This window comes from Oenanthe melanoleuca, chromosome 13 (assembly GCF_029582105.1).
Source record: "Oenanthe melanoleuca isolate GR-GAL-2019-014 chromosome 13, OMel1.0, whole genome shotgun sequence".
NCBI classification, from domain to species: Eukaryota; Metazoa; Chordata; class Aves; order Passeriformes; family Muscicapidae; genus Oenanthe; species Oenanthe melanoleuca.
Window position 1 is genome coordinate 18,218,497 of NC_079347.1, and position 142,085 is coordinate 18,360,581.

General features: G+C 45.1%; 4 protein-coding genes and 1 long non-coding RNA gene across 9 annotated transcripts; 3 read left to right on the forward strand and 2 right to left on the reverse strand.

The window, feature by feature from the left end:
* Window positions 1-6,738: 6,738 nt before the first annotated feature.
* On the reverse strand, window positions 6,739-11,854 carry CCNI2 (cyclin I family member 2). The gene is given in 9 exon segments (XM_056502700.1): window positions 6,739-6,756; window positions 6,985-7,079; window positions 7,082-7,106; window positions 7,935-8,165; window positions 9,223-9,363; window positions 10,452-10,526; window positions 11,507-11,559; window positions 11,562-11,628; window positions 11,837-11,854. Coding segments are annotated over 9 exon segments (723 nt in total).
* Window positions 11,855-16,114: 4,260 nt separating this feature from the next.
* Window positions 16,115-38,137, forward strand: KIF3A (kinesin family member 3A). Of its 3 annotated transcripts, XM_056502453.1 has the most exons (19): window positions 16,125-16,208; window positions 17,487-17,769; window positions 19,319-19,463; window positions 19,745-19,829; window positions 20,304-20,409; window positions 21,155-21,294; window positions 21,969-22,166; window positions 22,545-22,719; window positions 23,732-23,821; window positions 25,407-25,478; window positions 27,394-27,402; window positions 28,996-29,152; window positions 29,966-30,146; window positions 30,424-30,534; window positions 31,318-31,443; window positions 32,047-32,100; window positions 32,246-32,314; window positions 32,529-32,653; window positions 33,134-36,215. In XM_056502453.1, exons 1-19 carry the CDS (start codon window positions 16,203-16,205, stop codon window positions 33,180-33,182), a joined length of 2,181 nt encoding a protein of 726 aa, XP_056358428.1. In that variant the 5' UTR covers window positions 16,125-16,202; the 3' UTR covers window positions 33,183-36,215. The 3 variants fall into 3 exon arrangements, with proteins under 3 accessions (XP_056358425.1, XP_056358428.1, XP_056358426.1); XM_056502451.1 differs by lacking the exons at window positions 25,407-25,478; window positions 27,394-27,402 and adding an exon at window positions 37,831-38,137 and having other exon boundaries at window positions 33,134-33,213; XM_056502450.1 differs by lacking the exons at window positions 25,407-25,478; window positions 27,394-27,402 and having other exon boundaries at window positions 16,115-16,208.
* Window positions 38,138-51,945: 13,808 nt separating this feature from the next.
* RAD50 (RAD50 double strand break repair protein) lies at window positions 51,946-71,189 on the reverse strand. 2 transcript variants are annotated; one of them, XM_056502445.1, is made up of 26 exons: window positions 71,082-71,189; window positions 70,041-70,280; window positions 69,566-69,649; window positions 69,130-69,281; window positions 68,166-68,351; window positions 67,816-68,020; window positions 67,286-67,414; window positions 66,902-67,067; window positions 66,049-66,242; window positions 65,310-65,516; window positions 64,291-64,473; window positions 63,886-64,043; window positions 63,077-63,252; window positions 62,740-62,977; window positions 62,061-62,250; window positions 61,105-61,231; window positions 60,712-60,905; window positions 60,322-60,432; window positions 59,685-59,777; window positions 59,483-59,596; window positions 58,579-58,706; window positions 57,569-57,793; window positions 55,018-55,103; window positions 54,469-54,611; window positions 53,020-53,153; window positions 51,946-52,706 (listed from the first exon to the last, which is right to left on the reverse strand). In XM_056502445.1, the coding sequence occupies exons 2-26, from the start codon at window positions 70,167-70,169 to the stop codon at window positions 52,520-52,522; spliced, it is 3,939 nt and encodes a 1,312-aa protein (XP_056358420.1). In that variant the 5' UTR covers window positions 70,170-70,280; window positions 71,082-71,189; the 3' UTR covers window positions 51,946-52,519. The 2 variants fall into 2 exon arrangements, with proteins under 2 accessions (XP_056358420.1, XP_056358421.1); XM_056502446.1 differs by having other exon boundaries at window positions 70,041-70,220; window positions 71,082-71,153.
* A 4,235-nt stretch (window positions 71,190-75,424) lies between these two features.
* LOC130258770 (uncharacterized) lies at window positions 75,425-77,705 on the forward strand. Its single transcript, XR_008841538.1, has 3 exons — window positions 75,425-75,825; window positions 76,772-76,915; window positions 77,512-77,705. It is a non-coding gene; the product is annotated as an uncharacterized LOC130258770 (long non-coding RNA).
* A 21,444-nt stretch (window positions 77,706-99,149) lies between these two features.
* On the forward strand, window positions 99,150-106,152 carry IRF1 (interferon regulatory factor 1). Of its 2 annotated transcripts, none has more exons than XM_056502241.1 (10): window positions 99,150-99,278; window positions 100,614-100,705; window positions 101,668-101,767; window positions 101,967-102,143; window positions 102,466-102,515; window positions 102,642-102,777; window positions 102,942-103,067; window positions 103,624-103,667; window positions 104,511-104,646; window positions 105,089-106,152. In XM_056502241.1, the coding sequence occupies exons 2-10, from the start codon at window positions 100,619-100,621 to the stop codon at window positions 105,187-105,189; spliced, it is 957 nt and encodes a 318-aa protein (XP_056358216.1). In that variant the 5' UTR covers window positions 99,150-99,278; window positions 100,614-100,618; the 3' UTR covers window positions 105,190-106,152. The 2 variants fall into 2 exon arrangements, with proteins under 2 accessions (XP_056358216.1, XP_056358217.1); XM_056502242.1 differs by lacking the exon at window positions 99,150-99,278 and adding an exon at window positions 100,123-100,459.
* Window positions 106,153-142,085: the final 35,933 nt, after the last annotated feature.

Consider the following 142,085-nt stretch of genomic DNA (forward strand, 5'->3'; position numbering starts at 1 on the left):
TGTACTTCCTGTGTAATCTGGGGAGAAACTCTTAGATACTAATCCAAAAGCCATCTTTGTTTGGGCAGAAAGAGCTTTGAGGCTTGTTGGTGCATCTCCTTTGTGAGATCTGCTGACTGAGCAGGGGGATGTACCAGAGGCTTTGCTGATTTTATGGTACCCAGAGAGGTGATTTAAAGGGAGAGGTTTCCTGGTGGTGTTTTCCTTGTCTAGAGGACATTATACACTTAGGTCAGCAGAAGAGCACAGCTTTGTTTGGTGCTCTGCTTTCAGAGAGCTGCTGAAGTTTTACCCAAAGATTTGTTCTCAGTGTCTGTTCTCTGGGCCATTGCTACATACCAATTTATATTCACCCAACTTTGGGTCCTTCTGGGGCTTATTTGGTGTTGGACTGAGATCAGTGCTGCACTTCAGACACTGCCAATGTGGAGTTTGGCTGATGCACAGTGTTTGCTGTACCAGTGCTTCTGGTGGGAGGTTTTTCTGTAGCCCCAGCTTGAAGGACAAAACCAGGCTGGTGATCCTGGCTGCCTCTCAGAGCTTTTTAGGAATATGAAGCTGGAAACCTTTTAGGCAAAAGCTTTAGGGAATTACCAGTTGATACCAAGTGGTTTGTATGAAATGTTTATATCCTTTTCCATCCCAACACATTTTAAAGCCAAATCTCAGAGACCAGAAAGGAGCAGGTGCATTCAGGTACATCAGAATTCAGGAAACCAAAGGTTGTGGAGTAGCTGGTCCTTTTAAAGATGGGCCACCTGGTGGTTCAGGTGATGTGCTTTGGCAAGTGTCTTTCCAGAGGAGCAGTGTTAAGAGCATTCATTAATACTTGTGCAAAGCTCCTAGAGATGCTTTGATGTTCCATCGGTGGTCTTTTCCCATTAAAATTTTAAATCAATCCTCTGATTACCAGTTTCAAACAGGATGTTGGCAGCTTCTCCAAGTTGCAACAGGTTAAACTCAAATGTCTGTACAATAGCTTGGTGCTTTGACCTTTCATGCTGTCTTTACTTAATGTAAATAACTGAAACTTAAACATTGATTCTCTTTTGTTCTTTCTATAGCTTTTTTAGTCTTCCCAGTGCCTACTCCATAACAACAGGAAGATATGTTAATTAGAAGATTTATTAAGGCCAAAACATCTCATGGAGAAGAAATTAATTGGTGCTTACACCTTTAAGCTTGCACTATATTGCACAGAAGAGAATATATAGCAAGGACTAAAATGCACCGTGTCTTTTGGTGGGGAAAAGTTTGCTTAATCAGGTTTCTTGATAAAGTTGAAATCCAAGATACTTGCCAAAAGGTAAACTGCTAATTGAGGCTGCTGCACGGCTGGCACTAAATCCAGAATGCTTCTTTTGGGGCTCTTAGCCCAGGGGATTAACTCTGACTGACTCCAGGGAGGTGAGGGGCACAGCTGGGGCAGTGTGAGGAGCTTTCAGCTTTGCTGCTCAAGCTGCTGCAGCCACAGGGTCCTGCAGGGTCTCTGCTCAGTCTGGGTTTGGAGGGGAACCTGTCCCTAACCTGACACCCCTAGTTTGACATCTAATCTTTCAGCTGGATTCTCACCTTTCATAACAATAACTCTTCTGTGCAGCTTGCTTCTGTGTTCTTACAGATCTTACCACCAAAATGCTCCAACCTTCATTTCTTTGGTTTCCTAAATGCACAGTGTGCCTCACACCATAACCTCTTCCCCAGAGCTCCCTGCCCACCTCCCCTGCTGCTCTGGGGCCAGGTAACCCTGCCTGGCCAGCCCAGGCTCTGCTCGTCCTGCTGGGGTGTGATGGGTCAGAAGAAAACCATCTTAAAGCACTAAGAGTTATTTATTAATGGAGGAGAAATGGTTTAAAGCTGGAGACTCAGTTCTGGTGTAAGTTCTGTGTTTGTAACAGTCTGACTTCCCCTTACACAAACACTTTTTTTAAAAAAAGGAAAGGAGAAAAACAGAGTGTGTTGTCTGTGCCCCAGTAACTTCACACAGGAACAGGGAAGGGAGAGGCCCCCTTATTTTATCTTTGTTTAAAAAGTTTATCTTTGTTTTAAACAACCTTGTAAATGAATCTCAGGAATGACCTGTACCAAAGCTGGGTTTAATAAAAACAAAACTGACTTGTTTAACAAACATCTGTTAAAACCATGGTTTGTACACCAGGTATAACCAGAACAATGTCCTCTCTCCAAATTCACAATGCTCTGTGATCCCAGTTTCCCCTTATTAACCGTGGTGCCCTGTCATTAAAGTGTGATGTCCCCTGTGTCTCCACAGCTGCTGTCCCCAGTTCCCCTCCCTTTCTCCTGACTTTCCCCACTGCCCTGAGGCTGGGAGAGCAGCAGTGGCCAAAAGCCAGCCTTTGGCAGGGGCTGGGAGGAAACCACCCTGTGCCCCTTCCTCATGCTGGGTGGTGTGACCCAGGTGGGAGCAAGGCTGGGAGCAGGGAGTGGGGTGTGTGTGACAGGAGCCCTCCAAGGTTCCCATGAGGACATTGTGTCTCTGTAGTGCCCAGGAGATGGTGAGGTTGGTGTGGAGCTACTGACCTCCCCAGGCACTGAGTGCCTGTCCCTAGGGTATGTCATAAGTCTCTAAGCCCTCTGGATGCCCTTAGCCTAAATTAGAACTGGGAAACAGATTGCAGCTGTAAAAAGTATGTGGCCTGAAAAGGACTAAACTGGAGACATGGAGAAGCTGTGGAGACTTCTGCACTTGCAGGCATTAGGGATGAAACCCCTGACAAAGATGTTCACCCATGTTCTTCATCCCTGCCTGTCCCTGCTGCCACAGTGGGTAGGGACGAGGCTCCTCTTGTGCCAGGGGAAGTGAGAGCAGCTGGGAAGCACCAGGGTGTGACACAGCTGTGTCTGGGGACCATGAATTCAGAGCTGGAACTCTGCTCAGGAGGGCTCTGTGTGTCTTCATGTCTGTGGTGCCCTGCATGGAACGTGGGGAAGCTGAAGCTGTGTGTGACCATCAGGCTGAGCTGTGATACAGCCTTTGCTGCTGCTTTGATGCCTGTTTTAAACTTGTGTTCTCTTTTGAGGCCAGCCACTCTAATTCCTTTGGCAAGGCTTTCATCCAGCTTTTGTCAAGTTAGATTCCCAGCAGGATAGTGAATTTGGACTAGAACCTTCTTGTTCTTTTTCCAAAATGCTCGAAGGATTTGATAAAGTTCTGTTTGTCATGACCATAGTTAGATCACCAGGGGATTCCAGTTGCACATCTTTCTGAGGAGGAATGGGAGGGGGCTCTGAGACCTGCCAGAAGTTAATGCATCTCTCCATCTCAGTGCACTTTTCTGCCTTCTTAAAGAATTGAACTGTAAGTACTGCCCAAATTGAATTTAATACACTAAAGTCAATTAGCAGGAGAAAAAAAAACCCAATAACTGTATAGATGCAACTCCACAAATCAGGTATTACTATTGAATTACTCTTCCCTTTGCAGTTTTCTTGTCTCTTGGTCAATTCTCTGACCACGGGAATTTTCTGTATTTGTTCAACTGTGTAAATCAACTCTTCTCCTAGGTCATCACACACCCTCCACAATTAGTGACACTGAGTCAGATTTGTTGTCAGAGACACCCCAGTGAGTGCTGTCTTGAAATGGGGCAGCTCCCTCCTCACCTGTAATGGTTCCTGGGCACTGCATGAGCTGTGACAGGATTCCTTTAGCTGGGGCTTAGGATTGAGGGACATTGGGGTGGATGGGAGGATGTGAAATGCTTTGCTGTTTATATAGGTGTTTTAAAACAGCCACAGAAAACAGTTCTGTGATTACCACAGGGGATTTCAGGTGTAATTGCAGCTTTGTTTACAAGGTGGTGGTCGCTTCAGGCATATGGAAATTTGGCCTGAGTTGAGGCAACAAGAGGAGTCTGGGTTTGAGAGGTGTACCTCACCTGGGCTGAGATCCCCCAGGGGAAGGGACCTTACCAGGTCAGACCTCTTTGAAAATACTCTGTAAGCATTCTCTGTAGTTTTCCTAGGAGTGAATATTCCCCCAAACAACAATCCTCACAGAGCTAGCCATAACTACATCAGACCTGTGCCATCACTGAATCTGGCACATTTTCACCAGCAAATGGGATCTGCAGTGGTGAGTTGAGCTGAAGTTGGAGTAAACTCATGTTGTACACACAGTCCAGGCAGGCACACAGGTGAGATGTCATCCTCTCTCAAACTCACTGGGCAAATAATTGTTCCTGTCACTGCTGTGGGGGAAGTGTTCATCTTGTCACTCATTACTTGGCAAGCAGGGAGGGGAAAGGTATTAAACCTTCTGACCATGATCTGTGAGGAAAAAAAGGATTGGTGCTATTCTCACTATCCAAAAAGCTCCTTCCTGCACAGTGCTCCTGTGCAAGAGCAGCTCCTTCCTGTACCTGGCAACTCATTCCTTGGGGTAGGAATCTCCATTCTGAGCAATGGCAGGAATACAAAGGTAAGTGATGTTTTTAGCCTGTTGAAGCCAAGACAGAAGTATTTGTTCCTTCATGTTAACTGCAGTGCTGGAGTAGGTGTGTGGGAGGGAGCTGTGCTGCCAGAGAGAAGCAGCAGTGTGTCCTGGCAGTGTGGGCAGCTCCAGGTAAAACTGTTCCCATCCCAGTGTGGCATCTTGCATCGTGACTGGGTGGGAACACAGAGCCCTGAAGGGCCTTCCAGCACTGCCATTATCTGTTGGAATTAACCCCTGTTAATGTCTACTTTTGAATGTTGATGTAGAGATCTGCAGAGGTTTTGAAAAGCACGATTGTTCGTGGGTTTTAACACATCGTCCAGATACAGGCAAGAACTATATATGTGGGCTGAAAGCTGTGAGGGGAAAACATTTAATAATTTACAGGTTACAGTTGCTGTGGTGTAAAGTTACAGCATGTTCTGTAACAGTTCTACTGTCTGTAGAGTTTGCTGCTGGCATTTCCAGGATAAATGGGTAAATGGATCAGCTGGTGACAATGCCTGAGATGAGGAGGGAAGCAGAGCCCATCACACAGTCCAGTTTTCTGCAGGGATCAGTGTGAGCATCCTGGGCTATTCCAGGACCACAGAGAACAGGCAGACCAAGCTTGTTTTATTTAGTGGAAACTATAAAAGACAACTCACCTCCTTCCAAAAGTTAGGCAGTCAACTCACAGCTTGTGAGAGAAAAGGAAGGTGCTGCCCCAGAGGAGGGAAGAGCCCTACCATTAAATGAAAACCTTCCCTGTGATAGCATAAACGCCATGTCCCCAGAATGCTGCTGCCTGACCCCAGAGTATGTGGGGACCTCACAAACCTCGTGGGGGTCTAAACCAGCCCCCTGAATCTGCTCCTGCAGCATCCATAGCCTGAGGTGCTTTGATTTGGCTCAATTTGGGAATTCCCTGGCTCTCACTGCTGGTTTGTGTCCATTCACACAGGTTGTTTGCACTGTCTCCATTACTGGATGTTACTGGAACACTTGGGCACCTCCTTGGTGATTTAAAGAGCAGCATGGCTTTCTCCCTGCACACACAGAGCTCACTCTGGCAAATTTAACCATTGAGAAAGTGTGAACAGCTGTTCAGCACATCTGTCCTGCATGGCTGGTGTTCAGGAATTCCTCTCCTACAAGATAAGACAATGAGGAAGGGGAGAAGGCCAGAAACTTTCGTCTTGCACTGAGAAGCTCTGCTGTTACACAGCATGAGGTGCTTCTCTCCTTGCTCCTGTCTCACCTCTGTATCAAAGTTATTTATCCCATGTCATTACATGAGACACCTGCTCAGTATTTAGCCTGTGCCAGTCCTTGTGAAACACCCTCCTGTTCATAGATGGCAGGTATGGTGCTGTTACCCAAACCATACTGGCCAGATTATACCCTCAAGCTAGGGTAACAATCACCTAAAAATGCCTATTGTTTAAAACAAAACCTCCACTAATTTTAAAAGGATATGTGAAGATGGTTTTTGAAAGTGCAAGAATGGTTTAATCTGACCTTTGTGAAACCACTTTGCTATGAAGATTGGCAATTTGTAAGAAATAGTGTGGTTGTAGTGGTGGAGAGGAATTATTAAAACATTTTTATATTGTCTAGTCTGGTAAGACAGAATAAATTTTAAAAACCCTGACCAGGACATGCTGGTTGGTGAGAGCCCAAGGCAATGGTGATTGTAGATAACAAATGATTTCCCAAATTTCATAGGAGCTGTGATAGAGTCTGTAATAGTTTAACCAGTTAGATCCCAGACCTCTGGATTACAAGGTAAGGCCTTAAGGAAGACTGGAGGTCTGATTCAAGTTTCTCAATGCTAAATCCAAGCTTTGGTTCCACCTGAGAACTCCTGCAGAGACAGCAGTGGGGGCTGCCATTCCTCAACAGCACCCCCTCTTCAGACTCCCATGGGCTGAGCCAGATTAGCTCTGATGAGAGAACAGTGGTATGAGCTGGGTGAGAGACTCAATCTGCCAAACTTCATCATGGCTATTTTAAAAATAAACTGAGGCATTTGGTTCTCCATGAAGTTTGTAGCTGCCTGCCAGCTGGATCCCTGGGTTGAAGAACTGTGACTGAGTCCTCCCCAGCTTTTTGTCTTTACATAATCTTAAAACTGAGGGGTAGCACAAACTGCTTAGGAAGGACATAAGAAATAGACTGATAATACCAATTGTCTTTATTCTCTGAGAAGCACAGTGACACTTTTGCTCTCTTGTTCTGGCCATTCTCTTTGCTGGGACTGCTGGTTCTGCAGGTACTGCATCCAAGGTGACAATTCTCCCCTAGTCCTTCTCAGGTGGCTGTAAGGGAGGACAGGGGCAGCTCAGCTGAGGGCAGGAGGATCCTGAGTTCATCCTACTAGCACTCCCTTCCCCATCCTCACTGTTCAGGTGTCTGAATCCATCACAGCATTCTTCAGTTGATCAGGAATTTGGGCTGGAGTGTGAAAGGTGCTGAAACAGGTGCTGAAACCTCCCTTGATGGAACTCTTCCATTCAGATGAGTGATGTAAGGCAGGGTAGCCTTGCCTTGGGATGGCCCTGCACAGATTGACTGATGGGACAGAAAATATAAACAGTATTGAGGGGCTGCCAGCACAGTAACTCTTGATCCACAAGCTCTTGCAGTGGATGAATTCAGGGCTGTTTACCTGTAAAGAAAGATGCAGATTTATTTTAAGTTCTGGATAAATAACTCTCTTGTCTGGCCACTGCCCCTGGCACTTTGTAATTATGGGAAGGCAGGGACAGGCTGCATGCCTCAGTAGATGCATTGCAGCAATATGCTGTTGATCCTGATGGAAAACACTTATCCAGGTGCTCCTGATATCCTGTAACTACTACTACTCCTTCCACTACACAGAATGTGGACAAGTGCTTCCTCTTTGCAGGAAACAAAGGGCAGCAGGGACAGCAAGAAGCCAGGTTATTTCAGACAAATTCAAGACCTTAAAATGTGTGGGTGGCAAGCAGACAGCCTGGGTCTTTAGCCTTCTAAGTATGCTCTCTTAAGAGGCATGTGTTTTATGAAACTGGGGAAAAGCTTTTAAAAAAAATAAAAAAACAGAGCTTGTCTTGAATCATTAGAAGTCAAACTGATCATATTTTCAGAGCAATGTGACTGCACTTAAAAGTTTTCTCAGTGTTCAGAGGGAGGCTGAGGAAACTGGGCAGATTTCTGGTAGACTCTCCCATCATGAGAGAATCTCTCTTGGCTCAAGATGCAGGGGGCTATCTGTGGCCAAGAATTTGGAACCTGGTCTTCCCTGCCAAAGGGATGTCCCTCTCCCCAGTCCCACCTCTGAACTGCACTTTTGTTCCCTTTTTTAGCACCTTTTTTAGGTCTGCAGAAAGGCAGAACAAGGACACAAGTCTCAGGAGCTGCTGAAGTGCAATATTGGCTGTAAACACACATGGCTTTATTCATTTACCATGTCCTGCCTTCAGGATTTGTGACCAAAGGCCATTTTGCTTCCTACCTGTGCTTCTTTTAGCAGATCAGTAATAACAGGAAACCAACCAGGAGTCTGCCTCTCCAGCTCCAAGGTGATGATCACCAAAGCCAACGTGGAGCCCTTAAACTGCACAAGTTGGTGGCAGGCCATACAGTGCTGCAGCTGCTTGGTCAAGAGTGCAACATGGAGGGAAGGATTCCTCTGAGGCAGTCTGGGTGGGAGATGGGGCCAGCTGGACATCACCATGGCATGGAACTGCAGAGAAGATAAAGTGTACATATATATATATATATACACACATATATATATGAAAAGAAAAGCAGAGGTTAGTGAAGTTTATATGTTTTCATGTCATCACCCAAAAGTACAGATGAATTTCATCTCATATCAGGAAACTTGAAGGCTTCCCTCATCTTTTTTCTATTTTTTTTTTCTTTTTTTTTTTGTGTTTGTGTTTGTACTTGCCAATCATTGAACTGGGTTTTTGAGCTGATAATGAATGTATGAGGTCTGTGTTTCCTAACAATTTCTGAGGTTTCTACATTATCCAGACTGCTGTCCAGGAGATTCAATTCAGGCTAGAAGCTCCAAATCCAGTAAAACTAGTAACACTGCACTCTGAATTCAGCAAGGAAACAATCACCTATGAAAGGCAGTTTTTACAATCAGCAGCCTAAAATGGCTTAATATTTGCACATGACCTTAAAATAGGGATCCAGGATGTTTTCGTATCACATGAATTTTGCCTTACTAGCACATGATTATTTCTTAAAGACAAAGTTTAATTGTTTCTATTAAATGTTTAGTAACTGCAATGGGAACTAAGTGCCAGATCAGGGTAGTCTCATTGCATAAATGAATAATTAGAGAGAGGAAAAGAAAAATAGTTTTTAAAAAAAAAAAAACTGTGTGTGAAATGTAGCAAAACTCTGACAGCTTTCTATGTACAGTATTAATAGACGGGAAATAGTTAGAAATATTTTTGCAGCTTGTATTTAAAAAAAAATAAAGAAGGCATATAGTTGTTATATTATGAGAATCTTTTTAATGTCCATTCAGTTGTCCTTTAAAGATGAGAGTAAATTTTTTTGAGCAAAATAGAAGGTTTTAAATAGTAGAAAATTGTAAAAAAAATTAAAATATAATTCCTGTAATATTCTTTAAAAGGCTTGAAGATAAGTAGGAACAGGTAGTTTGCCAAACATCTTGGGAAGGATGTGTGGGTGTGTGTGTGTGTATCTGTGTTTTTTAGTCTTACTTGATAAGAAGTTGTTTCTTTAAAGAAAAAAACATTGCAAAACATAGTACTTACAATGTTTAAGAAATCCAATGGTGTTGCTGTGTAAAGATCCCACTGAAGCTTATCCAGTATAATTCTTTCCATTCTCAAGATCTCGGCTGGAGAGTGTTTACATCTGCTCTGCACCACTAGCATCTGCACTGATGGTATTACCTGTAAAAAAATTTTTAAAAATTAAAAAAAAAATAAAGAAACCAACATCCTATACAGTGCTGTGTGCGCTTCTCTGTATTGTGAAGGGATCTGACAGGTTTAAACAAGTTTATGTCAAGCAGAATGCTCATCCAGCAGATCTCATTCCTAGGTACCTCCTATCCTAAATGAAGAGTGGTCCCTGCTCACCCCAGGGCAGCTGCTGCAGACCCAGCCCACAGCAAGAACGCTGCCATGAGCCTCCCCAGTGGGGCATCAGTGATGCACCTTCCCTGCTGCCACTGGGCTTGCTCAGAGCAGGCTTCCTCACAGCCTGTTTCACAAGGCCTGCTGTGGTTGTCTTGTTTCTTTTGGTCATTGAAGCAGCTTCTCCTTTGTAGCTGAGAGGAAAAGAACAATAACCTCAGTGTAACACCACCTAAGAAAGGCTGTGGAGAACATTTCACTACCACAGTGGCTGTTTGAAGAGATGTGTGTGTCTGACTCCAGCTCCGGGCTTTCCTCTTATTTTGCAAAGCAGAAGGAAGAAAAGAGGAGGCATGCAATCTGAAATCCTTTTAGCTAATGCTTGTACATGCCTGCAGAACTCTATCACTGCATTTTTGTCATGAGAAATATCCTGTGTAATTTCTCACTGGCTGCTGACTTTACGTTCTCATCTTGAGGTGCAGACCTGAGTCGGTTCCTCACTGGGTTCAGAAACCAGTTTTGGCTCCAAGCAAACTCATCTATTTAGAGCTTCCTCTGAAGAACCTCTGCTCTGTCACACATGCTGTGCCCTCCAGGAGCTACAGCATGGGAATTACAGCTCTGATGTACATCTCGACTGTCCCCTCAGACTAAGCTCTGCTGTGAGCCCTGGATTCTGAAATGAGGAGAGAGGTTTGGGGGCAGGACAGAAACAAAAACAAGTCCTTCATCCCTAAATCCCTAATCCCACAATTCTTCAGAGCAACAATGAAACAGGACTGAAAATGCTATTTTCACCTCTTCAGGACTACTTAGGGTAAACAAAGTAGCACTTTCATTATGTCCAAGTTGTTCAAAGACCTGGAAACATGAACAACTTTTAGTGTGTTTAAACATACAGACCTCATCTTCATTGTTTTTTGCTGAAGGATTAGGCAGGAAATTGTAATGCACTGCAGATATTTTAATTGGGCCTGAAGGGAGAAGAAGAAAACACTGAGTAAAGAAAGTAAGTGTCTTGGGGAAAATAATTGTATCATAATTCTATGATATATACACAAGTCTCAAACTTTTATTTAAGTTACAGATGCTTCTGAATTAGTTTAGTTACAGGAGCTGGAAATAGAACAAGGACATTCAAAGTGACGAAGAATAAATCCTCTTAGAGGTGCAACTTTTATTCATGTCTCTCACAACTTTTAGACTATGCAATGCCACAGTATTTACACTGCAGTGTTGCTCCTCACTTTCAGATATTGGTTCAGGTTGGACTTCAGGAAGAATTTCTTCATGGAAGAGGTTATTAAACACTGGAACAGGGTGCCCAGGAAGGTGGAAGAGTCAACATCCCTGGGGGTGTTCAAGAAATTATTTGATGTGGCACTTAGTACTATGGTTTAGCTGATAGGGTGGTGATCAGTCAAATGTTGGACTCAATGATCTTAGAGGCTTTTTCTAACCTTAATGATTTTGTAATTCTATGTGCCAGAATCAACCTAAGCAGAATTGGGAGCTGCAGGGCTCAGCTCAACTTCTACCTTTACTGTAGCTTCAGTGGCAGAAAAGATTAGCCCTATTATTAGTTTAATAAAAAATACTAGTCTAAAAACCAGACTATTAAAAGTGATAATGTGAAAAATTTCTGTTTAGCAGAGAAAACCAGATGAGTTCTTTGTATTTACCACATCTGTTGGACTAAGTTCACACAAACAATTCTAATGATGTCAGTGGAACCTCATCAAACACTCAAGTTCATGCATGTGTGTGTGTGTGTGTATATATTTATTTGCTTAATGGCATTCCCCAGCAATGACCCTGACTGCTCCCTAAATCTGCTGCCAAATATCATCCCTGCTTTTGTGTATAAACTGATTAAATGCTGATATATATAACTGATGCTCCTTACATTCCCAGTCAGTAATCTAGCCAGGGAAAAGCTGGCAGAGCTCTTTACCTTTACTGATGCCAACAGCCTGTTGAAGATGCTGGTGGCTAAGGCAAACATTTATAAAACTGGAACTGGGAGCTGATTTCTGCAATCTAGAGGACTGCTTTTTTGTAACCTGACAGAGATATCTATGCCCTGAGGGGAAGGAAAAGTTAGAACAAAAACACAGTTATGGCTTTGATGATTTTGTTAACATATCTCCAAAGGAAGACTAAAATCTTTTTAAGTGCTCTCATTAGCATTTCAGATGGCTGGAGGCTTGAAATGAAGGAAGTTGTCGGCTGTGGCCACAGAGGGAGGGCAAGGGCACATTTTGGAGCAGTTTAAAGCACTCACTTGTGTTGCCCAACCCATCTGGCTCTAGCTGTGCTTACACAGGCCTGGTACCCAGTTGTACTGGAGCACTGAGGGGGGCAGCACCCAGGCCTCCCAAACTGAGCTCTTCTGAACCAGGTCCTGGGTGTGCCCATCATTCCCACCCTGGGAAAGCTGAAGCCTCAATGCAGCACATTCCACTCAGCCAGCCTCAACAGAGACACTGGAGTCAGGAGTAGGTTTTGATTTACTCTGCAAGAGTTGTAACAGCCCTTGGATTTGCTGAGTGTTGAGACCAGGGCCAGCTTTGAGACTCCCCAGAGGTACATGGCAAAATGTACTGAGCTTTTTCTTTCTTATATCTCATTCAGGTGAAAGGGAGGACCATGGCTGCCATGAAAATAGCACCCAGGAGCTATGGAATGCACCTGAACATTGTTGTAGGAGAAGTAAAAGGGCCAGGCAGCTACACAGAACAGACAAGACTAAACACCAACTTGTTTAACTTTACTCATCACATTATCTGTTTCACTATTTTGCTTAATTTGGTGGTAAAAATACTTGATAAAAAGTAGCATTTCTAGACTATTACAAAAAAGAGACAAGGCTGTTAAGGCACTTCTGCGCATTCTTCCATGGTTCTGCTGCACTTACAGAAGTAGCCAAGCAAAACTGTTTGCATTGTACACAGAGGCCATGGAGTCTTGTAGCTTCTTCCTAAGGTAGCTTGGAATGGGGCTGGGTTTCTGTTAGGCCTCAGTGAATTCCATCTTTCCCACCTTGGCAGATGGAATTCACAGATAGTGCTGAACACAATATGCCAAATTTATGGTTTTACCATTGAATGACAGCTCTCACTTGCTGTACCACATTATCCCAAGATATTTCACATTTCCCAAAACTACTACTTCTCTGACTGAGCCAGAATAAAATGCAAAGTCCCTGGTTTATACAAGGCATCAATAAAATGTAAAATGGGACAAAACCAGACTCTCCTCTACCTCCATTCCACAGGCCTAGTCCATGAGGGAGGACTTTTGCATTCAAGTGAATCAGATGGCATGACCAGCACAGTATCTTTGCAGGGTCCTTTAGGGAATTCCAAAGAGGACAGGAGAGGATACCTTCACAGTGAGATCCTGGAAAACTGGCACTTTCCAAATCCTGGTCTTTCTGGCTATGGGATTTTCCAGACAAAAAAAAAAAAAAAAAAAAAAAAAAAAAAAAAAAAAAAAAAAAAAAGGCAAATTGGGAGCTCTCCATATGTCCAGGAGACTTCATGGCAGCTGTTTGAGCCGGTTTCCTGATGGGAGCCACTGACAAAAACAAACAAGCAAAATTATAAAACAACATCCCAGCTCCCTGTACTAAGTGTGATTTCCTCTCTTGATGCCTTTCCAGCACTGAGAACTGAGGAGGAGCCACAGGACTTGTTTGTTTGCAGACAGAGCAATCCTGATATGCATTTTCCCTGGAAGTTGCTGATGAAAGAAAACATGTCAGATGGCTGAACAACAGCACAGTCCAGCTTCTTCCCTCCTGGGCTGTGAAATTACTTGAGAAACTTGGAGATTACTCCATTTATCCTGCTTCACACATGTGGCTGTCCATTTGCAGAGCTATTATACTGCAACCTGTTATCACCTGATTTCAAGTTTCTGGCAAATAGAGGCTTATGTTTTCCTTACAAAGGCTCAAAGATGACTGCTCTTTGGAGGTTTATGAATTCCTAATTAAAGGTTTTCCTCAGAGCAGTTTAATCTTTGGAGATAACACTTTGGAAATCCCACTCTCCATATTGAGGGGAGTATTTACAGGAAATAAACATCTCTGATTCGTATCAGTACCAAGTGAATGAGAGCATCCAGCCTGAAACTATTTAAAGGCTTACATTTTGATGTTTCTTTAACAACAGAAAAGAGATGTTACTAGATATAAAATTTCTGTTTCTCTTTCCAAAGAGTGGTTCCTCACCATTTTTCCTGGAAGCTCACATCATTATCGCTGCAGTTCCATTAAAAAAACCAAATGACATCCTCTGGAAACTGCTCTACATTTCTAAAGCTGGAGCTCAGTGAGGTTTCCCTGAAATCAGGAGCCACACGTGACTTTAACTTCGGCTGCCACTGAATGTCAGAGCATCCAAAGCCGGACCGTTCCAGCAGAGGGAGAGCTGGCAATGATTTATCTGATGCACTGAGAAGTTTACTCTTGTGTAGCTGGGGCGGGAGGGGAAATAATAATTAAAATCTCGCCCTCTGGCTAGTTTTGACTGTCCTCGAGAATAAAGGGAGCAGCTCTTGCTGCCAGCTCTCAGGCAGCCCCTCCAGCCCTGCAGAGCGCCCGGGGCCATGGGGACCAGCTCCTCTGCCAGCATCTATGTTCTCGCCCACCTTTTCCACCCAGGATCTCTCCATGACTCAAATCACTCTCAGCTTTCCCCTCAGATCCTGGACCCCTTTGTTTTCCTCCTGCAGCATTTTCTGTGGGAAGCTGGTTCCAATATTTTATGTTAAACCTTTCCTCATTCCTCAGCTTTGCCTGCCTACACATGACTCTGTTCTCTCAGCAGCCCCTTGGGTTATGTATTTTCTGGTGCTAAATTATTAGTCCATGAATCTGTGCGTGCAGCACAGCTCTGAGTAACACTGTGGCAGTGTGTGAAGAGCAAAGAGACTGCTGAATAGCTGCTCTTCAAGCTTCCTGGCTCACCTGATGATGCACACCCGGGGCTGGGTGAATAGCCCTGTCCTGTCATCACCGGTGTGTCCCTGCCCGGTGATACACAGCTGTTTGGTGGGGAAGGTCTGTCCACATTCCTGCTCCTGCTTACATCCCTCGGGCACAAACACAGCACGAGTGAGCCACAGCCCTTGGTTTGTGTCTGTACTGGGTGCTGGGGATCCCAGGCCCCAGTGGTCCACAGGTAATGAGGGAGGAGTGGGACTGGAACAATCCTGCCAACAGGATTTGGGTGTGCAGAAATACCTAGGGGGAAGCGGGACAAGTGTGATTCAGGGCATCAGGTACTGGGCAAACTGTTCATGGACCTCTCCTGTTCAGTAAAACTGCCTTTGACTCTTAAAGACATAGATTATGAAAGGAGGAAGTCAAATTGTTGGAATAATTTAATCTAATTCCTGTAAATAAGTGACACGTGGACCATGTGATGTTGAAATGCTGCCAGTAGGAGAGGAGCAGGTGAGGCTGTGGAGGATCCCAGCAGTACACCGTGAAACTTCACACTGAATGACAAATAACTTGGAAATGTGCCTCATTGGTATGAGAATAACTGATTTATGTGCCACTTGGACTGTATTGCTTGTTTATATTTAAGTTAGTTTGCAGTCCTTCTATTTCATCAGCAATTCAAAACGTTGCAGTCAGGAAAAGAAGGAGATGGATTTTCTTCCTTACGTGGACAACAGGTTGGGGCTTGCAGCCCTGTCCGAGACCCAGAGCCCCCTCAGACCCCTGGAACCTTTCCAGAGCAGTGGAGTCCTGTCAGAGCCTCAGGAGCCCTGTCAGACCCACTGGGGATCCCTCAGAACCCGGTCAGAGCCTCTGGAGCCCTGCCAAACCCGCTGGGGATCCCTCAGAGCCCGGTCAGACCCGCTGGGGATCCCTCAGAGCCCTGTCAGAGCCTCTGGAGATCCCTCAGAGCCCTGTAAAACCCACTGGGGATCCCTCAGAGCCCTGTCAGAGCCTTTGGGGATCCCTCAGAGTCCTGTCAGACCGCATCGAGCCCTGTCAAACCCACTGGAGATCCCTCACAGCCCTATCAGACCGCTTGGAACCCTTTCAGCCCCGCTGGGGATCCCTCAGAGCCCTGTCAGCCCCGCTGGGGGTCCCTCAGAGACCTGTCAGACCGCTCACAGCCCCGCCACCCCTCAGAGCCCTGTCAGACCGCTCGCAGCCCCGCTGGGGATCCCTCAGAGCCCTGTCAGCCCTGCTGGGGGTCCCTCAGAGCCCGTTCAGCCCCGCTGGGGGTCCCTCAGAGACCTGTCAGACGCTTGGAGCCCTGTCAGCCCCGCTGGGGGTCCCTCAGAGCCCTGTCACACCGCCCGCAGCCCCGCCACCCCTCAGAGCCCCGCCGGGCTCGCGGCCGCGCCCCGCGCGCTATGGCCACGCCCCCCGGGCAGTATCCAGGCCGCCCCGCCCACCCCCGCCGTTCCCATGGCGACGGGACGCCCCTCCCGGCCGTGGCTCCGCCGCCGCCATTGGCTGGGCTCCCTCCGGCCCCGCCCTGCCCCGTTCGCCATTGGCTGCGCGGGCACTGCAGCGCGCGGGGCCGCGCGCGGGGCGGGGCGGGCGCAGGCGCGGTGCTGTTATTGTTCCGCGGTGCCGCCGCCTCGCCCGGGCTGTCGCCGCCGCCATCGCTATCGCCATGCCGGTGAGACCCGCGGGGGACGCGCCGTGCGGCCCCAGGGGCCGTCCGCGCACTGTGCCCTCTGCCCGCCGCGCCCGGGGCTCGCAGAGCCCGTGGGCTCCGTTCCCGTGTGCGCGCAGGAGCCGCAGGGCGGGCGGTGCCTGTCAGGCCGGGCGGGGTGGGGGTGATGAGGGACTGCGCGGCCCCGCACAGGCGGCGGCACCTGGGCAGCGGGGGACAGGTCCGGCCGCCCCGGAGGGTCCCGTCCCATATCCCGGGTGGCTCTGGAGACACCCGAATCCTGCTCCTGGTTTTGGCTGCCGCCTCGTGTGCCGTTCCTCCCCGGCTGAGTGGGGCTGAGCCGCTCTCTGCGTCCACCAGGACGGCAAAAGCCGCTGCTGAGGCCTGAGAGGAATCGGGGCAAGTGGCAGCTGGAGGGAGAAGCGCTTGGAAACAGGATGTGTTTGGCTTGACATCCAGTATAGTTGCTGTAGGAGTAGTTAAACGCTGATCTGCAGCACCTCTAGCCCGGGGGAGTGTCTAGATTTATCAGCCGTGCTTCAAGATTTGTTTTGGTAACTACGTGAAAGAAAACAAATGTGAGGTTTTATCATACAACATTCAGGTTTTCTGAAGAATTAAACTTAAGCATACTCACTGAGGGTTGTAGTTAAAATGAATTCCCTTCAGCCAGCACTCTCTGGTATCTGGCTGTGTGCTCTATGGGTTTGACAGTGTGCAGTCAGTGTTACAAAAACGAATGTCATGGCTGCACTGATTTCCAGCAAACTTGTTGCAGATTGCGAAGTGAAATTGTTTATTGAAAAAAATCATAGATGGTGTTGAATGTAAAATGCATAACATTTGCTCATTCAGTTTCCATGTTGGCAAACAGAAGATCCCATTGCCTGAATTAATTGTGTTATTCTCTCCGCTTTAATTATAAACCAGTCCTGGTTTTAAGTCCCCAAGTTCATGATCCTGTGAAGATGTATCTGCCAAAGTTGATTCAACAGTCTTTGTGCTTAAACACACAACAGAGGGAGACAGCAGGGCTAGATTGGATATTAGGAGGAAGTCCTCTGTGGAGGTGAGGCCATGGCATAGGTTGCCCACAGTAGCTGTGGTCTCATCCCTGGAAGTGTTTAAGGCCAGGCTGGAGCAACCTGCTCCTGTGGAAGGTGTTTCTGCCCATGGCAGGGGGTGGAACTGAGCTTCTTGCACCCCAAACCTTTCTGTGATTGTATGTTTACACTGGTGTTACAGCCTGTGTATTTACTTTTTTTTTTTAAATAATTATAGATTAACAAGCCTGAGAAGCTGGACAAGCCAGAAAGCTGTGACAATGTCAAGGTGGTTGTTCGCTGCCGGCCCCTCAATGACCGGGAGAAAGCTACAGGCTACAAAATGGCAGTGAACGTGGATGAGATGAGGGGAACTATAACTGTTCACAAAACAGACTCATCCAATGAGCCTCCGAAGACATTCACATTTGACACAGTGTTTGGACCAGAGAGTAAACAGCTGGATGTCTACAATTTAACAGCAAGACCTATTATAGATTCTGTCCTAGAGGGATACAATGGTAAGTCCCTTGTAAGGGAAGGATCCCATTCTGCCTCCTGTTCCTTGCTTTATTAAAGTTCCTGCTGATCTTGTTTAAGGGAGTGTCACCTTCTGAGGGCTGTAGCCCCAGATAATTTCTGTCGTGGCCTGTAACTTAAAATAGCCTGAAGGTACTTGCTGTTCTGAGTGCTCAGTGGTCATTAACAGTGGGAGCTGGATGATGGAGACTCCACTGAGGTCAGTTAGCTGCATGTTTTTATCCTTTATCTTCTCTTTACAAAATATATGCACTTGTATCATTATCAGAATTCTCAGCAGCTCCTCACTGTACAATTTCAGTACCCAGGAGCTGCCATGCTGGCTTGTCTCTAGGTATGCATACCAGACCTTTGCATAGAGCTGCTGCATTTTTTCCTCTGAACTTTGCTATTTTCAACTGGGGTGACTACTTAAACACATCTGCCCTTCCCCACAGAGAAGTCTGTTGCTTCCTGCAGCTGGGAAGAGCATGGCCATGATTTATGTGTATGTTATGCATGGAAATGTAATGTATAAAGGAAAGCTGATTACTGCTTTCCATAGCAGTATGCCACAAACTGCAACAGTTTACAAAGTTTTCCGAGGTTTGTAAAATGCCTCATAATCTCTTGTGCTAACTGACACTGGTTTCAGCTGATTTAAAATTCATGGTTTGAAAATGAATGATTTAAGGCTGTGCCTGGGAAGGTTTAGACTGAACATGAGGAAGCATTTCTTTACTGAGACACTGGAACAGGCTTTCTAGAGAGGTAACTGATGCCCCAAATTGGAATTTAAGAGGCATTTGGACAGTGCTCTTAACAATATTCTTTAATTTTTGGTCAGCTCTGAATTGCTTGGGCAGTTGGATTAGATGATCATTGTAGGTGCCTTCCAGCTGAAGTATTCTATTTGGTTTTTCCAATCTGTAATGTCAGTGGCTTGAAACAAAAACTTGAGTTTTCAGCAATGCTAGGCTAAACCTAAGAACTGGGATATTTTTGGAGTTCCAGAGTCTGGGATTTAAGTAACATTTCTGGATGCCTTCCTTTGCTGGCTGATTCTTTAGTCCGAATTGTAGTTGTATTTGCAGGTTCAGAGCTGGGATTTTGTGGCTCTGCTGTAGAAGCCTCACACCATTTCTGCTGTGGCTTAATGATTAGGAGTAGTTTGGTTTGCTGTTGGTTTATAATCCTGTGCTGCTAATTGGCCATGCTATTAACTGGGCTTGCCTGTATTGTTTGTATGTGGAACTGAAGTGTACTAGCATTCCATGCTTTAGTCACTCTGCACTTTTAAAACAAGCTGACTTTTTATTAGACATCTTGTAGGCTGGATTAAGCAGCAGATAGGTCCTGTTTCTGTATTTGCCCAGCATTTCTGTTGCTCCAGCCTTGTGTTCCAGTAGCTACTGGAGTGGGTGGAAAATTTTAACTCCATAAAAATAGAGGTGTTTGGTCCTATCAGGCTGAGAAGGGATGAAGTAAAACTTGTTAGAGTTTAGAGAAGACTCAGCTTCTTGTGGTTTGTTCTTTTATCTTATCCTCCAGGTACTATTTTCGCATATGGGCAGACTGGAACAGGCAAAACCTTCACCATGGAAGGGGTCCGAGCAGTTCCTGAGCTCAGAGGCATCATTCCCAATTCCTTTGCCCACATATTTGGTCACATTGCCAAGGCAGAGGGGGATACAAGGTAAATGCTTTCCCTTGGCTGCTTCTGGGGTTTTTTTGTTATTTTTTGTTATTGTTTGTGGTTTGATTTTTTTTAATATGAGTCCACAATGTGTAGCAGGAGCCTGACCTTGACAATGACAACAGAAATGGTATTGTCCCAAGATGAAAGGCTCCCACTTAGGCAGCTCTTGAGGGGCAGGGACTGTGTTGGTATTTCACTGTTCTCTTCACTCTGTGACTGTGCTTGTGGGACTTCAGCAAATGTTTTGCTAAGTGAACTACCCAGCTGTTCATCCGCAGGTTTTTGGTTCGTGTCTCTTACCTGGAAATTTACAATGAGGAAGTGCGGGACCTGCTGGGGAAGGACCAGACACAGAGGTTAGAGGTGCGCTTCCTCTTCTGAACGTGGTCTTTCTTTTGAATCACAGCAATATTCTGTTTTAAAGATCAGAGAAGCACTTGCAGGGAAGTGGGAGGTTGGGCTCCTCAGCAGTCCTCTTTCCTTTGCAGTGCAATAGCTGAATGTCACTGCTGGCTTCTTTGAATCTCTTCCACTTGGTCAGTTGCACAAACTGGGTGTTCCACCTGAGGCAGTTTTTTACCTGCAGTTCAACCCAAAAGCCCCTCAGCAGGCCTGGGAATTGGAGACTGGGATTTAAAATCATGTCTTTCCCCCAGAGGAAAACAATAGCATATTGTCATGCATGAGTCTTTATTCCTTATCTGCTCTGATTCCAAGTGGAGTATTCTATGTGCAAGCCAGAAAATGGAGGAGTAAACCACTATACTGTTACAGTATCACTAGAATTGCTGTCGAGGATCTCCCAGGGATGCTCAGTCTGAACTGTTTCTCTCTTAGGTGAAAGAGAGACCTGATGTGGGAGTTTATATCAAAGACCTTTCAGCTTATGTTGTAAACAATGCAGATGATATGGACAGAATCATGACTCTGGGCCACAAGAACCGTACGTAGCCTTGCTGTGGGCAGGTTTATAGCTCAGACACAGTAAAGATCTGGTTGCCAGACCACAGTAGGAGATCCTAGTCCTGTTGCTGGGAAAAGTGTTTGGCTGAACAGAGCAAAACGGGTATCTCCTTCCAGACCCCTTCTGTGCAGGGGCAAGTAAAGAAGCTGTGCTTCCCACATTGGCCAGTGCTGATCAGCACTGGGAATCAGCAAAGAGAGGATGCAATGAGGGCAGGCAGTGCTGTCAGAACTGCCAGTGTGTCTCTTGGTCCTTTTTCCACTTCAGTTCTGATCAGGATGGACATCAGCCCTGTGCTGCGAGTGGGAGGTAGCTTGTGTTCTGGAAGACTTCTTAGTTAAGCTCAGATTATTTAATGACTTAAAGTTCTAACTCCAGTAGCCCTTGGCATGGATTGCTGTGTTATTTCCCAAAATGCTGCTGTTTTCAGGGATCTGCTGTGAAACCTTAAGCTACTGATCTTTAAACAGATGAGGACAGTTGCTGGTCTTGGGGGTCTGTGGTTGGCTTAGAGCTATAGCAGGCTGCAGTCCAGGCTGGAAGTGTACTGCAACTTCAGTGCCCAAGAATAGACTTTACTGCTGAGTCTGAGCATCCCTCTGCCATCTTCTGGAATACAGGGTTGAGTAAAGAGGTGGGGATGAGTCTCCTCTGAGAGCAGGAAGAGTTAGAGGAAGATGTGATTAATTGTGAAGTCATCACTGCTTTTTTTCTGTATTAAAAGGTTCTGTTGGTGCCACAAACATGAATGAGCACAGCTCTCGCTCGCATGCCATCTTCACTATCACCATAGAGTGCAGTGAGAAGGGGGTGGATGGCAACATGCATGTGCGCATGGGCAAGCTGCACCTCGTTGACCTTGCTGTGAGTACAGCCAGCCAGATCCTTGGCTAGACATTTGGTTTGGGTGGTTGAGGTTTTTCCAGAGGGTTATGACCATGTTGTTCATCACTTGCAGGTTCCTTCCCTCAGTGTCACACTTTGAACCAATGTAATTGTGCTGGTAAAACATGGCTTTAGCCCAAGATTTACACTGAGGTACCTTTCCTTGGGGAGGATGCAGAAAAAGTGAGACTAAAGGCATTCAAGTTATTTAAATGCATTTTAACTTATTTATGTGATGTGTGTATAGGATGCTCTATGAAACTCTTTAAAATAATTGCAGTGTTGCTGTTTGCTCTTGTTCTGCTGATGTGAAGGGCTGTAGACGGTGGTTGGCAGCTCCAGCTGGGCTGCCTTTTAACTGCTGACTGACTTCCCATAACCTTTTTGTTCATGGGGAGGAAAAAAATCTCAATTTTCCCAGCTGCATTGCTTTAAACAATCCAGAATTTGCTGGCACTGAAAGCTTCTATTTAAGACCTGCTTGACTTGTCTCTTTAACATTCAATGTCTGAGATACTTAGCTAGGTTCTCTAATAATGGATTAAGTGGTTAGTGACATGGCTGCTATTAAGGTTTCACACGTAGCTGATTCTGTTTGGAGGGAGATGTATTAGAGTATCTGTTTTAACTTCTGCTTCATTTTCCCTTTGCAGGGTTCTGAAAGACAGACAAAAACTGGAGCCACAGGGCAGAGACTGAAGGAAGCCACTAAGATCAACCTCTCTCTCTCCACACTGGGCAATGTTATCTCTGCACTGGTGGATGGCAAGAGCACCCACGTGCCCTACCGTAACTCCAAACTCACACGGCTGCTGCAGGATTCCCTGGGGGGCAACTCCAAAACCATGATGGTAAGCTAAGAGATGCCCTTGCTAGTGCCAGCTATTGGGCTGCATTTTTGCAGGGATAGCATAGTGACTTGAACAGCCTGGCATTTACCTCACTGATCCTAAGTGTTCACAGCTTAGAGAACCTTCTGTGTGCATCTCTTTCTGTCTTTTCTCTTTGCCTCTGTGTAGATGAGGTTCTAAACACAGCACACACATACATACCTGCATGAGCTCAGAGCCTGTGCTTGGGTAGTCAAAAGTGGCTTCAGTGTAGAAGCAGCAGGAAAGCTTGGGAAAGAGTTGCAGCATGAGACTGTCAGAGCTGGGGCTGGGTTCCTGCAGTGCTGTGTGCTGGGCTCTGACACTGTTCTCCAGTAACTTGGTCTCCACGTGTCGTAGTGTGCAAACATCGGACCAGCAGACTACAACTACGATGAGACCATCAGCACTCTCAGGTATGCAAACAGAGCTAAGAACATAAAGAACAAGGCCAGGATTAATGAGGATCCCAAGGATGCTATGCTCCGCCAGTTCCAAAAAGAAATTGAAGAGCTTAAGAAAAAACTGGAAGAAGGTGAGACTCTCCTTCCCCCTGGTGTTGCTGTCTGCACAATGCTTGTTCTCTTTGAATGGGAGCATTCTTTGCTACTTGAATATGTATCACATGAGGTTGGCTGCTGGTGCAGGTTGGTGTTCTAGTTTTGTTTGCCCTGCTGGATGCCAAGAGAGGTGGCTAAGGCTGCTCATGGGGGCCTGGTTTTCCCACTAGATGGCACTTGGCACCAGGGTGAGTGTGGCCTCCAGGCTGGGACCAGTGTGCCTGGGTTTCCCTGGGTTTCCCTAGCAGGCATGAGGGCTCTGGACACAGCTGACGTGGTATAGGGAATTAAACTGAACTGTAACCACAACTTCTCTCATAGGGGAAGAGGAATGCAGATGCATTTATCAGGAGGAAAATCGAACCAAATTTGTGGAGCTGGAACTGGGTTTCTAAACACTGTAGAGCAACAAGAAGTTTCTTTAAACCAAGTAACTTTGTAGCCTTGTGTCTCTTATTAGTCCATCAACGTGGAGTGACCCTGCTAGAGGGATGCTTGCTGAACAGTGACCAGATGTCACAGCATCTCTCTGGAGATAAAGCACAGAGTAACTGTAGCAATAACTCCAACCTGACTTGCTGTTTGTTGTCTGCCCCATTCAGGAGAAGCAGGAAATGTCAGTAAAGCTTCTTTCTTTTTCTGTCACCTGAAATAGAAGTGTGAGGTGGAAGAGAAGGTGTGGTAGAATGCTGATAGGAAAAGTTTTTAGCTTCAGCTGTGCAAAGATGCTCTATTTTCCATAAAAAGCAGCCTACTGAGCTTTGATACATACACACTGACATCACAGCATTCAGTTGCTTATATTGATTGTTTTTAAGTTTCCTGAGCCACGGTAAGCTGTCTGCTTGCTCAACAGTTAAGGACTTCTGCAAGCACTCATAAGCTAGTGTCAGGCACTGCTGTGTTTGGACAAATGCTGCTGTCAAAGTAACAAGCTGATCTGAGGTGAAGGAAAGCTTTTGTTAAAAGCACACTCTTCTCTTCTAGGGGAAGAGATCTCTGGTTCTGAAACCAGCGATTCTGAAGAGGAGGAGGAAGATGGGGAGATTGGAGAGGAGAAGCGGAAGAAGCGGCGGGGTAAGGCAGTAGAGATTCCTGTCAGTGCCACCAGTCTCCTCTTACCACAGGCTGGTGTGGGAAGTGTAGCCAGAGCCAGGCAGGGCCAAGAGGACTTGTAGAGCTGCCCTATGCCGCTGCAATTATCATGCCTCTCCTACTGAGCCCTTTGGTGCCCTCTGTGCAGATGGACAGCTCCAGAGCCGTGCAGTCGCTGCTTCCACTTGGGTAGCTGTGCTTGTCTGGCATCATCCTTTGTGGTGGCTCCCTGGGTGCCACAGGGTGGCTGTGTATGGCTTGTGGCTGCTGGTGTGGAACTTCCCCTGCTCACAGAGGTGGGAGGGAGAAGACACTAAAGATCATTTGTAAGCAGGTGTGGTTTTTGTAGCCATGGGTATGATTGGAGGGGAATTCTGGCTGTGGTTTAGGCAAAGGATTCATCTGTCTTACAGATCTTCAGTAATTGACTCTTCTGTTATATTTCATATTGATAGAGGGAGAACTTGACCTTTGGGTGTCTTTGTGCTAGCTGAAAAGTTTGATGGGACCTGCACATATTATTTTTTGGGAGCAGTCTGAAAATCCCATGGTGAAATTTCCTTTGTCCCACATCAGTGTTAAACTGCTGTGTATCATCTAAAGTCCAGGGGATGTTGTTGAACCTGGAACTGCAGGTCACTGTGTATCATGGGATGCTGTGGTTTCTTGGAAGCTTGCTGTTCTCCTAGAACCCTGCTGGTAATTCCTCTTGGATAGTAGAGAAATCAAGCCCAGCGTTACATCCCAGCTTCAGCTTCTCTAGTAAACTTACTTAGACATTCAAGCTGCCTTCCTGTCCTGAAGCACCCACATCTGTTGTAAAGAATTCCTGTTAAAGCATTCCTGCTTTAGGTGTACTCTCTTAATTTAGGTGGTTGTCCAAGTAGTCATAAATGACTTTTGCCATTCTTTTGGTGATAGTTGTAACAAGTTCATTTTTCACCTTTTAGTTATTTCTAGAAGTGGAAGGCTTGACCACTGTCTCCAAATGTCCTGTCCAAATCTCCTCCCAAGAGGAGACCACCTTCCAAGTGCTGCTTGAAAGGAGTAGAGGGTGAATAACTGACTTATCAACTCCCAAACAAGCTACTCTAGTTAAGTTGCTGAAGGGAGCTGCTTCACAGGAGTACACACTGACTGTCTCTGTGTAAGCTGGTTCTGCCTTCCAGAGTGAGAAGTGCACATTGCCATGTGTGTAAGACTGGAAAGGATTCATGGTCACTGAATCCTCTGCTATGGCAGATATCCACAGCCTTCTCCACTGTGGTTTGGTGTTCTCTGCTGTTGCTTAAAATGGAAGCTGCCTTGGCATGTTGTTTAAAGCTATAATCTGGTTAAGATGGGTTTTAACTGAAATGTCTTTCTGAGCATGCAGTTTTGTGCTGGGAAATGGTGGCTTTGCAAGCTGAATCTGGGGGGGATCCTAGCAAGTGCTTCCCAATGGGAACTTGTGCTTTTTTGAACTAGGTTGCTGGCTCTTCTGGGTTTCTTGCCTTTAGAACTAACTTCCCATCTGCATGTTTCTTCCTCTCTGGGTTTTTCTGTGGGACGCATTTCTGTTTTCCAGGCAGTAGCAGCAGCAGTAGTTCAGACTCCACATGCTCTGTCATAGAGAAACCTCTGGATAAGTCCTTCACTAGTGAGTGGGAGCTCTTAAGTCCTTTAAGCTTTGGCCTTTCCATAATTTGCACACTCCATTTTGCAATGTTGCACTCTTCCCTGCTTTGTCTGTTGGAAAGATGAACCTCAAGCTGCAACTCTGCTAAAGCATGTTTTTCCTTTGCTGCTTCCTTGCTTGAAATGGTTATTCAATGTGCACATTGTTAGCCAGATGTGTGAGAGAAGAGGAAACAATATAGTAGCCCTTGCACTCAAGGGCTTGCTTGAGCAAGATTTAAAGGTAATTGAGACATAATAGGTTTAAAAAAATCCAGTTTGCACCTTGTGTTAAATGTGCCTTTCAAAATACAGGTGAAAAAACTGAGCTAACTTTTTAATGGGAATTGCTACAATTTGAGTTCATAAAAAGGACAGCTCAGTATGTATTATGCTATATATTATACTATTATATATTATACTATGTGTTATACTATATTATACTGGACTCTGCCCTCTTAAAATTAGTTTTGCAGAACAATCAAACAGCATGAGGCTTACACTAGCAAAGAAAACATGGCAGTATTTGGTCAATTTGCTTTATTTTTGCAGATGCTTTAAAAAATATCCTTGGTGGTTAGGGTTTAAGCGCCACATGGTACTAAGTTTTTGATCTCAGAGGAACAGGGAATCCAGATTTTGATCTAGAAGTGAGGAAAATCTGGGCTGCTCCACATCAGAGAGGTCACTGTGCCTGTAAAAACCATACAGTCAGCGAGGATTGAGGAAACAGATCACATCTTGGGACTTGGCTTGTGGGGACTTCACCTGGTGTTGCTTTTATCCTGGACAGAAGCACTTCACTCTTCTTCCTGTGTGGAGAGACCCTGGAAAGTATTGCTGTATAGTTCACTCACTTTTACACTAGAGGTAGTGGAAAGCCTCAGCTCAGAGAAGGGTGGTAGCAGGGTTAGCAGGAACACAACCCAGGGGAGACCTTTGATGGGTCATATGACTGTAGCCTGGGAATTTGATGACTTTAATCCTGCTCCTTTAAAGCTTGCTTGGAACCTGAGTGTTTTATTTGGATGAGGACAGTTAATAGCAAACTGCTGATTTGTCAGCAGGTGGATGAATCCATCTCCTGCAGATTTGGAGACAGCTCTGCTGGGGAAGTTGTGCTGGGCTTTTGGCAGTTGGGATAAGTGTAAGTGTAGCTTTTTGTGGTTTGGGATATTAACTGTCCTCTAGTATGACCCTTCTGCATGTGGTGTCTTTCATTATCCCTCTCCTGTCCTGCCTTTTTTGTTGCACTTGCTTGAATAACCAAAAGTGGCTCTATATCTCTATGGAAGCACCAGTTACTGCAAATTAACCTACTAATCCCCTGTGTAATTAAATGGAGAAATCTTGTGTTGAGACTCCCTGTGTGCAACTGTCTTGTATCTTGCAAATAATTGGCCTGGAAATCTTGGTTAAAACTTAGAATATGTATTCTGGATGATAATATTTTACAGGTAATATAACAGAATTGGCACTCTTGAGTGTGGGGAGCATTAAGTTTGCTAATTGAAGGAGAAATCCACCCCCTTTAACTGTTTCTTAGGTCATGATCCTTGCAGCTGGCTCCTAATGTTGTGTTTAGATCCAGCATTGCATTGAATGGGCAGAAGAGTGCAAGAGTGAGCTGAAGATTATCCTGGATTTGCAAAACACTCTGAAGAACAGACACATTCTCTGCTGTAGTGTTACATGATGCATTAGTGTTTAATAGAAGGGGTTTTAGTTATGATTATCTCTCATTTTCTGCCCCAGAAACAGGAATATAAAATTTTATGTTTGTTCTGGTGCTGATGATCTTTGTCCAAAATGATCAAAGCAATAACATTTTTTCTCCTCCTCTTTTTATGTGTTTGCTGCCTCTCTGCGATTTGCTTTCTGCTTCCTCCTAATGCAAGATCAAGCAGGTTGGTGTCATTGATTTTCAGCTTCTTACAATTGCAAAGTTTGTGAAAGGTTCTTAAAACTTGCCTCACTTAACCTTTTTCTCCTAAACTGAGAATATACAAGGCTATGTCCTAATTGTAAGAAGACTTTATCTGGCTTATCTCATATGATGAGTTTTGTATAGCACTTCCAGAAAGCTGCTTACTCAGAGACTAATTAGTGAGAGATTTTTGCACCACAAGCACAGAAAGAGGGGTTCATTATCTGATTCTGAAGTTTAGCAGGTGGCAATGAAGGTGGTGTTTGTTGTAGTGGTGAAGTCCTTGCCTTCCAACAAAACTAACTGAAGCTCTTGTGCACATGAAGAAATAGATATGCAGATGTGAAAATATGTGCATGCATGTTTACACATTCAGTACACTTTGCTGGAGTGTATATGTGTATAATGTACATATGATTATAAATAACATATATGTATATAAATGAAGCTGAATATGTTGAAGACTGGAGGAGAAGCCTTTTACTGAACAGCTTCCTTGAGCACATTCTGACTGTGTGCATTATGTCAGGTGGCAGTCAGTGGCTCCTGCTAGTTTCAAGTACAGCTGGATTCTACAGGTTGGGGTTTTTGATGTGTGGGAAAGCAAAACATGAAAATGATGGATTCACTTATGAATAAATGGATATTTAGAACTAGTGGATTTGAGGAAATGTGTTCTCATTCCACATAACCCCCCAGGATCTCTATGTTTGCCTGCCTTGGGCTCTCCTGGGATTGCAGTGAAAGCTGGCTCAAGACTTAGAGTGTCTTTCAAGAGCAGCAGCCTCACACTTTATTTCAAATTTGGGGTGTTTGGTACCAAATCTTGAGGTCAGTAGGTTCACTGAGTTGCTCTGGCCCCTCTCTTTGTAGTCCTCAAAGACATGGACCTGGTGTGTTGCTGTGGTAGTTCTGTTGCATAAAGAAAAGCTGTTAAACACAGCTGATTAAGCCAGAGCCTACCTTGGAACTTTCAAATCTAGGTAGTCACTGTCACATAGACCAAATATCATCAAGAAGTTGCTTTAGTTGCCTGGTTTTCATAGGGCTGTTATGAATGTCTTTATTTTCATAGTAGTGTGTTCTTAAAAACCATCTACGCTCTCACTTTGGAACAGGTAAGCCTGTTGAGGGCAGATCAGGGGAATGGTGGAGATGCTAATCTGTAATTTGTGTATGTAACTCTTGGTTGCTGAGCTCTTGTAGCTGTAGGTGAAGGCAGTCTTGTGTTTTCCTTCCTCTGGCCTGACATGCTTTGTTAGAACATCAGAGTTTCCAGATTGGGCACTCTTCAAGCAGTGTTCCTTCTCCAGGTGTTCTTTGTATGTTTTGCATTTTGGGGACATTAGGTTCCAGTGATAGTTGCACAGCACTGCTGCTCTATAGGAGCTGGTGACAACTGGCCACTATTAAAATGGGATTTGAAGGACTGAGTTTTGCCCATTTTGAAGCTGATACCTAATGAAATTTTTGTTAAATGCAAGTATTGAATCTGAACTTGGAAAACATGCTGTGATAGAGAGGTTGTTTTACTTTTCAGTGAACTAATTTGTTTTCCCCATTTCTTTCAAAGGCAAAAAGAAAGTTTCCCCTGATAAGATGGTAGAGATGCAAGCAAAGATTGAAGAGGAGAGAAAAGCTCTTGAAACTAAGCTTGATATGGAAGAAGAAGAAAGAAATAAAGCCAGAGCTGAACTGGAGAAGAGAGAAAAAGACTTGCTCAAAGCTCAGTGAGTACCATGCTCTGAGCAGTCTGTGTGGTTGTGTGGGTTGTCCTTCCTTAATTATATGAATATCTGGAGATGCATGTTAAGGTGCCTGTCAAACTTTGTAGGAATTGAACATCATCTGTTGTCAAGGTGAAAGAGGAGCTGCTTCTTCTTTAAGAGCTTAGAGTATGTGGGAAAGACAAACTTTTTTCCTTTTGCCACTTCTTTTCTTAACTTCACTTAGTTGTGTGGGATAGAAACATGAATTAATCTCCCAGGACCTGTGAGGAGCAGTAGTGCTGTTCTGTAACAGGCCAGGTTTCCTGCAGCACAATTACAAGCTTGTAATTTTGGGTGTAGGGATGTTCTGTTCTAAAGTCAAAACTACTAAGGTTGCACTACCCTATGCAGATATGCTCCAGCAGCAGCCAGCAGTCCTGGTTTGCACTTCAGCTCTGCCTTGATCTGTTCACTCCCCTCTATTTCAGCAGTTGCCTCTGGGCCTTGCTGTGCTGGCAGGGCCCTTTTGGGCAGCAGGTGCCTTGAGTAGTCTGGGGATCTCACTGGGTGCTTGCAGCCCCTCACAGAGGTGACTTGCAGCAGGAGGCACCTCTCTGCTGACCTGGTTTTGCTTGAGAGAAAGTGTTTGGAGCTGGAGCTTGGGGAACTCACTGCTTTCACTGCACTGCCTCACTTAAACCCCCACTTAAACTCTCAGCAGCAAGACAAGTTTTTCCAGCCCTGTGGGTGCTGTCTGGGCTATAAAACCAAGCTGGACCTGATTCCTGCTGAGCATGGTAGGACAGGAAGTCTCACACCTACCTGTCTGTCTAGGCAAGAGCACCAGTCCCTGTTGGAGAAACTGTCTGCATTAGAGAAAAAGGTGATTGTGGGAGGAGTGGACTTGCTGGCAAAAGCAGAGGAGCAAGAGAAGCTTCTAGAGGAATCAAACATGGAGCTGGAAGAACGAAGGAAGAGAGCAGAGCAGCTTCGGAAGGAGCTGGAGGAGAAGGAGGTGGGTTATCCTGTGTGCCTGTCTGCAGACAGCCATGGCAGGACACACCAGCATGTGTTAGCCAGGTGTGGCTGCTCTGGCAGCACTGCAGAAACCACCCCTCTACAAACAGTCATTGGCTGTGCAGCCCCTGCAGGTCTGAGCCAGCTTGGCTCAGCCAGGGCTCTCTGCTCATGGCAGATGCTTTGTTTGTTCAAGCAATTTTTCCTCTTGTTCAACCTGTTGCAGAGAGTTTCTGTGATTGTTGATGTGTGTCTGTGCTAAATGTTGTCCACAGCAAGAACGCTTGGACATCGAGGAGAAGTACACCAACCTCCAGGAGGAAGCCCAGGGGAAAACCAAAAAACTGAAGAAAGTTTGGACCATGCTTATGGCTGCAAAGTCAGAGGTTAGTATCTGAAGTCCTCAGCCAGTGATCCTGGGAGGCACTAGAGCTGGGAAGGGTAAACCATCAGCTTTGTAATGCTGGAAAATGTGCCATGTGTTTAGAAATGTCTTTCTGTGCTGTCCATTGGGCTCACATAATTCAAAAATACTAACTCTGGAGTTGGAGCTTTAGAACAGCATGTTGTGGGGCTTATCCCCAGGCCAGGCTGAGAAGGGTTATGTGTGAAACCCTAAGATATTGAGAGCTTTAAGGAAAACCACTGGTTATTTCTGAAATAAAATGTAAGTTGCTTACTGGCAGCCCCATGTCCTGCTTTGTGCAGCCCAAAGGCTTCTCTGCTCTGAGCTGCCTGTCCTTTATGACTGATGCCCTTGGTACCTCAGTCACTGGATCAATGTGTCCTTTGGCTGATAGCTGGAGTTCTTGTTTCATAAAAAATGCATTTGGTCTTTGGAATCAGAGATTTTCCTTGAAACCTTGCCAGGGATGCAACTTGTCTCATGCTCTTCATCTAGTCTTAGCTGAAGCATCTTGGACTGGCAGAAGGCCAGTTTTGGGTTTATGAAACTGAGAACTTAATGCTGTTTTTAGCCATCTCTGAGCTAAAATGTTTCAGAGGGTTTATTGTTCAGAGATATTCTGGTACTAATAACCAGAGTTTGCTGTTTATTTTATTTTTTTTTCTTTCCCCCAGAAACCTCATACAGACAAAAGACTGTTCTCTTTATGTTGTTGCCATGTGTTAAGATAAGTCTGCCTCTCAAATGCCTGTTTTGCTTTCAGATGGCAGATCTACAACAAGAGCATCAGAGAGAGATTGAAGGGTTGCTTGAGAACATTCGGCAGCTGAGCAGGGAGCTTCGTCTTCAGATTCTCATCATAGACAATTTCATTCCTCAGGACTACCAGGTGAAGGCAAAGCACCTGAGCTTGGGACAGGGATTATGCTGTGCAGCATATTTTCCTAAAGACTTATAAAAATAAGAAAATTGCATTCACCACATAGTTAACTGGTATATTCACTGTGTGCCCATGCAGTGGGGTCTGTCCAAAACTTTTTTTCCCACTAGCTTGAAGTTGTCCTTGCTAAGATCTGATATTAATACAAAGACTTTATGACTCCAGTATACAGAAAATTCATTATGACCTTTAATATAATGCACACTATTTAATGGGAAAAGTAAGGGAAATTATTTTTACAGTTTTCATTATTTCCATATTACAGTGTTTGCTTACTGCTGACCTGATGGTGTTGGCATAACAGAAGCCCCATGCTTGAGGGGGCTCTCTGGTGCATACAATTTAGGAGTGGTATTTTCCTCTTCTGTAACCTTCAGAGTATAAGTGGGGGCTTCTTTTGCACAGGATGTAGCTGACCTGATAGGAACAACTTGGGAGGGATCAAGACTGTTCTTAAGCAGGTTGTCCAGGCCTTAGTATGTATGTTCTAGAAAGTGCACCTGGAGGGTAGATTGTGCAAGTCTAACACTTGGTGTCCTGACTCCTTTGTAGGAAATGATTGAGAACTACGTTCACTGGAATGAAGACATAGGAGAGTGGCAGCTGGTAAGAATGGCTGCCTGGCTTGTGTTCCAGCTAATGTTAGTGTGAGCTTCTGAGGGGTCTAATTGAGCCCAGGAAGAAACTGGTGAAGCTGTAATTACTGTGCACAGTACTCTTTACTTACAAACCTTTTTTTGTCTACTTACAGAAATGTGTTGCATATACAGGAAACAATATGAGGAAACAGACACCTGTCCTGGATAAAAAAGAAAAAGATGTGAGTGACTATTGAATTAATGTACTCAACTGTACAAGCCCAAGTCCTGCCTGACACTGCCACTCTCTGTTTAGGGCCAAACTGTTCAATTTCAATTTCAATTTTATTTTCTTCTGAGTAAATGAGTCTCTGTAGTGTCATGAAAGTACCATTGATCACTGTATAAAATTATTTTGATTATTTTGTCTTATGAGTTTTTCTGATGTTTTTCTAGCCCTTCGAAGTGGACCTTTCCCATGTTTACTTAGCTTACACTGAAGAAAGCTTGAGGCAATCTCTGATGAAGCTGGAGAGACCAAGAACTTCAAAAGGAAGATCCAGGCCCAAGACTGGTAGAAGGTGAAGAACTCTGGGGTATTCATATGCAATGAGGGATTTACCCAAGGGAAGGCTTTAGTTATGTAAACTTACCACAAGTCTTCAAACATTTGCTTAATGAGAAGGCAAAGGACAAAATTTTTGCATGGTGTATTTCAGTGTTGCTAGGTGTGATAGATCTTGTCCAGAAAGACTTGTCTGGGGATTTGTGATGCATTTTTGCTGCATTCTCCTCTTCCAGCTCCTTGCTTTGTTTTGCTGCATTCTGTGGTCCAGTTTAACACAGTCTGGCACAGTGGCAGTGCAAACACTGGCACTGATGGAGAGGAGAGGCTGTTAGGGGAGATTTCAGCATTTCTTGTGGTTTTTGTTTGGTTGGTTTTGTTTGTGGAGATGTCATGTAGTTTTGACTTGAAATGTGGCTGGTCCCTGTCTTTCCTAGACAGCATAATGATGTGTGTGTGGTGTTGTTTTTCCCTTCCCTTTCTGCTCTCCAAACAGAAAACGTTCGGCCAAGCCAGGAGCTGTCATTGACTCCCTGCTGCAGTAGTGTGACCTGGTCAGAATTCCTGTAAAAATCAGTGAGTGTATAAGGTTTGGCCAGAATATGGAATTCAAGAGATAGCACAGTTTGATGTAGCTATAATTTTTTATTTAAAAAAAAAAAAGTATTTTTCCTTAGTTGCCTGTATATTGTATGTTATATTAACATAATATTAAGCTGGTATATATGATTGATGGTTGTGAAATTCCATGTATTAAATGTGTTGTGCAGGGAAGCTTGTTGGTAATCCTTGTTGAAATGTATAGAAAATAGGGTTCTAGATGTGTTTAAGTGCTAGATGTGTTAGTTCAAAACAGTTAATGAAATCCTGAAATTAAGGCTGGTAAATCTGACTTATGCCCTGCTTTGCACATAACTGGCAGCTTTCACTGTTGTCCTCTGTTGCACTGATCTGTGTTTGAATGTAGTTGCTGCAAACCTTTAAGAGCATCAGATCTTTTTATTTAAAGTTCCTGACTGTGGCTGTTAACCTGATTGTGTTGTGTGTTGAATACACAAGCCTTTTCCCTGTAGCTGGGTAGGAAAAACATGAACCACAAAAGTCTTGAGATTTCTGAAAAGGGACCATGCTCTGTATAAGTGCTGCAGACATCAAGGATGTCTATTAGTTCTTTTATTTTTATCAGTTTGCTTGTGATCTGCTGGCACTGTGGAGGATGAGACCTTGGATATTAAGGGAAAAGAGTTTTTTTCCTTCCTGTAAGGCTGTGTTTCTTTGGCAGCTTTTTATGCTTCAGGGCTAGAATTTTTGTGTGAGTAGTTTTGTAATCTGAACTGGTTTAGCTGAGATGATGTAAGGAGGATCTGTAGCACCAGGATTGGTGTCAGCCATGGGCCTGTGAGCACTATGGCTCTATTTCCTCATCCCTGGCTACAAGGCACTAGGCCACTGCTCTACCCTGAGGGTGAATTTGACTCTCCTTTAGTAGAACAGTATGAATTGCCCAGTTTTCCCAGAACAGTATCCCCTGACATAGCTGGTGCTCTCTGTGTTCCTGTGTATACTGTGTGCATCTCTGGCTAAGCTCTGATGAGAGGAAAAAATTTTTGGTCTCTGATAACAGCCATTTATTTGTGATGGCTGTCTTTTTATTTGATATTTATGCTGCTAATAGACACATATCACTTTAATATGTTGCTTTTGTGTCACAGAGAAAATGCATCTCCTTCAGACTGTGTGTGTTTTATAATTCATCACATCAGCTGTGGGTATCTCAGCAACTCCTGTGCCAGGGTGGAAGGGTGAGCTGTGACCTCACCTTAGTGTTACTGTTACCTGGAGGATTAAAAGCTGTGATTACTGATGGGAGAAATGGAGCCCTTCAGTGTGACAGAAAACAAGACAGCTCCTCAGGTGTCCTGAGTCCTTGCTTGTAGCCACATCTGCTTTTACCAGAATGTTCCTGTGAAATACCTTAAGAGGTTAAATGTTATCTGGAGGTACCTTGGAGTCTGTGACAGGATCTGTGATAGTTAAAACTCATCTTGTAAGGACATATTTTGCTCTGAAGGATATATTCAGTGCTATTCTAAACAAGTTGTAAGCTTTTTCCTGTTTTGTTTTGTTTTTTTTTTTTGTTTTTCTTTCAAGATAATGACCTGGAAGAACATGCTGCCCTCTCTTTTGGGGGGAGTGTCACCTGAATTCATACAACACAGATACAAAAACTGGCATTTGCTTTTTCTAGCCTAGCATTAGAGATAAATGCTCAGAAACTTTTTTGATTGAAGCTGTAGTTGGTTTTGTTTGTGAAGAGCTGACCTTATTTGAAATGTACTTGAATAGAGCTGGATTATCTTTTACTATGTACTTCTCATCAAAAAATACAGGCTGAAAATGGATTAAATGCTGCTTAAGGTCTTCCAGTTCTGAGTCCAGGCAGATAGATGCATAGCTGTGGCCTGTACTAATTATCAGAACCAGGGATAACTTCCATTTCCCTTTTGTGTTATATCTTGTGCTAACATTTATTGAATGATCTGGTTTTATGGGAGTTAAACCTGATCCCTGCTTTCAAAAAGACCATTGAAAATCCTTTTACTTGACAGCTTTCAGTCACTTCAAGATACTGCTGCAAAACATGACACTCCATTTAAGATATTTCAATATTTAAAATATTTAAAACATAAAGGCATATGATTTACAATTAACATAACAGTCCTGCTGCTGCAAACCAGTGTACTCTGCATGTTTAAGTGAGCCTTGGAGCAGGGGAAAAAAATAAGTAATTGCTTATACATCTTTAATTGGCAGAGTGGAGAAACCAGTCATCTACTGTTACAGAGGCTTGGAGGACAAATAATTTGCTCTAAAAGAGGATTTTATTTAAAGTTGAACACTCTTATGGTCATGTGCCATATCAGTTTGGCTCACCTATTAAGTGGTGTCTTTTGTTGAAGTTCTGAGAAGTTTCTTGTAAAACCAGGGAGTTTGGCTTGTAGATTTATCTCCTGGGCCCTCTCTGTAGTCCTGCCCATCTCTGAATGTCTAATGGGCCCATAATATCTTTAATAAAGAAAGGATTGATTTATATGGACTTCTAAGAGCTTAATACAACCTTTGTTGTTGCAGGTCAGTATGTGCTCTATAGTATTTATCAAAACTCATCTAACATAACATACTCTGTGTGCTCATCTGTGCATTTTGCTAACAGAAGATTCTCCTCATTCCAGAACACTGACAATGAGATTTTTGCTTAATGTTGTTTAAATGATTTATTTCATATTTAACTTGCTCCTAATCCTTCAAGAAGAGGGGAAATGGTCCTTAGTGCCTTTCACTGACTACACTGTCTGCACCTGTCCAGCTTTCACCTTTCTCCACAGTTCTGCTTAGCCAGGCCTGTACAGAGGGAAAAACTGCTAGTCTGTATAATTTGTCTTTCTGTTTATTATTTTTTAACTCTGTTTATTTCTGACTATTTCTTGTTTTATTAAAGTTAATTCATTATACTGTATATATCAATATTGTGTCCCTGGAGCATGTTCATACCATGAAATAAAATCCTTGATTCCTAATTCCACCCTCTGTGTATGTTTTCCAAATAACATTATACACAGCAAATTTTTTTTAACTGTTGTGTCAGGAGCTGGGTGAGGAAGGGTGAGAGAGATGCCTCTGTAGCTCTGAGCTGCACAGCACTCTGGAAGTTTGTGCAGGGAGTTTGGGGTGTGTTGGAGCCTTGTTGCCAAGCCCCAGGGCAATATGGAGGAGGTGGACAGGGCAGAATGAGGATTCTTTGCAAGACTATAGAGAAAACCGGTGGGATGAGCCTGCAGATCTAGAGATGTTCCTAAGGAGCTGCTTGAGCCCCTGCTGAAGCCCATCCCCAGCTGAGGTGGCCTGGGCTGAGCCAGGGCACTGCCAGAGCAGTTTCTGGGCCCTACAATGGTCAGTGCTGAGCTCTGCCTCTCCTGATGTGTGCATTGCAGAGGGGCAGCTGATGGGGAGCAGGCTTTGCAGCTCTCCTGGCTTGCTCTCCTGTGTCACACAAGCCAGCTGCACCCTGTGCTGGTGCAGATGGTGTGAATGTGCCTGCAGTAGGTGGAAATGTTCAGCTCTGTTTCCTCTGCTGCATGAGCTGTGCTTGGTTGGCAGTGCCCGTGTGCCCCCAGCCTGCTCAGCCTGTAGGTGCCAGGTTTTCTGTAGCCTCTGCAGCTCCCCAGAGTCCTGTGGCTCAGCTGCTGCATGAACCAAACCCTGCACAGTCCTGGCCTTTGCACTCCTGGGCCACAAAGTGCTGTGCCACATATATAGGTATATTGTAATATTGGCTATGAGTAAAGAGAACTTGCTGAGCTGTACATGCCTGAGCTGGCTTTTCCCTTTGCAGCTCAAGCATGAACTTTTGAGTTCCCAGCTTTCAGCATGTTCCATTTGTGGCCTGGCTTCTCCCCTCTGCCTTCTCTTGGCCTTCTGCTTAGACTTGTGTTCCTCATGTTAGCATGAGCTTTATTCCATAGCAGGACAGATTGTGTGTAAATTCCTAGCCACATGATCCTTGTTCCCATAAACTTGGAACTCTTAACTGTATAACATCCCATACAATGCCAGCACATTTAGTCCAAAAATACATTTATTTAAAGAATTACTATAAATAATGTTTGAAAAATAGTGTGACAGCTTAAACACAAAAGAAGTGTCTTTTTCACATCTGACTCTTAAACTCTTCTTGGAGGACTTGGTGTAATTCCTTGAGGAAATTCTTCAGTGGGATGGTGCTGCCTGATTCTGCAGGACATGGCTTCTGGAATGGGAAAAAGGGGCTGTTAAAAGGCTTGCTGGGGTGGGATTGCATTCTGCAGCTTGGGTTGGGCTGCTAACAGTGGTGGGGAGAGTAAAACAGAAATGGTGACCAAGGCAGAAGCTTGGGTGCCGTGGGCAGTGCAGGGAGAACTGTGCCTCACCTTGTGCTTTGCTCTGCTCCCCCAGACCAGGCTGAGCAAGTTGTAGTAAATGCCCTCGAGGTACCTGTGGCAGCTCTGGCCCTCCTGAGCAACTGTAGCAGCTTTGCATAAGATCTCCATATTGTTACCTCTCTGGGAAAAGATGACTTTTTTAAAAACTCTTGTATAATCATGGCTTTTTAGCAGCAGATTAAAACACTACAAATAACATATTTCTATTCTAAAGGACAGGTGATAATGGTGGTTTGAGGTGCCAAAGCCTCCCTGAAGCTTCCCAGCTCCATCTGTGCACGCCTGGCTCTGCTCCCATCCCTTGCCAGCTGAGGAGGAATCAGCCCCTGGCAGAAGGTGTGGCAGTGTGGCACAGCAGTGAGCACCCCTGGGATGGAGCATCCTTCTCCTGCTGCAGGTGTGGCTGTGGGACCCTGTGAAGCTGCTCCTGCAGGTTCCCTGGGAGTGAAGCTGGTTTGAGCAGGCAGAGGTGCTACAGGAATAACAAAAGCACCTGGCAAGAGTTTGCCTTCTTTAGGGGCAGAGACACCTGGAGGATGAGGAGTTAATAAAGTGCTGGTGGCAATTAAAAAAATGTGACTTTTCTCTGGGGGATGTTCCCAGTGCTGCCTGCTCCATCTCAGCTTTCACAGCAGTATCTTCAAACAAGTGACCAGCCTGTCCCTGTGAGCATGGGCAGCTGTGAGTGAGGGCTGTGCAGCATCTCAGGCATCACCTCTCACCACCAGGGCTGCTCCCTGTGGCAGGAGGGTGTGGGGATCCCCTGAGGGGTGCTGAGCCCCAGCCCCAGGGGAGGCTGCTGTACCCCTCACTGGGTGTGGCACAAGGTGAGGGCATGGGCTTTCTGTGAAAACAGGAACTCAGGGGCAGGGGAGCTGGGCTTAGGCAGCAGTTTTCAGAGCAGAAAGAGGCCTTGTTATCTGCTATTAAATCTTGTGCTAACTGCAGAGCCTTCCCCCAGATAAGGGGCTAGAGAGGGATTCTGTGTCTACCCAGTGCTTTGCAATAGGTGTATGTAGGAGCCTGAGCTGCTGCCAGAACTCCAAGGCAAAGGGAGATGTTCCTCTCTCTGGAAAGCTGAAACCACTGACTGCTGCCCAAGCACTGGTGCCCATCCCTGCCCATCCTCTGGCTTCCCCGTGTCCCCAGGGTGGCCAGAAGCCACCAATGCTGCTTTGGCTGGAGGTGGAGATGGGTGTGGGGAAGTGAGGGCACCTGTGCAGGGCATTGGGAGTGGTGAGGACCAGATGGGCAGCTCAGTGTTTGTGCTGGGGTCACAGTGGGCTCCTTGCTCCTCCACAGCCCCACAGCAGGACAGGCACCATCCCAGGTTCCTCACCTGCCTCCCACTGCCCTGTGCTCTCCTCCAGCCCCCAGCATCCTCCCAGTACCCACCAGGGCTACATGCCTGGGGTTTGTTCTTACCTTATCTGCAAAAATATTTGTCACGTTCATCTTGTTACAGGCAACCTTTACAAAGATAGAAAGGAGAGGAGCAGTCAGGCTCCAGCCAGCACAGATCCATCCTGGCACACACAGACACACAACATCCATCCATGCACCAGGAGCACTGTGAGCCCTGTGCTCACACCTTCCTCTGGCTCAGCATCAGTCCCTCTGAGCCTGGTGGAACAGTCTGTCCCTCCCAGCAGTGGGAAAAGCACCAACCAGCCCTACCTCCATCTGCTGCAGCTGGTCCAGCAGCTGGATGCTCTCCTTCAGCATGTTGGTCCGTAGTGTGTGTGTCCATGAAGTGAGCACATCACCCAGGCAGGCTGACAGCACCAGGAAGGGGAGCAGGACCTGGACCAGGATGCTCATGGCCTGCTTTGGCTGCACTCCTCAGCTCTTAGTCTCTGGGTCGTCCGGTGATCTGTAACCGTGTGTGCTTTTCTGGAGGAAGCACCTCAATTTATTACTGTGAAATTGCTGAACCAGAGGGAAAAACTTATTTTTCCCTTATAGGCACTTTCCAAAGTTGCTCCCAATTAGGAGAGCAACAGGTCTTTTTTTGTGCAAGTCAAAATTTCCTTCTGATCTTGCATGATGAAATTTCCACTGTAAGGTGACAGTGGCAGGAGCCAGATCATACACAGTATATAAACTGGCTGGTTTGAGGATTCTCCATTTCTCCTTATCTCAAGGGTTTCTCTACACCATGAGTTGGAAGTGGTTAAACTGGGTAGCCCACTGCTCTGGCACACTCCAATAGCAACACTTTTTATTTTCCTTTGAGTATCCTGCACGTTCCTCTGCTGTGTTTCATTTGAATATCTCCAGATCAGGTAAAGCGTCCTTCATCTGCACACTGATTTCCGTCCCTGAGTCTCTTAACCTGGGGAGGAACAGGAAGTATGGCAGAGCTGTGTGGGACAGGAGCAGAGCATCAGCCTGGGGGCATTGTGGAGAGCTGGGGACCCTCCTGACCAAACAGGATCCCCAAACCAGCGTGGCATCCTGCAGGGATGTGTGCAGGGAGATGGTGTGGGTGTCCTGCTGTGTCAGTGCTGGGGAACTGGGGGTGTGTGGCCCTATTCCAGTGTTTCAAGGAGCTGGAGCTGCCCTGTCCATCTTGTCCTGCTTGGAGAACAACAGGCTGAGTTTTCAGACAACTGGTGCTGCCACAGGAAATGGCACTGAGAAACGCTGAGCTGGGAGACTTTGGAGTTTTGTAATAACTAATAGGGATTTTTCTAACTCAAACAGCAACTCACCACCAGATAACAACTTGTGAGTGCTTGATGAATCCGGGAGCAGCCAGACTGAGAGTAGTTTTGTTTGTCTGGTTCTGAGATGCCCCAGATGAAGCTAGGTGAAGTCCCTGCTACACAAAGACCTTTGTGAGGGATTTGCCAGTGGAGAGCTGTGCTGTGTCCTACCTCCCTGTTATGGAGAGCAGATAAGGGAGTGTGCTCTGGCTGTGTGACTGCATCCATGGCCCCAGGGATGCTGGGTCCTCACCAGCATGCCCAGAGCTGTCCCACTAGTCTGGGATGAGTGGTGGTGGTAGGATCCCTGCCTAATAGGGATGCTGGAGAAGGTGATGGAGGCAGCAGCCCTGTCCTGCAGGCACCAAGATTTCCCCAGTGACCATGGTGGAAAGCTCTAAAACTGCAATCAGTGAAGAGAAAATGCTTAAATCACAGAAAAAGCTAAACTTTGCTCTACTCAGGCTGAATCATGGTGGAAAACTGCATCACAGTGTGATGAGAAAGTCACCAGTTGTGTTGGGTTTGCATGGCAAGGTTTTGATGGTGAGGAGCTACAAGACTGGGTTCTGTGAGGAGCTGCTGGAAGATTTCCCAATGCCTGATGGAGCCAACTCCAGCTGCTCCAAGAGGGACCTGCTGCTGGCCAAGGACCAGCCCATTGACTCATGCAGCAGAGGAAACAGAGCTGAACATTTCCACCTACTGCAGGCACATTCACACCATCTGCACCAGCACAGGGTGCAGCTGGCTTGTGTGACACAGGAGAGCAAGCCAGGAGAGCTGCAAAGCCTGCTCCCCATCAGCTGCCCCTCTGCAATGCACACATCAGGAGAGGCAGAGCTCAGCACTGACCATTGTAGGGCCCAGAAACTGCTCTGGCAGTGCCCTGGCTCAGCCCAGGCCACCTCAGCTGAGAATGGGCTTCAGCAGGGGCTCAAGCAGCTCCTTAGGAACATCTCTAGATCTGCAGGCTCATCCCACTGGTTTTCTCTATAGTCTTGCAAGGAATCCTCATTCTGCCCTGGGGATAAGCCCTGCACAACTGCAGCTGGAAGAGAAAGGAGAGAAAACCAGGAGAGAAGTTAAGCCTGGGAGGAGGGGATGGCTGGGGTTAGGGTGTTTTAAGATTTAGTTTTTATTTCTGATTTGATTGGCAATAAATTGAATAATTAAATAATTAAACTGATTTTCCCCCTAGTTGAATCTGTTTTGCCTATGACAGTAATTGCTGATTATTTTTCCCTTGTCCTTACTCTGGCTCACGAGCCTTTTGTTATGTTTTCTCCCCACTGCCCAGCTGAGGTAGGACCCTGACATCCATCCAGGGCCAATAATCCAACACAGCAGCAAATGAAGAGACTCCCAAGTCCTTTCCCAAGGGTGGGGTGAGCTGATGGAGTGATGGCCCCATCTCTCCTGAAGGGGCAGCTCCAGGGGTCCCCACTGTTCCTGAAGCCCTGGCTGTACCTTCATCCCAGCCCCACCCAGGGATGAACCTGCCCTGTTTCCCTACCAAAGAAAGGTGCTTGATTCAGAAATGTGTCCTCAGTTTTTCTCCTCTTGGAGCTCCTTGGGCTCTGTGATCTGGAGCATCTCCCATGCCACAAGGATCCTGCCCAGGCTCCCAAGCACCAATATCCCTGTGGCTCTGAGACTGGGCTCTGCCAAAATCACAGCCAGCAGCTCAGCTCTTTGTCCCAAAGCAGAAAGATCCCAGCACAGCCACTGAGATGGGCTTTGAGGGTCTGCCCAGCTGTCCCACCCTGCCTGTGGTGACTGGCAGCTGATGGCAGCAGGGATCATGGAACCACAGAACAGGCTGGAAGGGGCTCATCAATTCCAGCTCCATCCCACAGGTCACACCACGTGCCCAAGGCATTGTTCATGTTCTGTTCTCATGCATTTCTCCTCCTGCCATGCCTGGCACTAGCAGTGCTGGAGTTTACCCAGGGCAAACCCCAAGCTGCTGTCGAGCCCCTGTTTCATGCATTTAGAGCATGTGTGACAATTTCCAGCAGTTATTTTCTGGGTTTATTTCCTACATGTGTGCTGCTGGCACTAAGCAGGTTCTGGTCCATAAGTTGGACCCATCTTTTCCCTCTCCTATCAGACAAGACTTCTGCCTGCAGCTGCACTTTGGCTCCTGCTGGCTCCCCCTCCAGCCTCCACTGCCCCCAGACCACAGCCTGCACCCCAAAATCCCCCTCCTCCATGGCCCCATGCACAAGACCCTCTTCCCAAACATGGGCTGTCATCCTTTCTCCAGCCCTTCCTTTCACCAGTTTCCTAAGCCACAAGCCAGTGGGTTCTTTGCTGCCTTTTCCTTTCTCAAGACCTTGTCCTTGGTGGCAGAGTGGGTACATTTACTGTACTGTACCAAAAACGCCAGAATTCCTGACCAGGGAGGCAGCTGCTCCTTATGACACTCCTCATTAGCTGCTGAAGGTAAATAAATAAACAGCATAAATAGTGACACAAAGAGCTCTTTGCTCAGTTGTTTATTGCTTAAGCCCAGGGACACTTCAATAAAGTCAGTGCATAGTTGATATGAACAAAATAGAAAAATGATGACATTCAAATACATAGTAATTTGAATATATTAACTCTCATAATAAAAATATTTTAAATAGAGAGAAGAACAATAATTTATAAATCAGCACATGCTCATTCATTGTTGTGCAAAGGCAATCAGACAGTAAGAGTTCCCTAAAATGAGGTAGCAGTTTTTTAAATATGATTGTATTCCACAGAACTACCATGTAATTTCAAAATAAACCTTGAATACTGGCTTTTTATTTTGGGTCCCAAGCAAAAAAAAAGCTTTCACCAGCCAGGACTTTTTGGTCTTAAATCTTTAGATTAGACACTATAAAAATAAGTTATTTAAATAACATATAATAATAAATAAACTTCAGAACTATGATGCCAGTGAGCACCCATTAGATTTAAAGTTATCCTACAGACTCTCCTGCCCTCAGCATTAATAACTTAAAAGCCACACACAATAGAAGAGACATTGAAGTTGCAGTAACAGTTCCAGTTTCCCCTCCCAGCTTTAGCTGCACTTCCCCAGCTCTGCTCCCAGAAATCAGCCTCCCCCACATCCGTGAAAAATTCATCATTTCAGCCTAGATTCGATCTCTTAGGAAGAGGAGATGATTGTCAAGAAACCTCCTGTCACTAAGGGGAACAGGAAGCAGATAATCTGGTTTTGATTTTGGTAGGTGCTGCAGGAGCAGATAAATGAGTTAAGAGCTGCTCAGCAGCTGCTCCAGGTGCTCTGCTGCTCCTGGCTGGGAAACCCTCCTGCATCCAGCTGCTGGCACATCCAGCTCCTGGTACATCCCAGCTGCTGGTACATCCCATCTCCTGGTACATCCCAGCTCCTGGTACATCCCAGCTCCTGGTACATCCCATCTCCTGGCACATCCCAGCTCCTGGTACATCCCAGCTCCTGGCACATCCCAGCTGCTGGCACACCCCATCTCCTGGTACATCCCATCTCCTGGCACACCCCATCTCCTGGCACATCCCAGCTGCTGGCACACCCCATCTCCTGGTACATCCCATCTCCTGGCACATCCCAGCTCCTGGCACATCCCAGCTCCTGGCACATCCAGCTGCTGGCACATCCCAGCTCCTGGTACATCCCATCTCCTGGCACACCCCATCTCCTGGCACATCCAGCTGCTGGCACATCCCAGCTGCTGGCACACCCCATCTCCTGGCACATCCAGCTCCTGGTACATCCCATCTCCTGGCACATCCCAGCTCCTGGCACATCCCAGCTGGATGGGTTAAGGGCAGCCTGGTGCCAATGAGACCTCTCCTGCTAAGGCTGAGTAACATCTAACACTTGGACGGAGAATTTGGGAAGTGTCAAGTGCCGTTTCCAGCTCAGGGTGCCCGAGTATCCTGGGACGAATCCTCTGGCTGTGAGGACTGGCTGTGTTTAGGAGGGCTGGAGCAGGGCTGAAGAAGTGCACGAAAAGAAAGTGCAAAGGGAAAAAAAAAAAGAAACAAAACGTAACCAAACCACTCCACAAAAGCTATTTCAGAGGCAGCAGCAGGCAGAGCCCGGGCTGGGGCGGTGCCCGATCACTGTGCGGCTGATGCGCCCTGCAGCCGGTACAGCCCCTGCGTGAAGTTCCCCAGCGCCGGCAAGAAGTGCCGCAGGTAGATCTCATTGTCATCGCTCAGCAAGCAGTCCTGGGGAACGAAAAGTGGGAATGCATTAGAGCTGGCAGCAGGGTTTAGCAGCCGGGACGGTGGGTACCAGGCTCCCAGCCCAGACAGAGGCTTTGCTTGCCTCCGTTGTCTCATAAATAACTCAGCAAATAGCTCAGAGTGGGGAGGAGCCCTGGAGCTCAGGAATTGTCCTTTGCTCAGCCCAGCAGTGAGTTCCATGACCACTGGGGTGGCTGTGGCTGCTGGGAACTGTCATCCCCTTCCCATAGAGGCAGAATAACCTGCAGCACTGGCAGGTTTGCAATGCCCAGCTCTGGCCCCATCCAAGGGAACAAATTCTGATCAGCCCTGGGTTCCCTCAGTGTGGGGCACAGGCACCCCCTCCTACCTTCTTGCTATGCAGGCTCTTCAGGTTGGTGATGAGTGGCTCGTAGATCTTCTTGCACCTGGTGACTTTAGTCAGGGCCATCTCTGCCTGGCACAGCAGCTCCTGCTCTGGCAGCTGGGGAACACGAGGGGAATTGTTAGAACCATGCAGCAGAATTGAGTTGAAGTTGCTTGTTCAGGTGTCTGGGACTGGCAGGAGTTCCACAGTGACTTCCTAACTTGTTCCTTCATGTTACAGCAGTGCCCTGGGCTGTGCCCACGGCTAGGGCTGGGGGCTGGAGGCACAACCAGCATCAGGCTGTACCCTCACCCCAGTGATGGGCACTGAGCAGCCCCTCAGTGACTAATAGAGCTACCTCAGCTGCAAGTGCTGTGCCCCACAGGAGGCCCTGGCTGTGTCTGGGTTTATGATAAATGCATTCTGCATTGGTGTTTACCTGTCGATCCGTGAAGGCAACCTGTGCCACTCGGGTGTCATTGCAGGGGACCTGGAGAGGCAGCACAAGGGAGAGCCATGGTTATGAGACTGTCACTGTGAGACCATCATCATGAGATCATCCCCAAGAAGTCACCTGCTGTGCCCTCTCCCAGGATGGCACCATGTCACCATCCCTCTCCAGTGGCCATGGCATGGATGTACCCTTGGTGGTGCCATTGCTGAGATCCATCTTTCAGCAAATTTTTTCCAAACAGGCTCCAGGACACAGGACCTGAGTTTGCACAGCACTTGTTTGGGAAGGTGCAGGAAAATCCCTGTGTGCTCAGTGAGAGTAGAGCAGGGAACCCATGGCAGCTTACACTGACCAGACTACTACATCCATGTTCCCCAGCTGCCTCTGTCATCCTGACACAGAACATTTTCTTGTTCCTTAGCATTTCTTTTCTGCAAAGTACCTAATGTCAGGTGGAAAACTTCATCTGACCTGACCCCAGGAGCTGCTTGTACCACCAAGTCAAGTGCTGATCACACAAAGTCTAGGCTGAAATGGGCCAGGGTGCCCAAGCAGTAGGTGGGAGGGAGTGGAATGAGCCAGCAGGAAGGGCTCCAGCCACCCAGGTGGGCACCAATTCCTGGTACCTGGCCTTGGACACTGAAGAACATCATCGTCATCATCATCAATATTGAGGTCAGAAAGCAAAGCCAAGCTGAGAGGTGTAGCAGCATTTACCTGCACTCCTGAGTGGAGCTGTTGGATGAGGAGGATGATCTCTTTCAGTATTTGCTGGGGAGGTGGAGTCACAGGTCTGGAAGAGATGAGCTGGAGCAGGGAGAGCAAAGTGAAAGCTGTCTTCAGCGAGGGGAGCATTCTGTCACCGCGGTCTGGGCACGTCCTGTGCTGCCTGGGCTGGGTGGCCAGGGTCTCTCTGCCTCTCTGCTGCAGACAGCACCATTTTTATAGCATGGAGAAGGACCTCTGTCTCCATTGCAGCTGCCAAATATAGGTATCTTCCTGTGATGACACGAGGATGCTGTGGGAGTGAGATGCCCAAACAGGGCATTGCGTAACGGCGGCAAGGGCTCCTCGATACGTTGAATAACGTTATCTATTATTCTAGATACACATGCAGATCTTAATCACCTGATAGATAAGGCGATACTGGGATGGGAAGATGAGAACTTATTTTCAGTGTTCAAGGATCTATTTATGATCAAGCATGTTTGTAACGTGCTGCATGTGGAAAGCCATGGACATAGGCAGAACTGAGCCAAGTGTGTTGCAAGGCTTGAGTAGAGTCAAGTCATGATCTTATATGCAGAGAAATATCCATTGGTGCTTTCCTGGTCTCCACAATGGAAAAGATAAACAGTTATGCAGAAGGATCAGCTCTAGAATGTGCATGGCTGGATGCCTGGCAGGCTCCTCCTTGGGTGTTGGTGTCTCATGGGGGATGACATGGCACCTGCAGGTACCTGGACCTCTCCTCCTGCAAGGCTCCTTTTGGTCCTTGGGCCATGCTGGGACCATGGAGCCCTGTGCTACAGCTCAGCCACCACCAGCAGAAAAGGGGATCATGGGCAGCAGCAGTGCTTCAGGGAAGGGCCTGTCACAGGGATGCTGTTCGTGCCAGAAAATACTAATCTCCTTTGGCCATAACAGCAGTAGCTCCAGCAAGCTCAAGTTGTCACAGATTTGAAGGAAAAGAAAACCTCAAATCTTTTATCAAGATGTTAAATGTACGCAAAAACAAAAAAAAGCGCTCTTGCTTGTAAAGGAAGAAGCAGCTGAGGGTGTTTTCTGGCATGTGGGTATTTGGCTTCAACCAGGACTTAGCACAAATCCCATTGTGGGAGGATGGCTCTTGCAGTGCCCAGCTTGGCATCCCACTCCATGCCCTGCCATGCCATGCCATGCCATGCCATGCCACATTGTCCCTCTCACAGCATCCAAGGGGACACAGAAAACCTACAGTAGTTCAGGGATTCAAACCACCATCTTTTTGAGCAGAACAGACAAAAGACCATAGTTATTTCCCACCATGGCTGGTCTTGTCAGCAGAAATTTTGTGGGGAAAAAAGTTGACTTGACAAAATAGCTCATTTCTTCTCCAAGTTCTTAAATTACTTTTGCTGCTCCCTCCTGCATGCACAGGTGAAGCAGAACCTTGTGTGCTGTGCTGCTGGGGCAAACCCTGCCCAGAGAAGCCAAACTTCAGCTGGTACCTGCTTAGAGGCTTATAAAAAGTGCAAATTGTTAAATGAATTTAGAAAATATAGAAACATTTAGTTTAAACTTTTTTTCTTCTTTTTTTTTTTTTTCCTTTTTTTTTTTTTTTTCTTTCCAATGAAGTTGAGTTGTCACAGGGTCTGAGGGAGCCTGAACTTCATATTTCAAATAAACCCCTTCCCACTTCCCTGCACTCCTTGTCTATAGAATTACCATTGGCTTAAGGTTGCAGTGTCAGGACTGGACATCAGCACTCACCATTTGAGTGACCTTCCTGTATTAGCCTGAAAAAAATTGTTTTCCTGAAAAAAAAAAGCTGGGGAAGTTCCCAGTCATGGACTCTCCTGTGAATTTGAGAGGCTGGGTCAGAGCCAGGCAGGAGCCTGGAGCACTGCCCCCACTGCAGCTGGAGGCTGCACAGTGCAGGGTGTGATGTCCACCTGTCCCAAAGGTGCCCCTGCCTTTCTTGAGCCAAGCTGCTGCAGCAGGATGCACCATGACCCCAGGAAACACTCTGTGGTCCCAGCAGGATCACAGGGCTATAGGGGGCTGTGGAGAGTGTTCCCTTGGTTTTGGATCACCCCACTCTGCAAACCATGCATGGGAGATATGGTTTACCCCCAAAGGCAGGTAAATCATTCTCCAAACTACTGATATAGCAACATCAACTTGCTGAAGGGAAAAGCTGATATGTACCAGTCTGGGTTGTAGGGATGGAAAATGATAGCTGGAAAGTGGAACCCAGTTCTGAGAAACAGCATTGAGGAGGGTCTCATAAGAGGGGATCAGAGTTCCTAGGAGCATGGGACCTGCAGGGAACCAAAGCAGCTCTTTCCAAGAGTCTCAGTCATTCAATCTGTCCTTCCCAAAGGGACTGGTGTGCTGGGACATCACAACCAGGAGCCCAGTGACGCTGATCAGAGTTGACACAGAACCCCAGGTATCTGTAGGAAATGGGGAAATGCCAATCCATAATTTTATCTGGGCTGAATTTGTTCCTCCCCAGTTAAACAGCCAGTAACTTCACCGTGGTGCTGGGCCATCCCAGTGGTAGCTTGCCAGCAGCAGGAGGGGAAATGTTCCCACCCAGCTGCTCTGCCACCCCACAGGATCCTGGCTCAGGATGGGAAGGGGACCCCAGCACAGCTGGCAAGGAAGGCACCCACTTCTCCCAGGTGCCTTTCCTTTCCCCTCAGTCTTCTCATGCTCAGCTCCCTCTCCCTGGCAGATGGAGCAAAGGAAGGAAACTGAGGCACCTTCCCACATTTGCTTCAGCAGCCAGATCCATCCCTGTGGCAGGTGGAGGATTTGTAGAGGGATAGGATGGGATCATGGCATTAAGAAACAATGTCAGAACTCAGGAGGTTCAGGGGATACTTTAATTGAGGGGATTTAAGTAACTTCAGCTTGTACTTGATGGCCTGATTTTGGATGACCCTACTAACCATTTTCTCACTTCCAACACTATCCCAGCATTGTCTTGTATGAAATCCTCATGGAGAACCCATCACACATCTTCCAGGCCATCCTCTCATGTGTGCTCTTCCTTACTTAGCAGAGCAATTAAACACTTTATAAGCTGAAAAAACCCAAATGTGGGTCATGGCATAATGTATAGCATCAGCACATATAGTATCTCTTGAATCAGTGGTTGGGTTGATTTGCTTTACAAACAGTGGAGGGAGTGCTGAAACCTTCCACCTTCCTTCAGCTGCTGCAGCTGGAGGAAAGGGTGCACTGTAGCTCCAGCAATTTACTTTTCCTGCATAGATCAAATCACACAAATAGGATGGAGCCAGATGAAGGAGAATTTGCATTTTGCACAGCATTCCCCAAAGGTGTAATCTTGCAGAGTAAATGCTGGCTCCTGGCTGACTGCCCAGGGGGGCAGCAAACCCCGTCATACTGAAATAGATGAGATGATACTTGGTGACATTTAAATGCAAAGTTGCAGGGAGACTGCAAATGATTAAGCTTTTGAAAGCATCATCTATATTTATTGCTTTGGTTTGTGGTGTTTATTTGTAGATAATCTCATCTGCTTGTGTTTTTTAATGTAATTTCTAGGGCACACAAAAGCTCTTTGCCTAAAATGTGGCATGTAGGAGGGAGCTGCATGAAGTTGCACCTGGGAGTGGCGAGTTAAGTAAGTCAGATTTTACTTCAGGCAGGTCATAAAGCAGATTTTGTTAAAAAAACAATTTAAAAATTCATCTTTTCTGAAGTTTGCAAACCCAAAGTACTTCAGGGCAAGCGTTATGCAGCAGCCTGTAAACAGGCAGCAGAGTTGTACTGCAGAATACTGAAGGAAGCATCAGAAAATCCAAGTATTGCTTTTCTTTCGCTAATGTAAATTCCACTTAGAAACAAAATGTTCAGACAGGAGTGTCCTGGAGACCTCTGGGTTTTCTTCCTAGTGGAAGTAGTTGGCAGCTTGTTGACCAAGTGCAGATGAAGTAAAAACAATCATGGTACTGAAGAAATGGATGCTGTGGCACAGAGGTGGAAGGAAACTCTCACACCTGAGTGGTGCATGCCAAAGACCTCCATCTCCTGATCCCTGGCTTCAAAAGCATTGCCAGGGCTGAGGCTGCAGCCAGACTAAATTTCTTGGAAGGGATTTGCACCCAATCAACCCTTCCAACAGGCACTGTAGGTGTTAGGTACTGACAAGTGGCTTTGCTATTACCATCCCAGGCAACTGCCTGAATCTCAGCTCAATTCCCTACAGGATTCCACTAACTAGATTTTTTTTTTTGTTATTTTTAGCTGTTTTTTTGGCTCTTAACCAGGTGTATCTGTCTGCATGTTCCTCTGAGGTGTGTGCATGGATTGCTGTCTGCAGGTCATTATTTTTTTTATCATTTTTCTTGATTTGAGAGGTTTTTGATATGAGAGGTTGCTTTCTCACTACATTTCCTGTGTTTTCCCTATCTTCTGGAAAAATGTTTAACATCTTCTAATGCAACCTGTGAGGATAAACTTGGGGAAGTCTGATTAGGCAAAAATGTACCCAAACTACATCATAGAGGAACTGTGAGCCATAGCCTTAGCTTTGGAAAAATAGCAGGACAGAATTCATAAAGGCTGGGGAGTCGCTTCTGGTGACAGTGCAGAGCTGAGGTGTACGTGTCATGCTAAACTAAACAGGTCATAGAGGCAAATTTGAAAAGACAAAGCTTGTTTTTTTCTGTTGATTATATCTTTCAGAAAATTTCCCTTCAGGAAGTAGTACTAGAGTCAGTGAAGCTTCTTATTTAAAACTGCAGACATGATGCAGGTTAGTAGCCTTTTCCTGTTCCTACTCTCCCCCACGCCTCCCCAACTGTGTGTTCATTGCTTTTTGGGGAATTGGTAAAAGCGTAATTGCTAGGAAGTATCATTCGTTTTCTTATCTTTGGTTTCCCGATGACTGGGGTCACCCTGACACTGGTAGCTTGCACTTTCAGAAAATTTAGGTGGAAATGACCCTTAGCTGAAGATCTTGGTTCCTGGCATTGCTCTTTAAGGCACCTACTGCCATCCAGCCCAGGCTTTGCCATGGAGAACCAGAGCTGGGAAGTACTGGGCTCTGTCCTTTCCTGTGCAGATATCCAGCCCCTCAGCAGGTGGTGTTAGAAGCTGTGATGTTAATGTGAGGGGCTTAGCTTGCCATCCTCAGGAGCAAAGGCCCTGGGCCATCACGCTCAGCCAGCCCCAAGCCCTGTCTACACAAGCCAGGTCTGCCTGCACCCCTCCCCTACAAATTTCTCCTTATCCCTGCAAAAATAAAGGGATTCCTGCACCCTGGAAGTGAAGGAAGATACCATGCAATGTTCTTAGGCTCATTGAAGCATTTGCCAAAGAGAAATGTCCTGATGTTACAGAAATTAATTTTCTTTCACGTTGGTGTAAAGATTCTTCCTCTGAAATTGTGCTTTGGTCACAAACCATTTTCTGAGGAGGGTCAGCCCATCACTGCTGATTGCAAGGATTTAAAGAATTGCAAGTTCAGCTTCTGCTTGTGGACTCCTACCAAGAACAGAGTTAGCCCCTGACTTGCTCACAAAGAAACAGGGATGCAGAAATTCCTTCCCTCAGGGCCTGCATGGCAGCAAGACATGGTTTGGTGATGATAGGGCCCTTTGCACTTTGCAGCAGGCCAGTCCCACAGCTTTCCACTGTCACTCCCACTGAGAAGCAGGTTCCCTGGGGCTGCCAAGCTGCAGGGCCCCTGGCTGTTGTAACACCAAGGAAAAGAGCTTCAGGAAGAACTCAGAGAAGGGTAGATGAAGTTCAGCATCCACACTAAATCTCTGAGACATTTATGTTCCATTTTCCTATTTGCGTACACTGCCATGAAGAATCAGAACATGACACAACGCAGTGAGCAGAGAATTCACTCATTCATCTGCTTTATTCTGAAGCAAAACTGACTTGGGGAAGATTGCCTTTGAACAGCCAGAGTTAGGTCACCTTGTAAAGAAAGTAGTAAGAGCTCTCTTTAAAGCTTGTCAATTTGGGGTAGATGAGTAGCAATGAATACCCCTTCAACCAAAGCAACACCCATCAGTGCTGACCTTGCCAGAGATGGAGAGCAAGCCATATTCCCCTGGCAGACCTGCAGCTATTCCAGAGAATCTGCAACTGGATCTCACCCACAGCACACGTGCCAAGAACATCACAACTTTATTTTCACTTTCAAAGCATAAAATACATCAAAATTTAACTGTGTGGAGTTCATTTAAATTCTTTCAAATTATGGTGATTTGTAAGCCCAGGCAGAGAAATATATAGAGAGATAAGTTTAAAAGTCTCACAGTTTTAGACTCTGGCTAAATTTGTTACAAATCTTCAACAGAATATGTTATGAAGGAACTACATTTTCAGACAACTACACTGAGCTCTATCAAGTCAGTGTATAGTGTAACCTACAGGTTGGGCAGTCCATAACATGTAATTACCTGGCATTCTAATGAACACAAGAGTTTAGGGAGCTGACACTGCATTTCATGATCTCAGAGCACTGGTCAATGTTCTTCTTTATCCTGTAGAATGTTTCCACATACTCAGAACGGCCCAGAAGTTCAACAAAATCTTCATCGTGAGTAATCACCAGAAGCTGAAAGTTGCGTTGATGTAAGCGGCTCTTTATTATCCTACAAAAAGATATTACTGAGTGTGCATTCACCTAAATCCCATGGCAGCATTAGAGAACTTGCAAACACAGAGCACAAAAATATTTCATTACTGGTAACAAATGACATGAACCATTGAGTAATCTAATACTGATTACCCATTCTTTTTACCCACATAAAAACCCCCCTCAAATTATGTAAGAAATACCTTTATCTTCTCCAGATAGGGAGGGAATCTAAAACTACTCACAACAAAGATGTACCATCTTTAAATATAATTCACTACTGCCAAATGGGTATTGAAAATTAAGCACCACAAGGAGACCTCACTTACTCTACCAGGGCGTGTGCCAGGGACTCGATGTTTTCGCGGTCCAGGTTGGTTGTAGGCTCGTCCAGGGCCAGAATGCCACAGTTGAGACAGAATGTTTCTGCCAGAGCAAGGCGAATGATAAGAGAAGCAAGCACCTGAGGGAAAGGAAAAAACCCAAAAATCTCAAGCTTCAAACTGGTTAAAGAGGATCTACACATAATGACCTGTTTTTAATGCCATTACAAACTGTGACTGAAGTTAACAGAACAATGTGCTGACAGTTCACAAAATGAACATAACTAACTAATTACTGAAAAACTACATTGAAGTTTGAATTCAAAGATTGACTCTACAAAGAAGTACTCAAAATTTGGAAGACACTGTAAGTAGATTCTAATCTGAGGTAAAGACAGTATGACACTGCCATTCACTGCCTACACTCTGCTCAAGCCCACCCCACTGCAGGAGGTGGAAATTTGTCAGCATATTACTAAGTTTGACTCACTGAATTCCCAACTTTTTACTAAAATTGAAGACAATAGGATTTACCACCTTCTATGTTGGTTTTGCATCAACATGCATAATCATATTTATAAGATCTTTTCAACTACTAAAAACTACAGAACACTCAATGGAAACCGCTGCCAAAAATATTTTCCAATTATCATGACTGCTGACATCACATTTCATGATCAAAGAAGAATTCTCAGAATTTCAGCTAAGAAACTAAGTTTCACTCTCATTTACATAGGACTCCAATGCAACATCCTAAACTACTCTAGGAGAGGACACATTTAATAGATCAGACAGGTGGAAACAACCCTCAGTGTGTGGGTGTGGTTAACTGTGATGAACCTTTGATCACAGGTATTGCCACAGCTGGTGTGTCCTCAGGCCTCTTGGCCAGTGTGTTATTGAAGCTGAATGGATAAACCACAAAGCAGTGAGCTGACAGCACAGGAGGAAATGCAATGCCTAGAAGTATGGCTAGCTGTGATATTGGTGACATGAACTGAAAGGTTATAGTCAGCAGCAGGTGAAAGCAGCATAGCTTGGAGGAAGAGAAGTCCTATCAACTTAGAAGTAGATGCAGTTGTAAAAACAAGACCAAGGGCTCAGAAAGAAAAAAAAAAGGTGAAGCAAAACAATAGACCTGAAGCTGAGGTAACCTCAGTGGTAACTAGGAAGAGACAAAATGGGAGGACTTGAACTTGAGGACAGAGGGAAGTCAAACCCTTCACTCCTGCAGGGCATCAGCCCAGTGCCCATCTGAAACAATGGGTTCTGGCAGCCCAAAGCAAGGTTCAGATGTTCAGTCATGTATCGTGTAACACCCAGACAGAGTGATGGGAAGCTGTACACAAATTAGAGTTGGAGCTGCCTGTTCTTTGGTAACTTGACTCCTCTGCATTCAGGTGAGTCAGTTTTCAGAACCCCTGTTACTGTGTACTGAAGATGAAGAGCCATTACCTTTTGCCCAGCACTACATCTTCCTCGCATATCCAGTGCTGTATCTCCCTTCACCATTACTACCCTGTAATTGTAATTTCTTCTTTTGTCAGTGGCAGAGACATTCTCATCTACATCAGAGCGAATTTCTATATATTCAATATCTGAAAATGGGAAGGAGACAGTTCACACATTATCAAAAATCTTGAAAAATATAGGATTAATGGGAGATGAGAGGTATAATATGTAGTAACAACAAAAATTCCATCCAGAACTCTGGCTGACAGATCCATCTTGGAAATCAACTTTTCCAAAATGGAAGGAATGAACTCATGCACTGTCCTGTGTCAAAGAAACCTAACCTTTGGAAGACACAGAAAAGTGAAAGTTAACTCTATTTATCCTGCAAGTTACTATATAATGTGCAATAAAAAGATTACAGAGGTGAAGAACAGATACAGTCTTTAGAATGGAACCAGCTATTCCCATCTTGAGAACACTCTTCTATATGCAGTGCTCAATATCAAATGAATACATGTGGGTTAAACTTTAAAAAAATTACTACATAACCTTGTCCTCTGTAAATGCTTCGCCACAGGTCCCGAATTATTTTGTTAATTTCTTCCATTTTTATGCTATGAAATGTCATTATTGCTCTGAAAAACAACAGCAAAAAAAAGTAAATTGTTAGAGATGCAACCATGGACTGCTACGGACTTCTAGAGGCTTTAAGGCAGGTGGCAGCTCCCTTTCCTTTCCCTTAATACTTTAACTAAAAATACAGAAAATACTAGTTTATTTTGGACAGAGACATACCTAAGGAGTTACAACATGTCATTGTGTAAATAATTCTATGCTCACAAACAGCTCAGTTTTAGGAAGCAGGAAAGTAATGACAACTAATATATTTGCAGTCACTCAATGGAGAATGGAGAATGACTTTTTAAGAGATTATGATTTATATGTGAGGCTTATTTTCAGCCTGACACCAAGAAGATGAATCTGATGTTAAGCTTTCCAGAACAGCAGTGTTACTCTTTGGCACAGTCCGCCAACACTGCAAACAGCAGGAAAAGAGAACCTGAAGTCTCCTCAGAGCAGAGAATTCCTATTGAAAATATAATTTGTAATTACCTAAACAGACATCATGACAAGAACTACCTTTCAGCAGCAAGAGTAACACAGGGCATCATTAATAATTTTTAATTTAATTTCTCTGGTTAACATAGCAGCATGACTTTAGTTTATTAACAGATGAAATCTTACAAAACACTCAGAAAAGGACAGGACACTGCATTTCTAACTTGGCTTTTTACAGAGAAGCTACTCTGTAATGAAAAAAAATGCTCACTCACTTTATGGCAATGTCTTTTTTCAAAAAATATGGCAGAAATAAAATATCCTTCTGAACCAGACTTTTACATATGCTTTTTCTACCTTTGCTCTTCCACCTGTTCTGGGGAATACTGAGGTATCAACTTGAAGTAAAAATGAAGTGTTTTCAACTATTTACTTAACCCCAAGAATGCAATCCTCATCAATATTTATCATAAACCTCTAAATAGAGCCAATAAAGCTGATCTGATAGCATGGAATACCCAAAATGTTGGTTTTCCCAGCCACAGATGCAGCTCTGGCCATCAGAGTTAGCATTTTGTCTTGCTGATTATTCAGACGATTACCGCTAAGTGATGCTTATCTATTTTTCTTGAAATTACAAGACTGTTTTCCTGTTTAGCCTTAAATAGAAACAATAGATTATATGATACCATACCAAAAAATTCTGAAAAGGAAATTCCTGGAGTGCATTTCCATTACAACTGAAAGGGAAGACACACACGCTCTGAACAATTTAGATCTCCATACAATAAATTCTGGATTAGATTACATTCTAATATTATGTTTACTTTATTTAATGTTATTATCAGACCAGCTTAGAACAGGGTTTCTCTAAAATGTCCTTTCAACGTGGAAAGTTCTCATTTATTTTGTTGCTCTTCTTCACCATTATGCTGTATTGTCAACCACATAATTACTCTTCCATGCTCCTTTTTCTAGCACTAGTAAAACTTTTCAAATAGAAGGCCAAAATTCCACACTTTATTCAAGACTACAGTGGTCAAAATGTTTCTCTTTCTCTCTCTTTTAGAATTCCTAATACTCATCTTCTTGCCACAGAGCACCAATTCTCTATTTCCTGAAATGTACCCACTGATTCCAAAATCCTCTCCCATTGTCCATCAAGTTGCTCACTGCTATTCCATCATTATCACCAAGCAAACAGGGTTTTTAGGAAGCCACATTTTATTTTGTACATGGTTACCAAGTTTCAGATGCTGTTTTTGCCCAGTCAGTCCAAGACAGCAAACAAGCTTCCAGAGGAAACAGAAACAAGAACAAATTTGCTACACTTTCCATCAAATGCCACACATGTTTCTTATGATCTTACTTTCTTTAATATAAGCACAAAAACACCCACACTGGAAAAGGACAAAAAACCCCTCTGCACTGTAATATTCTTTAAAACATATTTACCTGAGAAAATGCCATGGGAAACAAATCTACCTGGCATATCTTATGCATGTTAAGATATGACCAGAATATGCTAAAATATATTGCTATAGAAATGGAAGTAGAAGGGTTCAGGTTAAAAATGAAGGATTTAAACATCGATTTCACCTTTCCTTATCTCTCTCCTATTGCTGTACTGCAAATATAAGTCCTACATATGTACAACCAAAATTCCAAATAAGTCCTTCAGAGAATTGGGAATTCAAATATCAGACTTGTCTATGACTGTATTACATTCCAATCATTACCATCAACGCATTTAATATGTGTACATTGTAGATATTAATTTACAAACTTTCTTACATCATACCAGTCCTGTGCAGTTTCCAGTACAGTTTCATTAATTTACTTAGGAAGGCTTACCTTTTTATGTTTTCTTAATATTTAAATGCCAGAATGTATGAAGAGAAATTATATATCCCAAGGAATCATATCAATTTACTCTAAGTCAACATGGAAGCCTGAAATTTAAAGCTGCTTTTGCATCAAGGTTATCAGTATTGATAAAGATGAAAACATGTAAGAATCACCCTCGTTTGGCAATACTTACTTATCAAGAGCCTTGTAATAAAGGTCCAGATCTTTGTTCACCAGCTCTATTGTTCTCATGACAATCATCATGTCCCTGTATTTTTCCTCTGCATCTTTGAACTGTGGCTCTCTGAGCTCCTTCCTAAAGCGAACAATCTCCTCTTCAAACCCACGCTGGCGGCCAAGTGCAATGTGATGGCTCCTTTTCAGAGATTCTATTTTCTCCTCCAATTTTTTTTGTTCACTGTGAAACCATAATTGATACTTGATAATTGAAATTATTTCGTATCTAGGGTTTCAATTATTTTAATCAGAGTTCTAATGTTGAGTTTGTTACCCAACAGTTCATTGTATCATATCTATAAAGTTGTACCAGTTAAAATCACAGTAGTAATGCCACTGAAATTAAGACAGTACTGAAAGAAAAATAGTTTTATATTTTTTAAGAACATATTCTAATCACTATTCTGAGTGGAGAAGCAAGTTGTCAAGTTGAAATGCCAAAGTGCTCTATATAGAAAAAAAAAAATATTATAGATGGACACTTAGCAAAATAAGATTAATTACTGGGTAAGCTCTAGAATGTTAAATATTTCACATGCAAGAACCAGAAAAGGGGTAATTACTTTTCAAAAGTGTTTATTATCTAGGCAATTAGTACTAAACTACTGAAGTAAATATAAAATTTGCTGCTAGGCGCTAAGCGAGCAGACTGAAAATAAAAACTAAATACTCTCATCCAGAAGCATGAATTATTTAAGTGTGTATTTCTCAGTAAAGATCATGAAAAGGATTGGAACAGGTATGAGCAGGTATCTCTATTTTTAGCCAGAAGCACTGTATCATTTCACTGAGTCATTTCCATGGTCGTCATAGGGATATGAAATGAACACAGGTGTGAAGGAGGAAGTGCTCTGCATGAATGGGGCAAACAGAGGATCAGCACACACTAAAACACAGTGACTACAACATTCAGATGTTCAATGAATTCTTGGGCAAAGCACACTATTCTGTTTTGAAAGTGCTTACTTTCTCATCTGGGGGACTTTCATCTCTCCCATCTCCTTCATAAGTTGTTTTATATTGTCTTCAACTTCTTTCAGCTCCTCATTCCGCTTCCTCAAAGTGAGATTATCCTCCAGCCACCTTTCCTGTATCTAGTACCAGAGAAAGCAAGAAACTGTATAACATTTCACTATGTTGGTCATCAATCACAATGTATCAGGTCTACACAACTATGATACACACTGCAACCATAAAATAATTGACAACAATAAAAATTATCACAGTGAGAACTTACCTTGTCCTAGAAATAGAGTATAATGGAAATCAGCACTATTATTCCATCTTTCAGACTGGAAATAACATTTAGCAGTGCTTACTATCACAAGTGAACACAAGAGTGATTCCTTTTGAGAATATTAATCCATGTTTCAACCAGGACAAGTAGTTTTAACCAAGGATGAGATTTAACCAAGCCCCTATCCCAGTTCTACAACAGTAGAGAGTGACTGAAGGGGTAGAATGGGGAAAGATATTTCCTATAAGGAATGTAAACAGTATTTGAAACATATACACAAGAATTTAAAGTACATGGTAAGTCTAGAGCAGCAAGCAAATTTTGGTATCTGCAGTTTGTACTTTACTTAAAAATGCAGGTATCCTCCACATAAAGATACTCCTGAGAATGCTGACTATTACCCACTAGGCTTAACTCTTAGAAATAACACAAGATGATAGCTAGAGATAAGTGGTTTTTAAATTTGCACATACAAATCTCAAGACTATTTTCAGCCTAATACATATACAGCAGCTATCCTGACTAACAACTGATCAAATAAACCAAGAGGAAGCTAATTTCACACCACTGCAGACAAACCAAAACTAAGAATTAGTTCAACTGTGCCAAGTATACTTTAAACAATATATCCACCTTTTGAGTGTCAATATCTTGTCGGGTCATTTCCATCTCTTTACTTATCTTTTCCTTCTGTTTCTCACAGGCAGCCAAATGAGAATTTACTTCCTCAAGTTCAGACTCCTTTTGCTAAAAAAATATTAAGAAAATGGTATATGATTTAAAAACAGAAATACTTTTGATGCTAACTTTTTATTGATTTGTTTTTTTAGATTACCTTTTTATAGTCTTCTTTTCCTTGTTGAATATAGTTTTCAATTTCTTTCATGTACTTGTTTATATCTTTAACTTTCTCATTAATGCCATTCATCTGCAGAGAAAAGATTGCAAATGAAATATGGTTTTATGTCCAAAAACAGATATGCTCTGTATCAAAGATACTGGATAATACTACCACCACAGTACAATTCCTTACTGTAACTCCCTTTAGTTTCCTAATAGTCTTCAGCTTCTAAAATCCTAGGACTTCTTGTAAGCATGAAAATATTTCCCAAAATGAATGAGGGCCACTTAACCCGGGAAGGACTAGGCACTTGTCTCTTGGCAAGGACAGGTGATGATCATCCTTGCTGTTCCTCTTGGGTCTATCAGGAAGGGCTTTTGAATGCCATCAGCCATTAAATATTTCCAAATATCCCAAGAAGTCTTCTTCCCAAGACTGCCGAACTTTAATTACAATTGAGTTTTATGTCCTGACTGACATGTTCCTTTCCTTTCCTAAAAGCTCTATCAATCTAAAGCATCTCCTGGAGTTATTAATGTTTCCTAAAAGCAAACTCAATATCCCAGCTTCCATCCATGACTGAAAAACAACATCTAATCCTATGTCACAGCAATGATGAGAGCAAACAAACCTTCTCTTGTGTTTCTTTATTACTTGCAGTCCTTTTATTCACTAGTTCCTCTTTCTCTTGCTGCAATTCATCTAACTTTGCATCCAAAGGAAGTACCTGTTCTTTGGCTTCCTGAAACACAGTTGGAGAAATCAGTTTTTATTTTCAAATTCTGATAAAGATCAGTAATTTTTCAAGCAATAAAAAAAGTAATGTGTGCATTAAAACAAGAAAACATGAAAATGTGTATTCTAAAAGTTCGGGAAATTCCCAAAGATACACAACAGCAACACATTTAAAAATCCATCCCATTGTCTAGGACTAGAGAAAATATTAAGTATGACCAGATTGTTATCTTTTATTTCAAGGCCAGCAAAGCTAAGGGTTAAGACAATTAAGAGTATTTCTCACCTTGATCTCTCTGCATAAGGACTGAACTTCAGTGGTTAACTCCACAGTCTGCTCTTCCAGCTGCTGCCGCCGCTGCATGCTGCTGACAATCTGCAGCCTCTCTGCTTTGAGTTCATTAACTGCACTCTTCAGCTGCTGAATCTGGCTCTGCTGGTCCTGCTTGAGTTTTTGCTTTAACTCAATTTTACCAGTAACTGCAGATGAAAACAAACAGTCAATATGTTATTAAAACCATTATTGTAATCCTTATGAAAATTCATCTCTAAAAACCAGTAACAACCAACCAGGAGAATACAGCTATTTGAGAACATAAATAAACTAAAATTTTAATGTCAAGAATTTTGGAACATTACTTTTAGTATAAGAATGAAATAACAGGTTTGAAAGACCTACCTGTATCCCACAAGTGTTTTTTCTCTTGTTTTTCTTGGCTTACTTGAAACACACTTCTAGTTAAATCAACACCTAGCAGCTTAGCCTCCTGCTGAGCAATTTTTCGTTCAAGATCCCTAATATCAGTCTGAAAGTATAAGGAAAAGTACCATTACTTCTGTATTCATGCTTAACAATGTATTTTTTCACCCCTGGAGCATAAGAATAATCTCAGGGCTTGAGGCACTCAAGAGCTTCAAATCTAGCTTCTCTTGTAGAGCAGTATCACATAATTAGCAGTAGGGTTATGTCAGCTGCTAGGAACTGAATTCCTAACTGTGGATGGAATCAGTCAATAAGGATGCACAAGCCTTTAACATCCCCAGCCCATGCCAGGACAGTTCCATGTGCAATCTGGCCCTGCAACACTGGAGTTGGAGCCTCAGGAGCTGCTGACATCTCCACCTTGTGAAATGCTCTCAGTCTCAGCCTGGCCCCAGCTTCCCTCACTGCTCCTCTGAAGGTGTTCAGCAAGCAAAGATTTTGTGTTGGCAATAAAGACATGAAGACTGCTCAAAACTGTCTCCCATGCCAGAATAATAAAAAGTGTAGGATTTCTCTTTACCATACATTCAGATGGCACAGAACCAGGAAACACATGTGAGATTCTGAGAATACAGTGCCCTATAATGACTATTAGGACTGAAAACATTTTGGTGTACTTGTGGCTGTGCTCAGTTCTGGATTACACCTCTTTTTTCAGTTCATATAGCACAGAATTGAATCACAACTCAAGGGACTCTGCAGTGCTCAAAAAAAAAGCTTTCATAAGTTGAAGTTTTGTTAGTATAAGTTCACCTATGTTATAATGCCTTTGGAAGTACTGTAAAATAAGGATCTCACAGTTCTGTCATATTACTGAATAACTACATATTTAAATGCAAGTGAATATCTAAAAAAAAGTTACCAAAGCATACCTGATATCTTTCCATCAGAGTTATATCCTGTAAATGTGCTTTGGCACCTTCTTCCTCAGACAAAGCTGTCTGGAGGAGTGATTTCTGTTCTTCTATCTCACCCTTCAGGCCTGTTAAATCTCTGTTTGCATTCTGGATCTTGTTCCTCAGGTCTGGAATCTCCTTATCTTGGAGTTCAACTACAGTTTGCCTTAAATAAAAAATAAATCTCTAAAATTTCCTTGGTCAGAAACAGCAGCATAAACTGAAGACACTCAAGATGACAAAATTCGTGATATGATTTAGTAACGGAGGACTAAATTTAACTAAAATAATATCTCCTTAACCATGCCCACATTCAACTAAGCTTATGTTACATACCCAGATAAGATCATACATCCCTCATTTTAGGTGAGATTATACAAACAAACAAAATCTCTTTTGGTTTTTAACTTCATTAAGGCATTTGCTCAGAAGGTACAAAGCACTAAACAAGAGTGCCCTCTTGTGAACAAAAGCTCTACCCTCATATATATATATATTCTCAAATTCTCTCAAAATACTGATCCCAACAATGACATTTTGAAATTAATTAACCAGCCCTAGAATAAAGTCTCCTTGATTTCTGCATTGCTTTTTATAATCAAAACCCAAGCATCTGAAAGAATAAGCCTGTAGTATGGTTTCCTTAGTACTTTACCTCAGTGGTTTAAGACTCATCATTTCATCACGTTTTTTCTCTTTTCTTTTAAGCTCAGACTCTGTTGACTTCAGTTTGTCTGGGGCAAGGCGCAGTTTAGACTGCAGATCACTAATGACATCTTGCAGTTCAGCCTCTGTCCCAAAACTTCTTTGGCAAACTGGACAACAAGACTGGCTCTCCTCTGTCAGCTGTGTAATGAACTGTGAATAAACTGCAGTGGCTCCAGCAAGCACAGCTGGGTGAAAAACAAACAGAAGACTTATGGTGAATAAAGACTGCAAAATCAGCTAAACTAGTATTTCAGGGAAAAAGGTAAAGCTATACATTAATTTACCTCGCTGTTTGGAACTTTTTTCAATTTCGTCCTGAAGTTTGCTCAGGTCACTGTCAAAATCTTGACTTCCACAAACATCAAAAAGTTTTGCTTCATGATCAGACAACTGGGCTTCTTTTTTTTTTAGCTCATTACTGGCATGAGTTCTATTATATTCTACTGATGCCAGTTGCTTGCTGAAATATTAATACAGAAACTCTTTTATTACTCAATCACGAAGATTTAAACTGTTTAAGCAAAACCAAAAACCATGGAAAAGTAATCTGAAATTGGAATTACAGAACTATTCACAGTTCTTCTTCATTGATTTTTCAGGTAATCTATAGCATGAACTTTTGATTCACCCAAGTAACAGCGTGTTTCATTTTAAATCCCTTTTGTTTTCTAGATGATTACTGATGAGAAACTTCCTACTCAGGAACAGGTAATCACACGTGAATTTGTGATACAGCCACCAGCTACTCTGTGACATATAAGAAAATGAGATGACCAGCAATTTCCAGCCTCAGGTACATTCATTCAACTAGAATTAGTACAAACAACTAAGGACGTTCCACATCACTGTCCTGCTATCTGCTTTTAGTGTGCCTTCACACACTACAAATGTTGTGATTTTATTAACTAGCACAAAGTGTATCAACTCTACATCACAGGAACTCTGTGGGATGTTTTCTCTGATTTTGCAGATACCTAAATAAACACTAATGAATTAAAATAAAAAGTATTTTGAATATATTAAGCTTTCCAACACTTAAATTCATAATTACATAAAAACTTGTGGAGAAATAATCAATTAAATTAATACCTACTTAAGATTAGCAAGAGTATCCCTTGTCTGATTAATCTTCTTATTTTTCCCATGAAGCCAGTCTTCAAGCTGTTTTTTATTGGGAAAGTATCCCAGCAGTGATATCAGCTCCTCAGAATGTCTTGACTTTACTTTTCTAATCTGATCTTCTTTCTCTGCCTGGGGAAATGAAGCATTTTAAATTAAATCTTCCTATCTTCAGGTTTATAACTGTCAATGCATTTCTTAATAGCTAATAGCTATTTATTAATTGCATTTATTAATAACTAATTTAGTAATAGCTTCTATGAAGTCAGACAGAACCTCTACATCTGATTGTTGATAAACACTTGAGAAATACGCAAATGTTGGAGGGACCATATCAATTTCATATCCCTCTCTTATGAGACATTGATAAAAAAATTACTTTGTCTTTTTTCAGCATCTCCATTTGGGTAATTGTTGCAGTGTGCAGATTCAACTGCTCCATCTCTTGATCCAACCTCCTAAGAGCTTTGTCCAGGTTTATTTTCTCATTCTGCAGAGTCTGTACTTCCAGTTCCAGTGTTTCTACATTGCTGCTCCTCTCAGCCTTCTCCAGCTCATGTTCCTATACACAAATTAAAAGCCCAGAAGACACAAATAATTACAAAAATCAAGAAAGTTCTAGCTAAAGGACACAGAAGAAACCTCTTCAGCTGCCTGGCAGTTGCATCAGTAGCTGTTACAGGAATGACACAAGATTTGTAAATAATACATTGAAAAGGACAAAGGTTGTGACATTGGTGTGGGGCAAGGAAAGCCCCATGCAGACACTGGATGCAGTCCTGGAATGTAGTACTGCCCCAGCTTGCTCATGCTTTTACCAGAAGCTCACTCATACTTAGTTGGATTTTCTGCATATTAGTATCTACTGTATATTAAATCTGGAATTACCCTAGTGAGGAGGTTAGAATTCACACTCTCCTAACAAACATAAAATATTTGGCTACGAAGGCATAACCAGCTGTTCAGCTGGAACACAAAACGCTTGTAACTTTACTTCATCAGACAAAACACTTATAACCAACTAGTTCATCTCACAGGAAAGTTATCTCCAAAAATGTAGGTAGTATGGAACTTTCAATACAAAGTTTCTGGCAATAATTTGAGAGTAACCAATCCCCTAATTGCCAGCTGTGCTATTACCCTGTTTACAACTCACCAAGCAGAAATAGCACATCCTATGCATGGACAGCACAAAAACAAGGTAGTGGACAGACCCTGCCCCAAAGGGTGCACTAATCTGAACAGACAAAGCATACAGGGTATTAAAAGGGCAGAAACACATCTGAAAGAGTAAACATCAAGTGGGGGGGTTATGGGTTTTGGTATATTTTTTTAATGATAAAGCCATAAGTTTTTTCTTCAAGCTTCTATAATTTCTTCAATTGCACACTATCTTACCGTCTTGCCAATCTCCTCATCCAACTCACTAATCCTGTCTGAAAACCCCTCCAACTGCTGCAATTCACATTTCACATTCTTCAGCTCTGCTTGCTTCTTTTTCTGAATGTCTGATTTCAGGTCAATGGTACTTTCTAATCCAGTTTTCTTGTCTCTTATTTCATCTATCTGTTTTTGTTTCATTGCTTCTTTCTGTGCAAATTCTCTCTGAAAGAAGATCAGAAATAATATATACATTATTTTCTCATGGAAAAATATTTTAAAATACTTTTTCACACTAGTGTGCCAATATTCACCACAGTAAAACATTGAAATACTGAGAAAACAACTTGTCCAAAATTATCTGCTGAGATGTTTTTAAGAGGAAATGCAGATGCATCATACAAGCAGTGTTCTGTGACAGCAACTCTATTTTGAATATGACTTCAACAAAAAGTTGCTTATTTTTAAACTAGCTGCCCCCTCTAACTCTTCCTCAGGTTTTTGAGCTCATCAGTGATCCACCTGCATGAGGACTGTCAGAAGAACCTCTCTGATGAACTGCCTGTTCAATAACCCTGATGACCACTAATTCCAATACTGATTTCCATGGAAAAATGAAGATGACACATAAGCAATAATCCTAGAAAAGCCAGCTTCAGTTCCCCCCCACCAATACTTTCTCCCAGCACCATTAAGACCCACATGGACCAATAAAACATCAATACAAATTACACTACTTAAACAACAGAATTCTTACCATCATACGGTTTGCTGCTTCTGTATCTCTCTCCTGTCTGTCCTTCACCAGCCTGCGAAAATTGGCAACGTGCCTTTCAGTTAAAGGTGCTCTCTCAAACCCATCCAGCTCCAGCTGAGCTGCCAGAGACTGGATTAAGGAATCCCTGGTCACAATGTGCTCCTGGTGACGATCTGCCTGCAGTTGAAGACGACCTCCACAAAAACAAAAAGTGACATAAATGTTCAAAAACTGAGGCAGAAGACACACTTAAGATTCAAAGACAGCTGAAAGCCTTTTAAACCTACAGGTATTAAAACAAGAATTAAAACAAGCTGTAGGCAGAGATTGCTATTTCAGGTAACAAAATTTTTATTAATTAAATAGATAAGTAATTCAAAAGCAAGCCCCTAAAATAACTAAAAATAATATTCTCATAAAAAACAAAGCCTAAACATATTTGATGTAAGCATATATTCTGACTCAACTACTACAGCTTTGCTGACATCCCCATAATCCATCAAAGAAAGGATACAAAATTGAAAGAACATTATCTTAAAGCCCTCCAACTTGTCCCCAGCCCCCATGTGACACATGGAGAATGCTGGGCATTCAGCTTTCATGCTTTTTCTCTGTTATATGACAAAATGCACTGCATGTTATTATTATAGCTCAGAAAACATGAACATTAGAAACTCCTGGAGAAAAAACACCAAAACTTGTCCACCAGCAAAATTCTCACACCCCACTGTGCAGCTTAACCTGAGCTAATACACATTTTTAGGAGTTTTGTCCAGTTCAATTATAAATAGCTCCATTTCAGACCTGGATTACATTAGAAAACATGCAAGACTATAAGTGAAGTCTAAAATACCTCGTTCAATAAGCAGCTCTGATTTCTCACTGTTAAATCTCTGGCACTCTTTAGTGGCTCTGTCTAAATCACGCTTATAGTCCAACAATCTCTTCTCCTTCTCCTTCACTATTCTCTGGTGGTTCTGGTATCTATCCCTTAGTTGCTCATCTGTTCCTTGAAAAACCTGTACACCACATACAAATTTATAAATCAATTACTGATGTTTTAAAAATGTACAGTTTTTACCACAACAGAATTAAAGGAATAAGAGTTTAACACCTAACATGCAGAATTTCTATAATAAGAAATACAGGGAAAAAATCTGCAACAAGCAAAACTGGAAAACTGTTTTTATTAGACTGATAAAGTAAAATAATCTAAATTTTTTGTCATAAAGGCAACCTTTTCCATTTTCTGTTGCAAATCTTGATTATCTTTTTCCATCTGTCGCTTCCTGCTCTCAAGGGCCTTCACATCATTGTCCAATCTCACTACTTTTGTGAGATTCTGTTCAACTACTGCCAGAGAGTTCTGCAAAAGAATAAGTAAAATATCTCATCAGTTCATGAACCCCATAATCACTTAATTTAAGTGCAAAACATCCAGTTTTATTAAATATGTTTTAAAAATAGGGAACATTAAGTTTTTGTTTGGTTTTAGTTATAGCTTAAAATGGTTCTAGATACCAGCCAAATTTGAGAGATTTTAAATTGACAAAAACCCAGTGCTGCTATAAGAATTCTGTTCTTAACCCTTCAATGGCTGTTTACAGATTAGAGCAGCATCTGCCAGGAGAGTTGAGGCTTGATTCTGATGCATACATACATAAGGATTACACACAAAAGTGCAAGATTTTAACCAAGGCATTCATCCAGCTTTCACTTCTTTTATTGCTTTGTATTAAAGGATAACATAATCCTCATGGAAATTACCTTTAGAGGCTCAAGCTGGTTCTCAATTGATGTTACATTCTCTTTAGAAGCAGTCAGTTGAGCTTCTCTGTTGATTAGATGATCCTGGATTTCCTGTGCTTTCTCTTTATTCTGTTTCAGATATTTCAGTTCTGTCTGACACTCTTTTACTTTCAAACCTTGTTTCAGTCGTACCTGACGCAGAGCTTCAAGTGCTTTGATATACCTTTAAAAAAACCAAAATTTCAGCTGCTTTGGCAATACAGCAACACTGATGTATGAAACAGTGTCTTAGACATTTGCATTAATATTTATATTATGAGAAGACATGTTTTACTTAGTTTTTGTTTAATTACAGTAAAGGGAATAACCTTGTTGCTGAAAAGATCTCATCAAATTTTTGTTTCAGGGCCTTCCCTTCACTTAAGGGCCAGTTGGATTCCTCTTGGTGACAGAAAATGACATTGTTAAGGACAGCTTTGGAGACACCAAGGGCGCTGATCATCTCCCGATCTATTTCAGCACACTTGGAACTCAGGCTGACCTTCTCGCCATGCCTATGGAGGTAAAGAAAATCCCCAAAGAAGTTACTGGCAAGTTCTTCAAAAAGTGAACTGTATTTTAACAGTACAACCTCGTTTTAGCATACCCATTCAAAAATTTAACAAGCAACAATTTCTAAGCACATATTTACCACGCTCAAAGGTATTTAACACTGCCAATTCTTGAAGGCAGACTGTTTCACATAGTAGAACTCTGAGGAACCACCAGAGGGGGCGGGAGAGCTCTTGAGTCAACAGAATAAAGTTAAACAGTGGAGATGGGAGTTAAACACGGGCCAAAAACGATCTGAAACTGAAAATGTTGCTAAAGGAAGCAAAGTATCACACAATGATACTTTCAAACTGTATCCTACAATCACGGAATCATGGAATGATTTAGGTTGGAACCGTGCATGCTGTCCATCCCCTCTGCCACGAGCAGGGATGCTACTCACAGAACCAGGCTGCTCCAAGCCACATCCACCCTGGCCTTGAACACTTACAGAAAAGGGGCAGCCACAGCTTCTCTGTGCAGCCTTTGCCAGTACCTCACCACCCTTATTACTAATAGTTTTCAAATCAATGCAAGTATTTCTTAACACCATGGCTATCAGATGTGGGATTTTTCAACCACCTAACAGATAAAGTAATGAAATTACACATTTTTATAATCTAAAAGCACTAGCAACTATGTCAAGGAATACATTATGTAATTTTTTTCTTATTTGATGCATAAAAATATATCCAATCCAAACCTTCATGCCAAAGTAAGAAGAAACACTTGACAACTTACTTTGTTCTAGTAATGACAGATTCCAGTGTTTTAAAATCTGGAGTCTTGCCTTTCTGGGTGCAGGCCATGGAGCGCTGGACAGCCAGGAGCTCCCCATTGACATCTCGAAACTGTAACCGAATCTGAGCTCTAACGTCAGTTTCATTGGCAACCTTTGGCAGCAGCAAAACAAAACAAAACAAAACAAAACAAAACAAAACAAAAAAAAAAAAAAAACCAAAAAAACCAAAGTGAGGGAAATTCTTCTCAAGGTCCAAAGGAATATGTGTCTCTCTAGCTGTAGGGTATGCACTAAACACCCCCAGCTCTCTGATTTTCCTCACTTCAGCTAAAGGCTGGCTGCAACTTGAGCATCCCTGTTTTATTCACATCCAGAGTGCAGTGGAGTATTTTACTTAGGAGTAAACATATACAACATCCAGTCACTATGATTTACCTTTGGATCATGAACAAATGTTTTTCCTTTGGTGCCAGGAGGAAAGTCACCAGTGGATATGTATTTAAGACATTCAATGATAGTCTAAGAAAAAGGAAATAAGAATATAGTTATAGAGACAAATTTAGAGTAACCAAGATGGACTACAGGCAAATCCACAGTAACAGCTCAAACATTTACAAATGAGTTAGATATGTAAAGAGGGAGAAATAACATTTTAATTTTTGAGTACCATGAAAATATGATACTTTGCAAAAGCAAAAAGGTTCAATCTCCTAGGAAAAAATATCAACCAGTGCTCTGCAAATTTCAGGCATAAAAGCAGATTTCTAATAACACTAAACAACACAATATTCACAGCAAACAGCATGACTTTTGCATTATTATTAATACCTTTCTGTAGAAATTATTATTCACATGTAAAGGCCTTCCAGACCTATTTATACCTCAAATCCAAACAAAAAGTGAGCCTTACCGTTTTTCCTGCACCATTTGGTCCCACCAAAATAGTTAATGGATTAAAGAATGTGATAACTTGTTTGTCTTTATCTTCTATCCCAAAACTCCTCACTCCGAGGATACTCATTTTTTCAATCCTCGACATTTCTGCTGAACAACTTATGTTCCAAAGTCACAGGTGTAAACACTGTCAATCCTGTAAATCAGTTTCATGAACAATCCAGTAGGCAGAAATCACAATAAATTACTGGAACACCTATACAAGGACAAGATATGATGAATATATTTAAAAACCCAGCTAAGGTTCTTCAGTTACTGCTCAAGATACAAAACATACGAAGGCAAAACCTTATTTGCTTCAAGCTGAGAAATTAATCAACTCCAAGCTAAGTGTCATACTATGTATTATTAAATCAAACACAGCGCCCCCAAATAACCCTTTATTCCACTTCACAAACACTATGCACTTCAGAATGTGCACACTTCTGTGCCTTCAACACAAGAGAAGCCCCAATATTTTTTCCCTTTGATAACTATTGTACAGCAGCACCTAACGCCGTGCAAGCTTTGCCAGTGCCTGTCTCACGGGCATATCCAGCATCACCCCGTCCCAATTCCTGCTGTGGGAGGAAGACTCGGGTCTCCCCACGCCGTGGGGCGGGCACAGACGGCGGGGCCGGGCACGGCTGGGAGCTGCACTGAGGGGTCTGGGGGAGGCGACTCCAAGGACGGTCACCGACCCCCTGCAAACCATGCCGTGCGTACGGAGCGCGCTCCGGGGGTGTCCACGGAGCCGACAGCTCGGGATCCGCCCTCCCGCGGCTCTCGGGGCGGCTCGGCCCGGGAACGGGCATTTCCCGCCGGGGCAGAGGCGGCAGCGGGGCTTTCCCGCCGGAGCTCCGCGCGGCGCCGGCGGCGGGCGCCTTCCATGGGGACGCCCTGGGGCAGCGCTTCCCCCACCCGGCACCCGAGTGCAGCCGAGCCGAGCCGAGCCCAGCCCGCCACAGCACCGCGCCGCCGGCCCAGCCGCCCTCTTTTCAGCCATCCCTACGATCACCTCCAGCCGCCACCGACACCACCGCGCCCCGGCAGCACCCGCGCTCCGGCAGCACCGCCCCGGTGATGGCAGCCCCTCCCCGGCCATGGCGGCACCGCCCGCCGCGCTCGCACCGCCTCCCGGGCCGCCTGCGGCTGTGGGCCGGCGCAGCGCCCTCAGAGACCCTGCGGTACCGTCGGGGTACCTGCGCTGCGTCCGGGGGCGGCCCCGCCTATCGGGCTCGCACCGCCGCCCGGGCCGGGCGGGGCTGTGGGCCGGCACAGCGCCCTCAGGGACCCTGCGGTGCGTCCAGGCCGCCCCGGGCTGTGGGCCGGCGGAGCGCCCTCAGGGACCCTGCGGTGCGTCCAGGCCGCCCCGGGCTGTGGGCCGGCGGAGCGCCCTCAGGGACCCTGCGGTGCGTCCAGGCCGGGCGGGGCTGTGGGCCGGCGGAGCGCCCTCAGGGACCCTGCGGTGCGTCCAGGCCGGGCGGGGCTGTGGGCCGGCACAGCGCCCTCAGGGACCCTGCGGTGTGTCCAGGCCGCCCCGGGCTGTGGGCCGGCGGAGCGCCCTCAGGGACCCTGCGGTGTGTCCAGGCCGCCCGGGGCTGTGGGCCGGCACAGCGCCCTCAGGGACCCTGCGGTGCTGTCAGGTGCCTGGGGCACTGGGTGCAGGCCGCGGTGTGCTTCCAGGGCTCAGAAGGGAAGGGTGGAGTTTTGAGGCGGTATCGTGGTTTAAACCGTGTGGAAATCACAGAATCATAGAATAAGCTGAGTTGGAAGGGACTCACAAGGGTCATGGAGTCCAGTTGCTGGCCCTGCGCAGCGCCATTCCCGAGAGCTTTGTCGAAACGCCTCTTGAGCACTGCCAGGCCTGATGCTGTCACCAGCTCCCTGCCGAGCCTGTTCAGTGCCCAACCACCCTCTGGGTAGCCAACCTAAACCTCCCCTGACAGAGCCTCAGGCCGTCCCCTCAAGTCCTGTCATTGGTCACCATAGAAAAGAGATCGGTATCTGCCGCTGTACCCTGCTGCAAGATCTCCCCTTAGTCTCAGGCTGAACAAAGTACCCTCAGCCGCTCCTCATACAGCTTCTTCTCCGGACACTTCCCCATCCTCATCGTCCTCTCTTGAACTCTCTATTAGCTTTAATATCTGTCCTATATTGTGGGGATGAGGCACTACACAGCCACTGACTCCTCCCCCCCAACCTTGGTGGAATGGGGAGAAGAATCAACTCTAAAACTTGTAGGTTGAGATAAGAGCAGTTTCATAATAGAAAACAAAGTAAAATACAACAACAATGGTAAATAACAATAATGAAAATAAATAGGGGAAAAAAAATAACTGATGCCAAATAACGTTGCTCACCATCTGCTGAGCAATGCCAGACCCTTTCCAGGTAAGTCCGCCAGTTCATCTAACTGGGCATAATGTTCCATGGTGTGGAATATCCCTTTGGCCAGTTTGGGTCACCTGTCCTGACTGTGTTCCCTCACTCTTTCTTTTCTGTACCTCCACACTGGCAGCCCACGAGACACCAAGAAAAATCCTTGACTTAGGGTACAACAACTTAGAAAAAAACAAAATATCAGTATACTATCAACATTGTTCTCATTCTGAATCCAAAACACAACACGATGGCAAACACTGAGAAGAAATTAACTCCACCTCAGCTGAAACCGAGACAGGCAGTTTTAGGAACTGCAGGAAAGTTCCAGATGATCAGGGGTAGGAGAGGGAATCACTCTCTTTGGCTGGCCAAGTTCATTTCTCTCTAGGGCCAACAGAGTTCCTTGCCTCCTTGTACCAGTCTTCTTCCACACCTTCTTCCTTTTTGCTCCCTCTCCTCTGTTCGTCATCCAGTTAGAGGAAAAGTCCGAGCCAGAGGACTGCCCCTTTCTCCTGCTTCTCTGGAGCTCTGTTATCCTACTCCTGAGGACCAGGAGTCCCTCCAGAGCTGAGCACAGGGTCAAGTGCACGTGCTGTGCACACCCTTACCCTGACCCAGCAGCCTGGCCAGCTGGGAACCATATCAGGTTCACTGTACAAGCCAACAGCATCTAATTTATTTACACTTTCAGCCCACTCCAAAATTGATTAATAACTTGCCAGCATATTTTAGTGCTTACTGTATTTTCTACATGAAGGGAAAAAACACAAGTAGTTCTTGTGTCAGATCAAGTTCATGGTTAGGTAACAGCAGCAAACTTTGGAAATAAGCCCTTTGTGCTCAATCTCAGCACATCAATCATCTGTAATTAAAATGAGTAACAGAGATGACAGGTGAAGTCTGGACCTTATCAGAAGCTGGTAGCCAGCAGGTGGTTTTGTGGCCAACAATTCAGGCTTTCACTACAGTTGTACTCTGGTAATAATTCTATCTTGTATGAGTGCAAAAAAGGTTCACAAAATGTGCTATGGCCGCTTCAGATTTTGAGACAAGAAGAAATTAGAGTCCACATTGGCTGAATAGTCTGGAAAAATATTGCCAAAGTTCACATCCTTCTTTGAGAAGCCAACACAACTCCTCTGGAGAGATGACACCAGATTATTCTCCATTTGTGTGTCACCTCCTGCCCTGCAGCTGCCTGGCTATGACTCAGTTATTCAGCAGCACAATGCTTTCTCTGGCAACACCTTCCCACATTGCTTTTAGATGATGCATTGATTATACCCTGATTCTGTAGCCAGTCTCACCTCTGGAATATTCTGTGAAAGTTGATGATTAGGAGACAGTTTTTGGCATTGTTTCTGATAAGAGTTTTCTCTTTCACACACACTCTTTTCCCACCAATATGAAATCTATTCTCCAAATAGTGTCTGTGTTTATGCTGCTGTGGGATGGTTTAGTGGGAATTATTTCTTCATTTGTGATTTTTTCTGCTTTGACCAGCACTGTTAGGAGCTTTTCAGAGTCTATAAATCTACAAATATGGGTGTGAACATGAAAGGCTGAGGAGCAGAAGGGACAACCTCTTTCCTGCAACATTTATTATCATGTCATCCCTTCTAGAAACCTGTCAATCTCTTTGCAACTTAGGTAGAAGAACAAAAGTGGTTACACACTTCTACCTTTCCAGTCTAAACTACTATAAGGGCAGCCAAACGCTGATTTCTGCAGAGGAGTGGAAGCACATCTTGTATTATTTCTATATGCTCTTCTAAGAGCCCAACATTTTCATCTTGTGGAAAGATGAAACCTCTTGTGTTTCTTTGGCTGGGGCCTGACAACAGAATATTTCCTAAGTTTATTTTTCAGGAGCTTTTTCAGTTAGGATCAAAAGATCTTTTCAAGACGGTTTTTTAACTCGCAGTTACACTTTTCTTATGGAATTTTAGGGCAAAAATTTAAAAACAGTATTAAAAAACTTACTTAAACAGTATTTTGAATAAAACTTAAACAGATCTGCTCATGAAATTATGTGTTGAGGAAATGATAATTCGATGAGCACATGGTCTTTTTCTGGGCCTCTCAAGCAGGTGGCTATGGAAAACCAGATGACTCTTCTCACATCATTGAATGATTTGTCCAATTTTTGCTGGAAAATTGTAACCTTTTAATGAGCGAGTGTTACCCTCTCATAAGCTCTTTCCAGTCATCTGAAAATAGGTTTCAGCCATTTTTAAGCACTTTGATTTTTTTCAGTAGATAGAGTTTTTCCACTACGTTAAGGGACAAGGTTTTTACCTAATGCCAGGACAGCTAATTCCAGCCAATAATACCTGCCATGCTTTCACTGCTGGGCTGTCAATTAAATCCATGCCTTTTTGAGCCATGTGCTCTATGCTGAATTTCCCCAGACAGTGAGGGAGGAAGGGTAAAGAATCAAAATTGGTTAAGTTGCATTAGGGTCTGTGTATGTCTAAGAAGTTACTGGTATTTTTTACTCCACCTCAAACTGAGTTCATCTTAGAAAATACCACTGAACAAAGGATGGCATATTACTGAGTGGGATGTAAAAACTTACACAGCTTTTCAGATCTCCATCTCTCTGATTATATGGTGCAAAAGTAAGAATAAAACCACATAAAGATCTGCGTTACAGAAGGAATGCTCCTATTTCCTGTGATGAGTTTTTGATATCATGTAAGAAAATGACATCTCTTATCCACAAGGGTATTTTCCCCTTACTTGATGTCAGAAAGAAGGAAACCCCCAACCAATCCCCAGAGGGGCATCCCACAGTGCCTATGATAACTCACACTATGGTCTTGTGCCTTTTTCCTGTATGAGAAAACTTTCCCTTTCATGTAGTAGGCAAGGTGTATATATAGGCAGTGTATGGTGCATAAATCAAGCACAACTTTCCTTGAACCCAAAATGCTGTTGCTCTATATCTTTTTGGTGAGTTGCTGCTTACCTGGCTCAATGGCAAGTGCAGTTGAAGAATTTCAAGCAAACCTCGAGGCTCTGGTGGCTCTATCAAACAAAGAGGTGGGTCATTATCTCTTTTTCTTCATTTCCTACGATTCTTTTGATGGAAATAGAAAATGAAGCCTGGGTTGCTTTCAGCTCTAGTTTGTATGTCCTGTGTTTTGTTTGTTCAAGTTGAGATGCTCAAGGCACTGCATATCAAGCTTTCCTCAGAAGCTGGTGCTGTAATTATTTCCCCAAAGGAAGTTAAAAAATAGAAAATCTGATGAAGATGATATGTAGTTTGAGATGTTTAACGATGTGGCAGTCACTTGGAGGAGAAATATCTTCTAACAGTATATTCTTTTTAAAAATTTTAGATCTTTCTTCCAGTACCCAAGGGGCAATTTCAGGTAAGAATTTCAAACTTCTTTATTCTGTTGTTGTTAATTATTTGAAAAATCATGATGCTTTGTTAGACTTAGAATTTGTTAGAGTAAGACTACAAGAAAAGATCAAGTCTCACTAAAAGGGAATATATATGCTAATTTTTCATGGGCAGTTCTGTAAAATTCAGTAAAGCTATGGAAATAAAAAAACCAAATCTGTGACCATGGTCTCTGAGACTGGTTGTATTCCCGCTCAGGGCAATTTCAGGAGTTCTTGCAGAGAGATTACTTCTGAGGCTGTTTCCAACATTACTGCCTGAGGTGCAGACCCTGAACATCACCTGCTGTCATTTAGAACCAAAGGTGGGTGAATAGGGTTAGTGCTTGAAGCACTAAACTGTTCTTACCTCTTGGCAAACAAACAAGTTGAGTGGTATAAAGCACAATAAAGTTTGTGTCTGAAGGAAGCAATTTGTTGTCACAAGAAGTTATTGCCCATAACCCTGTTGATCAGTGGTTTCAGTTTGTGGTCTGGAGATTTCTCAAGTTCTGTGAACTGAAAAAAAGGTTAATGAAAAATAATAAAGAACAGCTAGCCTGTTGTTTTAGAGGAAAAAATGTTTAGAGCTTGCAGCTTTAAAGAATGCTAAGATACAGACAGATGGGTACAGTGCATCTGTCCTGTGTGGGAGATACAGCTGGGAGAGGGAGCTGGCAGATCTAACACCCTTGGGCTGCTCAGTGTGGTTTTGATAAAGCTGCAACCCCAATTTTTTAAATGTATTTCCTTTCTCTCCCACTTTAGATTTTTTTTTCAAACCCCAGAAAACATAGGAAATAAGTATCTCTTTCTGTATTTACACAGAATTTCTGTTTCTGCTATGCATGCAAATAATTATTTAATTTACTGAAAGATAAAAATTAACTCATTTGGCAGAATATAATTTTGCTGCTATTTGAATTTTTTTAGTGCAGTAATGTTCCTTGTCAACTTGAAAGTACCATAGAAGGATTGAAAAGGATTTCGTTTAAGAATAATTCAGCAAGAACCCATATTTCTCTGATGGAGGCAAACATGAATCACATAACATCAACTTTAAAGAAAACACATACAGTAAGTATGAGTTTCTCATTAATTATTTATAGTCATAGAATTATGGAATGGCTTGGGTTGGAAGGGACCTTGAAGCTCATCTAGTTCCAACTTCCCTGGCTGGATTTGAAATACAAAGTTATTTGAATGTACCACTCGTTTTCAAAACATGAAATTAATAATCTCAGCATCCTGGCTGACTAAAGTCAACAGCAAAATTTTGATGCCATTTCTGCATACCCTTAGTGTCACAGTGTTGAGCATTATGGCTGCAGCTCAGCGCTGGTTTTACAGGAACTACCTGAATTCACAGAGTCTGGATGGAAGTTAGAGTTTCCTAAAAGATGCATCCCCTGTAGACAGATCCTGGGACTTGTCATTACCCAGGACACTAGTAAGAAAAGGCCCTAAACCACATCTCAGTAAGAAAAGTCAGCCAGGAAGAAGTATTCCTGATGCTCAAATGTCTTCTCTCTGTTCATTCATGCAGATCTGTCTTTCCTTCTGATTAAACACCCCCTTGAACAACCACAACACCTTCTCAGCAATATATTCTTATTTCCTCCATTATTTTGACTATTACCTTTTGCTGTTTTTTGCTATTATCATTATTGTAGCAAACCAAGAACACCATATCCTGTCTGATGAGAGACCTGCCCCAAGAGAGAGCCCTGAAACGCTTCACAAGATACTTCCAGGAGGTGCATGAGAACTGCTGGGAGTCCTGATGACAGGTGTTGGCACCCAGACACTTGAGACAACTCTCATCCAACACTAGAGCTGCTTCTGATGGAAGACAGAGCACCACAGAGACACCACAACATTAACATTACATGAATGTTTCATATATGAAATGTCAGATATTTATGTCTCATTGCAATTATGAATGTATTTATTTAATTTATAGAGAGTTTTTATACTTGTACCTTAATGTTCGGTGATCATGAATAAAATAACTTAAAATATTATATATAAAATAATAATATATAAAATAAGATATAAAATAATAATAAATAAAATAATATATAAGATGATGTGATATGACATGACATGACATGACATGACATGACATGACATGACATAATGTAATGTAATGTAATGTAATATAATGTAATGTAATATAATATAATATAATATAATATAATATAATATAATATAATATAATATAATATAATATAATATAATATAATATAAATATTATATAAATATTATATAAATATTATAATATTATATTGTGGAAGTTGTGCACCATAATAACTGGTGTATAAGTCAAGGCTATATGAGTGAAATCAAAAAATACACAGATTAAGAGTCAAATCCATTGATGTGCTCTTCTGCAGGCACTTACAAAATTGTCAAATATTTATCATCTGAAGGCAGGAATAAAAAGGAGAGAAGGCTGTCTTTTAAATATAAGCATAATTAAGTTTGAGAACAATGTGTTTCCCTGTAATTCTACAACATAATTGGAGTGCAATATACATGCATGATACACATCCTTTATTTAATTAATATATTCAGTGTGCAAGCAGATCATATTTAATTTAATATTACTCCAAACTTATTTTCAATCGTGGTATCTTCAAATTTTGTAGTAGAGTCAGGAATTAGTGTTGTTGGCTCAGTGACAAGCCAAAACAAAACCCTGAGCAAGTCTCTGAGTTATTGACATAGAAATATAGTGATAATTATCAAACAGATAACAGTGGTAGCAAAGTTTGTCTAATTTAGGCTGGATTGGTTTGTTTGGTTTTTCTTCTCAGGATGGCCTAAAGCTGTGTTTTTTATGAAGTGGAGAATGTGACTACAAGTCACTTTTCCTCATTAAAAATACAACATTTTTCTAGAACCTGAAGTGTCAGAGGAAAACAACACTTTTGCTAGTGTACAGAGCAATTCCTTGAGTTCCAAATGAAATGCACTTAGCTGGTTTTTGGGGCATGAAGCAGTTTGAGGATCTGCCCAGCTAGACATTGTGTAACTTTTAAGTGAAAAATACTTGGCATAGATGTATTCTTGGGAAGTTGTAGCCCATCTCTACTGAGATAAACAATAGGATTAAGTAATGGAGCATAGTTATGTCCAAGGAACTATCCAGTTTGTGATGATTGTAGGAGACAGACAAGATTTTACAAGAAATGAAAGGGTGCACGTCAAAGAGATTCCCATCTTGGTGACAGAGAAAAGCCAGAATTAATCCAGACATCCGTATTAGCAGTGTGACAGTGGCTGATCCAGTCAGTGTTGAAACTCATAAATCCTCTCCAGAACAAGCAAAGAGAGTGGTAAAGAGGAAACTTGGAGAACACAAGAACACTTGGAGAGCACTTGGAGAACAAGACCATGCTCACACTGTTAGTCACTGCTGGAGGTTTAGCAAGGGCAGACAAGACCAAAACAATGAACTTTGTATGAGCAAACATGAGAAGGCACCTTTCTAAACAGGGCCCTTCTGACTCAGCTCCCAAGGAATCAAACATGCATCCAGAGAAATACAGGAAGCTGGGAAACCTGCCTCATTCAGAGGAGATATTTCAGTACTTCAACATCCGCTCTTGCAAGTAACTGCAAATGATGCACAGCTGCTAAAACTGGGGCAAGGCTGAGAAACATCACTTTTTTCCTAGTATTTTATGTTTCACCCCAGCTTTCTGCATAAAACTGAAAAGTAGGAACAAAAGCAGCATTTTACAACGAAGTTTGCTGGAACTCTATAATCTTAATCAAAACCTCTTTCAACCAGCCATTGCTGAGTTAATGTAATATTAACACAGGTCATGCTAAAAACTCATCTTTCCCTCCAAACATGTTAAAAGTGTGAGCTATAATGTGCTGTACCTGCACTGGGGAAAATACTGCTCACCCACACCAACCTAAACCTCACAGGACAAGCATAGAGAAATGCTACTAAGTGCTTAAATGACCAGACCGGAGTTTAATTAACTAATTAAGCAGAAGACATCTCTAATCACAATTATGCAACTTTGCATAAGCTCAGCTCATAATTTAAAGCACATTCTTTCACTCTTCCATCTCATTACCTTGCAGTGGGTCCATCCATACAGCAAAATCTGTTTTCTTTCCATTTTTGTTCTTTCTACTTCTCAGGAAGTATTTTACTTCCTGCATTAGCACAGGTTAACGGAGTTTGGAGCACATGAAATTCTTGTTTTATGCTCTGTGCTCTTCAGGAATAGCAGTGCCAGAATTATAAAACAATTTAGAATCCTTGGGAGCTTGAGTGGCAGCACACTAAAGTAGCATGTTTGGCAGCACGCTAATGTGTGCATTTTTATTGTGCTGCCAAACATAGTGTATTATCCATTTACCATGATGTCAACCTATGGAAAAGTAATTTCAAAAGAGAAAAGAAAGATGGTCCTTCAAACCATAGTCATCCAGGAACATGAAAAAGGTTTTTAGGAGCCCTGGCAGGGAAAGGCTGCACACACAAGAGCAAAGAAAGTTGCAAAACTGGCTATACAAGCTTTAAAATTCACATGCAATATACACAATGCTGTTTACCCTGTGAGGGAAGAGGAAAAACCTTTCAAGACTTTCGTTTTCAGGACGTATAAGCAAAACATCCACCCGAACTAGGCAGAGTCTGCCCTCGGGAAGGTCTCACAGAGGGCACCCGGTGCTGAGGGAGGCTCCTGCTGCAGGGTGAGATTCTGGGGAAACTGAAACCCAGTGCCACTGTAAAAATCAGAGAACAAAGGAACAAATCACTTAAGGACAAACACTGAGTGGTTTAGGATGAAAAAATCATAGTCACAGGTTTCTGGGCTCCTCCAAGTTTCATTTTCTAGTGAGGGAAGGCAAAGGATTTTAGAAAACAGAAGAGATGCTAAAGCTGCCAGAAGGAAGTCCTAAGGTCTGAAGCAATAAGCCTCCCACTACTGTTCTTGTGCCTTGGCACTTCAGGGAGATATATGACAATGGATTAGGGTTTTTTTTTCATTCTGGCTACCATTCTACTGGCATTTGCCATGGTGCTTAAAAGCTTTCTAATACAGTCTGGACCAGCAGTTGTGCCCTTGCTCCAGCCCAGAGTAGAGAGTGAGCAGCAGATGACATCCACATTTTGTCTGAGTCTTGAGCAACAGTTCCCTCCTTGTCCTTTCTCTTCTACCTTTGTTTTTCACTATAGGAAGCATCCCATTTTGTGCAACAGCTCAGCCAAGCTGCTCTTAGAATAAAATCTGGCGTGTCCCCACTGACAGCATTGTCCAGTGCTAAAAGGCAGCTGTGAAAAAACTGGCCAGATATTGCACATATTGTTTCCAGAAAGCAGTCACTCCCATGGACTGTCACAGAACTGTAAATAGTTTCCTCCAAACAGCCTATTTCCCAGGAAAAGGTTTTGTTTCGTGTAATTGGTGTCAAAACCATTCATCACTAAATTTCACAATTTCTCTGGCTTCTTATTAGCCTTTAAAGAATCAGCAGGGCAGTTTTGGGAGAGAGATGCTCCAGGAACAGCACTATTGCAAGAACAGCCCAGGCATTTATCTTTGCTGGAAGCAGGAATTCTGCTCACTGCTGGAGCATCCAGACATGCACGTGTAGCTTGCTGCATCAGCCACCCTCACAAGGGGCACATACTGCTGGAAGGCAGCAAAAAGCTAAAGAATCATTCATTAAATATGGTGAATATGACTCCCTCCTAGTGACCTGCTTTTTGCATTCACCTGGGTTCTCTCCATTACTGTCTCTTAGAAGTGAGAGTGTCACTAAAGATTAAAACAGATTCTACAACCCCAGCAGGTTGGATGAGTTTAAGAATCTGAAAATTTGTCAGCATAGGAGAAAACTCCATTTCAAATGGTTTGCTTTAAGCTAAGCTCCCAGCACAAAATATTGAAACATAACCATGTGAGAAAGCATTCCAGAACATCTCTGCAGAAATTGTTCCCTAGTTTCCAGAAATTTCCATTTTCTTGAGCCTGGCAGGTTACAGAGGCACAAGATTACTGCACCATAGCAGTGCTGCATTTTTCTCTTCACCAGTAAAGAGACCTTGTCTAAACATTTTAACTTCACATGCATCTTCATGAAAGAGCAAAACCTGCTCCTACTAAGAGTTGAAGCTCAGTTCTTGCAAGGCATTCACTGAGTCTATCAACCAAATGCAGGTACATATCTGCAGGAACCATCACCATTTCCTGTCTCAAAGAATCCCTTGCCTGAGATGATCCCAGCTGGCATCATCAGCACCTTGCAGCGCTTTTAGGACAACTTTGTTTTCACACTCAGCATCATCTGATTATTTTCTTAATAATATTCCTAAACCAGCTCTCATGTGAACACTTATCACACCCTGACTCCCACCAAAATGCCTTTTTCATTAGTATCAAATGTCATTAATTGACTAATTAGATTATTTATTCACTTCACTTCCATCTCCTGATCATTCCAAATTGAAATAGAGACATTTTGGATAAATCCAGCTGTGTGGATTTCTACTTGCTGTCTGTTACTCTAGTCTCCAGATTTTTTTTTCTGAAATATTTTCTTTGCTCATTCTTATTCCTATTCCTACCAATTCTATTTGTCTTTGTGGTGCCAGATTAGAAAAATTCCAGAACTGTAAATACCAGAGATTACAGTATTGAAGTCAGGATCTGCTGCTTACATTGCCCTATTTTTTTCTTACATTCTCCTTCAACTTCTTAACCCTGCATTCATGTCAAAAACAAAACCCCAAACCATCTGTATAATAATGAAGCTCTCAGGAGATGGGACTATGACTTGTGTAGATGGACTGAGAGAGAAAAAAAGGCACTTGAGCAGTTCTGTTACCTCAAGCAAAATAGGGGAAAAATTAAGGAAAAGAGGAAAAGGAAAAATCCCTACATTGAAAAGTACAGTGATTTTGGAATATATCACAAGAAGAGAGAGTGGTAAAACAACAAGAAGTGAAGGACCAATCTTGTTCCTTTGGAGCCGGGAAAAGCTGAAACATTTTACTGTTATATTTAACAAAAATTCCCATGAATTCTTCAGAACTGGGAATTATCTCCTGCTAAGTTTATCAAGGGGAAAAGAACAGTCATAGAGGTCATACACAGTTCTGGGACAGTGCTGAGATTCTGCAGAAGAGGCCCCAATTATCAAATGCAAGAGGGGGAAAGAAAAGAAAAAGCCTGAGACAAAATCCGCTGGCAGTTGTGCTGGCCAGGAATGGAATTGGAGACAGATGTGCTCTCTGTGCTCAGCAGCCCCAGAGAGGGGAGGTCTGAGCTGGGGGACACAGCAGTGTCCAGCAGCACCACGGGCAGTCCTTTGCAGTGGGGACAGGAAACACCATGCTAGAGTGGATGGGCCAACTGTCAGCCAAGGAAAAGGCGAAAAAAGTGGGGTTTTCCAACAAACCTTGAGATAAAACTGGGTTGCTCAAAGAGGTCTCTAATGGTGGGGCCAAACATCAGCCTGGCTGGCAGGGGCAGCCCAGGTACCAGCCAAAGGGGAGAGGAGGCTTTGCCTGCAAACCAGTGTGAATTTGGAGACCAAAGGAAGCAAGCTGTGAAACACCAAAAACACAGTGAGGCAAAAGTGGGTATGACTCTTTTGAGTTTTATGGCTTACAGATTTAGCCCAAGGGCAACTGGTAGTGCCAGGCAGGTTCTTTGCCCTTGCATCTCCCAGAGATGCAGAGTCCACGGAACCACAGAGTTGTTTGAATTGAAAGGAGCCTTAAAGCCATCTAGTTCCAAACCCCTTGCCATGAGCAGGGACACCTTCCACTCGACCATGTTGCTCAGACCCCCACCCAAGCTTGGTCTTGCACTTCCAGGGATGAGGCTTTTCCAGAAAATCTGTGACGGTGTTTTACGTCCTCATTGTAAAAACTTTCTTCCTTATTACTTGCCACATTCCTACAAGGATATGATCCTCAGAGCTGTGTGATGAGAAAGTTCTGAGAAAGCATGAAGTGTGGAAAAAACCCTCATCTTGTTAGAGACCACAAACAGATAGAGCAAAGCAGGCAGCAGCCAACTTGCAGATTAGCTTGAGCTAAGCCACATAACCACTACTGAGTTTTGACTTCCCCAATTCAGAGTATTTAGATATTGAGATGCTTACTGTGAAAAGCTGTGGCATCAGACCCCATGAGTGGAGGCAGCAGATGTGCTCCTCCCTGGCAGACACGGGGCTGCACTGCAGCCACCACAGCTGCTGCCTTCAATTCTGCAAAATAACATCTGTTTTAAAAAGAAGCTAAAAAGGAGCTTTTCCAGCTTCCAGGAAAGAAGGAAACGCAAGTCATTGGTGATTTGGCCAAGTAGCACACCACAGTGCCTTCAGTGATTGCAGACCTTAGACTGAACCCTCACAAACCTGGTGGGCTTCCCCTTTCTCAGGTCCTGGCCAGAGGATGGGGTGGTAAGGGAACCACTGTGTTGATACAGAATCAACTCTGGGGCACCAACTGTGCCCCTGAGGTCTGGGCTGATGCACTCAACACACCCTGCATCCCTCCTTCCCATGCAAAACGGGCCACTTATCTGTGCCCATCCCCAGGGCCACCCTTATGCTTCAGGGCAGTGGCTTCTCTGCTGTAAATTAATTAACTCTTACAGAGTACCTACATTTTCTCAAAATTTTGCCGCCAATATGGCACAAGTGCTGTAATTTTTCCTTTGTAGGCAATGGGTCACATATTTTCCATAGGGCTGTGTTGGGGTTTTTTTCTTATACCAGTCTTTTTCCTATTGTCTAGCAGTGATCACACTCCATGAACAAAGAAGCTTTGATGTATACAGAAGTGCTGTGGAGATGGCATCTGCTTGGTCATGCTTTGGGTCATTCTATGCTTTACTCATTTTTAAGTTGAAAAGCCACTCATATATTTACTACCTACTTTCCATGGAAAAGCTGATTGGGTAAGGAGGTTGTCCCAAGGTTAAACACCACATTTACTGGAACCTTTCTTTTCCAGAATGTCTTCATTAATGGTGCTTTTTTTTTTTTTTAACCAGTTTTATAATTGAACCTGAGCAGTTATTTCTGTGTAGAGACCATAAAATGGTAGAGGACTGGTCCACAACCACTTACAGGTTCTCTGAGCACATCAGCAGGATGAACACCCATCTCTACCTTCTCTTGCTGGCTGCAGGCATCTCTGCTGCTCCCCAGATGAAGATGAGCAGCATGGCTGAATTACTGACACTACTACAGCAAATGCATGAGGTGATGGCAAAGGACATTCAGGTAAATTCAATTTCCATTTTTCTAATCTAAAATTTAACATACTGAATCCTCTTGTTCTTGAACATTTTGAACTTTTTTTGAAAGTAAAACAACCTATGTTTTTATCTATTATATTTTTGTCAGTGTTAATGAAGAAGATATTTGAAAGGCTGAATTAATGTGTTATTTTTTTCAGAATCTGAAGATTGAAACTCCCAATGATATAGATGTAAGTAAAAGGTTCTTTAAAATAAAAGTAACTTTTTTGGTTAATTTCTTCAGTAGAAATTAAGGTCGTTCTTAAATTGTCTCATAAAATACTCTATTTGTACTTAAGAGTAATTACTTTCAGTGTAGTTATTATAAGATATAAAATTAATTATAAGATATAAAGTGCCATTAGGTAAAAACCATTATTAAAACCAATCAAATTATGAGTCAAAAAAAGATGCTGCAATATAAAAGGACAGCCACTATACTTGTTCTATGTTTTTGTAAATCTCCTGCAGAACACACACACATAGAATGATTTTCTGAATCAGTTTTTTGAATGAGATACAGCTAAAAGGGAAAGAACACATTAATTCATACTTCCTGCTTGTATGTCTGAAAAATCCTTCAGTTTAGTCTACTTCATTTAGTCAACTTCTAGAAACGGCTTTTTATATCCTTACTTTCAGTTAGGGAATTAAATTGTTTATTACCTCATCTTCTCTGAAGGATGATCTTAATGCCCCCTGAACAGGATACCATGACTGGGTGTCTGTCTTAAAGATCAAACTCCCCTTTTTTGCATTTCTCATCTTCTTTTGCATCTCCAATAAATTTCTCCTACCCTCTCTCAGATTTTCAGACAACTTTAAATGACTCCCTCATCATGCAGATATGAGGCTTTTCTCTTTGCTGTGCATCTACTGGAATCTTGATTTCCACAGACCACCATCCAGCATAGAGCTCTTCTGCTAATAGTGTGGCCAGATGGCTATTTGTGGGAATGTTATCTGACTCACTGATTTACTTAAGGAGGAGAATAATTCCCATTTTTGCCCCCAGCTAGCTACAGGAGGGTTGGGGTTTCCAGCCCATTCCATCCAATCCAGCCTATTCCTTGCAATTTAGAAGTGAAGTTCCCAGCTCTGTTACTGCTCTCTGGATCCTGTCTAGAGGAGCTCTCTTCCTAGGCTGAGGCTTTAACTCTGAAGTTCTGACCCAGAATCAGCAGTGCCCAGTGGTGGCAGCTCACTTATCCCTTTTCCTAATCAGGTCCCTGGTGGTGCCACCACAACCCCCTGTGCCAGTGCCCAGCTCTCCTTTGAGGGGAAGAGCTGCTTCCCTCTCACCTGTAGTTTGGGTCCAGACTTCCTCCTTGTCTCTGCATTTGCTGTTTCTCAGTGGCAGAAGTGTGTGGCTTCCCAAGCAAGGCTGTGGGAAAAAAATGATCGTATTCATCGTGCAGCATCCAGGAATGACTAACAGGAGATACATGTCAGTAAAGAACATCATGGTTCCAATGCTGACCTTCAGCAGTTGCCTGCATTTCTTCCAGTCTTCAGTGATAAGGTTTTTATTCAGTTTTCATCACTTTCTTCTCCCACAACATCTAAATCTGTTCCTGCTGCTGACGGTCGTGTCCTCTCCTTCCTTGTGAGTTTAGCTGATCTCTTTCAAAATGACCCCACACTGGAGAGTGTGACCATCATCCATCACTCTTTGCTTGGCTTCCATCCCACGTCCCTTCTCCCCCTTCTGGTGACCTTGGCCAGACCACAGGGTCTCAGAGGCCAAAGCCAGTGACTGCTTTGTGCCAAAGGACCAGCATGGCCACCTTTGGGATGGGACAAGGAAATGAGAGGGTGACCCCATCTCTCCTGGCACGCAGGTGTCATATGTCACATGGGTTAATGTTTGGAGCAGCCTTAAGTTCATTTATTTTCTTTCTCTTGTGTTGGAGACAGGAGCAGATGTGAGAAATCAAACTGGTCTTCACATGGCTTCAGAAGAGGCAGGGCTGGGACTTTAGACAATGACATGTTTCATCTGGACATTACAAGACCCACCAGCAGATACTGTCCTTTGCCAGGTTTCTGTCTGCAGAGTAAATAAATGTTTACAGCAGATAAACACACTTGCCTATGTTGTTTGCATACTCAAGCCCAAAAATCATTAAGAATTAATTTGCCACCCAGGCAGCTGGGCAAAACTCAGAATGCTTTTTAATAAACTCATTGTAGCTTGTGGTTATGAATACTTGTATCTCAATTTTTCTATTTCTTCCATCTTAGGATGTGAATTGTATCAGCATAATCTTCGAAGGAACAGAACAGCTGAAAGATAATCCAGCTATGAAAAAATTCAGTGTTTTTTTCCATAGTTTTGAAAGACTGAAGCAATGGCTCATGCCAAACCTGGCAAAAGAGGTAGGAATTTATTTGCTGTCTGCCAGACATCATCCAGCAGAGATGTAACAAAATAAGATCTATAATTCACAAGTGTGTCTTTACATCTAAAAAAGAAAGTAATTTCTGTACAGGCTTGTTTTTAGTACATGGAAGAATAAATTCTGGCATTAATTCATGTCCATATCCTTCCCTTGTTCTAATATTCAGCTTGATCCACCTCTAAAATAAGGATTCATATGTATGATAAGCATTTTTTTTAAAGTATCATTTATAATATTATTTTGAGATAAAAAAAAAAAAAGCTCTAAATAATGATTAAATCTTAAGCAATTTCATTTTCTTGATTCATTTTTCAGGGGAAATGTGAAACAGAAAGAAGGAGCACAACAATATTTATAAAAACGCTGATGACATTCACCCGAAACGTATTAATAAACACAAGAGTGGAGAGTTAGAAGTTTCTAAAATTACTGTAACTTTATATGAGCAGTAAAATCGTTCCTTGTTTAAGAACTGTTCCTCCTTTGCATTAAAATTTGGCAGGGCACACCTTCAGTTTCAGTGGTACTGCACTGGTTTGTGTTTGGCATCTCAAAATATTTGCTGGCAAAATGGTATTTGTATTTTGAGACAAATATTTAAATGCTTGATAAACCAAATCATGCAGGGGATTATAGAAGATCAGATTTCTATGGAATGTTTTACTGCTCTCACATAACCTCCTTTTTCCATAAGCACTGAGAAACACATTCTAGGATTTTACTCTACCAGCAGCTTTGGTAGATCAGTATAAATTTGACAGCTAAAGATTTGTAAGGATCTGAACACATAGCACTTAGATACTTAATGGGTTTTTAATAATGTTAATGGGTAGGAGTGGTTAGATCAGTACAAATTTATCTCTATTGTGTCAATTAAATTATGTTATATTTTGTAGACAAAAGGTTTTTTAAAGATATATTTATTCTGTGTTTTTGCTACTTTTAATAAAGTGAATAACTGTTTGTCTCTGCCTTTCTGCCCCTACTTTCCCCTCAAATTTCTTCCAAGCTATTCCCACACTTCAGGAAATCTTGTTATCAGTTAGGGGAATTAGATCCTTGAGGTGAGTGAGCAAATAGCTGAAAGCTTTTCTAATGATGCATGAATTAAAAACCAGAGAGTCCATTAAGGTACCCACCTCTGTGACAGAGTGGAGCTCACACATTCTCTCTAGCTCCCTGGATGATGTTTACATTTTTTTCTATGAATATCCCAGCATAAATTAATTTCTTTATTATTAATTTATATATATATATATATATATATATGAGAAAGAAATAAGAACAAAATTGAGAAGAGATTTTTGGTCAGAGTGAGAGGTGGCTTCCACCAGTCTTTCTAATCATAGGAGAAGCTTCTTCCAAAAATTTATCAATTCTGACCTGGTGAAAAAAGAAGCTGAGCAGATGAGCAAGGCACTTGTCACAGTGTTGCCAAGAGTTTGATTTAATTTGGTCCAGACTCCTGTGTCATCGGTGTCCCCATACAACGTGTCAGCGTCCCTGCTCCTTTTCCAGGGACATCCTTGGGAACACCCGGGGAAGGACGGGTGATAATTCTGTGATAACAGAACAAATATGCAGAAACAAAACATTTCCTTGTCACATGCTGGAAAAATAGTTTTTCACAGTATTGCTCAGTAAGATTAGAAAAGCAGGAGCAGCTCCTGGTGAAACAAGTGTTAATCACAAAATGATTATTTGTAAGTTGCTGGCGCAGACGCCGATTGTCAGACGCTGCGCTCTGCTCAGTGCTCACAGCAGAACAGCCTGTGCACAGAGCGGCTGACAGCAGGTGGCAACAGGGGACCAGAAATGCTCCACGCATCTGCCGGGAGAGCTTTTGGCCAGGAAAAGCCTTAGACAGGGCTTTCCTTCCTTCTGGTGCGCAGAGCTCCTTCGTTCGGTTCAAGCCCCGCAGTGATTTCGCAGTGACTGCGGTTCTGGGACGAGCCCAGGTCCCCTTGGTGCTCAGCACATCCCCGCAGCAATCTCTGCCCCAGTGCCACCCCGAGGAAGGCAGGCAGTCTCTGTGGCACGCAGTCTCATCCCTATGAACCCTTTTCCTCGGTTTTCCTGGAGCGGGAAGGAGGCGATAGCCCACAGGTCCTTGCCTGGAGAACATCAGCAGAGGGTTTAACCTCGGGTGCAGCCACGCACAAGTGAAATCCAGCCAGGGAATTGCTCACGGGGAAGTTCCCTGGACGGGTTTCCCTGGATTCAGAGTGTGCACTTTGAGAGGAGCCAAAAGGTAGAGAAAAAGGAATGGGGTGATTTGGCTCCAGCTATAGCGGGCCGTGGAAAACACCCAGGAATGGTGAGGAGAAACTGTGGACACTGCTGAAGGCTCGTGGGGAACATAATCGGGCTTTTTCCCAGGCTGTTGACTTTTCTTAGCCCCAGCCAGGATCTTTCCAAGGCTGGAAATCTTTCTCAGAGACAAAACAAGGAAAGGCAGAAAGAAAACACAGATAGACACCTGGTGTTGACCACAGGGTCGTGTGAGTGTCTCTGATATTTTGCAGACAGCATGTTTTTGAAGAGGTGTTGCCTTCTTTGACCAATGAGTCTTTTCTGCTTTGTTTTTCGTGATCTCCCTTATATATATGCCATGGCTTTTCAATAAATCGCTCCTTCTTGCTGCTTGGGAGTCGTGTTGCTGTATTCTTTCGCTGCTTCCTAGCCCCACAGTGACAGAGAAGCAAGTGCACAAAGCCTGAAAAGGACGTGATGAAACTACCCACGAGAAGGAAATGAACCACATTGCTGGCACGATTTAGCAGGGTGAGCTCAGGGTCAGCAGAAAAAGAGGAACTGTAGAACTCTAAAGATAATGGGAGTTCTGTCTGGGTTGCTGTACCCCCAAATCACTGCAGACACCTGCCCTCCGACCCACCTGCATCCTGCTTCAGGGCAGGACTGCTCCAGCTGCACTTTAATATTAACTATGACTTTATATAGGAAGTTGAAAAGAATCATCTTTTCTATCATGCCTAGGGGAAAAAAAAACATGTACATAGTACAAATATGTGCTGAATTTTGTATAATTATTTATTGTATTTTAAGTGTAATATATATTATATACAGTATATGCTAATATTCTGGGGGGCTCTCGACTGTATTTTAATATATAATATGTAATAAATAACATACCCATTATATAATTGTTATATAATATTGTATGTAATTTTTCTATATTATATATAAATCATCATCAGGGAAAACAGCATACCCTTAATGTGAAACAACGCTAACTTCAATTAACCTTTAATACTTCCCCTTCACACTGTAACTGACCCTGCTAGCATTACTCATCCCAGAGAGCAATTCTGGTTTCCTTCTCCGCGCTCGGCGAGGGGTCAGCGGATCGAGGGGGTGCCGGAGCCCCCTCGGTGCCCGGAGGGGTTTTCCCGGTACGGCCGGGAATTCCCGGCAGGCCGGCTGGAATTTCCGAACATCCCTGTCCCTGACTCACGTCCCGGCTCCGGCCCCCGGTCCCAGCCCCTGGCCCCGGTCCCGGTCCCGGTCCCGCCCCCGGCTCTGTCCCCGGTCCCGCCCCCGAACCCCGGCGCCCCCGGCCCGGCTCTGGCACTGGTCCCGGTCCCGGTCCCGACCCCCAGCCCCGGCTCTGCCCCTGGACCCGCCCCTGTCCCGGTCCCGCCCCCGACTCTGGTCCCGGTCCCGGTCCCGGTCCCCACCCTCGGCTCCGGCTCTGCCCCTGGTTCCGACCCCCGTCCCCGCCCCCGCCTGTGCCCCCCAGTCCCAGTCCCGGTCCCGGTCCCGCCTCTGTCCCCGGTCCCGCCCCCGACACCGACCCCTGGCGCCCCCGACCCCGGCCCCGGTCTCGGTCCTGGTCCCGGTCTCGGTCGTAGCTCTAGTCCTGGTCCCGGCTCCGGTCTCGGTCTCGGTCGCGATCCCGCCCCGGTCCCGACCCCCGGCCCCGGCTCTGCCCCTGGTCCCGACCCCGGTCCCGCCCCCGGCTGTGCCCCCAGTCCCGGTCCTGGTCCCGGTCCCGGTCCCGGTCCCGCCCCGCGCACCAGCCTCGGCTCTGCCCCCGGTCTCGGTCCCGCCCCGCGCACCAGCCTCGGCTCTGCCCCCGGTCTCGGTCCCGCCCCGCGCACCAGCCTCGGCTCTGCCCCCGGTCTCGGTCCCGCCCCGGTCCCGGTCCCGGTCCCGCCCCGGCTCTGCCCCCGGTCTCGGTCCCGCCCCGGTGCCGGTCCCGGTCCCGCCCCGCGCACCAGCCCAGGCTCTGCCCCCGGTCGCGGTCCCGCCCGGTCCCGGTCTCGGTCCCGCCCCGGTGCCGGTCCCGGTCCCGCCCCGCGCACCAGCTCCTCCCGCGCCCGGCCGCGCCCGGCAGCGCCGATTCCCGGAAGCCGCGGCCGCTGCTCCCGCAGGAAACCGAAACTGGGCACGGCGGGACGGGGGAGGGGAGCGGGACGGGATGGGATGGGAGCGAGATAAACAAATAAATGAAACACAAACAACTGCGGCACGAAAATTGAGGGGGGAAAGAGAGGGAAGGGGGAAGGGTTAAAGAAAATAAAGGGGGCAAAAAAGGGAGAGCAAAAAGCGGGGAGGAAAGGAGAGAGGACAGAAAGAAATAGAAGTAACGACAAAGGTAAAAAAAAAGAGGGGATAAAAAGGGGGACATAAAAAAAAGGGGGGACATAAAGAGGGGTACAAAAAAAAAAAAAAGTGCGTGCATGCAAAAAAATAAGGCAGACGCAAAAAAAAAAAAAAAAAAAAAAAAAAGTGGGGGGACAAAAAAAAGCCAAAGAAACAAAGGGAGGGGAAAACAAAAGCCCTCTGATCGGAGATTTCAGCCACAGCTGGAGAGTTGGTGGCTGGGAGTCTCCACTGAGACTGCAGAGCATGTTAAAAAATAATAATAAAAACGTTTAAATCTTTGTTTATTTCAGGAAAAGTCCCACAAAACAGGGGAAGGCAATGAGTTGAACAAGGAACCGTGTGGGACAGATGTTCCCTTCCCCAGGGTCCCCCTCGCTGGGCGCTGCTCAAGGGGTCCCCCCATTCCTTGGTTGGGAAAAGGTTGCAAGCAGTCCTTCCTTCATTACAGATCCACCACTGTCCCTCTGCAGTGGGTCAGCTGAGCCACAGTTCCCTCCTCCAGCATCCAGCTGGATGTGTCACTTGGTTTTTCCTTTCTTCTTTGGGGGAACACAACCAGCACCCCCTCTGAGAGCACCAAAAAGCCAAGAGCCAGAAGCGACAGCTGTGAGTGCTCTGACCCCGGCAGGCAGGACAGGGCACCACACCTGCCTCAGGTCTCTTTCAAGCACCAAACCTGAGCCTTGCTTATGTAAATTGTGGTGTCGTACATTATGGCTGCTGTTCTCCTTCATAGTCTGTGTCTGGGCAGAGGTGTTTGCAGCTGGCATCAAGGTTAAAAGCCAATCAATAATTAAAATATAGGGAATACAACCCAGATTTTGGCACATTATTTTCACTCCTTGCTGTGGTCCTAAAGATCCTCAATGCCACCATGGTTGCCCTCAGCCCTGGGACCAGCAGCCCAGCTCAGTTCAGGGTCCCATGCTGCTGTTCACCTGCAGTCTATCCCAGATGGGACAAGCCACCTTCCCACTGCATCCTGCCTCCACTTCCCGTCCTCAGCTCCTCATGGCACCGGGTGACCGGCCCAGGCACCCATAACTTCTCTGCACAAGGACAGGACAGACTATTCCAAACAAAGCAGGCATTACGGATGTTCTTTCCAAGACGAAGCAGAGGTGAAGCACTCACAGCTCACTGCACTGCAGCCTCCAGTTCCAGCTGCTTTTCCTGGAGGGCGGGAGTCCATCCCCAGGGCCTCCCTGCCTCCTGCTTGCAGGCACGCCAGCCTGTTCCAGCTGCTGGAGGGCAGCAGCAGGGTGCAGGCAGGGGGTGCAGGCAGGGGCTGGGTGCAGGCAGCAGCAGGGTGCAGGCAGGGGGTGCAGGCAGGGGCTGGGTGCAGGCAGCAGCAGAGTGCAGGCAGGGGGTGCAGGCAGGGGCTGGGTGCAGGCAGCAGCAGGATGCAGGCAGGGGCTGGGCAGGAGGTGCAGGCAGGAGCTGGGTGCAGGCAGGGGCTGGGTGCAGGCAGCAGCAGGATGCAGGCAGCAGCAGGATGCAGGCAGCAGCAGGGTGCAGGCAGGGGGTGCAGGCAGGGGCTGGGTGCAGGCAGGAGCTGGGTGCAGGCAGCAGCAGGGTGCAGGCAGGGGGTGCAGGCAGGGGCTGGAGGTGCAGGCAGGGACTGGGCAGGAGGTGGGGGATGGCCTCGATGAGCCCCCAGAAAGCCCCCACCTGCCCCTGAGAAGGGCTGGAGGCACAGCACCACACTGCCACAGGCACTGGCCTGGCCTTCCCTTCTCACAGCTGGGAAGTTTGGCACCTTTTCCAATCAGTCCAGGATGGAGCAAACTTTCCAAGCCAGGAGGTAGATGAGAGGCACAGCCAGCCTTTCCCAGCATGTGCTGCTTGTCCCTTTGCTTGACTCCTCTTTGAGATGGCTAGCTGGGCAGGAGGTGCATTCCCACTCTCAGATGGATACTCTAAGGGCAAATAGAAACTTGAAGACACAAGTCACCTTTTTTCCACTGATATCAGCCCCAGCTTCACTGGCCAGGATTCCAGCAGTTTCAAGTGCACAGATTCCCATTCGATTTGGGGGTTCCTGGGCAGGATGCCAGGAGACCAGGGCACCCTGGGTCAGCACAGCCCTGTGACTGTCCCACACCTGCTCCACTCGCCCTGGGTGAAGACCCATGTGCACCAGGAGAGGCCCAAGGCTCTCTGGCCTTTTTCAGGGAGCTCAAGCTGCTGCAGGTCTGCTGCAGGTCTGCAGAGCTGCCAGGTGCCTGAAGCTCACAGGATTCCCCTCAACTAATTGTTCATGACATGTCTGTATCCTCCTTCAAGATGGAGAGGGAAGTAAGGAGCATGGAAAGTCCTCAAGTGAAGTTTTTGCAATTTCCTTTATTCCCACCAAAACAAGCACAGAATTTCTTTTTGGTTTAATTAAAAAATCTGCTGTGCTATCACTGGGAAGAACTGGAATGATTTGGAGTCTTGAGATAGGTCTTTCCAATTCCAGGAAACTGTAAACGGCCCATCCCAGGATATATTTGTTGTAGCCTGCAGATCAGAGCACTTGCAGGGATTACATCATGCCAGCTGGGCAGAGTTTCAACATTTCTGACATTCATTCTCCTGCATGTGCTTCAAGCAAAGTTCCTTTCTGTAAAATAGGCATTTATAAGAAATGGAAACAGCTTGCAGCCAGCCCTGCACCCTCACAGCTCCTGACCCAGAAGCAGCTAGTTTTGGTTGTCTGCCTTGGCAGCTTTTACTGCTAATACTCCATCCCTGCTCCCGAAAAAAAACACTCTGCATTAACCCCTCACTGCCTGGAAAGCCCTTGGAAGGAAGAGGCATTTCCTGCCCATGGATGATCTCTGTCACCAACTGTGACAGCAGTTGGGTGCTCCTTAGTGGGGAACCAGGACAATGCTGAGGTTATACAAACAGCTCTGCACCCATTTTTTATGTCCTGCTCCAAAAGGGAAGGTTTGTTTCTGGGTTGATGGGGAAAGGGGACAGAGGCAGGTGGTGGAGGGTTGTGGTGGAGAGTTACAAAGGACTTGAATTAGAGCAGGTTTCTCTTAAAGCAGGTGGAAAAGAGGAACAAACAAATCTTCACAGAGTGGGTTCTGGGAATGGGAAGGTCCTTATGCAGAGATGGAAGGAAGCAGCCAGGGCCACGAGGAAAGAGATAAGAGTCTCCCTCTCACTCTGCTCTGACAAACCCCTCCACAAACCCCTGCTCCATCCTGTGGTTGTGTACTCCCCCCACACAAATACTGCCTGGGCTTGCAGAGCCTCCCTGGGGTCACTACCGAGTCACCAGAGGCAACTTTCTGTGGCAGCCACCAGCCCCATCTCTCCCTGTCTCCATCTCCCCATCTCCCCATCTCTCCATCTCCATCTGTCCATCTCCCCATTGTCAGAGCACAGATTTCCCACCGTGGGCCTTCTCCCCAGGCTGGATTCCTAGGGGAAGGGAAAATCTTCAAAGACAAGACTGTCATGAGCACTTGGTATAATGCTCAAGCTCTTTGCTCCCAAGACACCTTAGAGCTTTAGGACCCAAGGCTCACCTGGAGGTGAATGAGGCTTTTAAGTCTGTAGCCATGTCAGCCAGCATGTCTGCATTGAAGTGTGCTGCTTTTCTGCCCTTTACCCTCCAGCTTCTCAAAGTGTTTCTGGCTGTTTGGAGCCTCAGGTTCACCCCCTGGCACACAGGGTTCTGTATTAACCACGATTTCTTTCATATAGCACAGATCAGAGCCATCCTGAGCTGCTTTAACAAGAAGAGTGATGATGCCAGAGAGGAGAGACCCATGTTTATGAGAGACCTCGAGCCTCTATATCTGATCCATCACCCTCCCTCCTTAGAGGCCATTCCAGGAGCTCCATGGCTGATGTCATCCAGGTCACGTTTTTGCATCACTTAAATTACAGTCTTCCTAGAAGCTCCTTATCTCAGGGCACTGCTGAGAGGGAGAGGTACGTGTTATAGGACAACAAACACAACTTGCTGGAAGATGTTTGGGACTGAATTTGGTTTTAAAAGAGATACTATTAAATATTACTTCTGCATTCAACAATCCTAGACTTGGGATCTCCCTGGATCAAGTAAATGTGATAAAATATGTCAGTGATCTGCTTCTCTGTGTCTCAGCTTACCAATAAAACAAGGGAACTGGAAATTAATGGAGAGAATATGAAAAAAGTGTACAAGGTAAGACACCTGTGAAATAAAGCTGGAGCAGGGCTATGATTCTACAGAGAATAAAGATGTTGACATTATGGAAATTCTTGGGTGATTAACTGGGTGGAGCAGAAGGGCTTTATGGCCAACCATTATTGACTCCCTGAGATTATTCCTTCATTATACTTTTATATAGGACAAATTTAAGTGAATATTCTTGCTATATTAGGTAACCTGCTGAAAGGGTGATTAGATAAATGAGAGGAAGGAATCAGTTTAATAAGGAGGACATCATGTAAGTGTGGTGTAAAGGAGTCTGACACTCAATAACATTGTGGAGACACAAGTTTCCTTGTTTCAGCAGAAAGATAGCAAAAAAGCAAACAAATACAAGGCATCTCAGGCTGGGCAGGTCCTGCTCCAGGAGACAGATAGAAATGTCAATTAAGTTTCATTATGTAGGATCTGTCTGAGCTCAAACTCGAGGAAAGAAGATGAGAATGAGGGGTGGGGCTGTTAACTTTCCTTCGTGCATTTCTATTCTAGGTCCATTTATTTGGTGTCTGATGTCAATTCCTGACAAGATACAGACTAAAAAGCCAGTAAGGGTCTCAAGAGTACTGAAGTCATGGATCAAATAAGAGTTACTATTCAAAATTCAGTCATTTAAGGTGATTGATACATTTGGTGTGTACAGACCTTGGCCCATGAAACCAGGAAGCTCAGACTCCATTTTTTCTAAGGCTGGGTGAGTGGTGAAAGCCAACCATGGGAGGTTGTAGCTCAAAAGCAATCAGCATAATCTCTTTTTGTCAATATTTATGTTGTATAAGAGGTGGTGTGACTATTTTTGTAGATGACATTTACACTGAATTATCAAATATCTTATTGTCTTCTCTTTTTCAAGCTATGTTTATGTTAGCTTCTATTTGTCTAGTAATATCTAGTATTTCTCCTTCTTTGATTATTTGCTAATTTACCTAATATGTTGTATCTTTACCTGTGGTGAAATCTCAGTGGTGAATGGTGCCTCCCTCAGCACAAAGACTGGAGGATCCTACCACAAGTTAAGTGTGTCAAGTAGACAAAAAAACATTAGTTAAGAGAAAGCATGGGACTCCTACAGGGTGTTTCTCTGCAGTTAAAAAACAAGGTTGGGGCTTTTCTTTCATCTTTATGTTAAAAGAAGGAAACTTGCCAGAGCAGGCAGTCAGTGTGGTGGTGTCACACTTCTGCCTCAGCTGCCCATGCATCTTTGTACCTCTCTCCCAATATAAATTCCTGTTGCATATGACTACAAACCTTCCTTGAAGTTATGGAAGTAATTAAAAATGTTTCAATATTTCACTGAATGGAATGCACCTTGAAGACATTGGATGAAAATCTAATCCCTTGCCATAGAGTTACAGTGGACTGAAGAGAAATCCTGATGGTTTCAGTAACCTTCTGTCATGATGCCATTTCCCTTCCTTAGGTTTCATCCAAGAGAGACAAGAGGCGACAATACCGTTGGTCACCCTTTTTCATAGAATCACAGAATCTCAGGGTGTTTTGGATTGGAAGGGACCTTAAAGGTGCCAACACCTTGCAAAAAGAACACCTTTCACCAGACCAGGTTGCTTCAAGCCCCATCCAACATATCCTTGAACACTTTGGGACAGAGCATCCTCTCTGGGCAACCTGTTGCAGGGCATCACCACCCTCACATGGAAGAATTTATTTTTAGTATCTAATCTCAATCTATCCTTCTCTGAAGCATGAAACCATTTCCCCTTGTCCTGCCACTGGTCTGCTGAGGCCAGGTGGATACCTGGCACACGCTGGTCCCTGCACGATGGTGTGCACCAGAATTGCTTTGGGGACTCCACCGTCTCTCCTAGAGAAGGGGGCTAGATCACTCTGCGGGATGGGGGCTGGATCCCCTGGGGGGACGGGGACTGGATGCCTCTGTGGGACAGGGACTAGATTCCTCCAGGGGGTAGAGACTGGATTCTTGGGCGGGACAGCAGCTGGATCCCCCCGTGGTTCGGTGCCGGACCCGTGCACAGCTCGGTGCTGGCTCCGTGCACAGTTCGGTGCCGGATCCGTGCACAGTTCGGTGCTGGCTCCGTGCACAGCTCGGTGCCGGATCCACAGCTCGGTGCCGGGTCCATGCACAGCTCGGTGCCGGATCCACAGCTCGGTGCCGGATCCACAGCTCGGTGCTGAGTCCATGCACAGCTCGGTGCCGGATCCGCAGCTCGGTGCCGGATCCACAGCTCGGTGCTGGGTCCATGCACAGCTCGGTGCCGGATCCATAGCTCAGTGCCGGGTCCATGCACAGCTCGGTGCCGGATCCATAGCTCGGTGCTGAGTCCATGCACAGCTCGGTGCCGGATCCACAGCTCGGTGCTGAGTCCATGCACAGCTCGGTGCCGGATCCACAGCTCGGTGCCGGACCCGTGCACAGCTCGGTGCTGAGTCCATGCACAGCTCGGTGCCGGACCCGTGCACAGCTCGGTGCCGGGTCCATGCACAGCTCGGTGCCGGGTCCATGCACAGCTCGGTGCCGGGTCCGTGCACAGCTCGGTGCCGGATCCACAGCTCGGTGCCGGACCCGTGCACAGCTCGGTGCCGGGTCCATGCACAGCTCGGTGCCGGATCCACAGCTCGGTGCCGGACCCGTGCACAGCTCGGTGCCGGATCCACAGCTCGGTGCCGGGTCCCGCGGGGCGGGGCCGGGCTCGCCGCGGGGGAGCCGCGCCCCCCCGAGCCGCTGGTGCTACAACAGCGTGATTTCCCCGAAGTGATGCCGCGGCGGCCGCCAATGGCGAGCGCGGCCAGCCCCCGGCGCGGCGCGGATTGGCCGGGCGGCGGCCGGGCCCGGGCGCGGGGAATCCCGGAGCCGCCGCGTTATACCCGCGGGCGCGGCCGGCGGCAGCCAGAGCCGGCGGCGGGAGCGCGACTGCGGGGACACAGCTCGGCACTGCAGGCACAGCGAGGTGGGTCACGGGGCAACCTGTGCTTTGATGCTATGGTACAGCCTATAGTATATCCTATATCCTATATCCTATATCCTATATCCTATATCCTATATCCTATCCTATCCTATCCTATCCTATCCTATCCTATCCTATCCTATCCTATCCTATCCTATCCTATCCTATCCTATCCCATCCTATCCTATCATCTTCTATATCCTATATTCTATCCTATCCTATCATGTCCTATATCCTATATCCTATATCCTATATCCTATATCCTATATCCTATCCTGTATCCTGTACCCTATCCTATTCTGTCCTATCCTATCCCACCATTAGCCCCCCACTTTGCGCAGCACGGAGGTTTCAGGGTCCGTGGGAGCGGTGCCTCTGTCGTGCGGGGGAGTTTTGGAGGCGGAGCGGGCGCGTCGCTCCGGCAGCCGTCGGGTGGGCACCGCGCATCCCTTGTGCGGGCCCGGGGAGGGACAGGCCGGCTGCTGTCCCTGCAGGCCGGGGAGGGACAGGCTCGGCGGTGTCCCTGCGGGCCGGGGAGGGGACAGGCTCGGCGGTGTCCCTCGCCCCCCGGGCCGGGCACGGCTCCGCTCCGCGGTCAGCCCCGGGGGAGCGGGCGGCCGAGCGCCGCTGCTCGGGCAGCGCTTGGAGACCCTGCCCGGGACGGGCACTTCCCGGGGTCTCGTTCCGCCCCCGCGGAGCGGGTCGCTGGTGAAAGTTAGAAAAGTGTTCTTTAGGCAGTCTTGGCCTGTGTGTCTTGGGAAAACACCACAAACAGGAAATTATTTGTGCAAAGGAAGCGCCGGGAGGGCCGGTCCTTGCGGCGGCAGCGTCCGGCTCCTGGGGACGGGTCGTGGTGGAATTGGGGAACTGGGGAACTGGGGATACCCACCCGAAGCAGCACCGCTGCCCTTACCTTGCGCAACTTAATTAATAATAAACTTTTCAGTAGAGGCTTGTGCAGTCGGTGCCTGTCCGTGGCTGCAGAGCGGGGAGCACCCGCACCCAGCGGCGCTGGCTCCCTCCCAGAACCGGGCTCGACCCGGGCCCGAGCCGCCCACGCTGAGCTCCCCACGGAGCACGGGCTGAACACCCACTGCTGCCATCGGCCTCTGCCGAATAACAAACCTGAGCCCCGTCCTGGAGCTGAGCCAGGTGCAGCAGGAAGCATTTCCCTCCAGGAGCAGGTGAAAGGCACTGAACGAGAGTTTAGACTCTGGGAAAGTAGTTCTGTGTCATTGGTGGTGATGCTGAGCACAGAAAGTGTGGAAGGAACGACACTGTAGAGTGGTTGAACTAGTGATGAGGGTTTGTCTGACCTGTTTGTTGCTTCTTTCACAGCCAATATGCCAGTGTCCAGAATGCGCATGAGGCCCTGGCTGGAAATGCAGATTGATTCCAATCAAATACCAGGACTGATATGGATTAACAAGGTGAGGCTGCTCTGTACTGTCATCATCATTATTAGCACTACTAGTGTATCATTAACAATCCTCCTTCTTAAATGACACTAAACACAAGATCATAAAGGAAAAGACATGGAGGAAGCTTGACAGCATTATGTTTAAAAAGCAACAGTTTTTGTTTGCAGAAAAGGTAGCTCTGGTTGGTACACGGTGGAGTAGTTCCATTTTTCCCTCAGAAAATTCCCAGGAAGGGAATGATAAATTACAGGGGAAAAATTCTGAGTATATTGGAGAATGAAGAAACCTTCAAAATCTCTTTTAACTCCTGCTCTTCACTGAGCCAAGTCACCTCCTGCCCCAGATAAGCAGCTGCTATTATACTCCAGTTGCTTCAATTTTCAAGATTCAGCCTGAAAGAAATGTTGTATTTTTTGTCTGTAAGGCCGAAAGGTTTGTTACCAGGGTGTAGCACAGGTTGAGATCACTGAGATCATTGAACCAAGTCTCTGAAGTTTCCATATCCATCCCAAGAAGATATTTAAGCTACATTTTTTGTAGGATTGCTGCAGAATATTATGGGCAAATTAAAAAAGGGGTTCTCCAACAAAGTGTATCTAGAAAAAATGCTGTAATTTATGACATACTAATGGGTTAGATGTGATGTATTGAAATTATTCTAGGATAGATTTGATAATAATGCTCACTTCTACTGTACTGTACCTTTGGGTATTTTTCCCCAGTTTCAGAAACCATAAAAAGCCTTAAATACTATGAACAAAATAGATGGAACCATGGCTGTTTAATTAAAATATAGATTAAATAGCCATTGTAGTTATATGCCAATAGTTATAACCTCCCATGCTCTAAAATCTAGAATCGGGGGCTATAACATTTCTGAGCTGCAACTGAGAACTCTGATTAAATCCATCATTCCAAACTGGCATGTGGTGTTTCTTGTGTAATTTAAATCTCTATTGGTTTAATTTCAGGATAAGAGGATATTTCAAATCCCATGGAAGCATGCAGCTAAGCATGGCTGGGACATGGAGAAGGATGCCTGCCTTTTCAGGAGTTGGGCCATTCATACAGGTGTGTGCTGGCTTTACATTCCCATCTGTCATATGACCATCTTAAACAAGGCATTGTTTTTTTGCCTTGACTTACACTGGTAGCTAGATTAACTACTAGTGTATATATCAGGAAATAGAATGTTGGTATCTTTTGGTGGGAAAAACCAGCACTGGAAAGTCTAAAATACATAACTCATCTCTTATACCTACCTTTATAGGAAGGTATAAAGAAGGTGAGAAAGATCCTGATCCAAAAACCTGGAAGGCAAATTTCCGCTGTGCCATGAATTCCCTGCCTGACATCGAAGAAGTGAAGGATAAAAGCATCAACAAGGGCTCCAGTGCTGTCAGGGTTTACAGGATGCTGCCACCCTTGACAAAGCATCAGAAGAAAGGTAAACCCTTGGCAATCCAGCCAGAGTTACACTGGTAAACAGCACTTAAATGCCCTGCTCTATATCAGCAGGGGCTAACAGACCTGTTGGTAGCACTGCTGCTACTAGGCTTGCTCACTGATTATTGTTAGGAACAGCTTGTACAAACAATTAATTTTATCCCAAACTCCTTAAACATGCCTAAAGGCAGCATCAAGGGGTCATGGGGACTGGCTGGTGCTGTTGGTGGTTGAGCTTGCTGAGCAGGTTTCAAGGCTGCAAGAGCTCACACTTGCCTAAAATGTGCAGCCCTTTCTCACATTTGTCTTACTTTATTTCACAGAAAGGAAGTCAAAGTCTTCAAGAGAAGCAAGAAACAGGAGCAAGAGAAAGGTATGTGTCTGTAGAGGCAGCTGAAGAAGCTAGAGGTTTTGGTGGTTTTCTTTCTTAACTTTTTTTTCATATGGGAACCTGCGTGTACTTAGACAAGTCTTTCATGCTTTACCCTTGTTTTCACAGTGTTATGAAGAGATAAGGCTGAAAGAATCAGCAGAAAGCTTAACCAGCACTCCTTTGCCAGATGACCACAGTGGCTACACCATTCACGACTATGCAGGGCAGGAAGTGGAGGTGGAGAGCACAGCCATCCCCTTAGGTGAGACGCTGGGTTTGGGTCTGAGCAGAGTGGAAAATGCCATTTGTGCCGAGCCCACGGTCAGAGACGAGTCTTGGGGCTGGGGCAGCTGCATGTCAGACTGGCAGGGAGGGAGCAGAGGTGCCTGTCCTGTGCTGAGTACCAGCTCCTGGTGCATCCCACAGGCCTGTCCCCCTGCAAGGTGAGCTGCTCCCTGCCTGACTGGAGGCCAGCAATGGAAGTCACCGTGGCTGACAGCACCAACGACCTCTACCAGCTCCAGGTGTCTCCCCTGGCTTCATCCTCTGAAGGTGGGTGCTGCTTTTCTCCTGCCCCAGTCTTTCACTGGTCTGCTGGAGGCATCAGAATGAAAGGACTGACTGGGTCAACAGGAGAAACAAGAGCTGTTTTGTAGAAAAAACAACCCCCATCTGATAGATTTGGGAATTTTGAGTTGCCAAACCAACCAGGGTACAGAAGGGAAGAGCTGGCACATGCCACCTGCTCCAACAGAGGTGGTGGAGGTAGCCATGCTTCCCACTGGGAAAATAAATAATTAACATACATATTCCAGAGTGGTTCTTCACTTGAGGTGCAAATCATCTTCCTCCTGTCATCTCCCACAGCAAGTGGAACTGCTCTGTTGAGTCCTGGGGAGGCATCAGAGCCCTGCACCTCAACATGCAGTTGTTGAAGAGCATCAGAGATGAAGGGCTGTGAGGAGTCTGGGGTGGGCATGAATAAGGAGTAGTCATGTTGTGTGACAAGAGAATAGGATGCAGGTTCTGTGGTGAAGAAGCAGAAGTATGAGGCCTAAAAGTTGACATCTATGTTTTCTTCCCTTTTTTTTATGTGCTGACCAAACAGTCACAGATGAAGATGAAGAGGAAATAAATCCAGATATTTTTAAGGTAAAACCAGCCCTTCTGGTCAGAATAAAATTGTCCAAAGTTGGTGTTTGTACCAAGGGAAGCAGGTACAATCCTGCTGGTCCAGTCTCCTGTGAGTTGAACATACACTTTCTTAATGAGGCAGCCTGAAAAATTAAATATCAAGAGAAAGCTGCTTTGCAAACATGAACTGGAGAGAGCACACCCATGGAAATATTGACCCTTCATGTGAAAGTCAGAGGAAGTTACTGAGTTCTGCTAGGAGTAGAGGTTCATAGAATCATTGAGGCTGAAAAAGAACTCTAAGACATCAAGTCCAACCATCAGCCCAGCACCACCATGTTCATTAAACCATGTCCTCAAGTGCCATATCCTCATCTTTTTGAAAACTTCCAGGGATGGTGACTCCACTGCTTCACTGGACAGCCTGTTCCAGTGCTTGACAACCCTTTCTATGAAAATTTCCTCCCTTATATCCAGTATAAACTTCCCCTGGCACAACTTGATGCCATTTCCTTGATCTCAGGTTCTTGTATTAGGGTCTGCAAGGATCCTCTAGACTTTTCTATTTTGCCCTTCCCTCCACCCCTGACATGTTTGGCTCCTAATCTGCATGTCCAGACATGTCACTCATCCCACTGATAAGATAGGAAAAGGTGAAAAGGTGCTCCAGCCCTTGCTGTTTTGCATGAACTTTTTTTTTTTTTTTTTTTAAACTGTGACGAAACAAGTTTTATATAACTTAGCATGAGAAAACAGAACTTGATCTTGTTGCTTACCTGTCCTCTAATTAAGGGCAATTAATCAAACATTGCACCCACAGTGGGAAGGAGCAGTTTTTACCATCTCCTCCTTCTCTTCCAGCTGCTTGGACCAGCCCAAGATTGGCACAACACCAGCATTGGGGGGAAAGGCTTTCTCACCAACGAGTCAGGCACCCAGAGCCTGTGCAGCACCTACAGCTTCAAGGAGCAGGATGTGGACAGTGACACCATGTCAGGTACAGGCTCCTGGGCTACCCCTGACAGTCAGGGCCACAGGGTGATGCAGGGAGGCAGCAAAGGAAATGGAGGAATTCACCATCCTTGTGCTCTGAGACTTCCAAGCAGCCTGCTGGAAAGCTGTAAGGAATTTGTTGATAAAAAGAAAAAGTCAAAAACACCTCCAATAAGCAAAGCCTGCAGATTTCAGGGTTATACATGTGTAAGTTAGGTCAGCTTTCAGGAACTCCTTGGAATATAACTGGAGAATTTCTTCTAGCAATAGCTTAAATGAAACAGCTTGATAGAAAGTGTTTATGTATTCTAGGAAAATAATAGGCTAAAGTATTTACTCTTTTCTGAGAATTCTTACCATTGTTGATATTTATTTTCAATATATCTGTATACTGTTTTGCTCTTGCTACATTAATTCAGTGTCCATTCTTGGTTCCTTTTATCTAGGAGAGATGGATTTCAGGTTCTTTGACCAGAAAAGCAGCCTAGACTTCTCCTGGCTGGATACAGTGAGGCCAACCATGCAAGTCATTCCCTGTGGATTGTAAACCCTTGGCTTCCTCCAACCACAAACTGCTCTTGGATAGAAACTTCAACAAGCGTGGAAAGAATGGAAGAAATATTTTGTTACTGACTAAAGGAAGAAAGTAGCTTTTCTCTTCGGTCTCAGTTGCAGGCCTGGAAAGGTTAGCATGGAAAACACCATTATCAATGTAAAAAAGGATCCCCACCTCTCTAGCAGGACTCTGGCAGGACTCTGGCTGCAGCTCCCACCTTCTTGGTCTGGAGGTGAAGCTTTTGCTGGAGGGTGTCTCTGTGCCATGGAGTCTGCCTGGTGGGGCACCACGAGCCTAGGGAGCAGGTTACCATCCTCCCCATGTGTGGTGATGAGCACTTTACCCACAGAGCACTCAGAGGAGACACTGCAGATTAATCTCTGACCTATTAGTTTTGGTTGCTGCTTCCCTGTGCAACACTGGTGACATTGAGCATAACAGCTGTCATTAACTTTCACAGAAAAAACTGTGCTAACAGGCTGTCTCTTCTTTGATTTACTCCATCATATAGTTCATCTTTCAGACCTTTCAAACTCTGTAAATAGACCATTTTAATGTGAAAATTCAGTTTAGGCTTTGCTTCCACCTTGTCCATTCCCCAGGGGCACTCATAGGATGCTCTCTGCCATAGGCATGTCCTATATCTTTCCTCATATGAGTTCAAGAGCTGCTGCATGAAACAATTTTGCACTGAGAGGGGCAGAGCTCTTTATTTTTACCATGCCTTTTGTAAATCCCTTCTGGCACTCTGTGGGGATTCCTCCAGTACTGCACACAAGCTGTAACATCCCCCAGATTCTCTGGATCAGCATGTGCTGGATAGAATTGGTTGTAATGTGTGTGTGTAATAGATAGGAATCAAATCACTAAGCTGTAACAGACTATTTTCTTGTACATTTTATTTTTGTATATAAAGTGTTGTATATTTGTTTTCATAAATTGTTTTATATATTACATGTTTACTTTTTCTCATGGAAGAGCTCTGAGGATGCATTCCAGCTTCCTTGAAAACACCCAAACAGATGTGCTGTTGAAAGAGAGGCAGTTGGAGGGGTTTTTTCATGACTCATGAGAGGACAGAGAGTTTGTTTGCTCTCATTTCCTACCCCCTAGCCTCTTCCAAGAGCAGCTGCTGGGTGGAATCCTGCATGTAAGGCAAGGGGATCCCTGGTGCTGTGCATTGCAGGGTAGTGGGTTTGTATTTTTGTATTTGTCATCCTCTGCAATACAGACCTGACTCAGAGCCAAGCTACACTAAGAAATCCTGTACAGCAACTCCTGCTGTGGTCCTTCCTATCAGCAAAATGGTTTCTGGGATTAGATCAGCAGTGAAGCCCTGGTTAAGCACCTCAGGTTTGCCTAAAAAGAAAGCACAGGCACAATTCAGAAGGCAAGGGGGAAGCAGGCTGTTTTTCCCCTGAGTGTTTGATTCATTTGCTGTATTCATGCTGTAAAGGGTCGATGTTATTACATCATGTGTGGCTGGATACAAGTGGGGCTGGGGCAGAGTGTGAGAGCCACAGCCACTGACACTGCCTGGAAAACCCCTGTGCTCTGCTGGCCTTTGGTGAATAACTTCATTTTCTGGGCCAGGGCCAAGGAGAATATCAGAGGAAGACCCAGCCCAAAGGGCTGGAACAAAGAGGACATTTCCTTGCCTGGGGCACAGGCTTTGCTGCAGCCTGACCTGCAGGGCAGGGACAGCGAGGCTGAGGGAAGATGAGAACTGGCTGCCAGCTCATGGGTCCCAAATGCAGCACGGTGAAGTGCAGGGGCAGCCGGGGAGGGAGAGGCTGGGCAGGTCCCTTTGTCCTGTTAACCATTAACCAGCCCTCCCTGGCACAGCCTGAGGCAGGCCAAGGGAGCACCTCGGGCAGAGAGAGCTCCTGGTGGCTTCATCCTGCAGTCCCCTGGCTGGCAGGGTGTCTGGCCTGAGGAAATGCCCTCCAGCTGGAAATCCCTGAGAACCTGGGCTGCCTTAAACCACACACACCTCAAATCCTGCAGATCTAGAGCAGGAACTTGTCTAGTGAACAAGCAAAGAAATCACCCACCAGATTCTCAGCCTTCAAATATATTTATATATATATATATATATATATATATATATATGTATGTATATATAATTTATTATTTATTTATTATAATATATAAATAAATATATTATTTATATATTTTATTTATATATATTTATATATGTATAAATAAATATTTATATATAAACATTTATATATATAATATATATATAATATATATAATAAATATAATATAATATAATATAATATAATATAATATAATATAATATAATATAATATAATATAATATAATATAATATAATATAATATAATATAATATAATATAATATAATATAATATAATATATATATATAATATATAATATATATATTAATACTTTTTATATATATATATATATATATATGAGCTTATAAAAGAGACAGAGCAACTTTTGACTCTTTATAAACTTTTTAATGGTGACAGGAGAAGGGGATATAGCTACAAACTGACACAGGGTTGGACTGAATAGATATTGGGAAGAAATTCTTGACTCTGGAGGGTCATGAGACCCTGGCACAGGCTGTCCAGAGCAGCTGTGGCTGCCCCATCCCTGGAAATGTCCAAGGCCAGGTTGAGAGGGGCTTGGAGCACCCTGGGCTAGTGGAAGGTGTCCATGCCCACAGCAGGCTGGAGAAAAATGAGCTTTAAGGTCCCTTCAAGCCCAAATCATTTGATGATTCTATAATTCCATGACCAGATTGGTGTCCTGCTCAGCTGCAGCAGCAGCTTCTACCAGGGAAAGCATGAGGGGCTGCAGGGCTCCAGCTCAGCATCACCAACACACGGAGGAAATCAGGTTTCAGAGCCCTTGCAAATTTACCATACCATGAGGGGAGGGGCCAGAAGAGAGATGGGAAACTTTCTGTGATGCAAAAATTGCTAAAAATAAGGTAGAGATTAGTTCAGACATTCATGCATTGAAAGGGGCACGCTCTTCACAGATATGCTCACAGGCAAAGAACCCCCAGCATTGAAATGTTCACAGATAAAAGGTTAAAGCAAGATTTGGGAATAGAAGAAAGCAGCAGCAAGTGCCTCACACCGAGGGACCAGAGATGTGCTCCAAGTCTGTTTTATCAGGGTATGCTTGTCCTTGTTACCTGCCAAGGAACCTGCATGTCTGACTGCATGTTGGGTATTTTACCAGTGAAAAGAGGTGAAGTCCTGTGGCAGAATTGGTACTTATTCAGCTATTGAAGCATCTGGATGGATAAATTCCACCCCAGGTATATACTGTCAGTTTTGTTGTTTTGAACTCTTTGGGAGGGGAAGAAAAACAAAGAGATGCTCTCCAGCTCAGGAGTGGGGTGACCTAAGGGCTGCTGTGCTGAGCTGGTGCCTGACTGGCTCCTCCATCAGCTCCAGGGCAGGTGGGACTTGCAGAAGAAACAGGCTAAAGAGACTTTTAGGCTACTTGTACACAGAGGAGCATCATCAATTCTTCAGGATAAACTCCCTGTGATAGAAAGTTTTAAACCTTGACACTGGATTTTTCTGAACCTGCCTATCCTAATCAAGCTCTTCACAAACCCTGTAAATGTCTGTTGGAATAGAGTCGTTTTCACCTGTCCTATGTACCCAGCTAAATTCAGCTGGGAAGTGCTCACATCCAGGAGAGCAGGTCCCTGGGGGGAGCTGCTCAGCCCTTCCAAACCCAGCCAAACCAATAAAGGAGATTTCCTGTGGGCAGGACTCAAAGGGCAAGCAGCTCTTGTGCTATGAACCTTGCATGACAGAGAGAGAGATCTAAAGGCAGTGCAGCTGCGTAAAAATAGAAATAACTTCTCTGAGGTGGAAAACAAAAATGAGTCGTTGTGTAATCACTGGTCATTTAGGAAATGAATGGAGCTACTGCTGCAGGCTTGAAAGGCTACTCCAGCAGAGGCTTTCTATCACCTACCCCTTTCTTACACCATCACTGGCTGCAGCTCTCTTGTAAGCCTTGAAACCATTAAAAAAACCCCTAAAAAAAATCCCTTTATTTTGCTTTAGAGCCTTAGACCATCAACAGGACAAAACTTCCTGAAAACAACATGAAATAGTCCTGTGTGTAGGAAAGCTCTGCAGCATCTCCAGCACAGATTTTGCCCTGCAGCATTCTGCATTAAGGTGGAAGAAGCTGCTGGTTCATGCCAGCAGAGGTTTTCAGTGCTGCAGAGGCAGGATCTCACACATCTGGTAACAGAAGCTTTTCCCAGGGAAAAACAAGGGGCTGTTGCTTTCCCACCTGTCTTTGTCCAAATGGATTCTTAGGGAGTGGCTCAGCAGTGTCTGGAGGAGCCTCTGGCTCTTGGCTGCCCAGAGCAGTGGCACCTCGTGTGAGCTTTGCCTGCCAGACAGCAGAGCTGCAATTATCCTTTCACCTTTATTTGTTGTGGTGATTGAATCCTGATAATCACACACATTTCCAGGCAGTCACACAATTTACAATATCACACCTGGGATGGATAGCAGTGCTTCAGGCCAAAGGTATGAATTTATAACCCTAAAACACAGTGGGATATTCATTTGTGGTGCAAAGGCAAACGATTGCTTAGAAAGCATCCAAATGTCTTGGACTAAAAACACTTCTCTGCTGTCAAGGATCATTCCTCCTCTCCAGTCCCACAGGGCCACAATTTCCCCCCCATATTTGTAAAAACACAACACAAGGAAGACTGAAACTTTCTCAGGGCAAAAGCCTTTCTCAGAGACGTGGGAGGGCCAAGGAAGGAAGTGTTATCTGTAGAAAAGTTAGAGCTCAAATGGGGAAACATCTTCCCTAGAAAGGGAGACAGGGAGGAAAGTCATATTTTCATGGACCAATTGTACCCAAGTTGTGTTTTCCCTTTCACCAATTGCTTCAGTCACCTGCCCACACTCTCTCCCACCACAGTGCTGCACTTGAGTTGCTTTTGCTCCCACATTTTTCTATCCCCTTCAATATTTTTCTCCCAGTGAACTCATTCCTGTTCCTCTCCAGCCCTTCTATGTGCAAAATAACCCAAGGCAGTAATAAAAGCAACAATAAAAGCTCATTGGTGGAGCAGCATGGTGTAGGTATTTCTAGTTACTTGCACTGTGTCATTCCCCACTAACCTTTGGTCTCATTTGTCCTGATAAGGTCAGGGTGCAAATTCAGCCAGCGTGGTTCCCTGCCATGCACTCTGTCCTAGCACAGCTTCTCCAGAGAAGGGAGGAGCTGGGAAGGGATGGGAAAACTTCCCAAGTTCCAACAAGAGCATGGCATGCACTGCCTTTAGCTGAGCTCTCAAAGGCACATCAACCCAAGCCAAGAGAAGCCATAAATTGCCTAAAACCTAGAAAACCTGTTCATCCTGCTGGATTTGGTCACCAACTGGATATGAGCAGAAATGGATGCCACATACAGTGTGAAGCACTCAGGGTTGCCAGGCATGAACATTCTCAGCCCACTGACTGCCTGGCTGGCCACGGTGGAAGGGCAGTGCTGGACCACAGGCAGCATGGCAGGAAGATGGGGCAGCAGGAGGATCTGTAGCCACAGGGCTCAGGGATGAGGAGGGCCAGGGACTAGGCCAGGAGCAGAGCAGATCACCCATCCCATCAAAACCTCTGTGCCAGAAGTTACCAGGGTCTGTCTCTGCATGAACACCGAGGCAGTTTCCATCCATTCTGGTGTATGAGGCTGGAAATCTAAGTCAAAAAAAACATATGGGTGAAACAAGCACTGGGAAACAGCAGGAGTTATCCAGGAGTAAGGAATCTGATCTGCAGAGAAAACAGGAGAGCAAATCCATCCTCTCTCCCTGACACAAACAGTGCAGCTTTCCTCACCCTTTTTAACTTCAGAATTATCTACTCCCTTCATTTTGCTCGTGATTTGTACAGAAACCTCACCATGAAGCCTTTGAAGAGCCTGGCAGTCACCACCCAGCCAGTCCAAGATGTCAGGTGGGATGAGGGGTGAGGTGCTGTCACACAGCCCACACAGCATGGACCAGCATGGACCAGCTCACCAGTGTCTCCCAGCTGCCACAAACCAGCAGGGAGGAAAGGCTGAGCTGGTGTCCCACCAGGTTGCCAGGGCACCCAGCTGGGCTAAAACAGCAGCAAAACCTGTTACCACATGAGCTCCTGAGCTGTGATGAGAGGGGGGGTTCTCAGCTGTCACAGATGAGGTCACCACTTACTTTGCAGTAACAGTGTCACAGTTCAACCAGGACTCTGCTTGTTCCCCATCACACAACATGCTGGAGGCACGTGGTCACAGCATCAAAGCTGGGGCAAGCCAAGATGTGTCCAGCATCTTCTTGGGGACCTTCCAGGGGAATTCAGCCTCAACAGCATTACATGACAGCCTGAGCAGAAACAGCTGCCTGCCAGCCACAGACAGAGGGAAGGACTTTGTTTGCTCTGTTTGTACGGATCAATGGTTGGAAACACAAAAACAAGGGAGTGGTAAAAGGCAGGTTCTCAAAGAAAGGAGGAAGGAGAAGGCTCTGAGGAACTCTGGGCAAACAGAAAATAGCTGGAGGTTTTGCTCCTTTCAAAGCACGGGTGGTTTGGCATTGATAACACAGAGAATGAAGGACAGAAAACAGCATAAGAATACTGGCCCTGATTCAAATTGAACTGAGCACAAGCATTACATATATCAGCTATTTGTGAGCAGGGCTATTAAAGAACAAGAGCCAGGTGAACCACAGCATATCCACTAAATATGCCCAGTTCCAATATCTCCATTGCAAGAATATGTTTCACTGAGTTTGTTCTTTCATCAGCTTTGTACAACAAAGATTTCACCAGCAGTTTTCAGGCAGCAGAAACTAACTGGGAAGGCAAGTCCAGACAGGTACAGCTTTGTTTTCACCAGTTTTATTGCTTCAGGAAGCAGACAGAGCAGGGAGCAGAGTGGGGACTATGCTGGCCTGTTCCAGCCTTGTGGCTAGTTCTTAGAATATTTTTAACAATTCTGGAGGGATATGGCATAGATTACTAGTGGTGATATTTAAAATCAGCAAGTGAACCATGTTAGACATCTACATTTCACATAGAAATAATAATTCTGTGTTATATCCAGCAGCTGCCATTCCTCCCCATGGCAATCCTTCACCATCATCTTTGCAGGAGCATTACTGGGATTTCCTCTGCATAGCCTTTTTCACCCCATGCTTCTGTAAGCCCCCAAACAGGCTTCCCACACAGAAACATGAGGAGCTTTGCTGGAAACAGAGGCTGAGCCCCTCAGTCCCATCCCTAATGAGGAGCTCAGCTCATTTCCCTCCAGTATTTGACTCATGTTAAACAGGTAACAAATACTCTACCTAATCAGCATTGTGAGAGAAGCAGCTCACCAAGGTATTTGATTACAATGCACACACCTTTGGGTAGCAGGAGCATCCAGGGGTTAAAGAGTGGGAACAGCCCTTGATCTGCTCTCAGGTATGAGGAAGCCTTGAAATAACATTTTTCTGGGTGACATCTCCTTCCACCACCAAGGAGTACAGCCAGGCTGAGTGGGTGTCCTGCCAAGGCAGTGTCTCCAGGATCATGAATGACTCTGCTCTGACAGCTTTTGCAGGGACTAAAATGTTCTGGAGAAAAAGAGGCTCAGGACAGAACCTCCTTGTTCTCTACGACTCCCTGACAGGAGGGTGGAGCCAGGGTGGGATCAGCCTCTTCTCCCAGTTAATAAGTGATAGGACAACAGGAAATGGCCTCAAGTTGTGCCAGAGGAGGTTTAGATTGGGTGTTAGGAACAATTTCTTCATGGAAAATGTTGCTAAGCCCTGGAATGGGCTGCCCAGGGCAGTAGTGGAGTCACATCTCTGGAGGGATTTAAAAGACAAGTATATGTGTCACTTGGGGACATGGCTCAGGAGCAGTGCTGGGGGAATGGCTGGGCTTCATGGTCTCAGAGGGTTTTCCAGCCTAAATGATTCTGGGATTGTGTAGCTACAGATCCCCACAGGGCATGGAGGCAGGGCCCTGCTGGGGTCAGGGGAGCTGCACAGGGCTGGCATTTGACCATTCCCATGCCAAGGCTGGAGCACCAACACTGTGCTGCATCAACACATTGCATGGAACCTTACAGATCCAAGTGCAGACAAAACTTCTGTACTTCAGGGGAAACAGCTGATTGCCCTGGGGAAGGTTCTTTTGAAGAGGAGCAACTTGTTCTCTAAGTCATGTTTGAAGGCTGAGGACTCATGTTGGAGCAGAGGTGTTTTAGAAATTAGGAGGTATCTGCAGAAGCATTGGGAGCCACCAGGGTGATGGTGGCAGGGGCTGCACTCCCACCTCTACAGCCTCAGCTGGAAGGAGCCACCCCATCACCACCATGACCTATTAATATGGCCTTTGCAAAGATGAGGAGGAAGATGCTGGTGCTTTAGTTTGTTTCTTTTTGCTTTCAGAGCAGGATCTGGTGAGATGTGAGTGTGAGGATCCAGGCATTGCCCTTACCACAGTGCTGTCCTCAGAGTGGAGAGGATGTGCAGGAACCCACTGGTGCCCTCCCACACGTGATGGACACAGCACCCACTGAGCACAGACCTGTTCCTACCACTGGGAAAGGGCCTGCAAGGGCTCATCCTGAGCCCCTTCACAGAACAACCCAGGGGCAGCTGCACCACCTTTGTGGCAGAGCTTCACAATGAACTTGCTGCAGTTCAGGAAACCTCATGTACGTTGCATTTGGGGAATAGGATCCTCAGCCACCGAGATCTGCAGGATGTGAGCCCAGCTCTGCTGGAAAATGAGCTTGCTATAGTGTCAAAATTCATAAAAACCTCAAAAATCTGGCACTCAGGACACGTCCCCTGCTGCAGGTACCCCAAGCTCACAAATGCCTGCTGAGTACCCCACTGTGCACCATGAAGAGCCCAGCACAGCTTTCTGCTCTGGAAAATAAACTCAGAAAATTGAAAAAACCATGAGAAAGGCTCATGCTACACTTGATAACAACTTGCAGCCTCCTGCACCTCTGCTGAGCAAACCACCATTTCCTGAACTGAGGTGTCAGGCATGAAATATTTCACATGCTGGAACAACCGTCACCATCTGCTAAGTGACAAACAGAACTTCAGCCTTTCCTGGTATTTAATGCATAAATCAGGGTGTGTCCTGTGTGTCTGTTTGTGATTCTGTAATTGAAAACTCGCTGTCTTGCTTGGGGAAGCAGCAGCAAAAATGTTTGTCTAGCCAGTGTAGATTTAGCCTAAGTGACTTTTCAGCCAAGAGTTTCTATAGTGTGCAGTCTCATTCTGCTGCTGCAGCAGCACTGCCAGAAGTATCTGTGGACATCAAGTAAGGCTGTGTCTGAAGAACCAAGAACATGCTTCCTTTTCCCCATTTATCCATGGATTTATCCATTCCTTCCACTCCCCATCTCACCAGTGGGAACTGACTCAGCTCATGAGCTCATGGCAGGCTGATCTCTGCAGGATTTATTTTATGTTGTTATCCTTCCAGGCACTCATTGACTATTCCACCAATTCCATACCCAAAAATGCCAGCAGCCAGTGTGGTCTGGGGCCACCAAGTCAGCTCCTGCTTTGGTCTCCAGTTCACACAGTCTTTCCTCTTCAGGCCTCCACAAGTAGATACACCAAGAGAAGCACACCCAGAAGGTGGAAGGAAGGGATTCTCCCCTCGACCCAGAACACAGCAGACCACACCTAGAACACTGTGCCCAGCTTTGTGTCCTTCCAATACAAGAAAGACACTAACAAAATTGAGAAATAAGCCCCAAAAACCTGAAGCCACCAGCACAACCAGGGCACTGAGCCCTGGCTGAGAAGGTTTTTCTGCTGGAGAAGGAGAGGCTTTGGGGGCTCATAACACTCTCTCCTGCCAGGGGCTTATTGAGGGAGCAGACCCAGGCTCTGCCCAGGGTGTAAGGTAGCAGCAAAAAAGAGAAGGGGGACAAGAGGCAAAAGCTGAAATAACAGGTTTAGCCAGGATATTAGAGGATATTTCTTCCTGCAAGGTCAGCCAAACAGTGGGACAGCTCATGAGAGGCTTCCCAGATTGGAAACAGCTTAGGGCAACTTGGTCTGACCTAGTGGCTGACCACGAGCAGGATGCTGGAGCACAGCCCTCCCAAGGTCCCTTCCCATACAAATTATCTTACAAGACTAATTCTGCCATGTCCTTTGTGCAGAAACCAGATCTTTGCAAGTGGTACAGTCCACCAGAAGCTCTCTGCTTTCCCCCTCCTTCTTAGAGCACTGATTTACCACCTCTTTATCATCTTCCTTTAATCAGCAGCCAGCTTCAGACCATACTTACAGAGGAGCTGTTTTCCTGTTTGGTTTTGGTGATGTTTCAGTTCAGGTTTATGGCAAGCCTCCTGTTCTTCCACTCCTGCCAGACACAGGAATACTGCTGTCAGTGTCTGTTCCCTCACTTGTTTCATGTTTCTATGCTGCACAAGTTCAACAGTATAACACTCCCAGATGAACCCATCCATATGAGCTCCAGAAGCAGAGGTGAATCCCAACAGAATGTATGTGGAATTTCTACCAAAGCCTTCCACACCAGCTATGGCATTCTGTGCACTCAATTCTGGCTTCATGTCTGCTTTATCACTCTCCAAAAAAAAATCCCCAAGGATTCTGAACTTAATATCGAAGGAAAGATGAAGCATCAATAACAAAAAACACCCTCCTCCCCTGAACCAAGAAATGCTGGACCAAAAGCTCTGACTGAACCAAAAGGAGTGAATTACCTTCACAGGCTGAGACTCCTGCTGGAAGATGTGGAGAGGTGCATCTGCTGCCCTGTTTGTGGCTCCAGAGGGACAATGAGGAGAGCACAGCCATCACTCCTGCAGAGCCCTCAGAGTCCAGCTCTCACAGCTGGGATCACAAGTGCTTTCAATTTCGCAGGAATTTATTTTTCAAACAATCTAGATGCAAGAACTAAAGCCCAAGAGGCCTCTTACCCTCTACAAAATGTGAAAAATTTCTGCGAAGGCAATTTTAATGTGCATTAGTGCTAGAATAAGCCACAGTAGACAATTCTTCATTTCCTACTGAAGAATATAGGAGTGGAGGGCAATTAGCACAGATGAGTTAGAAAGAGGAAATTGGTTCCTTGGAAGTTCCTTGTTTTTTTACATGATATTCCCATTCACATGTGGCAGACCTTGCCTGCCCTCATGCTCCATTGGAACAGAGGAACAGGAAAAATAAGCACAGAAAAAAAACCAAAACATGTGCAGTGAAAGATAGGAAAAGCCAGAAATATGGAAGAAACAAAAAATAGAAAAGTTGAGAATCAGAAGAATTTGACTTCCACTATGAATGAACAAAAACCAAAACAAAACCTAACCAAAACAAAAGGTTTCATTTTGAAAATGCAACACTTACTGTGCCAGAGACACCTCTGCAGGCAGCTCCACCAGAATGTTTTCCTTGTTTTCTTCTGCTTTTCAGAGCACTCAGTACTGCTCCTAAATTAGTTTGATTCATGCCAACTCATGACAGCCCACAGCACCCACTGCATGCAAACCATTGTTTTACTAATCTTTAGAGAGTAAAACAGAAGTAAACCCAAGAATGACTGCAGCAGCTTTAAACCATTTGCAGTTCAAACAAGGTACAAACTGTTAGATGGAATTGTCTGATCAAGAGTTATTAAAGCTGCAGGGTCTGGGTATACCTGCCCTTAATTCTTCTCCAGTGTCCCAGTAAATTAGTTTGGGGTCTTCTCTCCAGCTCCAGGATATCTGCAAACCAGTGCATCCCCACTGTCAGGGCTGCACTTTTGGTATCTCTCCCTTGGGTAACAAGCAAAAAAAATCAAATTACATCACAGTACCTTTGCAGAGAGGAGCTCATGTGCTGCCAGCTCCCAGCCTGGCTCTGCTGCCCTTGGGAGCCCTGCTCCCAGATAAATGGATCTGTTGGCTCCTTTCCCTTCCCCCTGTGCTAAATAGCATCACTGCAAAGCCCTGGCTGATGGCAGGATGCAGCCACTCAAAAGTGCCCCTGGGTCAATTGCACCATGGAAAACCCCAGTGCTGAGCTCAGCTGAAGAGCTGCAGCTGCTGTTACAACACTCAAATGCAAATGGAAATAAAAAAACTTTCACAAAGTAAGCACCACACTGCAGCATGCAAAAATGCATTACAGTGGCTTTATTTCCTATTTCCTTTTCCTGACAGCTCTGAAAAGAATAGCTGCAGAAGTCAGTGGGGTTTTGGGGACAGTTTCTGGAGATCAGGTGGATGTGGGACTGGCTCAGGAGCCGTGTACCACAGACCCACCACTTCCATTGGATCATCATTTAGGATGAAGCCCATTAAGAACTGTGGCCAGAGCTCTGCAGATAGCATGGTGTAAATGTCTTACTCTAGCTTGTATGGCTTGTAGTCATAAAAGAGGGATAAACTATGTAGAATGGTTAATAAAACCCTTTTGAAGACAAAATGCAATAGGAACCTCAAAGATTCATTTAAAATAGCTCAATTATGGCTTTGTCCAAGGCTCAGGAATCCTTGACAGGCAGCTAGGGAGAGGGCTTGGAGACGGTGAAAGAGGCAATATTAGGAAACAGGAACTGAAGCAATACCTACTGATGGGAAAAGAGAAGTGGCTGGGATCTTTCTCAGCTGGTTTCACATCCAGGCCCCTCCTTTTATGCACAATCACTCCTGCTTTATAATGGGTGGGAAAGTGACAGGTTGGAGCCAGACCCCAGATTGCCCAGGGCATGGGGCTGATGGAAACATCATCATGTGGTGACTGATTTATGAGCACTTCTTATTTAAGAGAGAATTTTCTGTCTCATGCAAAACCAGCAGGCTGCCAGCAGGGATACTCATGCTTGATATGGTTTTGCATCTGCATTACCTCCCTCAAAATATGTGGTTGTGTGGATTTATTTTAGAATACCCAAATACACAGGATGGTTTATGTTTCTGCTTTCTTATATTCACATGTAAATAAACCACTTTAATATACCCCAGCACCACAACAGCCAGCAAACCCACCTACACCCACAGAGACTGGGCTTAGTTTAATTTCTAACAACTCTGCCAAGCAGGGACTCCCCACTTCTTCCTATAGTAACTTGTGATGATGTACTTTGTTTAAAGACATGTTTGGAAAGGCTGTTTTATTGCAAGTGTTTCCTCAGTATCGATTTTTAATTCACATTTTCACCTATCAGCTGCTTCATAGAACCACAGAAAGGTTTGGGCTGGAAGAGACCTGAAAGACCATCTCATTCCAAAGCCCACCATGGGCAGGGACACCTTCCATAGACCAGGCTGGTCCAGAGCCCCATTCAACCTGGCCTAGAACACTCCAAACTCTCCATTCAACACCTCACTTCTGGAACTGGGAGTTGCTGGGGATCCTGTGGTCAGTGGCTGGGGGTGTCCACCCAGAGCAGCTTTTTACCTTCCATCAGAGAGAAATCTGGTGTCTCCATAACCATGAGCTGATGCAAGATTTCTGGTGCAAAGGAGGAAAACAGCACAGCTGGAAACGCAGGGACATTTGGGTAAATCATAGCAGAGCACTGTGGGGGATGCTGAGTGTGACCTGAATACAGGTTCTGTGTTGTGTCCCCATCTGAAAACATAACAAGGATGATGCAATTTACCACAGGTTCATTTTTCACCATCTTTTATCAGAGTAGTTTAGAAACACCAACAGACTCTGACGAGAGGAGGTGTGATGACTGAAATTACCCTCACCTTGAAGCAGCCTGAGAAATACTAACCACAAACCTTAAATGAACATACCACAGGCACAGGATCTCTTTTCTTTTCTTTTCTTTTCTTTTCTTTTCTTTTCTTTTCTTTTCTTTTCTTTTCTTTTCTTTTCTTTTCTTTTCTTTTCTTTTCTTTTCTTTTCTTTTCTTTTCTTTTCTTTTCTTTTCTTTTCCTCTCCTCTCCTCTCCTCTCCTCTCCTCTCCTCTCCTCTCCTCTCCTCTCCTCTCCTCTCCTCTCCTCTCCTCTCCTCTCCTCTCCTCTCCTCTCCTCTCCTCTCCTCTCCTCTCCTCTCCTCTCCTCTCCTCTCCTCTCCTCTCCTCTCCTCTCCTCTCCTCTCCTCTCCTCTCCTCTCCTCTCCTCTCCTCTCCTCTCCTCTCCTCTCCTCTCCTCTCCTCTCCTCTCCTCTCCTCTCCTCTCCTCTCCTCTCCTCTCCTCTCCTCTCCTCTCCTCTCCTCTCCTCTCCTCTCCTCTCCTCTCCTCTCCTCTCCTCTCCTCTCCTCTCCTCTCCTCTCCTCTCCTCTCCTCTCCTCTCCTCTCCTCTCCTCTCCTCTTCTCTTCTCTTCTCTTCTCTTCTCTTCTCTTCTCTTCTCTTCTCTTCTCTTTTTCGTTAATTTTTTATTTTAGCTCATTAGCCATGATACCTTTTATAAAGATATTTGTAACACAGCAGAAAAGCAGAACTGAAAATTCCAGAGGTGCATCTTATGCTCTACACAATAGGGTTTTTTCCAGTTTACTATCTTAAATTTGACTTTTGCTGTATCCCAATATAACACTCAGCTTGACAAGAGCATATGTTATAATGGCTTATGTGAACCAATGTGTTATGTGTACAAAGGAGAAACTACTCTGCCAACATCTTTGAGGACACTTAAATATTAAAATAGGTATTCTCCTTTTCCAAAACATGTTTTATTTAAATTCATTTTAACACCCTTAATTTAATTTGCAGTGCAGCAGCCAAATAAGCTCTAGATAATTTCTGACTAAGGTATAGTACTCTATTTTTAGGATAATAAATCTACATGGAGTCCCACAGATAGTTAAGTGAAGACCCAAATCCTGGTGTGAGAATTGATCCCTGGTCCAAACCTCCTTAAAACAGTCTAATAACCCCAGAAGACCAGATAATTAAGCTACACTGTATAAACTCATGCATTTGTGCCTATGGGAATATGAGACAAAATTTTCTCATTCATAAAAAGTTCAATTTCTAATGCATCAGGTGGTTCCAGGAAGGCAGAGACCTTCTCAACACAGGGATTAAACCAGGATGAATTAATTCAGCAGAGCTTGGACTTTATTTCACTTTAGGTAGAAGGAATCCCTTGCTGCAGGCTCCTGCCTTCAAGAGGATTGGCTAATTTGGGTAATTGATCTCAGGTCTGATAATGGTGTTGCTAAGGTCATAATCTGCACATCAGTGCAGAAAAATCAAGTAGTAACATTGTGCAATGTTGCTGCATTGGTGTCAGTTTTCTCAGTCTATCAGTGGAATTTCTATCTCTAAGTATTCTGCCCAGAGTCTTTGTCACATTTTCTGTTTCCTTCACTGTCATCTTAATATCTTCCTTTGGATTAAAGGGTGATGTCACCTCTATATGTTGAAAATTTTTGTTAGGAAACACTATCCCAGAGTAGTCATCACTCCCCTTTTTTTTTTTGCCTAATTTTTATTTTTCATAGACTCATTGCAAATTTCTGCTAATGTCAATAAGAATACTGACATTTCTTATACCACTTAACAGGGTTGATGCTCTCAGGTTGATGCTTTCCTCTTTCCTGCTTGTAACTGACCTAATGGCCTCTTTTTGTTATCTGCATTTTGCTGGGGTTTGGTAAAAACTGGCATATTCTGCCAACCCTCAGCTGTGTGTTGGGATTTAAAGGGCTTTGATGAGCTCCTTTCTGAGACTTCCATCCACTGGAATTTCACATCCACAGTGACTGCATTTTCCATAGGTCCTTTCAGTATTTAATACTCTTTTTGGAATGTAGCCAAAATACCAGAAAGTACCAAATTCCCTGCAAGCCCTGTCTTCCCAAAGGATCAATTTAAAAGATTGAGTTTTTTCCCTCTGGCTAATCTGCCAGTATTTAAATGGAGCATTTGGTACCTTAAGTGAAACTCTTAGGAGGGATCTCATCACAGGCAATATCTCAGGCTTTCCTGAAATACTTGCTCTTTTGGATCCTAATTCTATTCAGAGGACATTTTGGATGTTTTTCACTCAAATTACTCATCAATGCCTCTTATGAAATGAGACTGAAATTTGCATCACAAGGATGGATCCCCACTAAAGGTCACACAATTAACTATAATAATGGTGGCTCCCTCCTTCAGTTACATTTGTAAATGAGTTGATTTTCCAAAGCTAATTATTCACTCTTTGAACCCAAAGGGAAGTCTTTGTCTTTTGCAAGAACCACCCCTCGGAGCATTTGTGTTAATTTTGATTTTTAAGTTGTTAGCCCTGTTGCTGGTTTCACTTCTGCTTAAGAACTGAGAAAAGCAGATAGTCTCTCTGTATGTACTCACTTCTTGTGCTCTCATTGCCCCATCTGCTTTGTGTGCCCTAGTTAATCTGCCAGTGTGACTCACTTGGTATCATCTAATAGTGCAAATTCTGCATAATTTCAGGTGCCTACAAATGCCAGTTGCCAAGGAGCATAACCATTCCAGGGGCAAAGAATACCAGGGCTGTGCAACTTGTCACCCTGAAACTGAAAGTGGCTGAGGTCATGCTGTGTTAAAGTGAGACAGCAAATCAGTTGATATTGGGCTTTAAGCTGGGCACCTCTGAGAGCTGCAGCTTGTCAGCAATGACACAGGCGTCCTTCCAGCTGTAGTGCAGAAAGAGAAAAGGGACACCTTCAGGAATCTACCACAAAATACTTGAGCTGGATAAATTGCACTTTTCTAGTGGTGATTTTGCAGTTGTTCTGTCTTGTCTGTGCCTTTGTTTTTACAGGAAATAAGGGGAGTTTTAATGATTATTTTTCTTTATTTTGCCTCTCTTTTCTGGCTTCTCCTTCTTTACTTGTCAAAAGTTGTATGAGGCCATTCAATCATGTCATAAACATTCTCAGGGATAAGTATAAGGTACATCTAAAACCACAAAAATAGAGGTTTGCAGAGTCTGCTGTGAGAACTTTAGGGCACAAGTCATCTTTGACCTATGCTGTGCTGTATTGACTTAACCTTTAGTCCACTAACTACTATTTGATAACTGTTTGGCATATAGTACATAGTCTTTCAAATCAAGTCAAATATTTAATCTAATTTTTATTTATTTCTAGTAAAGGCTTAATTTCTCCAGGAATATTTCAGAGCAAAAGCGTCCCTGTTAGAGTTCTACTGTCATAATCAAAAGTGTCATTAATCTGGTACAGTTTGTGCTGGTAATACATCTAGAAATAAAAGATTTTATATATTTTTCTTACTTTACAATGGAACTATTATTTTAAATATTAAAGAGCTGGGGTTCTTTCTCCCTACAAAATACATGTCTCTGAAACATTACTCAGGGTTGATTTGTAAAACCCCGCCCTGTACAACGTGTTGCTGATTCTGTGCAGTTTATCACCCAGTGGTGACAAGGTGGATGAAATGGCATTCCTTCCACAGTGATGGAAACTCTGAGACTGTCTGTGCAGACCTACACAACACAGCAAAGGTTAGGATGGCTTAGCTCAAGTCCTAAAGTTAGTGTGCATTTTAAAACCTCCCAAGAAAGGGAAATTGAACTCCTTCACTGCTGTATGCTGGAGTTCAAAGAGAATTTTAATGTATTTTTGTAATTTACAGCTGTCATTGCTTAGCTCCTGAATGTGGGACTCCCCCAAGACTGATTAAAGTTGGCTAGTTAGGAATCAAAGACATGGCCCTGCTCTAGAAGAAGCATGACAATAAGAAGATTTTTACAGTCTTAGTCATCTCTACTGTTTGTGATTTCTATATGAAGCCAGTGGGAAGTTTTCTGAAGGTAGTCAAGAAGCTGACAATGGACAGCTTAGAAATGAACATTTGCTGCAGTGCTAACATGCTAATAATAGAAAGGACTTTAAAAATTAGAAAGGGCAAACAAAGCAACTGAAAGGAAAAGATTAACTATTACTCCATTCTTCAAATACATCATTTTTAAAATCAACATTTTAATGCAGTTTCACAGCCTAAGTTGGTATGTCTGGAAAGGAATCTGACAGAGTAAGCTTTTTAATGGAGTAGATGTGATAAACACAGGCCAAGTTACATGTTTTACAAATATAAGTAATGCCTGAGCTACCCTTTGCTTAAGGTACCTAGCTCATGCTCGCTCAGAATTTTGCTGTCATGACTCTCATTTAAACTTTTCAAGGAAAGCTCTGAATAGCAAGGTTTATATAAAAACAGTAATTTATCTCCCTTATTTGTGTGAAGTGTGTTAAGCCTTCTGCCATCAAAAATATTGCTTCACCTTTTATGTTGTATTCCTCTTCCATGTTGTGCTTAAGGGTCTACTAAGATAAATCTACTTGGGAATTGGCATGTGGAATAGAAAACTTTTTCTTTTTGAAAGCTCATGTAATTTTGCCTGCACACAGCAAAGTAAGTTAATTAAAATTCATTAATTTTAAATCCCCAGTTGGCATATTTTACACATATTCTAACCTTTTAAATTAGTAACAGAAGCACTCTAAAATACTTTAGTTTTTGAAGCACTCAAAATGCAATTGGGACCTATATAATGAAAGGTATATCTGCAGTATTTTAAGGTATGCCATATTCAGCCACGTAATTCAAAACAAATTAAAAGTAGTCCCTTAAATTTGAAAATAATTTTAATTGTTTTTTAATATGAAAAACACACACTTACCTTATGCATTGCATGCAGCTTTAATTGTCACGAAAAGCAAACCCAATTATTATGTTCAGATAGCACAGTTTTCTACAGTTTCCACAATTGTTCTTTCCACTTATATGACTTTTAAGACACTGTAAGGTACTTCTAAGATACTGTAGTAAGCAGAAAACAATGATAAGATGTGCCTTATTTCTGACTTCCTTTGGTTTCCGTTTCTTGCTATTTTCTCTTGTTCTTTCTCTTGTCAACTTTCAAGATACTGTGTGGTTTAGAGTTACATTTGCAGTTTACTAAACTATGTTTTTTGTCTGTTGTTCTTGTAATATTTTAAAAACCCTGTAAATACACATCTTTTTATGATTTGCTAGTTACATGTAATATCTTCCTGCTGCTATAACGTGCCTTTATTTGGTTTGCATTTTATCAGCATTCAAATTAAAAATGAACAGTTCCAATATTCACTGCTTTTGTACTGGATTCAGTTCAGTAATGTGGACTAATGGTGCAAAAAAGTTCTGCTGAAGGAAAGGATATGGATAGAAATGGACCAAGATACAAGGTACAAGGGTCTTGTAAAGGTTCAAAATTTCTCTACTATTCTGGCAGTCTTCACAGTAAGACTTGCTGAGGTTTTCTTTTCCCTGCTTCCTCCAGGGCCTTGCCTTGCCAGCCTACACCTCGTTTGCATTTCCTTTTGCCATTCCTGCCCCTTCCTTTACTTTGCCTTGCCTCCTCACACCTTGCATTGCCTTGCTGTCCAGTCTGTAGCCTTCTCTCAGCCTTCCTTCCCTCCACTGCCTTGTATTGACTTTCTCACCCATCCCCCACCTGACATCCCTTCCCATTTGTCCAGGTCAACCCTTTCATTTCCTTCTTTCTCTAGGACTCTCAATGCCTTGCTGACCTCTCCCTTTTCTTTCCTTACAAAGCCACTGGTTGGCTTGCCTTGCCCTTGAACCCCTCCTTTGCCTTCTGTTACTTTGCTCGCCCCTCCCTCACCTGGAATTCTAGACCCCGTTTCTCTGGACATGTCCCAGCCTTGCTCTGCCGTGCCTGCTCCCCTGAGGACTCCCAAGGCTGATCACATAACCCCAGTGTTTCAGGAGCATGTGAGAAGAAGCCCAGGGGAAGTCCCATGCAGCCAGATCTGTCTGGGCAGTTTTTGTGTGGGATCAGTTCTTGCATGTGTTAAATTTTGGACAAACAATCCAAATTTTGCTCTTGGACTCCAGGACCAGAATGACAGTTTTTTCACATACATAGGAAAGCAGGTAGCCCACGTGTTTAAGGTGCACATTAGAGACAGCCCATGTGGGATCAGGGCCAAACAGAGCATTCTGTCCTGGCTGCTTTCATATACCAGCAATTCTTGAAGTTCTCACCTCTCATTTGCCTTGCCTTGGCAATCCCAATAATTTCCTTGCCTTACCCTGCAAACCCTCACTAACCTTGCATTCCCCTGCATATCCACACCCACATTTCACCTGCTTTCCTTAGGCCTTGCCTTACCCAGCCCTTTCTGCCTGGCCTACCCACCACTGGACTTACCTTCCTGTGCCTAGCTGTGCCCAGAACTTCTGGGCTTTCTCTAGCCCACCACTCCATTTGCTTTTCCCTCACTGCTCTGACATTGAGTACCTCTCCCTTGACTTGCCCACAGTTGCCTACATTTGGTTTGCAGTGCCTAGCCTGCATGGAAGGCAAGGTAAAGAGTGGTATGCAAGGCAAAGCAAAGCAAGAAAGCATCAGGTAGGATAAGGCAAGACTGACATAGGCAAGGCATGCAGAGCAAGGCTAGGTTAGGAAAAACTAGGCAAAATACTGAAGGCAAGGTATGGCCAAGAGACTTGTGGTGCCTTTCCTTGGGAAATAAAGGATACAGTGCCAGTGTAGGGCAGATTGAGGTGCCATGGAGAAGAATAGTCCAGCAAGACTTTTCTGTCCTGGTCCCCTCTGTGTAGGAGCAATTGTTGGACATGTTCAATATCATAAGTGGTATGCAACTTTCACTTGGTGAGCTGCTGGATGACAATGGCAATGCTCTTTCATGGGAGGGAAAACACATAGCCCCAGTGTTGGAGGTGCAGATAAGAAGCTGCATTGTGCTGGTCAAGGGTGACAGCACCTCTCTGTCCTGGCATATTCAGTGTGAAAGCAGTGCCTCAATGTGTACAAATATGGAGTCAGTATCCATCTTTGGAAGGTGGTCTCCTGAAAGATTCAATTTGGCATGTAGCTCCACTTCTCAGAGGTGGCCTCCTTGAAATTCTGGCAGCACCCTTCTTTTTTAAAAAGTGAGCGGCTAAGCTCAGGCTTGGTGTGCGACTGATGTAGTGCCCCAGGCAGGTAATGCCCAGTCACTGTGTTATGGCATCTTTGTATGGGATCAAAAAACCTGGAGGTTTTGTATTTTGGATGAGGGGATGTCAGTTCTTTTGAGATGGGCTTCTAGTTTCTCTCTTTGGCAAAGAAAGGAAGTTTGGATGCACACTTGGGGTGATCTCAGTGAATTTAAAGGCTTTTGCCAATAGGCAGTTCTCTGGCTTAGAGCTCTTGAACCATCAGTGGGAGTGCAAATGCCAGGCTGTTGAGTTTTTGTCCTGGTAGCTTTAGTATGTGAGCAGTCCCCAGTGCCATTCCCTTTGGATCCTGACTCTGTGAGAAGGAAGGCTTAGGATGGTACCTAGAGCTGAGAAAGAAAGTGCCGACAGTGAGGTGTGAGCTGCTGATTTGATGGTTGCAGTTGAAGTTGTAGGCAGCAAGAGCTTTCTCAGCTGGCAGCTTTTTCCATGAGCTCTGTTTTTGCCAGATGTTTTCAAGTTTCTTAGCAGACTCTGCAAAAGTGAAAAGCTTTGTTAGGGTAAAGGAGTTCGTGTTGCTGCTTGAACGTGGTGCAAAGTTTGCACTTGGAAGGGGAAGATCAGACAAAACTTTTTGTGCTGGCATGGTTTAAGAATAGGGATGTTCACATCTCGGCTCTGCTCTTGGGGTGGTTTCGAGCTGGGCTCGGTGAGTGTCACTCTTTCCAGTGGACAGCACCATCGTGTGGTTATTTTTATGGGCACTGACATTGCCCAGGAGAAAGCCAAGTGCTTTTCAGGTGTCCCTGTCAGGGATCCTGGCGCTTGGACACTGACAGAAAGGGGGTCCCACGTGTAGCAGGGAAGGAAAAAGAATCACTTCACTGTTGGTTGTGCAGTTTATAGGCTGCAAAAGAAAAAAAAAAAAAAAAAAAAAAAAGGCTATTGCAGCACAGCCCCTTTGTTTTTGAACCTTTTCTGTGTGATGCTCAACATGTAACTCATCCCCTCTGAACTGCATCCACGTCCCCAGAGATATGCACTTTCAAGCTTTATATACCATGTACCATTCTAGCAGACCCCAATCCCCTTCAAAACCTCCAGCAGCTGGAAAGAAAAGAAAAAGTTGCAAAGAAAAAGTCGTAAAGAAAAAGTCCAGGAATAAAAAGCCAGTGCTGGTTCATAGTCCTTTTGCAGCCTCTAAACTAGGCAAAACACACTAGTGATTCACACTATCCTTCTTGACTATAGATATAGCATCAGCACAGTCACTCAAAGTGGCAGAGTCCATCATTATAGTGAAGCATGTCTATCTGCAGTTCAGACTGGATCTGCCAGGAGACAAGGCAATTTGCTAACCTTCCCTTTTCCCTGAGAAACCTGATATTTGCAGTGCAATCACTTTCACACAGCTTCAGTGTCGCCAAGTCCAAGCAGCTATAGCTCACAGAAAAGTAAATCTTATGACAGAAGATGTTCCAAAAGTAGCCATTTCTCCTAGCAGCAATTAAATTGCTCAGAGCATAGTGGGACTATGCACCTTCCTTCTCACATATATGGACTGTCACATTTTTCACTCTCTGTTGCAAACATCCAGCAGCAGCCCTCATCAATGAGTCTCTAAAAGACAAAGCCCTTGCTGGGATGCACCTTCACTTTGCCACACATAAGCTTGCCACATCAAACTCACCAGTGCACTCTGTATATCCATTCGCTACTGCATCCACCATCGTGTTCTCTGGAGCTCAGTGCCTAAATGTAAGGGCAATTATTTTCACATAGAGCTGGAAAAGGAATAAGTGCCTGCCCAAGTAGCTGCTCTTGAACTTGCTGCTTAACAACTGCCTATGTGAATCAGGCCAGCGAGCGAGTGGCAGTCACACTCCTCTGGCAGCCAGCATGCTGCACACACGAGCCTGGTGTTCCATGGCTTCATTCTTTGCCTTTTTAACCTGTCACACTTTCATTCTCCCAGAGGCAAATCATCATCTACTTCTCTCACAGAGCACGGTGCTGGCAGTGAAGCACATCTAAGCATTGCTTCTGCCAAAACACGCCTGGGCCACGCACTTTCCTTCTAAGCGCTGTGTATCACCACATTCTGCCTCTCTTGTCTAAATCTAAACTGCAAGCTTCTTGGCTATGTCTCACACAGAGAACTGTGCCAGGACAACAAGCTTGTTTGGAGCTTGCTCCTGAAACTTGTGGAAATTTGTATTTGCACCATATTCAAGGTGCAGTCCACTTTCCATCCTGACCTGCAAAGAGCTGTCAGATCACTGTGCTCTCTGCACAGCCCTTCTCAGCTTGAACTACCACAGCACACATTACAGCCTCACAAGGACTGAAAATCTCAAGCGATGTCTCACACAGAAAACTGTCTAGGACAAAAGCATGTTCTTCATGTCCCCTTCCCTATTATTCCCTAATAATCCCTACTGAGATTGTTGTGCTGTGTTGAAAATCATAGCCATAGAATGACTGATTCAGCAAGTGTTTGTCTCCTAGCACATTTCACTGAAACAGAGTGTCCTGGTTTGAAGGACAGGTGTCTGCCAAGTAAGGCAGAAATTTTCCTTTGAAGCACAGACCCAAATTCCACTCCCCCCAAATATTATAAACGTTTGAATCAAGGACTCTGAGGCAGAGATAAGGGGGTAGGAATAACAGCTCTTTTACTAATATATCTGACTGTACCAGCAGAAACAACAGCAGTTGTTAAAATTACTAACAAACAGAACAGATAATTCGGTTCCAGTCCTTTCTTTAGCTGTGGGCACACTCTCTCTCTCGACGGGAGCGGAGGCGGGAAGGGGCGGCCGCGGCCACGCCGGTCTCAGGGGGGAGCGGCTGGAGCGGGCAGCTCCTCACTCACCGTTTGGGTTCTGGTGCTCAGCTGTGTCCGCAGAGGCTGGAGGCTGGAGCAGGGCAGATGCAGGGCAGGTGATGGCAGAGGGTCTGGCTCTGCCACCTTTGGCCGCGTGGCTCCAAGACCGAGAGGATCCTCCTACCCGCCCCCGGAAACACAAGTCCCCTCCGGAAGCATGAGAGCCCCTCTCCAAGCCGATCCCACCTACCCCTTTTGTCCAGAGCCCGCAAAGATCCGCGGTGTACCCGGCAGCTCCATTGGCATGACAATGGGAAAAATTCTTTAAATTGACACAGCAATAGGAAAAACACTCAACCCCCAACATTTTCCACCCCGAATTTTTTCCATGCCAACATGCTACAGCAAATTAAAACTTTTATATTATATATATACATGAAATACAGGCACAGTATCATAGATAGTTCACCCTAGAACAAGGTCTCCTTGGGGTATGCATCGGGTCTGTCCATCCTTTTGCATCACCCACCAAGTGCAACCTGGTCCTTGAGCGAAAACCACCCCACGAACAGGATTGTCTTTGCTGGAGGGAGAGTTCACCCAAACAGGTTTTCCTAACATGCCTCTCAGGTGTACTACAGGGACCTTATCTCCATCTGGTGTTCCCAGGGGCTCAGATTGGGCAGGGCCTGCTCGGTTAGTGGAACCTCGGGTATTCACTAACCATGTGGCCTTTGGTAGACTGATCTCCCAGTTTTTGAAAGTCCCCCCACCAAGTGCCTTTAAGGTGGTTTTAAGCAGGCCATTGCACCGTTCGACTTTCCCAGCTGCTGGTGCATGGTAGGGAATATGATACACCCACTCAATGCCATGTTCTCTAGCCCAGGTGCTTATAAGGCTATTTTTGAAATGAGTCCTGTTGTCTGACTCAATTCTCTCAGGGGTACCATGCCTCCAGAGGACTTGTTTTTCCAGGCCCAAGATGGTGTTCTGAGCAGTAGCATGAGGCACAGCGTAGGTCTCCAACCACCCGGTGGTGGCTTCCACCATGGTCAGGATGTAGCGCTTGCCTTGGCGGGTCTGAGGCAGTGTGATATAGTCAATCTGCCAGGCCTCTCCGTACTTGTACTTGGACCACCACCCCCCATACCAGAGGGGCTTTACCCGCTTGGCCTGCTTGATGGCAGCGCACGTATCGCAGTCGTGGATAACTTGGGAGATGCTGTCCATGGTTAGATCCACCCCTCGGTCTCGTGCCCACTTGTAGGTGGCATCTCTGCCCTGATGACCTGAGGCATCATGGGCCCATCGAGCTAGGAACAATTCTCCCTTGTGTTCCCAATCTAAGTCTATCTTTGAGACCTCTATCTGTGCAGCCTGATCTACCTGCTCGTTATGGTGGTGTTCTTCATTAGCCTGACTCTTGGGAACATGGGCATCCACATGACGGACTTTCACGGGTAGCTTCTCTACCCGAGTGGCAATGTCTTTCCACTCATCAGCAGCCCAGACTGGTTTTCCTCTACGTTGCCAATCAGCCTTTTTCCACCTCTCCAGCCACCCCCACAGAGCATTGGCTACCATCCAGGAGTCAGTGTAAAGGTAGAGCTTTGGCCATTTCTCTCTCTCAGCAATGTCCAAGGCCAGCTGAACAGCTTTGAGCTCAGCAAGTTGACTTGATCCACCTTCTCCTTTGGTAGTTTGTGCAACCTGTCATGTGGGGCTCCATACGGCTGCTTTCCACTTCCGGTTTATCCCCACAATGCGACAGGAACCATCGGTGAAAAGGGCGTAGCATTTTTCATCAGCCAGCAGTTGGTTGTATGGTGGAGCTTCTTCAGCCCGGGTCACTTGTTTCTGCTCCTCTTCGTCAGCGAGACCAAAATCTTCACCTTCTGGCCAGTTTGTAATTATCTCCAAAATCCCAGGGCAATTCGGGTTGCCAATACGGGCGTGCTGCGTGATGAGGGCAGTCCACTTGCTCCATGTGGCGTCGGTGGCGTGGTGGGTAGAGGGAACCTTTCCTTTGAACATCCACCCCAGCACTGGCAGTCGGGGTGCCAGGAGAAGCTGTGCTTCCGTGCCAATCACCTCTGAGGCAGCTTGGACTCCTTCATAGGCAGCCAGGATTTCCTTCTCTGTGGGAGTGTAGTTGGCTTCAGATCCTTTGTAACTTCTGCTCCAGAATCCCAGGGGTCGGCCTCGGGTCTCACCAGGCACCTTCTGCCAAAGGCTCCAGGACAGACCATGGTTCCCGGCTGCAGAGTAGAGCACATTCTTTACCTCTGGTCCCATCCTGACTGGGCCAAGGGCCACTGCATGAGCAATCTCCTGTTTGATCTGGGCAAAGGCTTGCTGCTGCTCAGGGCCCCAGTGGAAATGGTTCTTCTTGCGGGTGACCAGGTAGAGAGGGCTCACAATCTGGCTGTACTCAGGGATGTGCATTCTTCAAAAGCCTATGGCACCTAGGAAAGCTTGTGTTTCCTTCTTGCTTGTTGGTGGAGACATTGCAGTGATCTTATTGATGACCTCAGTGGGGATCTGGCGCCGTCCATCTTGCCACTTCACTCCCAGGAACTGGATCTCTCGGGCAGGTCCTTTGACTTTGCTCTTTTTAATGGCAAAACCGGCTCCCAGCAAAATCTGGATGATCTTCTCTCCCTTCTCAAATACCTCCACTGCCGTGTTCCCCCACACAATGATGTCATCGATGTACTGCAAATGTTCTGGAGCCTCACCCTTTTCCAGCGCAGCCTGGATCAGTCCGTGGCAGATGGTGGGGCTGTGTTTCCACCCCTGGGGCAGTCGGTTCCAAGTGTACTGCACGCCCCTCCAGGTGAAAGCAAACTGAGGCCTGCACTCTGCTGCCAGAGGAATGGAGAAAAACGCATTGGCGATGTCAATGGTGGCATACCACCTTGCTGCCTTGGACTCCAGCTCGTACTGCAGCTCCAGCATGTCCGGCACGGCAGCGCTCAGCGGTGGAGTCACTTCATTCAATGCACGATAGTCCACAGTCAGTCTCCATTCTCCATCAGATTTGCACACAAGCCAGATGGGGCTGTTGAAGGGTGAGTGGGCTTTGCTGACCACCCCTTGGATCTCCAGCTCACGGATCATCTTGTGAATGGGGATCACAGCATCTCGAGTTGTCCGGTACTGCTGGCGGTGCACTGTCATGGTGGCAATTGGTACCTGTTGCTCTGTCACTTTCAGGAGCCCCACTGCAGATGGGTTTTCTGATAGTCCAGGCAAAGTGTTCAACTGCTTAATGCTCTCTGTTGCTACAGCAGCTATTCCAAAAGCCCACCTGAACCCCTTTGGGTCTTTGTAGTAGCCATTCCTGAGGAAGTCTATGCCTAGAATACGTGGAGCCCCTGGGCCAGTTACAATAGGATGATTCTGCCATCCCTTCCCTGTCAAGCTAATCTCAGCTTCCAGCAAAGTGTATTCCTGTGATCCCCGTCACCCCAACAATAGAAACAGGTACCTTCCCCACATGTTCTGATGGTATCAGGGTGCATTGTGAACCAGTATCAACTAGTACTCTATGTTCCTGTGGCTTTGATGTGCCAGGCCATCGCACCCACACTGTCCAATAGGTCCTGTCATCCCATGCCTCTCCCTGGCTAGAGGCAGGGCCCCTCTAGCCCTGGTTATTATTTCTTTCCTGGGCATACATAGTGGAGGTTCCTTCCAGGGGATCTGACACATCATCCTCCCTTCTGTGATACCCTGCACCTTTACCATGGGAGGTTGAGGCTACCTTCATCTTAGCACGGTTCCCTCGGTTAGCATTTCCCTCCCTGAGCTGACGCACCCGTGCTGCCAGGACAGAAGTGGGTTTCCCATCCCATTTTTCCATGTCTTCTCCATGGTCTCGCAGGAAAAACCACAGGTCAGCTCGTGGGGTGTACCCTCTCTCCCTAGCTGGGGGGCGTTGGGTTCTAGATTTGGGGCCTATGACTCGCACTGGTGCTGCACTGATCTTTCTTATCTCCTCCCTCATCTCCTCCCTCATCTCCTCCCTCATCTCCTCCATCCTGTTTTGGACCTCTTGGAGGTCCCTGGCCACGGCAGAGACATTGGCCTGCATTGGGCCATTCATCATACTCTCAAAATTTCTGAATCTGTTGGCAACAGAACCCACTGTCTCTTGGTGGTCATCAGTGTTGATCATTGCAATGAAGGTGGTACATTGAGATGGCCCCAGGTTTGCCAGATTCCACAGCATCTGCCCTGTGCACCTGACCTTGTCAGGGTCATTGTCATGCTGTCCATCCCTCCCAAAGAGTACCTTTAAGACTGCCACTTCTCTCAGCTGCTGGATCCCTTCCTCAAGAGTTTTCCAGCGCATTCTACGGTGCTACTCCTGCATTCTCTCTTTGTGGACAAACTTCTCTTTCACACTCATTAAAAGCCGGTCCCAGAGGGAAAGGAGTCCTTGCTCCCTTACAAATATCTGGTTCACACCTGAATCCTGGGCCAAGGATCCCAAATTCCTGGCCTCAGTTCCATGCAGTTGCACACCTGTTCCCATAAGGTCCCAGACCCGGAGTAACCAAGTTGTAAAAGGCTCACGGCCTCGCCGTGCAATGTCTTTACTCAGGTTACGGAGACTGTCGTATGAGAGGGACTCCGTGACAATCTCAATCTCTGGCTCCCTTGCTGGTTGTGAGGACCCTCCTGGCTGATCCCCATTATCTAGGTGCCTCGTTTTAATCTTAGATTTTCTAGTTTCCACAGGGGCAACTGCTACTGGCTGTGGCTGCCCCTGTGATCCGGCTGGAACCTGGACAGATACAACATCTACGGGTTCCACTGCAGCACCATCTGGCTCTCCCTCTTCAGGGCAGGGGGAGGGTTTCTCACCAGCTGAAGAAAAGTGCTCCTTCAACATCCGGCTGTGCTCCTTCAACATCTGGCTTTGCTCCTTCAACATCTGGCCAATATCCTTCACTAGAGCTCCCACCCACTCTGGGTGGTTCATTTCTGCAGTGGGCTGTGGGGCAGCATCAGGCTCTGGGGCAGCATCCCTAGTCCTTGGGGCAGGGGCAGACCTTGGGGCCACATCCCTAGTCCCTGGGGCAGGGGAAGACTCTGGGGCAATATTCCTAGTCCCTGGGGCAGGTATCAGGGTTGTTAACCAAGCCAATATTCCCTTGTTTCTGAATGCTAAGTAGAGCAGGCCTATCAGCAACACCAGCCAGTGTATAATAACACTAGCAATTAAAACAGATCTGAAATCCTTGAAAACTGGTGGAGTAGCTTCAAAAAACTGGGTGATGGGTTGGGAGAAAATTTCCCTTGCATTCATTACTTCAGAGTAAGTACCATTATTGAAATAACCCCAGAAACACGCAGTTAGAGTATGATAGTTCTGGATCCATGTGGCCACTTCCCAGAGAAAATTAAAAAACCATGAATTCCTGACATAATCAATCCACCAAACTAATCGGATAATAGCTACAGTAACTTTGGTGAGAGGGCCCATATTCAAAAAAGGACTTACAAATGGGAGAGAGGTATCTGTGGCCACATGGAGCCCAAACCAGATTAAACCGGACAACAAGCCCCTCAAGAGAGCTGTTACTCCTGTCTTAACTCTCCTCTTAATGCCCTCAAGCCCCACGTTGGGCGCCAAAATCTGTCCTGGTTTGAAGGACAGGTGTCTGCCAAGTAAGGCAGAAATTTTCCTTTGAAGCACAGACCCAAATTCCACTCCCCCCAAATATTATAAACGTTTGAATCAAGGACTCTGAGGCAGAGATAAGGGGGTAGGAATAACAGCTCTTTTACTAATATATCTAACTGTACCAGCAGAAACAACAGCAATTGTTAAAATTACTAACAAAACAGAACAGATTACTCGGTTCCAGTCCTTTCTTTAGCTGTGAGCACGCTCTCTCTCGGCGGGAGCGGAGGCGGGAAGGGGCAGCCGTGGTCACGCCGGTCTCAGGGGGGAGCGGCTGGAGCGGGCAGCTCCTCACTCACCGTTTGGGTTCTGGTGCTCAGCTGTGTCCGCAGAGACTGGAGGCTGGAGCAGGGCAGATGCAGGGCAGGTGATGGCAGAGGGTCTGGCTCTCCTGCCTTTGGCTGAGTGGCTCCAAGACCAAGAGGATCCTCCTCCCAGCTCGCCAGAAACATGAGTCCCCTCCGGAAGCATGAGAGCCCCTCTCCAAGCCGATCCCACCTACCCCTTTTGTCCAGAGCCCGCAAAGATCCGCGGTGTAACCAGCAGCTCCATTGGCATGACAATGGGAAAAATTCTTTAAATTGACACAGCAATAGGAAAAACACCAACCCCCAACACAGAGCTACATGGACAATTCGGACTCTGTGAAACAGAAAGAATTTCGTTGTATCTCCAGATGTGGAAAATCCTTGCACAGCACACAGTGGTTGGGTGCAGTATATGCCCTGAAAATGGCAAAGCTGAATGCTGTCACTGGGCTTCAGTTCTGTCCAGAGCACATAAGAAGAACCTGAAAGTGTCCAGAAGAAAGGCGAGTGGCAGACCAGGGGATCCGTGAAGAGTGCATAGGGAAGGACCACTGAAAATCTCAGCAGTCAATGGGATTTTTGGGGAGTAAATCTGAGAGGGCACCCATGAAGGATAACACAGGTGAAGCCGGGAGGGAGGCCTGGCAAAAGGACTGACAATCCCAAAATCTCTTCAAAGAATCCTTTGGGAGAATGTCAAGTTAGCTTTCACTTTCTCCCAGAGGTAATTAAGGACAATCCACACTTGGGGGAGGGGGGGAGGAGGCAACAAAGAAAGTCAAGGAGGAGTCTTGACAATCCAAGCTTGGGCAGGGCAATAAGGGGAGTCAAGAAGGGATCTCGGCAGCAGAGGAACAGTTGGTGTTGGTATGTTGGGAAAGGATTTTTTGAAGTGGAATGTGGAGGAATAAGGTTGCTGCAAGTAGCAGCAGAAGGCATTTATCCTCAAAATTTGCCAGCTGATCCAGAACCAGCTGCAGGTCCTTTGTATCTCCAGCTTCCAGGACAGGGAAAACAAGGAAGTCAGGATTTAGAGGTGTTTCTCTGTGATGGGAAGTGGCAGGACCAGGCACAGAGGTGTGGGACTTGGGAGCATGGGCTGGGGCCCTGTGGGGAGATGCAGGGCGGGGCTGGGGCTGTGGGGTACCTGGGGCTCAGCACCAGGCAGTGCCTGTCCTGTAAGAGCTGGCCCGAAGTTTCTCTGATCTGCCTCACGACCATTATCAGAGACTGAGACCCCAGAACCCCACCACTCACTCTGGACCTGAGTTCTGGCCTAGCCAAGGTGGATGCTTGCCAAGGACTGTTTGTAGGCGTGCCTGGTGCTTGCCAGGGTACCCTGCTCTCGAGTAGTGCCCTGTTCCTGCACCTGCTTCTTGGAGTGACTATCTCCACATACAATAGTCCATAAATCTCCCCACCTTTTGGCCAGAGGCCACTCACTTTGGAAAAAGACTATAAAAAGTGACTTCCTTAAAGAGACTTTGAGATCTTGGAGACTTTTTCTCCTTGGAAGCCTTCGAGAAATAAAGCTTGGAACCCTTTCGGGGGAAGGAGCCTCTTTTAATCTTTTATCTCATTCCTGCAAGGCTCTGGGCTTCCTCCTAGTACTGAGCTAGGAAGAAGTCCCAGGAAGTCTCTGCAGCTAACGGCAAAGGTGATGGCAAAGTTCTTACTGCCCCAAAGGGATAAACCACAGGGCCCAAGGAGGCCTCTGGGGCAGAAGGGAGTGGATTGACCACAAGGGCGTGGCAGAGGCATTCCCTCCTCGGAAGGGGAGAGAGGACCCAAACAGCATTTGGGAAGGAATCAGTGTACTTATCTTCAGGGACACTCAAAGGAGAATGTCCGCAAGAAACAACTGGATCCACAGGAGGAGGAAGTCCAGCAATTAATGGAGATGGATAGTTAGGGGTATCAGGGGTTTCCATTATACCAGAGACCTGCCACACTGGAGCTCTTGATAACATTCAGGGTGGGTCTGGATTGGGAAGGAAGTGCTTCCTGATAGACGCAGGGGCCTCTCAATACACTTTGGATTTTATCCATAAAGGGAAGAATTGTCAAGAAATTCTCTAATTAGAGGGTGAATGTGTTTTATTCAACCACAATTAGTACATGTGGGGGTTAGGTTTGAAATGCACAAATTTCTGTTCTTTCCTAATCGTAATCATTATTTACTGGAAGGGATTTGCTGTCTACATTGGGAATGCAAAATAACACTGTAAAAGTGATGCAGAAGCTAGCTATTAACTATTATAACGTTGTGTCAAATGTCTGAGAAAGTCTATGCTGCAGTAAACCTCGAAATGTGAGCAGTCCCAGGGAAATCTGGAAAATTAGCCATGGAGCCTCTCCAAATTACTTTGAAGCAACTAGGAAAAGTGGTGTCTAAAAAGCAATACCCTCTTTTCAAGGCAAGTAAAGAAGAGTTTATAGCCTGTCATCGAGTCCCTGTTAAAGGCTGGAGCCATGCATGTCTCCCTATAATATTCCTGTCCTTCCAGTTAAGAAACTGGATTAATAGACACCACAAGGAAAGCAGAATTTTAAAGTGTTAGAAAAACAAAAATATACCAAAAACACATTAACTGAAGGTTATTCCCTAGCCATTCCTGACAGGGGAAAAGAATTTAAAATATATGTGGATGCTAAACAGGACTATACTAAAAGAATTCTAGTATGGGAATGCAGTGGTATATGGCAGCCTGTAGCTTTCCTTCCCTACAATGTTAGACCCAGTGGCCTGGAGGCTGGCCTTGTCTGCAGACTTGTGTGACCCTGGCTGAGGCAATTCCCTTTCCTTTCTCCGGTCCCTTGGCTAGCTCTGGACCAGAGATGGATGGAATTTCCTCATGGACAAAGGCAAAAAATCCAAAGGAGGTTCTTCCACCCAGGATAACTTCCAGCACTTTATTCTCAAACAATATCCAGGGGGAGAGAGAGACATAAAGGATGACGGGGAATTTTAAACCTAGGATGAGGGGAGGGGGGAAAGCGAGTAGCAGTCAATGGGGTTGCACTGATGGGGAGGTGTCCTGGGTTGGTGTTTTGTCTGCTCCTCTCCCACTCCCACACCTCGCTGTCTGCATGGAGCTGCCGCCGGTGCCCTTTCTCCCCCCCTGGAGGGGTGGTGCCGGGGCTGTGCTTGCTTGGCTTGCCCTGCTGCCCCAGCTGCTGCTGCTGCTTGCTGCTTGCTGCTACCCCGGCCGCTGCTTCTGCCCCGCTGCTTTTGCCCTATTGCTTCTGCCCCGCTGCTGCTGCTGCTGCTGCTCTGCCCTGGCTGCTGCTGCCTTCCCCTCCCCCTTCTCTCCTTCAGCTCCAAGATCTGTACCGGCTCCGGACGGGACCTGAGCATCAGAGACTGCCTCCGGAGCCTGCCCAAGAAGCTTCTCGCCCTTCCCAGCAGCGACCGTCCCTCACTTCGGTGAAAACAGTTCTTTTGTCATCTGGGATTGTACTTTCCTGTTGCTGGGAAGTGTTTTTTCTTGTGTTTGTTAATAAACAAGTTTTTTCCACTTTTCCGCCGAGTAAAATTCTCTCCGAGCCCAGTGGGGGGGAGGAATTGTGAGGGGGGTTTATTTTGGGGGGCTCCTTTGGAGGCTTTCCCCCAGTTTTGTCCTAAACTTGGACAAATAATTTGGTGGCCCGTACGGGGAACCGAAGAAAGTGGAAAAAACTGTGTAACTATATATAATGCTGTTTGGAATGGATTTCAGTATGTGGTTCTGGATACTGGGGTTTTTTGAGGTTTTAATGCCTCTTTGGTCTCTGGGGTTATTTTCCTGCCCGGAAATAGCTCCAGTACTGTCCCTTATTTGTAGTTTTTATACTAGAGGGATAATGACCAAAATATTGATTGGACTGGGCTTGGTTGCAATGCCTTGTAAGAGGTTTATGAAAATGCTGGAATTGGTTCCAGGGATATCTTCTGGATCCTGGTTATGGATATGCATCCAGTTTATTAGAGGAGAAGCAGGGGAGGAGGCTTTTCAGCCTTTGCTTCCCTTTGTCTCCTCTGAATTTTTTACCTCGTTATTAGGATATGTGCAGTTCTCCTTTAGTATTAAAGAGATCATCTTTCTGATGTTTAATGTTGTAAGCTTCCTCTACACAGTTTACAGTTTCTATAAAATCAGGGCTGAGATTTCTAGAGGTGCTGGTGCGACTCCTGATTTAGCAGCAGGACAAAGTGTGAGGAGTCCTGAGTGGTGTGGAAAATGGCAGGACCTGGGCCAGATGTTAAAGGAATTTTCTGATCCTATGGTTTGGGATTTTTCACATGAGCAAATTCAGAACCCGGCTGAGGTGGTAAAATATGTGAAAGAGAAATGCCACAATAGCTCCAGGGAAAAAAAGATTACTGCAGTGAGCTGGGCTCTGGCGTATGCTTATCGTACCCTGTTAGATAGTGGAGAACAACAAACAAAGGAAAGGGAACAGGGAGATAACATAGCTACTATGCCAGCTACTCAGGCTGTAGTTAGCACCCCAGGCTCGAGGACAGGGATGAAATTAGAAAGCAAGCTTCAACCAATGGCTGTGGCTACCAGTACAAGGAGTGGGAAGTGCACCAAGAAGACCGATCGGCCAGTGGAGGATGATGATGAGGATGCAGGAGAAGGACCTTCAACACCTCCTGATGTAAAATCAAGAGTTAAAACCACTGGTGTGAGATCAGAAACTAATAATGAGTCCCTGTCCTTAAAAGATCTTCGGGGTTTAAGAAAGGATTATACAAGACAGCCCGATGAATCCATAATTAGTTGGCTGGTCTGGCTTTGGGATGCGGCAGGCGAGGCTACCATCTTAGATGGCACTGAGGTGAGACACCTGGGATCCCTGTCTCATGATCCGGTCATCGATCAAGGAATGATGAGGGAGGCTAACCCTCAAAGCCTCTGGGCACGTGTTTTAGACAGCGTAGCACAAAGATATCTGTGTGCCGATGATCTGTATATGCAGCAGACCAAGTGGAAAACCATAGAGCAAGGGATCCAACGTCTGAGGGAGATGGCAGTGGCGGAGATCATTTTTTCAGATGATATAACAACTAGGAACCCAGACCTGGTACCATGCACCCCTGTAATGTGGAGGAAGCTGGTGCGACTCGGGCCATCTGAATATGCGTCTGCTTTGGCAATAATGAAGCGGGAAGAGGTATATGAAACGGTGCTGGACATGGCGAAGAAGCTCCGGGCATACGCGGATGCTGTGCATGGCCCAACCCATGCCAGAATCGCCGCCGTGGAAACACGCTTGCAGAACTTAGAGGACAAGATAGAGGAAAATCATAAGAGGCTCAGGGAGGAAATTAAGGAGGACCTCCTCCAAATTTCAGCTGTGCAAATTAGACGTCCTGGCAGCCAACGTAGACATTCTCCAGATGGGGAGAGGACGTACACTCCCCGGGCCGAGCTGTGGTTTTTCCTGCAGGATTCTGGAGAGAACATGAGGAGATGGGATGGAAAGCCTACGCCTGCTCTGGCACGACGGGTGAGGGATTTGAAGGAAGGCAAGATTGAAAGCGGAAGTTCCATCCGAAGGAGAGCCGCTCCTGTTGCCCGTACCCAAAGTGCCAAATATGATAGTGATAATGACATGTCTGACCCTCTCGAAGGAACTTCTAAGATGCATGCCCCAGGGAAGAAAGATAAACAGGCTTAGAGGGGCCCTGCCTCTAGCCAGGGTGAGGCGAGGGAAAATCGTGTCTTTTGGACTGTGTGGATTCGGTGGCCTGGCACATCGAAACCACAGAAGTACAGAGCTTTAGTGGACACAGGTGCCCAATGTACGATAATTCCATCAAGATATGTGGGGGAAGAATCCGTTTCCATCGCTGTGTAACAGGTGGCTCGCAGGACTTCACCCTGGTGGAAGCTGAAGTGAGTTTAACTGGAAGGGAATGGAAGAAACATCTTGTGACTGGTCCAGAGGCCCCATGCATTTTGGGCATAGATTACCTTCGGAGCGGGTATTTTAAGGATCCAAAAGGCCTTAAGTGGGCATTCGGGATAGCGGCTGTAATGGCAGAACACATACGCCAATTGAACACCCTGCCTGGACTGGCTGAGAATCCCATTACAGTAGGACTTCTGAAAGGAGAAGAGAAACGAGTACCAATTGCCACTTCAATAGTACATCGCCGGCAATATAGGACGACTCGAGATGCTGTGATCCCCATTCACAAGATGATCCGTGAGCTGGAGAGCCAAGGGGTGGTTAGCAAAGCCCACTCACCCTTCAACAGCCCCATCTGGCCTGTGCGAAAATCTAATGGAGAATGGAGACTAACTGTGGACTATCGTGCCTTGAATGAAGTGACTCCACCGCTGAGCGCTGCCGTGCCGGACATGCTGGAGCTGCAGTACGAGCTGGAGTCCAAGGCAGCAAGGTGGTATGCCACCATTGACATTGCCAATGCGTTTTTCTCCATTCCTCTGGCCGCAGAGTGCAGGCCTCAGTTTGCTTTCACCTGGAGGGGCGTGCAGTACACCTGGAACCGACTGCCCCAGGGGTGGAAACACAGTCCCACCATCTGTCATGGACTGATCCAGGCTGCACTGGAAAAGGGTGAGGCTCCGGAACATTTGCAGTACATCGATGACATCATTGTGTGGGGGAACACGGCAGTGGAGGTATTTGAGAAAGGAGAGAAAATTATCCAAATTCTCCTGGAAGCCGGCTTCGCCATCAAGAAGAGTAAGGTTAAGGGACCTGCACGTGAGATCCAGTTCCTGGGAGTGAAGTGGCAAGATGGACGGCGTCAGATTCCTACTGATGTCATTAACAAAATTACAGCTATGTCCCCACCTACCAACAAGAAAGAGACCCAAGCTTTCCTAGGTGCCATAGGCTTTTGGAGAATGCACATCCCTGAGTACAGCCAGATTGTGAGCCCTCTTTACCAGGTCACTCGCAAGAAGAACAATTTCCACTGGGGCCCTGAACAACAGCAAGCTTTTGCCCAGATCAAGCAGGAGATCGCTCACGCAGTGGCCCTTGGCCCAGTCAGGACGAGACCAGAGGTAAAGAATGTGCTCTACTCTGCAGCTGGGAACCATGGTCTGTCCTGGAGCCTGTGGCAGAAGGTGCCTGGTGAGACCCGAGGCCGACCCCTGGGATTTTGGAGAAGCTACAGAGGGTCTG

Bases quoted from the DNA above. Each gene is read 5' to 3' on its own strand.
- RAD50 (XM_056502445.1), bottom strand. From the start codon at position 70,169: ATGTCGAGGATTGAAAAAATGAGTATCCTCGGAGTGAGGAGTTTTGGG. The intron at 67,415-67,815 runs GTAATTTCCATG...ATTCTTTTGCAG, and splicing joins ACCAGCTTGAGCCTCTAAAG to AACTCTCTGGCAGTAGTTGA. The intron at 64,044-64,290 runs GTAATTTTTTTA...TCATTTCCCCAG, and splicing joins AGATGCTGAAAAAAGACAAA to GCAGAGAAAGAAGATCAGAT.
- KIF3A (XM_056502453.1), top strand. The intron at 22,720-23,731 runs GTGAGACTCTCC...CTTCTCTTCTAG, and splicing joins TAAGAAAAAACTGGAAGAAG to GGGAAGAGATCTCTGGTTCT. The intron at 32,654-33,133 runs GTGAAGAACTCT...CTCTCCAAACAG, and splicing joins AGGCCCAAGACTGGTAGAAG to AAAACGTTCGGCCAAGCCAG.
- IRF1 (XM_056502241.1), top strand. From the start codon at position 100,619: ATGCCAGTGTCCAGAATGCGCATGAGGCCCTGGCTGGAAATGCAGATT. The intron at 102,144-102,465 runs GTAAACCCTTGG...TTTATTTCACAG, and splicing joins GACAAAGCATCAGAAGAAAG to AAAGGAAGTCAAAGTCTTCA. The intron at 103,068-103,623 runs GTGGGTGCTGCT...CTGACCAAACAG, and splicing joins CCTGGCTTCATCCTCTGAAG to TCACAGATGAAGATGAAGAG.